This window comes from Phoenix dactylifera, unplaced genomic scaffold (assembly GCF_009389715.1).
Source record: "Phoenix dactylifera cultivar Barhee BC4 unplaced genomic scaffold, palm_55x_up_171113_PBpolish2nd_filt_p 000007F, whole genome shotgun sequence".
Lineage (NCBI taxonomy): Eukaryota > Viridiplantae > Streptophyta > Magnoliopsida > Arecales > Arecaceae > Phoenix > Phoenix dactylifera.
This window is the reverse complement of record NW_024067666.1, coordinates 2,698,145-2,813,024: the sequence shown is the minus strand read 5'-3', so window position 1 is coordinate 2,813,024 and position 114,880 is coordinate 2,698,145. Positions and strand designations below refer to the sequence as shown.

The following is a 114,880-nucleotide window of genomic DNA, read 5'->3' as shown; positions in this document are numbered from 1 at the left end:
ACTGTGCCACATGGTACATTCATCATTATCCTTTCATCATTAGTGACTATAAAACACCATATAAACTTGAAGTATAAATTACAGCATGTTGCAGGTAGAATTTGAGTTGAGGCTGGTTGCCGCTTGGAGTCGGTTGACGTCGGCCGACATCTAGGAGAAAAGTAGGCCAGCCAAGAGCTGAAGAAGAACATCAGACTATTGATGGGTAATCAACACCGCCCTGGAAGGCAAATTCGATCCGAAAAAAGTTCGCTTGTTAGAAAATTTCTGCCAGAGGACCCTCTGATACTTAAATTAGTAAAATTTTAAAGCAGTAGTAGGAGAATGAAAAAGAATGAGAATGGTAGAGTGTTTGAGGGTACTTATCTGAGAGTTCCCCGATCACCCCTATATATAGGATGGGGTGTGAGTTTGTTACCTTAATTATCAGATGGTGTAGTAATTGCGTAGTAACAGCTGACCTCATGTATTAAATGTATGGTAACAGTTTCTTACAATGTGCATGCAGTGATAATTGCACGGAGAGTATATTTATGGTTGAGTTAGCCATAAAGAGATCGGAAAAATTCGAGGTCGTGATGGCCAGTATTCTCCCTGTCACTGCATATAATCTTGATCAGATGCTCTTTCTTGGTGAACCTATATACATCACATATCAAGATATACACTAAAGAATGGTGTAGAAGAGTCTCTCTTTTTTTTTTAAATATGGTATCGTGAAAGGGAAACTTGAGCAGCAACAACTAGGAATAATTGATAGGTGGCTTACAAAGCATTGCATCATAATAGCGGGTATAAAATTGTCAAAATCGTTAAAAGAACACTACAGGAAAAAGTTGATTTTATCGACTTTTAAAAAGCTTAGCGCCCAATTTTACCGATGCTTTTAAAAAGCGCCGTCATACTGAGGGGCTATGACGATGCTTATAAATGTCGTCAAAAGTCAAATTCACAACAAAACCAGCGGCCACCCCTTCCTCCTCATTCTGCATCCCGGTCAAGCCCTAGCTCCTCTCCTCCTCTCTCCTCTCTCCTCTCCGACGGCGAGCGACCCACCCTTGTCCTCTCCGACACCGAACGACGTCCGGTGCCAAGCTCATCTCCTCATCCCTCCTCTCCGGCGCCGAGCGACCGTGCGTCTGCAATCTCCTCTCCTCCTCCCTCTTCTGCAGCGCTGATCGGCCGATCCCATCCCCCTCTACTTAAGAAAGAGGCATCATTTGATAACCCCACCAAATAGAAAATTTCTTGATAATTTATTGGTGGATGTGTGTAATCTGGATACTTTTGTGTTGGATATTAAATAGAAAATTTCTTGCAATCTGGGTTCATATGGTTATGCATTCTTTGTACTTTATATCGTTAAAAAATTATTCTATTGTCCAGTAGAAGCAAGTGTATTAGATTTTTCGGTCGTGGTTGGGAGCATTGAGCAATATTTTGATAATTAAATTACATGCTGGAAGCTGTGACCGTAACATCCTAGTATTCTTCCCAATTTTGTAGTACTTCGACAGGGATAATATGATGACTGTCCGCGTCTCTTCTCAAACAAAATTAGTGTGAGAGAAGAAAAAGTATAACACCCTCTAGAAAAGCATCAGGCACCAAAATTTCTTTCCTTTATTCTCCTATTCTTCGTTCTCTAAGTCCCCTCTTCTTGTCGACAAATCCATTTAGAGTCTAAAAATTTATTAGTAGGTTTACACAAAAGAGATCCTCTCGCTGCAATATACAGAGTTAGAAAAATTCCAAAAACTAGAGTTGTAGTGGTAGCTAAACTGCAAATCCATAATGTAGGTTCAATTCCCTAAGAGTAATTTGCTCTAAAATGATTGAATCTAACGTGACCAAGAATCCAGCAAGCCTGGCATTCTGCAAGTAGCCTCTTGTGTGCTTGCTTAATTAGACTAAGTGAGACTTAAGTGTGTTTGAATTAACATCGACATGCTTCCGTATCAAATACATTCAATTCCTTCCAATCCAATTTCACTCATCAACGCAAGAATTTCAGAGGCATTCTTCTAATCCCTCTCCTAAACCTAGAGTTCATGAGTTGGCAATAGAGACAAGGCCTTGATGCGCGCGGATAGGGGTTCTATTTGCAATACAGAGATCTGAAAGATGTCGGGAAAGTTCATCATTATTAGACGGAAAGTTACACCAAGGATTTCAGAAGCATGGAATGTCTGGAAACACAGATCTTGATTGGACGAAATGGCGAAGATGGATTCATAAAGACATTGGATGGCTTTGATTATTTCTTGGTGACCCATTGTTATAGTTATGGCAAGCATGAATAGTTAATGCTTCTTTTTGTCATTAAAATTTTTGAAATTATGAGTATTCACGACAATGTCACATATCTGTCACATCAGCTATGCACGACAATGAATTTAGTTCCATCAGTATGTATTTAGTCCCACGTTAGCTATGCACCGACTAAATCTTGATTGTTTTTATAAAATTAAAAAATTCAAATAACATCATCCAGCTAGCTTTTTTTGGATAAGATTTTGGGTAGTGATAAATAGTATTAGAGTGGACTTGACTTATAGCCTATGTGGATTAGGGATTACACTGTAGTGTGTGTCTATTGGGAGTAATCATGACCTGATCATCACGTTTGTAATTAAATTTAAATAAATTTGGACTTTTAGCCTAGCGAGGATACTAAGTCGACGAAACAAGAGGAGTATATGAGAATCACGTGAACGTGTGCTTTGCCTTATATTAGCTATGTATTGAAAAAATCTTAAGTACTTTTATAGAAGCAAAGAACCAAATAATAGCTTCCAGCTAGTTTTTGGATGGAATCCTAGATTGTGGCATATTCATAGAACAAGAATAGGGAAAGAACTAGCTTTGAAATAAAGAAGACAAGATTAGTGTCCCTGTTCTCAGGGACGGTCCTGATATAAGTTGAACAAAACATGCATGTAGTCATATAATTTTTCAACACTATTAAAAAATTATATGCACATTCATTAATGCATGAGTTAGCTAATCAATCATGTGGATTTTCATAGCGATGGATTTTACTTTTTTAAGACTTCTATTTTTCTTTTGTAAAAATGATGGGGGTCGCTCATCAATTCATTTTGCGAGATACTGAAATGAATGCATTTAATAAGACAAATATCTTGCCCCATCGTAGAGAGCTAGCCTAGCTTAATCAGAAGCACATAACTTCATTAATTGATAGATAATGTCCGATTAACATATTGGCTTCCACACTGCCGAAGTATTCATTAATTTTTCTGCATCCAAATCCCTTACAATATTATCATTATTAGAAGGTTCCTGCAATCTTTCTAATCATTTTTCTGTTTGCCATGTGAGGAACCGTGCGGATGTGTGTTTAGTCCCACATTGGTTATTTGCTGGATAGATCTTGGGTATTTATACAGGATCAAGGAACCCAAATAGTAACTTCTGGCTAGCCATTTTGAGCGAGGTACTAGGTTGTTACTAATGGTATCAGAGCAGACCTGGCCCATAACCTATGTGGACTAGGGGACACTACAACACGGATCCATTGGGGCTGACCACGGGCCGATCGTGGTGTTTGTGATTAGATTTGAATAGATTTGAACCCTTAGCCTAACGAGGATGTCAGGGCTTGAACGGGGGAGTATGTGAGGACCCGTGCGGGCGTGTGTTTAGTCCCACATTGGTTATTCGCTGGGTAGATCTTGGGTACTTATACAGGATCAAGGAATCCAAATAGTAACTTCTGGCTAGCCATTTTAGGTGAGGTCCTGGGTTGTTACATGCCAACTCTTGAAATGCTCTTGTATACGCCTAGTCCTTCGTCCAATCATGCAAGATCAGGTGAGCAAACAGGATACGTTGAACATCCTAGCAAATATTAGCCTGTCCCTTCTTTTCTCAGAAAAAGAAAGAAAAAAAGTTACCCAGTCCCAGATATGTGAAGTATGGGTAACGGTCCAAGACTATAGTATACATAGATGATTAATGTAAGTCAAGGACTTCCTTGCAAGTGGAAACTTTATCTCAACTTAAAAATGGTTACCAGATAAACGAGTGCGCACAAATTTCTATGCAAACTTCAAGTTAATGCTATTGTTTAGGGTTACATATCCAACACATATCATTTGTCTACTTCAGCATAGGAATCCATATGCACCTATTCATGAGGAAATGAAACTACGTGTTTGAGATTTAATTAAAAAAATATTTTTTTATCCTTTAAACTTTACTTATTTTAAATATTTTAAAATATTTTTTTTGAGACACTTTGTTTTTTTAAGAAAAGCTAAGGATTTTTTTTTCTTTATTTGTACTCTGTTGTATTTGAAAAAGTTACTCGGATCAAGCCTCTGCATCGATTATACTCGTTAGAGAATGTTCGAGCTGGGCCGGATTGGCCGGGTTATACTTTGAGAACGAGATCGCCGCATACCTACATATGGGAGGCGAATCACATATCTCAATTTTGGCAAGTTTTTTTCAACCTTATGATTTAATTCTAATAAATTATTTTTTTATAATATTTTTATAAAATAAAAATTATAGTAGTTTTTAGATGAAATATTTCCATCACTGTATGCAGCTTTTGCATGGGTTTTGGTTAAACAAAACAGATAGAATAATGCTACGTACCCCGCATCCGTCCTGATTGACATGGTGGGAGAATAATGGCAGATGAAACTTTCGGACAGACACCAAGGTGGTAACCTAATGATATTGGGCATAATTTTCATCCTCATGGTCCCAAATTCGAATCGTTACGGCGTTGATTAAAATGTAGCTTCGGCCATTGCTTGGACATGTGACATAGAAATGCTTCTTGGATCTGTAGTAGCCGGGATGGTGGCAGGTGTGACGTACTCACACGTGGGACTCGAGCCAGAGCTCAGAGGAATAGCTGAGCCAGGCCCATGAGTAGAGAGGGTATGAGTAAAACCGGTCGGGATGCTCAATACACGGCCATTTCTACCCGCATCGAACATTCTCCTGATGGGATGGAGGCTCAGTGGGAGTTGCTACGCGGGGATGGGCTTGTCCTGTCCTCCTCCCTTTCCTTTTTTTTTTTAAGCAAAAAAAAAAAAAACTCTTGGACAAGACACCACACGCCCGCAATCCACGGCGAGACACGTGCCAAATCGTCTAGGAATGCTGGCGATCACCATGGGAACTGTGAGAAAATAAAGAGGGCCCAGCTCTCCTCCTTCCCTTTCTTTTCCTCTTTTTCTTCTTTATTTTGAGATAATATGAATGGGGCCCATCTGCCGCTTCCTCCCGTGGCTCCTTTTATATTGCCTCCATTTATACTCTTGCTGAGAGCGAGCAAACCAACTCAAGACTCTTCTCACAACGCACCTATCTCATTTTCGTTTGGCAGAGTCATGCCCCCTTTCTAAATTTGTTTGTAGAAAAAAATATAGTTTATACTCTTTAAAATATACAAAATTATATAAATATTTTCATAAAATTACTATTTATATATATACTATCATAAAATATTTATATATATTGATATTTTTTAAATTTATTACAAATTATAATATTTTTCAACTTTTTTCGGACGCTGTAGAGTGCATGCATGCATTGTAGATGATAGCTACTTCTCAAGAGTGATAATTTTGTGCTCTTATACGCAAAAGCCATGTCTTATATAGAGCATTTGATTTGGAGTCCCTACAACTCATTTATGGTGAATGTGACTCGTGGGGAATATAGTTTTTTTTTTTTTTGGGCACATCGGTGACTCACGGACAACATGTGTAAATATAACCCATAAAGTTAAGAAAGAAACAGAAAATGCAAAAGAGATAGTACAAAGTCGTATCCTTCCTAAATTATATCTCCGGAGTGATTAGCCGTATAAGAAAGCCATCCAATCTATAACACTGTTGGCCTTTCTATACACAGTAAAAGTCCAAAAAGCAGTGCATTCGGCGAATATCGAAGAGCAATTGCATCCCCCGGCAGACTGCCTGGAATATAGCTATTTTTCACCAACATATATTTGTTAACCTAGCACCATTCTCTATTGGGCTCTTAAGAGAGTTGATGGATACCTTATGTTGAGGGCACGTGAAGCACATAATTTGATGTCGCTCTTTAACTTTACCAGGTTTAGCGAATCAATTATAAATGGAGACCCCCACGAACGTCGGTTTCATCACCCTTTGGACGGTTCTGATTGAATTTTGACTTCAAGATTAAGACGGATCACGGCATGCACCCGTTTGCACGAGCGCTGGATTAGGCCACCTTTATACGGTCAGTGGAATTAATACCACCAGCCATTCAATCACGATCGGACCGCCATGATGGAGATGGAAGGGCACGGGACTATCGTTATCACAGGGAGAAGAAATCTTAAACTCCTCGTCCGCGCGATCTCGGTAAAGCGCGAGCCGGAGGGCCCGTATCAGGACCGTCAGATTGGTCCCCGACACAAATGGACGCTAGTCCATTAATTAATTGCAATTAAATTAGTTAATTACAGCTAACTCTCGCCCTGGTCACGCAGCAGCCGAAAACGGAAAGGGCCATCCCTGACGGTGCCGTCAGGGTGGGTACGGTCATCTCCAGTAATTGCACCTCCGAAGTTAATATTTTCCGTTCCCAGACTAGAAAGAACGAAAGATGGCAAAGCTCGCGGGAGGTAAGAATGATGGGAGGTGACGGGACCTCGACCTTGCCTCGCGCCGTTTAACTGAATTTTCTTTAATTTCCCCTCAGTTTGCCTTTTATTCCCATCTCGTCCTCGTTCCGCATCCCAAAACGTTCCTCTTTTTGTTCATCTGGCCCCTATTTTTTTTCATCTTTCTTATCCCTCCAAAAAGAAGTACGTACAGTGCGAGCAGTGGTCAGTCTTTCAGTGCTCCTCCCCTTCCCCTTCTCTCCATCCTGCATTCTCTAACTCTCTATCTAACCCCCTCAACAGAATAACAATCACATTCCAGTCCCTGTCTACCTAACCCGCTTGACGCTTTTCCGGCGCTACAAATTAACGATAGCCCCTCGCGCCATGACGTTCTCTTCTTCTACTTCGCCTTCTTCTCTGTGTTAGTTTTCCTTTTTGTCCTCCTTTTTCCCTGAGGTTTAGGTTTCAATCGGAGGCTAGGGTTTATAGGAGAAAATGGAGAAGAAGCAAGGGTTCTTCTCGGCGCTGCGGGAGGAGCTGGCGAGGGGGCTACCGCCGGGGAGGACGAGGTCGGAGAGCCCAGGGTGGAACGCGTCGGCGGCGGTGGCGGGGCTGCTGCTGCCGCGGAGGTGGAAGGGGCTGCAACGGCAGCAGACAATGGTGGACGTGGCGGTGCCGAGATCGGGGAGCCTGAGGCCCGTCGGGGAGGCGCTGGCGCCGCTCATGGAGGGCCCCGATCCGGGAGCCGGTGACTGCGGGGACCGAAGGAAAGAAGGCGAGGGGTGGGGGCACTGGGTGAAGGTCCAGCTCTCCCGTGCGCCGTCCGTTTCCGCCGCCTCCGCCTCCCGCCGCCGTTCCGACCTCCGCCTCCTCCTCGGCGTCATGGGCGCCCCGCTCGCCCCCATCCACGTCTGCTCCACCGATCCCGTGCCTCATCTCGGCATCAAGGACACCCCCATTGTAAGCGTTCTCTCTCCCTCTCCACCGTACTTGATTCTTGATATTTTCACACCCCCCAGTAGTTTAACCCGCTGAATTTTGGTTGGTTGGCGGAAGTATCGTTGCTTTCGTTTATTTTCGAGAGTATTGAGTTGTTATTACAGTTGCAGTTTCCATGTATGATTAAATGCATGAATGACTTATTAAATGTATGCAATTAATTAGTGATTATATGCAGTTTTGATTGTAATCCATCTCAAACCAGAGGATTTCCTCCATGTTTTCAAGGTTTAATTGGAGGATGGAATGTCTTCCTCCTTTTAATAAATCCATCTTGTGTTCATCCTGTTGCATTAAATTATGATACCATAGTTGTATGAAATCCTCATTTTGGATTTTGGTTCGCTGAAAGATGGGCTTTTAGTGAACTTTTTGGTAATATTTTTGTGATTCCCTGTGGTAGGAAACATCGCCGGCACAGTACATACTACAGCAGTATATAGCGGCGTCAGGAGGGTTGAAGCTGCTAAGCTCCATTAGGAACTCATACGCCATGGGGAAGGTGCGAATGGTGGCGGCGGAGTTTGAGACGGCAAGCCGGATCATCAAGAATCGGAATGCCTCCCATTCCACGGAGGCTGGAGGCTTCGTCCTCTGGCAGATGGCCCCTGGTATGTGGTACGTTGAGCTTGCTGTCGGCGGCAGCAAGGTCCAAGCGGGCTGCAATGGCAAGCTTGTGTGGCACCACAACCCCTGGCTGGGTGCTCATGCTGCCAAAGGCCCTGTTCGCCCCCTCCGCCGGGCTCTCCAGGTCTGTAACCAATAAAAACAACACGAGATGTATTCATTTAGATGCTTGAATTGGCCCTTATTGCTTGACTTGCCTCGCTAGAGAAGTTGGCACTGACTGATTTGGGTTAACTTTCATTAGGGTCTTGATCCATTGACCACCGCTAGTATGTTTGCTGAGGCACGGTGCATTGGAGAGAAGAAGGTCAATGGGGAGGATTGTTTCATACTGAAGCTCTGTGCCGGTCCTGGGACACTGAAAGCTAGGAGTGAAGGCCCTGCTGAGATAACTAGGCATGTGTTATTTGGGTATTTCAGCCAGAAAACTGGTCTTCTTGTCGAAATGGAGGACTCCCACCTAACCCGGATCCAGTCCAATGCTGGTGGAGATGCTGTGTACTGGGAGACAACCATTAATTCCTTCATTGAAGATTACCGCCCAGTTGAAGGTATGATGATCGCCCATTCAGGTCGCTCGGTTGTGACGCTTTTCAGGTTTGGTGAGGTTGCCATGAGCCACACCAAGACTAGGATGGAGGAGGTTTGGACCATTGAGGAGGCGGCCTTCAATGTTCCTGGACTTTCAATGGACTGTTTCATCCCTCCGGCTGATATACAATGCGGGTCAGTCAGTGAAACCTGCGATCTTCCCGAAGGAGAGAGAGGGAAGAACAGCTCAGCAGGGAATTATCGGGCTAAGGTTGCAGCTCTGGAGAGGCCGCATGATAATGATGATAATATTGTGTGGAAGGTGTCTAATGCTAGAACTACTTAGCATCAGAAGTTGATCAAAACTTATAGTTTGTCTTTTAGTTGACTAACAAACCATGAAATGTAGGTAGCAGGCACAAATTCAAGGGGATTGTAGATTTGGTAATTGCAGTGTCCTCTGTAAATAGGAGCATAATCATTCAAATACAGGCCTCACATTTTGCTGGCCTTGTCAGATTCCTATACTCTAATACAGAGTTGCTGGGAGGTAGCGGTTTGGTTAATTTGGTTTAAATCTGTGTGGGATGGAGTTAGGGTTTCTTCTTTTTTCCACAGGGTGCGGCCTTCCATGCCCAAAGAAGAGGATCGAGGTTGTGCTGATGCTTCGATTCTTAGGCTAATTCTCTTGCTGGTGGCAACAGGAACTTCGTCACTGGCATGTGACTGTTCAGATGTGTTTTCAGATTTTCTTTTGTGTTTTGTTTGTTGATTGGTGTCTAAACCATTTGAGATGAAGTGAGAGGTGATAACATTGGATTAATCGTGGGCCTTGGAATCTAATTCTTCCTTGCCTCCTGCAGCCTGGTATTAGTCTTTCTAAGCTAGTTGATGTAAACCAACCAAACTTTTGTTCTATATCAGATGTTGAATGTTTAATGTGTTCTTTTTTATCCTATATGGCATTATATGAATTCATGGATGCTGATATCATCTTTCAGGGTTTCTTCATCATTTTTTTTTTGGTTGCTGCATGACAACTTACAATTTGCCAGTGAAATAGGGTCCGCAGCCCATCAGCAGATGGAGTTATGTTTGAAGATAGCTGTAGTCGCTTGCTGGAACATTTTAATTTGCCTTTACTGATGCTTGATGTATGGGGCCTGGCTGACATTGTCTTCGGTGCAGGATCGGTGATGGTATCATTACAGCAAAGGCATGGGAGGTTGAAGACCCCCATGTGGTTCTCCCATCTCATTCATTGCCTTGTCCCCCCGTTCGATTCAGGTAGTGTGGGTGAACTTGATATTGCTACCTGCTTTCGCAAACAGTGCTCGTTCTTTCACTGTCATGCCGGAAGGCTTACAAGCTTACAGCTCTCAGAACCTTCTGCATCATGATGTTGCTCCAAGGCCATTGCTATTGATGACTCCGCACTCCTTTTCTAGTGTGGGTTATCATGTTAATTTGATGGGGGCTCTGTCCTTGGGGAACCAAGAGGTCCATACATGAGTTTTAAAAGTCCTATGCTTCCCCTCCTCTTGCCAAACAGCTCTTTAATACCCCTCAAGAAAGGAGGGTGTCGCCTTTGAAAGTTGACGCAGTGTTTCTGATACATAAAACTCCAGCAGGATCTTGAGCAGAATGGAGAACACACTCTAACATGGTCATTCTAATGTAGGTTGGCCCGTGTTCACTACCAAGCACTTAAAGGGAAGAAAATAAGGTCTTTTACTATCTCGTAAATGCAAACTGATTTATTCTGAGATATCGGTATTACAATATTGATATATATCTAGATATTTAATCTCTTTACATTCGAATGTCAAGTTCTTAATTACTGAATAATAGAAAAAATATGCAAGACTGTTTTTAATCCTATAATTACGATGTTGGTGGATGTTTTTATATCTTAGTATTTTGTGAGCCAAATATATCTGAATATCTTGGTCCTTCTATTAAACATTCAGCATGTTATGATAAACCAGTATCTTGGTTCATCTCTCTCCCATATTTCGATTCCCCGCATGTCTAGGATGAGCCTCCCCCGGACAGGCAAAGGCTTCAAACTAGCACAAAGATATGAGCGTGGCTTAGTTGTGGCCATGAATACCCTGAAAAAAAATGTCAACTCTTGAGCAACCACACAGTTGGATGAGCAATGTGGTGGATTAGCTCGGTCTCAACCCGAATCCTTTTCATTTTCGAGTCAGCCGAAGCTGAGGACTAGGCATTGGCTGCAACATTTGTGAGGGGCAGTGAGCTAGCTCTACCTCTTGGCTTGAAACAAATTGAACCTAGACTGGTAAAATTTCTTGAACCAGAACCCTTTGTTGGTTGTCCTTCAGTCCTAATAGGTCCCATATAATTTTCTGAATTGCTCAGGATGAAATAAAGATACAAATAAAATCTGATGGAGGATCAGGAGGATGCTCTGAATTAGGCTTATGATTGGTTAAGAACGACTGCACTGCTCCGTCTCCCATGAATGTACCATGAATGACGACAATTGAGCAAACCACATGCTTGGCTACTGTGACATATCACACTCTTTCAATCAATGTCTTGGCCAAAGGATAATGGAGCCAGCTTCCAACTTTATTTATTGAAGGATAACAGTACAAGAAAAAGCTCTTCTAGGCCCCGTACTAATAACAATCAATCATTGCATGCAGCACGCTCTCAATTTTCTCTTACTAAATTCTAAGCATGAGAATAAACTAATGGCACCAACCTTTGGGATCCTAAGAGCTTGCATTTTAGACTAGCTTTTGGCCTTTGTGTGGTTTCTTCAAGTAGGTTGCCTTTTCCAGGTGTGCATGGTTCTGAATTGCAACCTAAGTTGAGACATGTTATTGTCATCTATTGAGAGCATGCTCTTCTCAATTTGATTACAACAAGAAGTTTATTATCCCAAGATGTGAGGATGCCAGCTACAACATTTGAAGTAAATCCATATCTGCATAGGAAAAACAGCTAGAACAGAATGTTAAACCACAATCCATTTAAAAGGAGATTTGTGTTTCACTTAAAAGATCTTCAAATTGCACTATTGATGGTCTCCCTAATCCTTCCTACTCCATTTTCTTAGCCAAATTGAGAGACTTCTCTTTATATTCTCCATTCAGTTAATATCATATGATAACGCAGACAAGACATTGTAAAATCTTAAAAAATCTTCAGATGATAGATATTACTTTTAGAACTTCTTGAGTGTTTTCTAATGATGCCCAGGACATTGTCTGGATGATGAAGACAGATGTTTACAGGTACTAAATCTTGGGCTTGACGATTTGTTCTCCACCCCAGGTTCACCAAGAACCCAAGTAGCTCCATGGCATCCCAAAAAGTTTTTTGCTCTTTTTGTCCCTGAATAAGGGGAAACCAGAGCCACCCCCACTCTATACCCAAAAAAAATATACATAATCTCAATAGACTCGACCTTCTACTTAGGTGCGAACTATTCAATTAATAGGACAATATTTAAAATTGCTTTAAGAAGATTGTTTATTATACTTGTTTAAAGCATATTCGCATCATTAAATAGGGTCATTTAAAGCATGATTGATATGTTATATTTTATTAATCAATTTCTTTCATAAAATCTTTTTCCGTTTATAAAAATGAAATTGAATACACTTCATTTTGTTCTTATGATATTTTTAAATCTTTTTTATTTAAAGTATTTTAAAATATTAATAAAATCTATATATGTGTGCATATATATTACGAGGTCTAAGAACGGATTATTCATGATATTTTTTTTTAATTATGCTGCAGTTAAAGAGTCACAGTTATATTTAGTATAGAAAATTTATTGTTATTTTTAAATTATATTTTAAAAATATTTTAATTTTTAATATTTTTAATACAAGAGTGGTCAGACCAAGGTCATGTCAATATCCATGTGGGACTAACTTTATGCCTTATATTTGTTTTAGTTTTTGTTATCGAAGTCTACTTAAAAACCGATTTATATCCAACAATATTCGGCTTTTATATATATATATAGAGAGAGATAGATAGGTAGATAGATAGAAAAATATAAGTACAACTAATATCTAATTTATATTTATATTTGTTTAGAACACATATTGATATGTTTAATATCTAATTTATATCTATATTCTTTTAGCATAAACATGGATGGCAATCCTGATGTCCATTTAATTTTTGCATCTATACCCGTATCTATTAAAAAAATAAAGATGTAAATATAAATATAGTAGCATTCTATTCATTTTAGTTCTAACCAAAATCCAGCGAGTCCGGACAGACCAAACCTGAAATCCTGAAACCTAAACTTGTAAAGAGGGCTAAAATGAGAGTCGATGCCAACTGGAAGATGTGTTGAAGGTAATTTTCTCTGGAAGCCTGCCTAAATCCATTCTACATGCGGAGGACTAACTGATGCACCCTAGATAGAATTCAAGAGAAAGTATCTGAATATCCCTTTTGCATTGGAGTTTAGCAGTCTATCTTAATCTTAACCAAGATCAAATGCAACTCAATTATATTATCTTGTGAAAGCAAAATTAACCAGAGCTGCTAATTGACTTGCATGACTCAGTTGGCCACCTTATTTTACATCACCATCCAAGATTGCTCTTCTTTTTTTTTTGTGCTACAGTGGATGGCTCATACATATCTAATATGGATATATTTAAAAAAAATCAAAAAATAGCAAATTTCGAAGTGCTATAGGCAACTCTCTTTTTTCAACCCATAGGCTCTTCGAGTGATCGGCTATGTATGAGCCCACCCAATCTGCGGTTCCATTAGCCTCTCTGTAAATATACTTGGCCTGTAAAGCAACGTCGCTACTAATCATGGCCCGAATGTATCGGAGCAGAGGGTGGCACCTACCTACGCCACCGGTGCCCCTAGATCAAGCCGAAAGATTGCTCTTTAGTACTCATTTCCAACTCCTTTCTATTCTTAATATTTGTTTCATAATATGCTCGAGTCACCTTTCTCACCCAGTGACTTTACAAATTCACTTCAAGAAAAGAACTTCTCTTTCCTGCTCCATTTTTTTTCCCCAAATCAAATGGACATAGCATATAGAAGAATAATAACAAAACTTGACCATTCTGTGCGATCAAAATAACGCAACCAAACAAAGGAAGAACTTATTTGGGGAGTACTTGTCCTGACTCTTTTCTTATCAGCTATGCATCCTGTTAAGTGATTCAAGACTAGTCTTTGGAGGAAACCATTAGGCGAAGTAGTCTAATCACTTTCACATTAAGTAGATGTTTCGCTACATGTCTGGCTTGAAAGGGACCTTTGTTTAGTTTCATATTAAGAGAGAGCTAACATTTTCCTTTGCACAATATTAACCGGCCTCCATCCACCATCCTCTACATATACATTACATTCAAGTGATCTCCAATAGCAATGAAATTGTCAAAAATTGAGCACTGCTAGCTCCATTACTACTCCACCTTAGGACTACTTCAACCTTCCAAGTGTTATTTGCAGAGCATCAACAAAGCCTCAATTACTTCTCCAGAAACAGTTAAACCAAACACCTTCCATGTCACTAATGATATTAAAAGAACCCTTACCCAGTTAGACCTTAATCAGCTAAAATACAAAGTCGCGTGATAAGCATTAATGCTCTGAATCACAACCTTCTTTCAAAAGTCCCAGCCCACTTCATTAGTTACACTTCATCAATCACAAAGGATCAAAAGACTCGTTTGGTTCATGAAAATAATTTTTCCTCACTAAAATATTTTTTTCTGAAAAATAGATGCCTGGATATATAATGCATGGAAAAATAGTTCTTGCATTTTTGTTTGACTATGAAAAAGTCGCATATTTTAGAGTGGCTTTTTATTAGTTGAGCATCTACTTTTCTAAGAAAGTTATATAAAATATTTGTTGTGCCCATAGTAAAAGAAAAGAGATTATTCCATTCTATCTAAAAGTTTAAGAATACTTTTTCTTTAAAAAAAATGTTCCAATTCCTAGCCTGTGGAAAAATAACTTTTTTTTATGTTCTATATGGATTTTTCTTTTCTATAAAATGTGAGAATCTTATTCCAATGGAAAATCTACTTTCCATCTCTCTCCTATGAAAACTCTAACTAAATATAGATATTTTTTCTATTTTTTTATTGATCATACTTTGTTTTTCTTTTTCTACGAATCAAATGAGTCCAAAAGATGTGTTCTAGATGCGGACGTTAAAGCACCGATTCCCCGCAAGCAAAAGGCTAGATAGAAATCCATGCAAAAAGTTTTTATTCTTTGCAATTATTGTAACAGATTCTTCAAGCAAATAAAAAGATCGAGAACATAGTACAGATATTTGTTTAGGGTACTCCCTTGCTCTCACGTTTGAGTGTTTGCTCGTCGTTTAGGCCGGTGAGTGATATTTGTTCAGGGTACTGCCAAGTTGTTGAAGTTGTGTAACAAGCCACCAAAATGCAATGTAGATAGATACTTTTGGGGAAACAATAATATTCTGATGAAAATACACATTGCTGACTAATGAAGACAATTGGATGCCAAATTATAGAGTGATAGACACATTCAAAACAAGTATTAAACATGCTACAAGCATTGAAAAGTTGCACTTTGGCTAAAACATGCCTTTTTTTTCAGGCTACTGGCAGACGTGAGGAGGATATGAGAGACTGGTTAATAGCCACCATATACAGAGCAACAAGTCATAATATATGGAGCACTTACTCTATAAAAAAAAGGGCATGGCTATGGATTTAAATAGCAAGCTTGTTACTTCAACCATCTATATTTCTTTCTTGGAGAGTATCTTATCTGAACCAAAGCAATCTTTCAAGCAAAGAGAGGAAAGCACTTGTCACCTGAGAAAGGCTTGAGTGCAGATTAAGGGGTACCAGACCATTAATCTTTCCAAAGCATGATACCAGTCTACCAGACCATTAATGGTACCTCATTATCGTATCTCTCTAGATCTAACAAAATACATTTCTATATTGTAATTAGAGTCGCCAATTCACCTAAGAATTTTCTGCTCAAAGAATCAGCTACAATATTTCCTCTCTCTGGATGATAACTAATAGTCAGATTATAATCTTTTAGAAGCTCTTTGCCTTAAGTTTAGCTCTTTTTGAGTAAACATATGCTTTAAGCTTTTATTGTCCATAAAAACCTCGTAGTACTCACCATACAAATAATGCCTCCATATTTTTAGAGCAAAACTACAACCGCAAACTCCAAGTCATACATAGGATAGTTCAACTTATATGACTTTAAGGGCTCGTTTGGTTCGCAGGAAGCATTTTCTTTCCTAGGAACATGATTCCTGGGAAACAAATTCCTAGGAAGAGAATGCCTAGGAAAGTACTTTTGGCATGTTTGGTTGACCATGGGAAAGTGACAAATTTCCAATGTGCTTATGTTTGGTTGGCCATCCACTTTCCTAGGAAAGTTATATATAATTACTATTATGCCCTTAATAAAAATTAGGTTTTTAATGCCTCTTTAATGCTTCTTTAATGCTGAAGGGACTTTTTGGGAAAAAGTAAAAATGGAGTGATTCCCGCCTCATGGGAAAGTAACTTTCCCATGTTTCTCATGGGAAAGACTTTCCCATGAAATGTGGGAATCACATTCCCATGGGAATACAACTTTCCCTTCTCTCTCCTTTGAAAACTCCAACCAAACAAGAGGCATCTCATTACTTTCCCGTTGACCACACTTTCCCCCCTTCTTTTCCCGCGAACCAAACGAGCCCTAACTACCTAGAGACATAAGCTATTACTTTTTCATTCTATATCAAAACACAACTAAGGCCTTTGTGAGATACATCACTATAGATGGTGAAACCTTCTGTTCCAAATGGAATAGTCAACGTTAAAGTTACCACCAAACGTCTGCTCGAGCGCTCTGTCTGCTATGAGGGCGAGAGCCAAGGGCCTGAGCAAGGAGGTCTACCTTTCTATTTCTCTAAATACAAGACATACCATGTTAGCTAATATACTGAGATATCTATATCCTATCAATAATTCATGAGCCATCCACCCATTAAGCTTGTGAAATACCAGAGCATTTCTTCACACATGCATGCCTAAGCCATGGCCCTTAAGTCACTAGCTTTCTAAGCTAGTTAGGAGTAGACTAGGGTTTAGGATTTTACATATGTTTTTGATATCACCCCATAGAAACTGAAGTTGTTAGTCTATTTGTTTTTTAGGTTAAAACATAGACACGATGCAACACGTTTCCACAATGCAAAACCTTCAAGTACATATGCCTATGACACTCATATCAAACTCATGCTGCATATGGATTAAGTTAACATGAAAATTCAACCAAATTACACGATAAGCAAAGCATCCATTTCAAATCAATCCCGATACAAACAACAAAGAAAAGCGTGATATATTAATCTAATTGTAGGTGAAACTGAAAAACAATATGAACAAGAACCAAGCAAGTTTAAAATACAAAGGTGGGAAACGAGATTTGATCTAGCATCATTTTCACTTTAATCAAGTAGGGGTCGAACTGTTTGGAATCATCTAACAGATATTATGCCTAATTCTCGCTTGACTTTGAGGACAAAACTCCAGCTAGTATCAGGTTGCATCTTTCTCTTGTAAGTATGGCGAACTGTATGAACAATCTTCCATGAATAAGAAACAGATATACAGATTGCCTTTGTATTCTTGCCAATGCATAAGCACAATTGTGGTTAGAAGAGCAAAAAGAAGGCTCGCAAGATCTTTTCTAAAGGCTTCTAGTATAAAGAAAAAACAAGAGGAGAAGCTTATTAGTTTTAGAAGTAATGTGTTGGCAAATCACAAGATCTATATGAGTCCATTCCCAAGATAATTGCTTCCTAATTGCAACAGGAAAGAAAGCATAGGAAAGTTTCTTCTAAAGAATCCAAGTGTACAAGTTATATATTCACCTCAATTAGAAGTTTTCCAATATAACCATAACATTCTTAGAAAAAGAAAAGAAAAAAGAAAAAGAAAACTGCGTTAAAGTATGTGATTTAATTAACAATATACATATAAGCACATAACAAGGGGATAACAAATCCCGTTACATTAACAGAACTACAAGCCATGTTCCAACGATTAGATGCCAATGTCATGAACTCTTCTTGCGTCCATATAAATTTGGTGTCATCTCTGACTTTCTACATTCTTTTTTGGAACATCAGATCATGTTTATCTTGAAACATGCTCTTCTAGAAAGAATGATCGTTCTACTTTCGCGATGTCGACCGTCGGATCATACCCCACACAGATCACAAAGCACTCCGACATCTTTTATTTATCAGCCTGCTGCATAGATCTCGAAGCGGCCATCGTGCGATCCAACGGTGGATTCGCGTGAAGGAGGATGAATCCTTCTTCTGTAAGAAAGGTACAACCCCTGTCCAAACTAGATAGGTCCTATCCTGGACCATACAACTCCTGTCCAAACTAGATGGGTCCTATCCAGGACCATGGACCATCTTTTCATTGAGGAAGGGCTAATGATTGAGTAAAGCCCAATTGGTAAACAACAAGATCCAGTTATTCGTGGGCTATTCTGCGTTTAGCTAGCAGTTTGGAACTAAACCTCTTTGATTCAAACCATAAATAAAGTGGATCCAAACTCGTGGATGATTTATTATCCAAGGATGGTTTGTGGAAAGGCTATTTAGGGATTTAGACTGGTCATTTTCTAATATCTGTGCAGACGTGTGTTTAGTCCGATTTTAGCTAGACACTGGATAGATCTTGAATATTTGTACAGGGCTAAGAAACTCAAATAACACCTTTCAGTTAACATTTTTGAGTGAGGTTATGGATTATGACAAATGGTATTAGAGTGTACCCCGCCTATGGCATATGTTAACTAGGGGACACTGTAGTATAGGTTCATATAGGGTGACCACGGGCTGATCATGGTGCTTATGATTAGATTTGTATAGATTTGGACCCTTAGCCTAGCGAGGATGCTGGGACTTAAATGAGGAGAGTATGTAAGGATATGTGCGGATGTGTGTTTAATTCCATATCGACTATGCGCTGTGTAGATCTTGAGTATTTGTACAGAGTCAAGAAACTCAAATAACATCATCCGACTAACTTTTTTTGGGCGAGATCCTAGGGTATTGCACTATTCTTCTTCAACTAGCCAATATCATCATATAATTTGTGGTGTTTTGCATGGTTACATGGATGTGGCCTCTAGCTTCTATATAGACTAATATAATCACGTTGAAACAATTGATGATGGATGAGCTCTTGGTGCAACAACAAAAGTGGCGAAGGTTGGGATCAAGCCCATGCCCATCCAAAATTTAGTATGTAACTTCTTGACAGCTAACACAATCTAGAGCAAGGGTTCGCATCAATGTGTGCTGCCTTTCATTATCATCTCTTCAAGCTTGCTCTATATTGGCAGGAGGCCAAAAAGTTGAGCAACAATTGGGGCACCCCCTGGTCAGGATCAAGTGAGTCATGAAATTACGATTTTTTTACAATCAATCTTTCTAAATTCCGTTCAAGGTTCAAATATCAGTGCTAAATCTTGTTTGGATTTTCTGAAATGGTATAGTACATTAGTGTTATCTTGTTCTAGCAGTATTTGAAACGTTAGTTTTACTTGTGGTGCAAGTTGTGCTGCCTTTCAGTAAAACAAACTAAAAATTTTAATTGAGAAAAATGGCTAACATGCAACTAAGCCGGAGGTCATTTTGCTATTTGCCATGATGCTTCCATCGCGCAAGGTTCTGTCACAACCCTGACCTCACCCAAACATGTTAGTCATATATTGGCGTTCTCGATAGGCTAAGAATCTAAATCTATTCAAATCTAATTATAAATACCACGATCAGTTTATGGTCAGTCCATATGAACCCGTGCTGTAGTATCTTCTAATCCACATAATTTATAAGCTGGATCCGTTTTAATACCATTTATCACAATCCAAGATCTTATCTAAAAAAATCTAACTGAGAGGTACTATTTGAATTTGTTAGTCTTGTATAAATATTAAATTTTTTTTGGCAAATAGCCAATATGCTAGTAGAAATATACTTACACGGTTTCTCGTAGATTTTACCAAATCTATATTTTAAAAAAAAAACTTGCATGATTGGTTTTTTTTTTTAATAATCAAGATTTAAAATTTATTCGTGCACTGAAAACTGTCCAAACACAATTAAAAATTCTCCGTAAAATGATTTAGAGATATGAGCTGGAATGAGCTGGGAGGACGCGCTTATCATACCATGAACCCAACCGCGTTCCGGAATCTTGACCGGCGGACCAACTTGCCAGCTCAGCAGCTCTCCGGCGCGTGTCACGGACTTCCACATTTGCTCATTGGCTTTCTCGCCCCGTGCGGTACGCTCGACGGCCACTTGCGTGTGAGCTGTCCCAAGCACAACCGGAAGGGCCTTCGCTGCAACCCAAATCGCTTCTAAATAGAGTGTCGATACAGCTGTCCATTGCTGCCTCTATTGTGGAGGGATGCTGTGTAGCATTAATAATTAGACATTCCATTAATATAAATCAAAATCCAAACTCATTGTAGATCAATCAACTAATCAAGCTATACAATACTTCTAAGATGCAAATCAAACTCATGTTCCGACAGTCAAATTTTTTCTATAGCTTTTCCCGCGTAGATTGCTACCACATCATCCATCTTAAATGAAGGGCCTAACAGAAATAACAAGAATTTCCCACCAAATTTTTTTTTTTTCTTTTGGTACATCGGCCGCTGACACTAATCTCACATAAGCATAACCAGCTGAATCATTAAAAAGTACATTGCACAGTGGTAGTTTGTTTTTAATAGTAGCAACCTTTTCCAAATCCAAATAGAGACTTAGAAGCTTTGAAACCATCACAATTCAGTTCCCCACAAGTTTAAAGATATCTAGTAATAGTATGTTGCATATTGAAACTGGCATTAATTTTTTTTAGAGTTGAAGAATATATTTCAAAATCTGTAACTTGCAAGTTATTTGGATCGCACCTGCTCATCCCTATTCATGTAAGGGCATGTAAGGGCCGTATAACTTATGATTGATGAATACTTCCCTTTATGGGCAGTTTTTTTTTTTGTTCCACACAATAAAAACTTGTCTCTCGAGTGTCCGTAAACTTGATTAAGGGTTGCATCTCTTAATGGAGGAAGATTAAGTTTTCACACAATAAAAACTTGTGTCCCCCAACATCTATTAGATTAAGTGTTGGATCCAGATATAAGGATTACCTTGATTTAGTAGATTATGGAGGAAGATTCTGTACGTAGTCTAAATTGTATGAATTACTTTGATTTGTCTGATTATGGAGGACGATTCTATATGTAGTCTAAAATTGTCTAATAGATGTACCAAAATGGACATGGTTCCTTCAGTAATAGAATGCATCACCCACCCCAAAATAGACACCGAATACATCCATTTTATCTGACGTTGGAAGTCTTGTGAATGCATTTATTCTCCACTCTGATCGTTCGCATTTTTGTGGAATCCAGTCCGATCATTTGTAAAAGGCCGTTCCAACGTAATCATATCACCACCAGAACCAAATAATAATAATAATAATAATTTTTAAACCATACGTCGTTCTTTTATAATGCTAATGCGTTGCCATTTCATTTATCTTTCTAGCAGGAGAATCACTGCAAGCTTATATACAAATAGGTCTCCCATAAACCCTGCAAATTGTGTGAAGACATCAGAATACCCAAAGAAATTCGTTTGCAATATCTTACTGGAAAAGTCTTATCAAAGAATAAAGCCAAGCCGAGACGAGGGGAACACTCGTACGCCTCAAAAAAGAAAAAAAAAGAGTTATTCTTTACACGGCACGTGCACCCACGTACCAGACACCCGGCCCAACCCCGACTCACGGGAACCATCTATCTCTGCTCTCCAGCGAGCCTGGCCCCACCCTCACATGCCCTGCGGGCCCCACCGCCAGTCTGTGGTCCGTCGCCTCGGAGCTCGCCCCTATCCCCTCTCTCTCTCTCCCCGCAACCATACCGCCTATTTGTACTCACCTCCACCACCCCACCGCTCGTTGCTCCTCCCTCACTCTCTCTGGGAATCATGGATCGGCGCACCGCCTTTGCCGTCGCGCTGATCGGCCTCTCCCTCGCCTCCGCCACCGCCCAGGCCCCCGTCGGCGCACCTACCACCGCCCCCGCCACGTCCGCCCCCACCACCACCCCCGCCGCCTCCCCTCCCAGCACCACGCCGACCACCCCCTCCCCAACCGCTGCTCCCACCACCCCCGCCCCTGCTGCTGCACCCACTACCCAGCGCACCAGCCCTGTCCCCTCCACGGCGCCCACCTCTGCCCCTCCGGCCACCCCGGTGACCGCCGCTCCAGTTAAGGCCCCGGCCACCGCGCCCCCCACCAAGGCCCCGCCGACTCCGTCCCCGGTATCTCCCCCTCCGGCGCCGGTTCCAGTGAGCTCCCCCCCAACGACGCCTCCACCCACATTGTCTCCTCCAGCGACGGTCCCGGTCGCGGCCACTCCGACGCCGGCTGCTGCCCCGCCGAAGCCCGCCGAGGTGCTGGCGCCAGCTCCGAGCAAGAGCAGGAAGAAGAAGGGCCCCGCCTCCGCCCCCTCTCCGGCCGCTCAGCGCCAGGCAGGGACGCCCGCGGCCGCTCCCGAAGCCGCCACCCCCGGACCTAGCGGCCAAGCCTCCGACGATGCGGTACGCCCTTCTCTTCCCTCCAACGCCCCCCCGTTTTCCAATTTTTCTGGACTCCAACCGTGCGCCAGCTAACATGCGCCGTAGACGATCGGATCCGGGACGTCGGATCCGATCTGAGAACTCACGCCTTACCGGCGCACGATTTCGGGGCAATGCAGGCTGAGCCGGCGCGGGGACGCGCCTTCTAGCGGAAACCTCGCAGACGAAGGCTAACTTACGCTAACGAGTCACGAGGCCGTACGTCATCTCTCCCTCCGTGCCGGAACTCAAAATGCACGCTAGAATGATTTTTGAGTTCCGCTTGTGCTCTCTGATTGTCTCGGGTCGCTTGAGCCTTGACGCGACGAAGCGTTTCTTGGAGCCCTGAGTAACGAAATCGTGACCGTTGGTGCCGCGTGATCCAGCCATAACTTCGAGATCTGAAGTTCTTAGCCGTTGGAGTGGAGACAGAGCGAAGGATCTCGAGATCCAGCGGGATTCCCGGTCCTCGAGAGAGACTCTGACTTGTCCTGTTACTGGACACGTGTCCACGCTGAGTATCTAACGTACCGGATACGTTTTATCCTCGCTGTGACCTCCGTAGTGTGATACCGTAAGCCTGTGACCAAGGTTTCATTAGGAATCAGTATTGCCATTGTAACGGTTATAACGTCTATCGTCTTTGCTCTTTTAACCCAATCAACCGCCGTTAACGGCTGCCATTGTACCGGGTAGTATCTAGAATATAACGGCGTCACTTTAGAAGTACTTTAGTGACGCGGTCATGTCACGGGCTTAGATGGCGTTGTAACGGCAGTTATAACGTCTCTGCCACCGTCCGTCTGTTTGACAAGTGATTTGTACGTCAGCTGAGTAACCCCCCCCCCCCCCCCCCCCCCCCCCACCCCCCCGGGAGATATCTATACTACACAAGCATTAATCTCAAAATATTAATATTAATGAGGTAATCTGTCATCCTGACGGATTAGTATTAATTAATGAAATGGCATATAAAAAATGCCCCATGTATGGCATTTTGCAATGTCCTCTGTGCATTGCACTTATGTTACGTATCTTATAATCACATGATTTGTCACAATTGTTTAAGATAATTGGAGCCTCCGGAATTGCCATGGACCTTCTGAATTATTTTATTTTAATTTATTCTTTGGATTGCACACTGGTCTTGGAATATATTTATTAACTAGCTGCTCACTTATTTTCATGCAGAGTGGGGCAGAGAGAGTGAGGGAGATGATAGGAGGACTGACCTCGGGGCTGCTCCTTGCCACTGCTGTATTGGTGATCTAAACTTCTATATTAATAATGGAATAGAAATTCTCGAGATAGCCGCTCTTCTCATATTTTGTATCTCCTCTTATTTTTGGTCTGGTCCCCCTAGTAGGTATCTATTTGTCTTGTTTCTCTTATTGATGGGCCCTGGTTGTAGGTGCATACACTCACTTGTATTCTTTTTTTGAGATGATTTATTTTTATTTTCATGGTTTGGGTATCTACTTTTCAAACTGCTTCATATGTGATGCGATTAGAAATATTGATAAAGAAAGTTTGGCAGGGAGGTTGTATGACTACTATGTCTGATGCGCTCGCTCTAGGGTTCATGAAACTTACAGATTGTAGGTGACTTTGTTGAAACAGAATACAAAACAATGCAGAGCTCCTGTCAGTAAATTTGTTTATGTGGCACTGAAACAAAGCTAAGCTTGTGCAGTCCTCAAGTTAGTCTAGAACTGGAGGAAAATTGGAAACCCAAAAATCAAACTTCGAGTAACCACCTTCTTCGAGGGTTGGGGGAAGGTTTAGGACACTCGAGAACTCTTGTTTGTAGATTTGTAGTCTGTTTACGACATTTAGCTCTCTTAAATCTGGAAGACAATCAACATTAAAAGTTTACCACCAATTTTCCTCCAGTTCAAGATCTAAATCATTCTTTGTTATTTCTGCTAGCAAATGATTCTTGAGCTCTCCTTGGAAGATACCACACAATGTTGAACTAAAGAGCAACCAATTCGTTTCTTTGCAAAATCTACGAAACTATATATTCTCTCTTCTAAAGCGTACTGCAGAAAAAGTTTATCATTAGCAACTGAGAATAAGAGATATTTGATATTATTGTGCAGATCCATATTTTAAAATTACATTATATAATTTTTTTGTGCATTCTTTCAACATTACCTAATATTTATCTATTTGATGTTGATATTTTTTGATACTCTCCTTGATAGGAGATGTGAACAAACTTTTGTGCAGTAAAATAGTTAAAGAGTGTGACAGAGTCATATGAAAGAATCTAAAATCATACAGCCTAAGGTGGACTATTACATAGTTTACCATAAAGTTTTTTTAAAATTTCAAACAGTAACAAGCTGAAGCATTAAAGGCTCTGACATTTTTAGACGTGTTAAATTTCTAGCTACGGAGGTGAGTATGGGCACATTTTTGTATCTTATTTCCTCCCAGAAGTGCAAAAAGAAAAAGAAAAAAAAAGCTAGCACAAAGCTATGCATATGCAGAGTAAAGGCACAAAATGTAACTCTATATGTGTAAGGATAAGTCATAAATACTGACAAATAACAATTTATAAACCATCCAGCTCAACTCCATTTTAACTTGTTACATGTATGTTATTAGTGGTTCTGGTTGGATGTTGTAAAATATCTAAGATTTGATTGACAGTGGAATGGTTCTATGTAGTGTTAAGCGAGTTGTATAAACCTAATATGATAACGCTCGAGGTTTCAGACTCTCAGGAAGCCCAAAATCCTGTCACGAACCATTGGGACCACTGTAACAGAACTTGACAGCAGTTATTGGCAAAGGCAGCATTAGCTATTTATCAACCATTAGACAAATGATAGTATACGTGGACAGCTACTGTTATAAACTGTAGTGTTGAATTTGGATTAGGACCTCCGTATATTTATTAAGAATGTTCTGAAATGAGTGATGTAAATGTGTATGACTACATCCAACAAAATTAGAAAAAAAAAAAGAAGCTGGTGAAGAGAAGAAAGAATAGATGTTAGGTTTTCTCAAAAAAATCCTTCAGAATGATGAGCTGCAAAAGAGGCGACCTAATCGGCAGCACTGTTCACCTTTTGGTAGACATGAGTGGCCCGAAAGGAGCTATACTTTTTTGCTAGTCTGAATATGTTGTGGAGCAACGACTGCTCGGTAACATCACTATGCCGGCTTTGAACCCACTCGATCACTGTAGCCGAATCTCTTTTAGCGTGAATGCAAACTGCACTTAGAACAAGCCTCGCAGAGGTGATGCCCTCTTACGTAGCTCTAAGCTCTACTCCAATAACAATAGTGTCGAAGATCTGGCAGTATCCGGTCGCCACAAGTTTAGCGTTGTGGTCTCTGATAACAAGTCCTTTCAATAGAAAGTTGTCCCTCCACGACTCAGCCCTTACATCAACCCCATGGATCCACAAACAGAATACTACATGAGAGCTGCTGCTCCTCAAGGCCATGATCTCTCTGGTTCATGTGCACTCGCCATAGGTCTCTCTCAAGCTCTCAATTGCGGGAGTCCATGAATGGTTGTGTATATGAGCTATCAAGTCTACAATGTTTGTGCTGACGGTCAATTATCCTTTTTCCTTACATTAGCAAATTTCTCATATTGGTCTCCATTTTTTTTATAATATGGTTAAGAGATTACATTTTTCTGAGAGAAGGTAAAAATCGATTGCTGTAGAAGCTTAAGAATCCTTCTAATACATTATGTCCTTGATAAATAATCTTGTTTTTGAAAATGTCAGGATCATTTTTTTTTCAATAAAAAAACTTCGTAATTAGTATAAAGTATCTGTGATTAAAATTTTTAGATCAATCTGACTTAAAGGTTAAAACAAAGCTAAATTTACCAGATGTGCTCATTTAATCATGTATCACCTCCTTTAAAATCTGTATCTTTATATATTATACAAGAAAACTTGTAATTAGCTCAATAACTATTGATCAAGGTACTACAATGCCCCCCTAGTTGAAAATCTTGTCTCCATCTCTGATCATTATGTTACGGTAACCAGCCAGAATTTTAATTCATGGCAACAATGGCCAACAAGAGCATCTGAGGTAAGGAACCACCTGCAGAGGCAATAACTCACAGATGGTGAAAACTATGGCTAACAACAAAAGAAATAGTAGATACTGGTTTGGTTCAGCCTCCATTGAACTGCATCAAAAGTCACAGTAAGGGCTCGATGCCAGATGATGACAACTACCAACTTCCAACAAGCAAGTATAAACCATCTGTACAACTTTAACAGAAATTTGATTGCGACAAATAAATAAAAATGTTACAAGCACCAAGAAACTGGACCATGTCAACAAACTCAATTTCATTATGTACACCAATTCCCATATTCTTATTCAAAACTCTTCTGTTCACCACTTTTGGCAGTGTCAGATATAAGGCCAAGTGCCATGGTGCAACAACTCATTTCATGTACCTATGTATGTATGAATCATGTACATCAAACTCCGAACGAACAGGCCGAAGAGGGTCTTCTGATTCATCCGAGTTTAGAGAGTATACATCAATAGGTGCACTAGTGCAGTTGTAAGTGCTCCTATTAAACCTATATTGACCTCCTTGCCGATGCTGATCAAGATAGATCACTATAACAGTGATGTCATCATGAAAATGGCGCCTTACTCCCTTCTCTATCCGTTTTATATCCTCATAACTCATTTCCCTTTTTCTCGCAGCCTCATTGAGGGCAGCTCTCACTAACCTCTTTGCTATTCCCTGCAGAAATTTCAGCATTATGTGGAACGTTTAGACTGCTGTGAGAAGGAATGTTTAAACATGAAAAACTGGTACCTGAAACATGTCATCATAAAGAAAAGGAAGAAGGAGAGCTTACTGCTCTTGGGCTCTTGAAGACTATCTCAACTGCAGCTTCATCGCTTAATTGCTCCCAGAGCCCGTCCGATGCAAATATCAAAAACAAGTCATTTGGTTTAAGCTTATGAGTCTGGATCGACGGCTCTGCGGTGATAACCGGTCGCTTCAATGGAACAGGAAAAACAGACTGCTGAAACACTGGGTCGCAAGCGAACGCAGGCTTCTTCAGGTAGACGTCTCCAATAGACCTTGATACCTGACCAGGGCAAATAGCAGGGTGAGTGACAAATAAATTTGATGGTAAACCTGTCATCTGGATGCCAAGTTTATTTTATTTAGGACCAAAAGTCTACACAAATGCACATGCACATAGGGGCATATTCTCAAACCAAAACAACTTTGCAACTATGCATGCAAAACAGAGAATGCCAACAGTACCAGTTAAAAGATCAACAAAATCATCTTCCACTTTGAGGTATCAGAGTCTTACATGGTGTTACCACTGAAAACAATCTCACCCCCACCCACCAATGAAGCCCATAAATTAGAAAGAGTGAATAACATAAAGTTTGTTTACAAAATGAATGCAATTGAATTCAAAATCTCTATTAACATTTTTTTCTAAGTGGAAAAAGCTCACAACTATATAGTGGGTTATAAATAACAACCCAAGGCACGTAAATATATTTGCCTATGCAATGATGGTGTTGCATGAAGATGCAGATAACAAAGTGGAAGCTTGAAGTTGAAAGAATAATGTCCATAGGATCCAACAAATAAGTCATTCTCTTATCCATGGCACCAAAGGATATCCATGTCAAAGTTTGGATGTTCATACACTGGAGTCTGTTGCAATAATCAGCTTAAGATACATACCACCATAAAATATGCTATGCCTCAACTTGTTCGACCTTTTCACTTTATGAAGAATATAATCTTCGAAGTAAGTTATTCATACCACCATTGCTTTTAAAAAAGAGAACCTCCATTCTGAGTGATGATTACAAAGAACACTGTAGATGCATCCAAGTACAGAAAATAAAATTTGTAAAGGAACAGGAATTTTGTCCTAGAAAAGGTACATTGCTTTATATAATGACCCAAACCAGAGCATCTTGACAAAAAGCACACAGATTTAACAAAATAATAGACACTGTTTGAGAAGATTGTCCTTTTGTCATCATTAGACACTTCAAAAGTTATCACTGCAATAGAAGCTAAGCAGCAAATAAATAACATGCATTGATTGCAGTAGATGATATTTCAAAACAATAGACGGTCTTGAGTGGGGAAAATAGATATTGGATCTCAGAAAGGAGGACAAGGTTACAAGAACCAAAGAGGGGGAAAAGGATTATTTGAAGAGTTACAGGAAAAGCTATGTTATTCGATCATCTCAGATCTATTTGCAATTATGCAATCCACGAGTATCCAAACATAAAGCTTGATCGGCTTTGAGTATCCATCTTATATTTTGCCGTTCGTTGGACGAGAAAGTGTATGCTTCTACAGGATCGATAAAAAGGTGAATCACATGGTTGGAGACTCCAGTCTATTTGACCAAATCTAATAATTACATAACATGATCTAAGCAAAGGAAAACTGATGCTCAACTAGTTTCATGGCAGAATTCTACCAACCGAACTAAATGCTGACTAGAGAAATTATATGAAACACCAACAGGGCTAGGAAACATAATGGTGAAGAATTCTTAAATAACTTCAACTATCCACATTCATTAATTCACCCTTCCTAATTGTCAACTGGCATGCAGGTTAAGAAACACAAAGATGAAAGAAGTTGCCTACACACTGAAATTAAAAGCACCTCCAGAATAATATGCATGATGGAGAGAGTCAAATTCATGCTCTGCAGAGGCCGAAAAGCCATCAAACATGGAAATGGAAAACCTAGGACTCAATAATTCACTGTATCCCAGCATGACATCCTACCAAATCAATGCAAATAGAAATGAGAAACAAATCAGAGAAGCAAGAAAAGATAAACTTCAACTGCTTATACTCTGTGCACTGCAAGGGATGCATAATAACAAACAGCTAAACTAATCAAAATCATTATTTGAATCATGTTATAGTCCAATTCCAGAATCATTCATCCAGTAAACCGTTAGAAGATGATAAATATCTGGTCTGCATTAATTCATAATCCACTAACATGACAGAACATTTGTACACACCAATGCCTATATAAACCGCTTTAAAAAAAAACACACCTTGAAACTTAGCAAATCTGAAAATTGTTCCTTTTTTTCTAGGAAAAAAAAATAGAAGCTGTCAACGAATCTAATTACCACTCATTTGACAGCTTGTGTTGATAAGCTCCAGGGAAAAACAAAACCTAATAATTGAAACGATTCAAGAAATTAAGAGAAAATGATTAGAAAGGGCAGGGAAGAGGGCTAAGGTTTCCTCACCTGAATGATCCCCTTAATCCGCCAGACGCCTCGGTTATGTACCACGATGTGGGAGTCGTCCGGGTGGAGCGCGGCGACCTCCTTCCGGACCTCCTCCACGGCGACGTTGTGATCGGTGGACAGCCGCTCGGCCATCACGGCCCTCCCGTCGGTGCTTCGGCAGCCGAGCACCGCGCGGGAGTCCCCCAGGTTGGCCACGTAGAGCGTGTCGTCCGTGATCGCCCCCAGGAGGCAGCACGACCCCACCGACGCGATCTGGGGCCGCGAAAGCCACGACCGCTTCACCAGATGCAAGAACTCCTCCTCCGTCGCGTCGAACGCCTTCTTTATCACGTCCACCGACAACCCCCCTTGCTCGGTCACGAACTCTGTTTCCAATTCGAAACAACATACGAGATCACATCAGATAAAGAAGCGATTTTGACGATCGAATCGAGAGAGAAAGGGTCGATTAACGCATCAAAAAGGGATTTTGATGATAAGATAGAGAGGAGGAGGGAGGGAGACGGTACTGTGGAGGTAAGGGAAGAGGCGGCTGTTGACGAAACGGGAGGCCTCGGGGCCGCCGTGGCCGTCGTAGACGCCGACATAGGTGGCCGATGGGGAGGTGAACACCTGGCCCTGGTCCTCGAGGGAGTCGTTCGCCTGGACGACGGCGATGGAGAAGTCGCCAGCGGCGTGGGGCTTGAGATCCAGGTGCCACAAGAGCTCGTCTCCACCACCTAGCCTCCCAAAGCACCGTTCCAGTGGCCGGAAGCACGAACGCAGCATTGCCGCCGCCGTCAGACGATCTCGATATCTCAAAGGCCGAAACTTTCCTCGTCTTCTCCACCCCAAGTGCCGGAACTCGGGTTCTTGGAGTCTTCTTCCTTCGCCTCAACCTTGATTTCTTCGAGGGGATGGGTGGGAGAGTGGAAGATAGGGAAAGGTCGGGCAGGGAAGGGAAGAAAGTGGGAGAGGAGAGGGGGGGTGTATACGCGAAGGCGTGGAAAATTAGTGTGGAGAACGCGTCAGGGACGTAGACGAGCCCGGCCTTTTATCTTGCTTTCTTTGTGCGACGCGGGCGGAGTGTGGGGGACGCGTCAAGGACGTAGACGAGCCCTCTTATCTTCTTTTCTTTGTGCGACGCAGGCGGCGACTGGCTACAAGGTTGTTTCGCACAGCGAGGTGCCACATCATTTTACTCTATTAGATGGTAAGTGACGTGTGATCTACGACGCATATTCAGGTCTTTCCATCTCAATTTCTGTACCTATGAAATGAATTAAAAATTAAAAATTTTATTTTTTAAAAAAATTATAAATAATTTTAAAAATAAATTTTAATAAATTATTTTGCTATTTTGTTTAAAATTTTTATCCAGCAGCCACTCTAGTTTTCCAATTCCACCAAATAACCGAAAAATTTCTGTAATCTTCCTAGAGCTTATCCTCATCCATGCTGTTTTCAGTGCCGGCTCGAGCCTTAGGCGACCGAGGCGGTCGCCTAAGGCCCCCGGCCCAGGGAAGGCCCCCACCCAGCCACGGTTTTTTTTTTTTTTTTTTAATTGCTCTATAATGGCGCTATGGCAGACGGGGAGTGGGTTTGGGCAGTACTGCAGTAGTTAGGCGGCGACGGATCACAGATGTGAAGCGTCTGCGGTCTGGCAGACGGACTGGCGACGGGCGACGGCTACCGGGCTCCGCCCGTACGCCGCTACAAGCCTACAGCCTGCAGTGCGTCCCTTCGGCCAACGTCGAGTCGTCGACAAGCAACGGGCGGGCAACCGGCAACGTCGAGGCGTCGAGCGGTCGAGTCGTCGACAAGCAACGGGCAACGCAACGGCCAAGTCCAACGGGCATTTCCTCCCCGGCTCCCCCCTTCTCTCCCCCTTTCTCTGCCCATCTGCCGCCTGCGGCCTGCCTTTTTAATGCCGGAACCTTCTCCGGTTCTCGGCAGAATCGGCTTGCAGAGCGGCGAGGGCAAAACGGCAAAAAACCTTCTGTCCTCTTCAGCTCTCCTCGCCGACGTCGTCGTCCTCGGCTCTGAGCCTCCGAGCTCCGGCCTTCGAGCTCCGAGCTCTGGTCCACCGTGCGTCCGTGCAGCCTCCTCCTCGGCTCCGAGCTTCGGCCTCCTCAGCTTCGAGTCTCCGGCCTCCCGTCCTCTCCTCGTCCACTCCGAGTCGCCGTCCTCGGCTCCTCCGACCTCCGGGCTCCGCGGCGACCGAGGCGGCGAGGCCTCCCGGCTCCCGACCTCCGAGTTCCGACTCCGAGTCTCCGACTTCCACCTCGGCTCTTCCGACTTCCGAGTCTCCGACCTCCTCCCGAGTCTCGACTCCCGAGTCCCGGCCCAGGGAGGGCCCCCACCCACGATCCTCCGCCGCTCCGAGCCTCAGACCTCCTCCCGTGACCCCGTCCTCTCCTCAGCTCCTCCGCCGCTCCGGCTTCCTCGGGGTTCCCGACTTCCCGGTTCCCGACGCCCGAGTCCCGACCTCCTGCCACGGTCGGTCCCACCCCCCGACCTCCTCCCCTGTTCCCACTGATCCCGGTTCCCACTGATCCCGGACCCCCGGTTCGGCGAATCGCGGTTCACTGTGAGTGTGAGCCTGTGAGGCAGGTGAGTTAGTAAGTAACTGTATTACTTAGTTTATTAATTAATTTTTTGTCTAATTAATTTTTATTTAGTCAAGTAATTAATTTAGAATTGGTTATTTTTTGGTCCAATTGTAGATTGGTTGTGACTTCACTACTTCAGCGGTTCGGCACTATTCGGCCTCTTCTCGCCGTCGAGTTCGGAACTATTCCACTTCTTCTCGGCACAATTAAGTTCGGCACTACTTGTCGGAACCCGAGTTTGTTTTTCTTGACACAATTAAGTTTTATCATTTTTAACTTTTTTATATTTTGATTTGTTTGTGGTATTTTTTTAATTGCTTAGTTTGATAATATTATTTATAGATTAAAATGTCTAATAGAAAATATGACTGTGGGTATGAAAAACTCAAAAGAAAAAGAAAAATCGATAAACTCATACAATCTCAAAAAGGAGCTCTAGATAGATTTGTTGTTACAAACAAACATAACACTACATCAAATTCAACTCAAGAATTAGCAATAGAACAGGCACCCGAAATAGAGTTAAAAAATGAGTTTGCTAGTGAAACAATATCTAGTGAAGAACACAATGGAGAATCAGATGGAGATAAGATAAATAAGGAAAAAGATTGTGAAACTAATTCTATTCCTACAAATTTATATGATCCTGGTCAATGGAAAATGATTGATACAAAATTTAGAGATCTAATAGTAGAAAGAGGTCCAATTAGGGATTATGATTTTCATTTTCCTAAGGATGAAAACAATAGACACTTTTCTACGATATATTATATTCGTAAGTTACCTAATGGTGAAAAACATGATAAAAAATGGTTAGTGTATTCGAAAGATTTGGATAGAGTATATTGTTTTTGCTGTAAATTATTTGATTCCAAGCCTAGCACGAGTCAATTAGTCAATGAAGGAAGTAGGGATTGGAAAAATCTAGGTATCAAGCTTAAAAGTCATGAAACAACTAATGAACATATCATTAGCATGAATAGGTGGATTGATTTAGAAGTGAGATTGCTAAAAAATAATACAATTGATAAAAGTCTCCAAGAACAAATAAACCAAGAGAAGGATCATTGGAAAAAAGTTCTATTTAGAATTATTGCTGTCGTAAAAAATCTTGCAAAAAATAATTTAGCATTTCGAGGAAAGAATGAAAAGATCTATCAAAGCAATAACGGAAATTTTCTAAGTTTTATTGAAACGATTGCAGAATTTGATCCAATAATGCAAGAACATATTCGACGCATTCAACATGGTGAAATTCACAATCATTATTTAGGTCATAATATTCAAAATGAATTGATTCAAATGTTAGCATTTGAAATTAAAGCTATAATACTTAAAAAGATTAAAGAAGCAAAATATTTTTCTGTAATACTTGATTGCACTCCTGATGCAAGCCATCAGGAACAAATGACCCTAGTTTTAAGATGTGTAGATACTTCAACAAGTTCAGTAAAAGTAGAAGAATATTTTTTAGAATTTTTAGAAATAGATGATACCTCTGGAAAGGGCATGAACTTATAAATATAATAGAAAAACATAAACTTGAAGTTAATGATATAAGAGGACAAGGGTATGACAATGGATCTAATATGAAAGGAAAACATCAAGGTGTACAAAGAAGATTATTAGATATAAATCCTAGAGCATTTTACACACCATGTGGATGTCATAACTTGAATTTAGTATTATGTGATACTGCTAACTCGTGTCCTAAAGCTATATCTTTTTTTGGAGTGATACAACGAATTTATACCTTATTTTCTTCTTCTACAAAACGATGGAAAATTTTACAAGATAATATATCCACATTAACTCTTAAACCCTTGTCACAAACACGTTGGGAAAGTCGTATTGAAAGTGTCAAAGCAATTAAAAACCAAGCTCCTAAAATAAGAGATGCTTTAGTTCAATTAGCGGAAACTAGTGAAGATCCTAAAATAAAGAGTGAAGCCACATGTTTAGCTACATATGAGATTGAAAATTTTGAATTTTTATTAGGCATGAATATTTGGTACGATATATTGTTTGCTGTTAACTCAGTTAGTAAGATTTTACAATCTGAAGACATGCATATTGATGTTGCTATAGATCAATTAAAAGGTCTTCTTTCTTATTTGAAAAGTTATAGGGAAAATGGATTCATGAATGCTTTGAATTCATCTAAAGAAATTGCAAATGAAATGGAAATAGAACCTATATTTCGTGAAAAACGTGTGATCCGTAGAAAAAAATATTTTGATGAAAATAATGATGATGAGATAACAAGATCAGCTGAAGAATCTTTTAGAATTGATTACTTTTTATATATAGTAGATCAAGCTATTTTTTCAATTCAAAATAGGTTTGAACAATTTACCGTATATGAAAATGTTTTTGGTTTTTTGTTTAATTTTAGAAAGTTAAAATCTTTGAATGAAGATGATTTGAAAAAGTGTTGTCTTAATCTTGAAAACTTTTTAAAGCATGGTGAATATTCTGATATTGATGGTATTGATCTGTTTTCAGAGTTAAAAATTTTAAAAGAATTTTTACAAACAGAAACTAGTACCCCTATTGATATTTTAAGTTTTATAAAAAAAACAGATTCTTTTCCAAATGCATGCATTGCATATAGGATATTATTAACAATACCTGTAACAGTTGCTTCTGCTGGAAGAAGTTTTTCAAAATTAAAGTTGATAAAATCTTATTTGCGATCAACTATGTCACAAGAAAGATTAAATGGATTAGCTATATTATCGATTGAAAATAGTATTTTAATGGATCTTGAGTATAAAAGTTTAATTAGTAATTTTGCTTCTCAAAAAGCTAGGCGAATTATTTTTAAATAAAAATTTTAAAATATTTTTATACTTATTAAAAAAATTATTATTTAAATAATAATAAAAAAGGCCCCTTCTAATGAGTTCGCCTAAGGCCCCCAAATGTATTGGGCCGCCCCTGGCTGTTTTATGCTCCATCTTCGGACCATTTCATGAGGAAGAACCTTGTCATGCTCATGAATTTACTCGTCCACAACCCCTACAAACATGGCCCCTCCATCATCTCCTTCCCCATCCATGCTATCTCCTCTCCTGCCTCCAACAATTCGTCTTTCGCTTCCTAAAGCCGGAACATAAAAGTGGATAGGATAATATCTTTTCAAATCTATTTTTGTATTTGAATTTATTTGAATATGAATAAAATTTTGAATATCCAACTAATATCTGAATATCCAATTCTATTTGTATTACTATTTAATTTTATATAGCATTTATGAATTTTAAAAAAAAATAGATGACCACATTAATATTGTATTTATTTGATTTACCTTTCACTAATTGGTAATGTTTTTGATTCTATAGCCATAATATTTAATTATCTACTTATATCCATATTTATATTCATACTTTTAATATTTGATTTATATCTGTATATATTTAAAATAAGTATGAGTATAAACTTTTGCATCCAACTAACATTCGTATCTGTATCCATATTTTTCAAATAAAATAAATATGATTATAGATATACCGGTATCCGATTTATATCTCATCCGGTTTTAACCCTACTAGAGCCTTATGCTTTTCGGTCTCAAATCCTAGTCCAAATCCGACCCGTAAACCCTAACCGAAACCAAATAGTCATGGTTAATGAAATCGATGGCTGAGAGGCACATGCTTAGATCCGAGTGCAGTAGCCAAGTTGGGCCCCACCATCCAGCATCTAGATCGAACCAACTGGCCCACTCAACTTGCTTCTCTAGCATGTAGACTACTAGTTTGATGCAGCTGCTGATAGATAGCTAAGTAGACACTACTGACCTTTCGAACACCTCCAGCATAGCCTTCTCCATGATGCACCTCATTGGCGCATTGTCGGCCACCACAATGACATAAGTCTCATGGTGGCAACCACCGGTCCTCCTCGGCACACACTTATTTATAATAAAATTTCTATCTTCGGCAAACCAATGTTATGAAACATAGGAGACAAAGAACTGGATAACCATATATATCTACGGTTGTCACGCCTCCACCTCTGCCACGTGAGGGCCATATGAGGGGAGAATACGGGGCTCCCCTGCCAGATATTGTCCGGTTCTGGGGCTTCACGCAAGCGTCCTTCACCCCTTCCTGGTTTTGTTTTCCACCCAAAACACGTCTGCAGGATTACGAGACACCCACCTCATATGCTCAGGCTCTGGAACGAGTCTTTTCCGATGTGGGACTATTGGACCTCATACCCTTCCCACAATCGGACAAGAGTCGTCCTCGACTCTGATACCAAATGTCACGCCCCCGCCTCTGCGAGGCACGTGAGGCACCTAGTGCCCACGTGGGAGACATATGAGGGGAAAACACAGGGCTTCCCTGCCAGATATTGTCCGGTTCTGGGGTTTCACGCAAGCGTCCTTCACCCCTCTCCGGTTTTGTTTTCCACCCAAAACGCGTCTGCAGGATTAGAAGACACCCACCTCATATGCCCAGGCTCTGAAATGAGTCTTTTTCGATGTTGGATTATTGAGCCTCGCAACAGTATTTAAAATTAATGGCCAAAATTTATCCACATGATACAGGAGTACACGGCTGGCGTCAACATTCTTTGATTCAAACGTGTCCCACAACGAAAGCATATATGCGATATATCACGATCAAAAACCGAGAATGGTTCCTTTCGTTACATCAAATTATGGGATCTCTCATGGCTCGAACGAAGGAAGGATGGACCCCAGAGGCACCCGCCGCTGCCGACCGTCCATTCCGTGGCGTCGTCTCTCTCGCGTCTGCGTTCAGATCGTTGCCGGCCAGCCAGGAGAATTTTGGAACCTTTAAACCGTCCAAACTTTGTTCACGGTCTCTAATCTCGATCGCATGGCTGTAATTTTCAGTTGGATATGGGATATATTGGACATTTTTGGACTGGCTCGTGTCCGACTTGGAGAAATATTGAAGTAAAAGACGCGTGTTGTGACGCCGGGTGACGGAGACCGAGATATTTTTGGTTTATTTTGGTCAATGATAGAAAGTTGGAAAAGTTTGTCGTATCAGTAGAAACTTTTGGTCACCGACGAATCCTAAGAGAAACCCAGCAGCGAACTGGAAATTATATCCTACGCTGTGTGCAACATATGGCGCGCACGCTGACACGCATTTCTACAGTGATGCATCCAAATAAATGCTCAATTAATAGGATCCCCTGCTCCACGATCTCCATCGGATGATGGAAGACTGCAGAACTTTATGGTCTGTGCGAAGACAAACAGGACCACCAACTAGATCACCATTTATGCTGTCCAGCATTTAAGAAAGGTCCTTTAGATAGATCAGAAAGTCATTCCTCCAGCATTGAGCCATCATTTTTTTTTTTTTTTTGCTTCTACAGATTGCACCTACATCAGAGTAGCATGAGCAATCATTGTATCAAAAAAAAAATGAATAAAATCTACAGAATACACCGCTGTAAGTATAAAATATAATTTTTTTAGAAAATAAAATTTGATTAGCAGCGCATCCAGACATTTGTTATGTGTTTTATTTGTCTTCCTTTTGAGCCAAAAAAAATTGATTGAAAGACAATATATATAAATATATGAATCTCCTAAATATAATTTAAAAAAAATTGATTGATTCTGATGTTTGTCAATTTATTTATTTATTCATGTTGGTATTTCTTTCACCTGAGATTGATCTCCATACCTCAATTCTTAGGTAAATTACATTAAAAAAAATCCTTGGAAGAATTAACTTTGAATGCTAAATTATTAGTTAGTTGAAGTGATCAAAGGGCATTCTTGCATATTTTTACATCTGACAAGCCCTTGAATCTCCATGATTCAACCTATTCAATCCTCCTCGGCAAGGAGCTATCGGGGTAATACAAGGTAACAAGGTTGTTTATGCATGAGAGTAGCAACTATGCTAATTGGCAGCGCTATTGCTACCGTTGCTCCTATCCCAATTGCACCTAGATCTCAACACAATCAACAAAACAATCAAAACCTCAATCCCGTTGCATGGGATGTTGAATTGGCTATAGAGTTTTAAAAGTTAGTACCATGTTGAACCTCGTGATACAAAGGACTGGCACTTTGTGGTGCAAATATCTTTGGTTGTCAGATCTAGTTGATGAATCTTATAAATCACATATACTTTTCTAAATCTCTCCCTAGATTGTTCGAAACAGAAACAACGGAAGCATGCTTCAAGAGAAGATGCATATACTATTTTGAACAAAAAAAAAGGCGTCTTGTGAAGCCAGGTGACGGACTTCTCTTGAAGCATGCTTCCGTTGCTTCTGTTTTGAAGAATCTAGGGAGAGATTTTGTTAAATCTAATAATAGATTTTGTTATTTTGTTTATTGAACAATTTCAGTATAATACATCAAATGGATGCCTGGTCCAATCTGATGGTGCGTAGAAAGCGGATGATGCCTTGACTTTTGCAAGTTGGGGGGGCAGAGGATGGGGATGACTTCACATGCATTCCTTCAAAAAGCTGGTGGGATAGTAATCAACAACTTGGCCTTCACAAGATATATATGATATCTTCACTGAGCAACTCAAGAGCTAGCAGATTCATGCACTCCATGAGCTCTTGCGAGCGCAATGAATCCACTACTGTGACCGTCATCATGACTACAAAATATTATTACTTAGTAATAATTATGTTGGGCATTATTCTTTTGAAATCAGTGAATTGCCATGTATTATTACTTAGTAGAGAACTTAATTCTTCCAACTTGTTGATTCCTAAGTTTCGAAGGACAATAGTACATTTTTATTTTAATTAGCCAAGTGATTGGATAAGATGGTGACTTATTTTTTCAAAAGAATATTAATTCTAATGTAATGAAGTTCTGCAAAAGTCAATGGTCACAAACCATAAATCAAGTGAAACAAAGCATATACTCCTTCTTTTCCCTTTTGCAAGAAGAAGATGCTGTGCCCATTATCCTGTAGTTTTTTTTTTTTTTTTTGGCAGATATTATCCAATCGCTTATAAAGTTCGGTAGAAGCGTTGTGAAACCTATGTCACTCAATTTATAGCATGATTCTGTCATCATCATCAGAAGAATATGAGTAAATAAAAAAAGAAGAAGAAGAAAAGATAAGCATGGAAGGTGGAGCTTAGAGATCATATTTTTATTTTAATGAGATAAGCATAATTCTGTCATTATCATCACTTAATTTGCTAAAATGGATGATTCATACCGCTCTAATATGGATATCTGCTTCAGCTACTTGGTATTGACGCCACGTAAAGCAAACCATCAAGGCTCTTGATCAAGTGTTCACGGATTTCAGGTATCTGATAAATGTTCAGGAGAATGCAACGGTCAAACATGCGAGATTTCAGATAATCTTTTGAGTCGATTTCTTCTTTTAGATACGCTTGTCATCCAAGTGTCCAATTAGGAGAGGTTTAAGCTTAATGGGACAGGTGGGTAGGCCTACTTTTTTGTTGACTATATTGCACTCAAATGGGGCAAGTGGCAGCCCTTAATTTGTTTTCAAATGAGACAACATAATAGCAGTTCTCGACTCTAAACAATGCACTAACTCCAATTGTCTGTCTAATCTTATTGAACGTTGTCATAATTAAGGGCTCTGAAAGACAAAGGCCGCTGCTGCCACATAACTTTTGAGCTGTAAGAAGAAAACACACCGGATTCATTCTTTAGGTAATGACACTTTTTGACAGATTCGTTTGAGTCGCATCCCCATTCACAACCTTCTTCTGGTTCATTTCCTTCACATAGGTTTGGAATTAGTGGATTGGCTTTAAAATTCTAAGAAATATGATTAGCTAGCTCGTCAATTTCTCGTGGCAACCTGGCACTAGGAGGCATATCAGGATTCGACCACCCCCTTTGTGGTTTTAATGATTTATTATTAAAATTTGTTCATCTAGAAATGCTGAATGCATGCAATACAGAAGTAATAAAACTTTCAAGAGGCAATTGTGAAAGTTGGACTAAATTGAACATTGAGCAGCTAAAAGACCCAAGCTGGGATCCTCTCCAATCCAGGAGCGGACCAGATAGGTCAATCTTTCAATCACAAGCACCCATGGTTGACACAATGATCATTCAATTGGAGAGCAATGCTTCAGTTGGAGAGCAAAAAGTGTTCAAAAAAATCCACAGAAAATGCAATTTGTTGCGGTTTCAGATTATTCAGTTATTATTATGATGTCCAGACGTTAAACATAGTACATGATCTTCTTCTTAAGTGTTTTTTTTTTACACATTAAGAGAGAGAGAGAGAGAGAGAGAACAGAACAGAAGACATCCTCTTAAAACACTGAAATAGCCAGTCCCAGAAGGAGAGGAAGGAGGCTATAAAACAAGATCAGAAATGCCGCTGTACAGGATTGAACCTATTACGAACCAGAATGGTACATACCATGGTATACTTTTGCATCAATTCAGTATAAAATCTCTGTACAGGGGGAATACTACATTATGGTTTGGCCCGGCGCTTCAAACCTTGTGAAAAATATTACTGCTTGACTAATAATAGAAGGAAATCAGAGGAAACATGGAGAACAGATACGTAGATAAACCATAGGAGCCAATACCATAAACATCATCCGAGAACAAGCTACAGAATAAACACAAAGGTTGTATCAGACGTCTTTCTCAGCTTACCACGCAATTCTGATGCTGTTATAGGATCTGTGTAACATATCAGGGCACACAAACACCTTATACATCAACCATATAATTTTTCATTAGTTCTATATTACACATGCCACAGCATTTCGAGTATTGGAAAACCTAGTACAAATTTGCATCTCCTCATCTATGGTTATAAAGACACTAATGTTCCAATATAAAATAACATTTCATTGAAGGTCCATTCCCTCTTGCTCCATAATCAAGAGGTGATGCTTGATCGACAGTAAGGGCAATCATGATGGGTCGGCAGCCATGGCTCTAAACAACTTGGATGGAATCTATGCCCACACTGCAGCCGTATCAGTTCATCCCCCTCCAGAAACCTCTCCAGACATATACAGCACTCAAAGGATGCTTTTGCAACTCCACCTTCTTCTGCACATCTGAAAACTTCTCGTTGTAGCCCAAGTTTGTCGCAGCTAAGTCCAGGGGGCTTCCTGCTCGTATCACAGAAAGAAGGTGCTCGATCTCTTCGAAGTGTAAGCACAGCAAGGGGTATCCCGGATTCAGAGCATTCCCTTTGAATTTTGGCTGCCCAATCCCCAGAGACGATGACGCTCAAGTCATCACTACATGAACGTTCATTCAGGGAGATGCCTGAAGATGAGGTGCTTTGCCTAGGTAGAAACAAAGAAGTGTCAGCAAGGCATTGCAAGAACATTGCCTACATATTCCCATTTAAACATGAGCTGAAGATGCATTTTCTCTAATAGGAAGATAAATGGAGATTGATGACCAACCTGCTTCCTGTAACATCAACACTCCGCAGTTTTTCAAGAAGCCTTGCCCGTGCCTGTACCACAGCACCAGGAAGTCGATCATCTGACTCATCTCTGGTTCGTCTCGGCCCACTGTCTCTGCAACTCTGTATCCCACCACTGCTGCGGTTACCTACCTCAAATTCACTCGTGCCTCTATGGTCCGACCAAATCTGTTCATGTAACTGACCACAGTAGAAACTATTCCTTAGTGATAATGCAAGAGATTCAAATCGAGTTCTTATGTAGCATTTAAAGGAAAATCAACCAGGTTCATGCGGAGGGGTATGCTGTCCATGAGAGAAGGGAAAGAAATTGGAAAATCGGCCGGTGGAACTACAAAATTCAAACCCTCCGCATATGGGAAATTCTATGTAGGAGAATGTCGAGCGAAGATAGCATTTAGTGATTTATCATCAGCTACCATTTGCCCAAAGCTAGGAAAGAAAAGAGGTCACCTTAGTTATTTTTGACTGAAGTTGTGAGCTAGGTTAAACCATCCGGTAACACAAGTAGGTTGCACTTACTAGGAATTAGCAGTGGGTGAGGATTCAAAGGCCAAACACAGAGAGCCAGGACAAGGCTTGAAAGTCATGGTTATAGCGGTCAGCCTCAAGCCAAGAATGTAAAATGCTAGGATTGCTCGTAACCACCTAACACATCACTAAGCACTCTCTCATCCATTAGTTTGCAAGAGTCATTAAGAGAGAATGCACATTGTAGATTCAAACCAGGGTCAAAAGTTGAAAAGTACGGTGTTGTAATGAGTACATTAAGCAAAAATTGCCTCAAATCTTAATTAAAGGCCGAGGTTCTTAATCATTATCGTTGCAGTGCTAGTTTTTCCATGATCACCTCCCTCCAGATCATTCTTTCTTACAGCACTATGACAAAGGCTGATGACATGTCTAAGAGTAGAATGAAGGGCAACAGAAAAATGCAGGCATGAGATGTAGCAGATGTAGAAATTGAGGGAGTACCGTTTTTTAAATGTTGAGGGATATGCGTCATATGATTGTGGAAGGATGAGCTAGAATAGAGCAGGGTGTGATATCTCAAGTATTCAACCAGAACAATGATTATAACCAAAAGGTGTTCCCCTCTTTTGTCAAAGATCAGTAATTAGCGAACAGGATTAATACTATCAGTTGGAACAAGTGCCAGAAAAAATTCAAATTTATCAAGCATGTGGTGTTCTACGACAAAACATAAAACAATATCATCCACAAACAAACAAAATTGAATATTCTTCATTCCAAACCCAACATGAAAATAAGAATAGGCTTGCTTATCGTACCCCTCCGTGACCAAGATAAATAACAGCAGATATAGAATGTCTCCAAGTCTCCACCTCCTAGAACCTCTACAGGAATAATTTGGTCCACCATTAACATAAGATAGAATATAAGTGGTGTAAACAAACATGTGAAACAATCAACACACTTTATCATAAAGCACAAATTCTTCCTGACAACAAGCAAATAAAAGCAATTTACCATGTCATGTGACTTGTCCAAAAAAAATTTCACATCACACCAGCCCTTTTATTAATACACAAAGAATTTATACATTTACAGTATCACAGAAAACAAATAACCATCGCAACAAATGTAAACCTTAAGCGATTCTGCAAAAACAGTGCATCTCCTCTCATCTTCGAGCTCAAAAAGCGAGACTCTAAGCAATATTTCTAGAATTTTTTGAAGTGATATAGGCATAAGATTTACCGATCCTCCTGCAAAGTTTAGGTGACAAACTAGCAATGGTAGCAGTCAACCAAAAGCAAGGACCATTTGTTGTAAGTTGCTCAGGAAGCAGCTCCTGAAACATTTTTAACTGGGTTTTGATATGATAAATGCTCATTAACTTTTATTTGGACTGAGCTTTTCTTCTCGACCATCCGATGTTTCCAACGAATCAGCCATTCATGAAATCTCTTTTCATTTTTACCCCATTAAGCCTGTGCTAAAAACACTACAAAAATTTCCCTTCCAAGTAACAAAATATATTGCAAAAAAACTTTTAGTTGCAAGACTGTCAATTATGTGGAAATAATTTATTAACAAACAACTTTTACCCCAAGTATCTCCAAATCTGATATTAATTCTTATCCAACATAGCACCTAATCCCCATACAAAGTTAGATGTCAATGACATCTTCCTTCTACCTAGGAATTTCACCATCCTATAATCAACATGAACAGTTTGGTCTCATAAATGAGCAAGGGACAACCTTGTTTACCTCAAGATTTTTCTTACCTTTCCTTGTTAAGTACGGTTTCCAGGATCCTCCTATGATAAAGTTCATAGTACATATCTCACAAGTTCTTCTAAGGTGACTGATTTGCCTTTATGAGATAATTAAAATTCTTCCAATTTGGCCAAAAAAGGGTCCTCCCAACTCCCTTAAACTTATACGTGCCATCCACAATGCCCAAGCTAGGAAGGCATATGGAAACCTACATAGGTTAAGAGACAATAAATAAAAATAATTCTTTACTTGCAGCAAAATAATTTTTGAAAGTCTTGGAATAGTAAAATAATGGAGTTGAAAAGAAATGCCAGATGTATAAAGACTTACACAAAAAGTTGGTAACAGCAGAAGGTAACAAGAATATTTTACAATATTGGTATTTTAGCAACGGAGACTATTAACAAGAGGGGGGAAAACGAGGTTATTTTATAGTAGAAGTGCCTAAAAAAGATGATAAATCCGATAAAAACAGAGGAAAATGATTAATTTACATACAAAACTCTTTGCAACATATTACAAGAGAGAATCAAAGGAACATGATATATGACAACGATCGCATGACTCCAACAAGAGCGAAACATTATCAACCATGAAAAAGAGATGTTTAGCATCCAAGGAAGTTGCTGCTCAATATCTATCATGATGTTCCTCTCCCAATTTGAAAGGACTTGCTTCATAGAATGGCTTACTTGCAGAAATTGATGCGTGGCTGCCATAAAACTTAAGAGATAATCCTTGACTGGCTACAAGTCATGGCATACAAAGCAGTCACACAACCATTTAGAAAAGAATCCCAATTTATCCTTACCGCCACGTTAATTCAATCACCGTGAAACCTTACTGTGCCACACTAGTTTGAATGAAAAATATCATCAGTAAATCTTAATTAACTGCCTCATTGATTCTTGGGTGGTTTGGACTAAGGAAGACCCTGTGCGTGCATCTGAAGAATAAGATCTAACAGGAGTTAACATCACTTTCAAAACCTCCAATAAATACATAAAAAAGGTAAAGAAAATTCAAAACTAATTTATAACGCTCAAAACCAATATATACCATGAGCCGCCTAATTTACCTGTATTCAAGCTCTTCGAATGAAAAAAAAAAAAATCGAACTTTGAACAATATTACTATATATTCCTCAAAATCGTGAGATTTTTCCTTAAAAGAACAATTAATTAGACGATTATAATGACAAGTACTAAATGCTAATTGCTATGATTATGAAATATAGAAGATCGTAAATCCCAAAGCCGACTCCGTATGCTAGAAAAGATGATTAAGTGGCAACATAACAACACACACAAAAGAAGAGGAAGAAGGAAGACAAGTACTGTCGGGGAGGCGCGTTGGTGCCTGCCATGGTGAGTCCCCGGGTGGGAACGCCGCGCACCATCCTCACGGGGTTGATGGCCGCCGTTGCTGCGACGACCACGAGGAAGGCGGAGAGTCGCGTCCAGCCCTGGCTCCGGCTCCGAGGTACGGCCCGTCCGAGACCTCCAGTGGTAGAACAGCTTCGTAGCAATCGTCATGCAACCAAACCCCTCTATCTCTCTCTCTTGTCTCCAGCTAAAACTATCTATGAGGGATAGGGTGAAGGGAGAAGGGACTCAGAGAAAGAAACAAGGGATATGAGGAAAAAATAAAGGGGATAACGGCTCAAAAGGGGAGGAAAAGGAAACGGGAGCGGAGGTGGGCGAGAGGGAGCGACACGGAAGAGGGAGCAGTGGTTTCATGGCGGTCTGGGATACGTCACCCGGGAAAAAATCCATGGCGCCGCGCCGTCTTGGTGGAGGCGTTGGGCGGCGCTGTCGTCGGCTGGGCTCGGGAACTAAGGTGGAGGTGGGCACTCCACTGCGTGACACGTACAGCCCGACAGACCCTTCCAATGGAGTCAACCTTATCTTATGGTCGGTTTGCAAAAATAAATCTTACAATAGATTATCATATTTAATATAAAATTAAATAAAATGGTAATAATATAAATAGTAGATTCTATATCTATTTATTTTATAAAAAATAAAAATAAATACTACCATTGAAATAATATTTATTTTCTTATGCTGAATTAACACAAATGCCTTCACTTATATTATATTAATTTTTACATAAGACTTATTGATAATTAATATATATTTTTATAGCAAAATTTATTTATATTATAAAATATATTTTATATTATATGTATATAATTAATTTAAAAATATTTAAATTGAACAATGTTCGTGTAACTATATGTATAACTCATGTAAATATATTTCAATATTTGAAATGGCTAATACTAATGGTGTTTATCTAAGTAGGCCATAAATGGCTAATAAATGGGCTGAGAAAAAAATAATATTTCTTGAATTGTTTATTCAAGAGCATTTTTGAGAATTTGGCAATATTTTTATATAAGATTACCTTCAATTGAATATAGTAATTTTTTTCAATGCCATTTTTCAGAATATTTTTTTTTCACTAGCCAAGTATAATAAAATTTATTTTTCTCAACAAATTTTTAGATAAATGATTCTCACAAATCATTAGATTATTATAACATACCACAACCAAACAGTATTTATTTCTCACCCATGTTCTTCTTAAATGGTGATGTAGGGAGATGGGTCGAGGTTGATGGGGAACCAAAAAAAAAAAAGAATTGATATGTTTAATACATATAAATAAAACTAAAATTATTTAACCTTTATGTTAAATATTTAATAAATTTAAAAATAACAAAATTTGAGATTATATTATATAATAAGGGTTTTTTATAATTGCACAGAATTAGCTTAAAAAGTTTGCAAGAATCGGGATTGTCCGTGCATTTAGGTTACATTTTCTAAAGGCTTGTCCAAATTGAGTGCAAATCTCAACCTTCGGGCAGCAAGAAGAAAAAAGACCTACCAAATTTGGGTTGAGTGATGTTTTATTGATACAAAATGATGTTTAAATGGATGGTCTATTGTATTTTCAGGTTATCCTATAAAAATATCCAAACTGACTCTAAGTGGATAAAAAAATCTAAAATAATATATATATATATATATATATATATATATATAAAATATATCTTGCACTAACTAAAAGAAGATTAGTGTTAAAATAGGGGGTGTTGGCAATCATTTTTCTTTTTCAACTAAGTAGCTTTCATATTTCTACTCCATCAACTGGCAATAAGATAGCTCCCAAATGACTCTGATGTTTACAAATGAGATCACTAGGTCAAAAAACATCTCTCTCTCGAGAACATAAAAGTCCGAAGACTTGCATTTTTGGACTCTGACGCTCTTTGTTTCATCGGCATATACAAGTGTCGAGAGTTGGCGGTGGATTTGGACTGCACTCGGTTTTCATAGCATCCTTCATTCCTTCGTCGCTAAGGTAGGAGATGTAACGGTTGGGACGTATACGTCATGGAATACGATAGCATGGTACACTAAATATGCGCCCTGTGAAACCGCCAGGTGCCGCCATGTGAGTGCATAGTTGCACCCTGTACATTACTGTAGCTTGAGGAGCTTGCATAATAAAAAAAATAGAGTTTTTTTTTTACATAAATATCCTTCTCAAAATTAAATTTATATTTATTTTTTATCCTCATAAAACACTATCTTTGTGCCCTCATAAAACCATTTTTTAATTAAAAATAAAATAAAATTTTGAAATTACTTTTTTTTGTCCCCCATCGTGATCGCCTTATAAATATTTCTTTTTGCATACCTACCCATTAAAAATATTTTAGTCATTTTAATTTGAAACCGTTAATTTTTTAATGCGTTAGATGGCGTGAATACATATGCAAAATTAAAGATTAAAAAAAAGACAAAATAACCAAACAAGGATTATACGAGGGTATAAAAAATATCACTTTTGAAAAGGTATTTATGCTAAATTCAATATTTAGGATGATATTCATGCAAAAAAACGGTATATGTGACATGAGAAAGTATCCTCAATCAATCTAATCTACGAGGTAATGTGTTACGGTGTCACTACTTCTAGAATCTAGAGGTAATTTAGAAAATAATAACCTATCCTCCACTTCAAAAATATTACTTTAAATATATTTATTATCTATTATATAATATATATATATATATATATATCAAAATATATTTAGCTATTATTAAATTTATCGTTTAATGTACAACAAATATTAATAACATCTTGCTCGACCATCATTAAAATTTATTATTTATTAAAATTATCTATAAAAAAAAACGCCCAGGAGTTCATAATACAAGGCACGTTTAACAACATAATCCACTTAACCTAACATGATAAACCTGTGCCATCACTAGTGGATTCTATCATGAGCATTTTCCTGTATCTCAGGCATGCGAAAACCCAAAGGAGTAGCATGCGAAGGCCAAGCCAACTCCATGGGACGGTAATGAAGACACTTAAGTCCTGCAATAGATATGGGTCGAATAACTTTCTATAATCACAAAAAAATGCAGTTTATTTTGTAGCGTCTGCAGACTCTGCAACCTCTAACAACATATACAGCACAAACACAGGATGAATGACCGAGTGCCGGAATGTCAATCGATGCACTGTGAACCATCCTGCATGAAATGCAACACCTGAGGTTCGCAAGATCAAGTGCATCAACAGCTGGGATGATTCCATTCTACGCCCCTGCCATGTGTCGGCATGGGATATTCTGTGATGCATTTCTAAACTGTCATTTGATGGGAGAAGAAGATTATTGGCACTTCTCTTTTGGCATCAGAAGTTGGAAGCAAAAAATGATCTTATGGAAACAAACGACCAACATTTCACATTGATACAACTTTCACAACAGAATACAAACGATGCCTCTCCAGATAAGGCTTTCCAGATACATCTTTTACTAATAAGAAACCGTACAAAGAGTCGAGGCTCCGATGCATGCATTTGGCATAAGCCCTAAAAGTTATCGACAACCTGCACGGAACGAAAATTTGAAAGGAAAAGTCAGGCCAAAAGAAATCGCATAAACAACATCAAGAAACTTTATGCTGCATGCAATGCATGCTATGATAGCTACAGGGTATCCTAGAAGATGTCCTCTTTAGCCCAAAGACTTCCAAATTACTCTTTGGTTGCATGTGTTCGATACATTATTTCTACCAATTGGATTGTTCCTCCATGAGTCTTTTGCCCTCCGAGGTACTTGCTACAGATCTGGAAATCAACAGCGGCAGGACAACTATTTGCCCAGACACACAGCTTATGTTTGGCATGAAAAATATCCCTCAGCTCGGCAAATATATCATGCAAACTCTTATTGAAGAAAAATTTTCCTTCCATATCAAGACCACAAACATGCTTCAATGGAACCAAGAGATCATGGAAGTGCATCACTCCAAAAGATGAACTCATGCAAACTCTTGATGAACTTGCTCTTAGAAACAAAGTCTGCATACACATCCACTAATGAGGTGCATTTCATCCAAGCTCACCGTCCTTCCACATGTTTATCATTTCTCATGAAGCCAAAGCTTTTGGAAATGAAAAAAATGAAAAAACGCCTATCTGTAACGGCTTATTGAAAATTAAAAGGTCATGAAATTCGATACCGAAAATGAATCATATATAACCTCCAGATATAGAAATTTGGCCTGCACAGTATAACATGTATACAGATACAAACGCAGAACCCCAGATGCTGCACCAGGGCCCTCATGCAAACTCTAGCATGAAAATAATTACCTCCGATGTATGTAAATACTTCTCAACCACAAAACAACTTCCATTTCGCATGACACACTGCCAGTTCACATGAGTAAATTTTCAAGAAATCGAAGTTTCATAGGCTTACTACCACTCATGGCATAGTGGTTTGCACAGTAAGCAAAACATGACATCAAGTATGGATTACAAAATCAAGCATGTATTCATCAAACTTCCTGTCAGCCCTATCAGTAGTTTTCTACCAATTACATGAGTACAAATTTGTTCTTACAAGGTTGCTTATGCTTTTATATATGAGTGGATGATGATATACTTCGAAGAGAGAAAAAAATTACCTTACTGTTGTGAAAGTACCAAAGCTTGAACTACCACCCATGGATTTTCCAACTGCCAAATGATGTGTCAATATGTCTATCACCGCTATATTGCACTCAGCGTCAATAAGACTGCCAAAAACGAGTATGACGGTTATAGTTTGAAGAGAAAGACTAAGCTTTAAAGTAGAGGGCTAGCAATTAAGTAGGGTCAAGCTTGCACCCATGTTAACCATAGATATTAAATCATAATCCAACAGACAACTATGCAATCCTAATTTGAAATGGAAAGGAAAAAAAGGGGGCCCTCTGGAAGCTTAATGAAGGTACTTTCCTCCCCATCCAAGCAAAGAAATGAAGTTAAAAAAGAACTACGAAAAACTTCTTAATTTAAGAAACCAATCAGTAACCGAGCATGCAAATGTACAATTATTATGCTCAGCAAGTAGATAATTAATGTTCAATAACTGCAATTTGTTGCATGTTTGCTAACTTTGTTATCCAAACAAAAGTGGGAAGTTGCAAAGGTCATGGGAGATATTGTACTGGAAACAAGATTTGAAAATGGCCAATACTTTCTTTATTTGATGGAAGCAGTCAAAATGCAAAGTTCATTATATGCTAAATGTAAATGGAGCAGACAGCCGAAGATAAAAGAATACATATAACAAAAGATCACATATTATTGCAGAAAAAGGTAATTATTTCTAAAAGCTAAAATGACGATCAGCTCATGTTACACCATTAGGTGTAGCTCCACAAAGGAGCCTTCAGGCCCTCCGCCCTTGGGTGATGCTTTGTGAGACATCATCCAGAATCTTCAGGGATGGGGCACAATTGTTCCATAGTTTACATCATGTACGATAGATATACATATTAGGCATTGATTATTTTCAAAATCAGTGAAAAAAATAGATCCTCTTCATATATTTACAGATGGCATAATTTCAATTTTGGAATTAGATTACTACTTTTTGAATGTTAACCTTCACCTTTGAATGAGAACAACAGTACCATAATCTCTCTCTCTCTCTCTCTATGTGTGGCGCCTCATATTTCAATTAGATATCCATATAAAACCGATCTATGTAAATTTCCCTTGCCAAAAAGGAATTTATAAATGGGATTCATTCTGATAGACAAAGACTGATAATAAGCCAAGATGCACTAATCACTAACCAACTCTATGCTGGCTCTAGACACTACAAGGTGGGCTCTTCTTGAGTTCAGTTCTTCTAAATTTTCTAAGCTCAAGCTTGTCAAAACTTTTTCAGTTTTGTGCAACCTGACTTGTTCCTTGTGACATTGGGCCTGCTGACACATGAAGTGTTATACCTAATAGCTAGAACATTCTACCTAGGGCAATGCACCCACTTTGGAATCTTCCCAGAATCTTGAATCCAGGCCTGCTTCCTAAGCGCTTTCCTACTAAAAGTGTTTAGAAGAGTATTGGCTTCCCCATACCCACACTCGCACTTGCTCATGCACCTCCTCCTGATTCTGGCAAATAAGGTCTTATAACCAACACTTTTTGAAAGCCTGTGTGTCTCTATCTTTAAAAATTTCAAAACATTCATAGTAGGCAAACAATTTATTTTAATTTGCATAGAAAGCCACAGATGTGGGTCCACTATAATATTCAGTTCCATAGGTAAGCATGTGTGCTTAATAGTATGGATTTCCCAAAATTGCCACACCTTAGTTTGAGCTCACCTTAATCCTGACCCTAATTTAAGGCTCAGATTGGATTGTAAGCAGAATGTCTGATTCTTAGAGCCTCAACCTAGGAACCTAGATCACAAGCAAGCAGCGATGACTCTATCTCATTAATACACCTTCCAAGAAACCTTTTTAATGACTCAAAAGTCAAAACTGAAACCTAGAATCATAATACAACTTCCCAACTACCCAATCCATTTCTCCAAAATCTTTATTATCCAAAACTGACTATTGGAACTTCCAATTATGAAGGTCAATAATCCTGAGAACTAGCCTTCCAATTTCCATGTTGCGCACTCATTCATTCAAAGCAATGAGTAATGATAACAGAGTTGCCTTTAAGGAAAGAACTTCAATCTTTGAAAAGAAGCAGCAGGAGAAAAGGAATGGAAAACTCACCAAGTAATACAAGTACGAGAGTGGCCCAGAGGATAGTTTGAATAGGACGGCCATACTGGATTTGATACTGAGACCTTTGAAACTGTCTTTGAAGAGCTCCAAACCACCCATAGAGCTGTTTATCATAAGATTCATCACCATAACTACTAAGGCAGCTCTTACTTTTCTCATAGCATGCATCATTTCCCTATATGATGAACCAGAAAAACAGCAACATTGAATAAAGCCGCCACAATCACAAAAGCAATTATAAATTTTAAATAAATGATTTTTTGAGGAAACGATAATTAATGGGAAACTCCTCACCCGACTCAATTGATTGTTTCGTAATGGGATCAATTCTTCCTCTTGATGTTGAGCCCCACCTTTCCATTTCCTATAGCCATTTTTAGACAAGTTCATCCTAGATGTTGATTCTAAAGCCTTTGTTAAGCAAGATAAGCTGGGTATCTTTGGAGGGGGTAAATTGGGCCGCTTGTCAAATGATCTCCTTGGAGCTTCTTCGTCAGAAACCGAAATCTTCCATACCCCAATATCAGCATTAGCACTTGCTGTCCTCCGGTGCTGTTGCACATTCTCCTCCTCTCTTTCCCTCCTATCCAACTCATATGATTGGGAAATATTCTTCGGGCATTCAGCCTCTCCATTCATCTTCAGATGATTGCCCTCTATCTTCACCTCACCAACAGAAGGAACAGTCACCAATTTCTCTAGTTCTGGCAAGGGACAGGACAAGAAAAGAGCGAGCTCATCCCGCTCTCCTTCATCCAATTGAACCCAGGCCATAGCTTTCCCCTCCTCATGTGTCAATTCCCTCAAAGAATTCTCCACCAGCAATATCTGATTCCCAATCGCCGCAACAAATTGGCTGTGCCGGGTCCTTGCGTCCTGCCCGGCCGAGCAAGCCTCATCGCACGACCTAACCGCCCGATCCAACTCCTCAAGCTGCAAATAGTACCCAACAACGATCAAAATCTCTCCTTGATCGATGACCATTACAAAAAACCCCTAGAATAAATCTAATCCTGGTTTCAAAATTTCTACTTTCTAAGTCACCTGCCATTTTGCCGTGCCGAGTGCCGTGTGAAGCTCCCCGAGGAGTTCCCCGGAGACGTCTTCACCATTTCCAGCGCCGCTAGAAGCCGCTTTCCTCTCATAAATCCATCTTCTGTAAACGGATTCCATCCTAGAAGCAGGAAATCGAGAGGGGGGGTAAGATCCATCGACACCTAGATTAGAGTAGCAGAAGGTGGAAAATGACACAAAAAATGGTACCTGTCAGCGGATTCCTGGACCTCCTCCGCGGCTGCGAAGAACGGATCCTTCTCCCACCGATCGAAGCACGTAGCCATCCGGAAATCTCTCCCAAACCAAAAGAATAGAGCACTGGCTTTAGATCTCAGAAGAAATTTACAACCGTGACCCTCACCCTGGAGCTTGGTTTCTATGCTTTTATGATGGAAGAGGAAAGGAGGCGATCGGTTTCAGCTGCCCGTGGCGTTATCGGGTTTGGCCATTGTCTCAATTGAGAGAGAGAGAGAGAGAGAGAGAGAGAGAGGAAGAGGAGGAGAGAGGTGACGAAAAGCTGGGTTGGTAGGCCGACGAGGGGCCGACCGAAATGTGAGGCTTCTCGCGGCATTCGCAAGGTAGATGGCCGTGCTATTTTTACCTGAATCTGACCGGGAGATAGTTGATTGATTTATTATAAAAATAAATAGGAGGTGCATCTCCTACACGTTAAGCCATTAGATTGCAAATTTATAATAGTGGTTTCTGAAAGCAAATAAGTTATCTTGTAGTGAAATCAACTTGCTTGCATGCTTCATATGACGATTAAGATAATGCGTGTTAAATTTTCATGTTGTTGAGCAACTTGGGTTGAAGTTTTTACCCAAAAAAAAAAAAAATTGGAGCATACGTTGACCTTAAATCAAGTCCATATCTCTGCCAGTGTCACCTTCTTGGGCTAAAGGTTGACGATCCCTGCAATAGTAATGGTAAAATGGTTGCTTCTTCCAAGTTCATAGGTTGATGAGAAACATCTACAAATGCAAGAAAAAATTCCAACAGAGATTAACGTTCATTTCCAAGATAGTTTGTTTTATTTACCTCATAATATCCTTTTGATCTCATTTTAGTATATTTGCTTTGGTGGGCTAAGAAAGAAAAAGGACATGGCCACACTTTGTACTAGGATACAGCCCTGTCGTGGCAACAAAATCTTCTATAGATAATAGAAGGATCCACCTTCATAATTTCATGCCTCCCCACCCCCCCCAACCCAAGTCGGGGCCGTATCTTTCACACAAATCCACCATTGTAGTAGGATTCATCTTCCAGTTATGGGCTGTGGGGAACGTCCCAATGGACTCGATAGGAGGCAGCCTGGAAATCCCACTTGAAGTAGCCCAATGTAATTGGCTATGGAGAACCATTAGCCATTAGCCATTCAGTAATTGTTCAGCAGTCTCCCACCAAGAGCACCTTTTTAATCTTTAGAACGTCTGTCTCATTATCACCTTCAGATCTAATTCACCACACTTCTGTATATTTTACCTCTCTTCCAACATTACAAGTAATGGAGTAGATTACTCCACCCATAATCTTTTGCTACCAATTCTAATGATATGGATTCTGGGTTAATTACATTTGCTTTGTTCTTTTACTGTTCCCTTCCGAGTTCCGACCCCCTTCATTCTCTCCTTTGCTCTCCAATGACTAACCAAGCCCCAAAATACATATTGCACTATCACCACGCCAACCTAACTCTGTGATTCCTCGCCCCTCCCCTTCCCCAACTCCTCGTATACCATCTCTTGCGAATTAACTCTTATATACAGCTCCAAGACATAAAGGTCTAATTAGCATTGGCAATATAGGCTTAGAATCATGAACAATACCTATACTGTAACAATCTAGAATCTCATCTAAAATTGCTAGCTGAAAAGTATTATTCGGTTTCCTTAATCCTGTAGGACTAAACATACGCTCATACGAATTATGACATATTCTTTCCGTTCAAGCCCTGAGGAGGAGGGTTCAAATCCATTTAAATCTAATCATGAATATCATGATTGGCCCGTGGTCAATCCCAATAGATCTGTGCTGCAGTGTTCCCTAGTCCACCTAAGTTATAGGTCGGATCTGCTTTAATAATATTTGTAATAAATAGGAACTCGTCCAAATTGGCTAGCCGAAGATATTATTTGGGTTCCTTAATCCTGTATAAGTATCCAAAATTTATCCAACAAATAACAGATATGGAACTAAACATACGCCCGCATGGGTCGTGCTATATGCCTCATTTGATATTAAAAAGGTACTTCGTTTTAGATTTAAAAACTAGATCCTCATTGTTCATTTTATTTGGAGTTATTTGTTATGGCTTTGAATGTCGTCGGTATATTTGTAAATTCAGGTATGTGTTCTAGAAGCATGGGATCCTTCAGATGCTACGCGCTTCAATATATTCTTGTCAGCATCATTATTTTGACTCAGAAATACAGTTGGTACCCCAAATCACAGACATCTTTCATCACGACCTAACCCTTTCATATGCATGCCTGCTGTGAGGAGAGTTGCCACTTGCCAATTGCCATGCATGACCATTGTAAAAAGTTTTTTTTTTTTTTTTGTCTAAGACGGATATATCATACATTATGAATATGGACCCAGCTAAAAAAGTCAAAAAAATAATAAGTTTCTAAATGCACAAGGTAACCCACTCTTCTTTGTCCAAAACGTATCTTCGGAATGATTGGCCACCTAATCCGCTGCCCTGTTGGCCTCTCATACATATGTTTCGCCTGCAGGCCATCCCACCACAGATCATAGAATGAATGTCCCTAAACAGCAAGTAGTAGTCGTCCACTCCATCCATGTTTTGCAACATCCAGCTAATGACCGTCACCGAATTACTTTCGAGCAATATAACCCTAGCCTGAAGCATCCGTCAAGCATAACTTAAGTCAATGCAAGCCGCTCTCAACTTAGCCCGGGGCTGAGGTGCAGCGCTCCTTCTCTTTAGGTGTGTTGCTCGCGTTGTATTAAAAAAAAAAAAGTTTTTTTTTTACATGAATATCCTTCTAAATATCGAATTTTGCATGAATACCCTTCCAAAATTGATATTTGCATATATACCCTCATAAAACACTTGTTTTACCATTTTATCCTTTTTTTATTTTTGTTTTTGCATATGTACCCATGATATTTAACGACGTTAAAAAATTAACGATTTCAAATTAAAATGAAATACCCTTAATGGGTAGATATGCAAATAGATCGCGATTCCGATAGTAGAGAAAGTAGACAGAAACAATAACATAATTTTAAAATTTTATTTTATTTTTAATTAATATAAATATGATTTTTTAAACACCGTTAGAACAACCGTTATATTACGGATATTTGTACAATAACAGAGTTTTACGAGGGTATATATGTAAATATTAATTTTGGAAGAATATCCATATAAAATCTGATATTTAGGAGGGTATTCACGTAAAAAAAATTAAAAAAAATTATATTACTCCTAACGATAACTCGTAGGTCAGCAATGTGCTAAAAAGTCACCACTCCGTTTCTTAGGGACGCGTGCACAGCCTTCTACGGCATTCGCCACAAAGTAACGGCTAGTCTCTGGATTCAATTTAAAAATATTTAACAGGTACCATTTTTTGAGCGAGAATGGGACCCTGCAGCACCGTACATGAACAAGTATATAAATCCTTATATTATCAGCATGAAAGAACTCACCTTGCCGTAAAATACTAGGCCGAGTCACCTGAGAACTCTGGTCTCTAATGTAAACGCCGAAGATTGTAATCAAAACTAGATTACATAAGCAGAAATTAATTCCCATCCTTCCAAAGACTCGTAAAAGTTCCTGTTGACCATAACTGTAATCTCCGGTCCAACAACTCCATTAATTTTAATTTCCGGTCTCTAAAAATATTTTTGTTAAAAAAATACCGAATATGCTCCTGACTCTACAGTGAGATTCCTAAGAGCGTTTTTCTTAAAAATAAAAATCAGACCTTTGAATTATTTAGCAAAAATTAATTTTCCTCCCTTCCAAGAACTCTAGTATAATAGAAAGTTTCTGTTGACCATAACTGAAATCTCCCATAATCATGTATTACGACTGGACTTGCATCAATGTTAGTTTTTTTTTTAAAAAAAAAAAAGAAAATCCTAATTAGTACTCAATTTCCAACCACCCATTTTCCAAAATCAATGCAACCAACCATTTTCCAAATCAACAGCTTCATTTTTAACCACATCACCCAACATTTCATTGTCGCTTTAGTTGAAGTAAAGCGATACATGTTCCTGTGGTTCTTTGGGTTAAGACATAAACATCATTAACCAAAGAGAAAGCCACGTACCAACTAAGCTCCTTTCACTCCAAATCCAAATTCCAGCAATCCAAGCCACCCGAGCACCTTGCATCTATTTTCTCGTATTTTCCTTTTCTTGTCCATCCGCCCAACTTAAATAGCAGAAAGCAACAGGAAGCCAATAATGGCCGCGTTTCGTTGTCACGTCCCAAACTTCAGACAGCAACGGCGAGGACGCTGGTGGTCCACCGGCTTTGTGGTGTACTTCAGCAACTATCGACCCTCATCAATTACCGTCTATTATTTTCTTTTCTCTATGGATTATATGATGTCACGTCCAGGTGAACGCCATGGGGCTGGCCACGACGTGCTTCCCGTCGGACCACTCAAGCCGGCCGAACCCAGACCACCTCGACGGCAGCGACGGCGACGAAAAGCTCACTGTGAAGCTCCGCTTCTCCCCCTTATCCGCGAAACTCAGCTCCACCGGCTCCACCACCACCTTCACCGCACCACCGGCCACCGCCGTCGACTTGTACGTCCCCGGGCCCCCCACGTTGGTGACCGTCCTCGTGTGCTTCACTGTCGCCACGCTGCCGCCGGTCCCGCTCGCCGTCTCAAACACCACCGCGAAGGACGGGTAGTTGAGTTCCGACACGGCGTAGGTCCTCGTGCTGTCGCAGGTATAGTTGGTTCTTTTGGCCACAGCGGCGATCTGGAGGGAGGTGTAGTTAAGCGCGCAGAGGAAGTCGATGTAGTCCTCGGCGGTGAGGTCGTAGACGAGGCCCGGGTCCGCGGCGCGCAGGGGGTCCACGTGGCCGGCGCCGTAGTCGAACGGGTTGGCGGCCTTGCCGGTGGCGACATCGAGGAGGCCGCCATCGCCACCGGGGTAGGCGGAGTAGGCGGTGGTCATGAGGGCGGAGCGGACGGCGGCAGGGCTCCAGTCCGGGTGGGCCCCCTTGAGGAGGGCGGCGAGGCCGCTGACGTGGGGGCACGACATGGAGGTCCCGGAGATGATGTTGAACTCCACCCGACGCGAGTCCACAGACAGCCCCGTGGGACCCGCCACCCCAGTCCACCCGGCCAGGATATTGACCCCGGGGGCGATCAGGTCCGGCTTCAGGATCTCCGGCGTCACCGCGTTTGGCCCCCGCGACGAGAACGCCGCCACCACCGGCGACGGCCGCACCCCGATCTTCGTTCCCCCGAATACGATCGTCGCCGTCGGACTTTTATCCGATCGTAGATACGCTCTGACGGCATCGCCGACCTTCTGGCCGACGCCAGCGGCGGGGAGGAGATGGGCGTCGGCGACGAGCTCCTCGCCGTTGGCGTCGGTGTTGGCGAGGACCATCCCAGCGCCGCCGGCTTCGCGCACCACGTACCCCTTCTGGACCCGGGCGATGATCCCACGGTCGCAGAGAATGATCTTCCCGGCCACCTTCTTCGGCATAAGGGTCCCCGGCATGCAAAGATTCCCGTTGCTGGCGTTGCTGGCGTTTCCGGCGTACACGAAGGGGAGCGGCGAGCTCGGAAGCGGCTTCCCACTATAAAGCGATACCCCGGAATAGTTCTTGCCGTTGCCGAGCACGACGTAGGCGGGGAAGTCCCGGTCGATAGTTCCGGCGCCCACAGTGGTCATCCAGGGGGCGACGTTGCTGAGGCTGGAAGCGAAGGGACCGGCGTTACCGGCGGAGAACGAGGTCAGGACCCCCTTCTCCATCGCGTTGAACGCTCCGATCGCGACGATATCCTTATAATAGTCCACCATCCCGCCGCCCAGGGACAGAGACAGGACCTGGCACCCGTCTTCCACTGCCCTGTCCATGGCGGCGAGGATGTCGGAGCTGAAGCACCCGCCGGCCCAGCACACCTTGTACGCCGCGACGCGCGCCCGCGTCGCCATCCCGCGAGCGGTGCCAGCGGCGAAGCCGTTGAGGCTGACGTCCGTCACAGCGGAGCCGGCAGCGGTGGTGGCGGTGTGGGTACCGTGACCTTCGTTGTCCCGCGGAGACCTGGACTCCCTGGTGTCGTTGATGGGGCCCGCGCTGGCCTCGTACCCTTTGGAGAAGAACCGCGCCCCGATCAATTTCCGGTTGCAAGCCGTCCCCTTGAAGTCCTTCCCCTCCTCGCACGCCCCCTTCCACCAGGACGGCACCGCCCCGAAGCCCGTGTCGTCGAAGCTCTTCCTCTCCGGCCATACCCCGGTGTCGAGAACTCCCACCACGACGTCGCTGGCCGTGTTGCCCTGCGGGAAGATGTCGTCGCTCTTGTCCAGGCCTAGAAACTCGGGGGTCCGGGTTGTGTGGAGCTTGTAGCGGACCTCCTGGAGAACGGAGAGGACGCCGTCACGGGATTCCAAGGCGGCGGCCTCGGCGGGGGTGAGATGGGCAGAGAAGCCGTGGGCGACGGTGTTGTAGGAGTACAGGATCTCGACCGAGTCGGAGACGGAGCGGACGGAGGCGTCGTACCAGTGGCCGTGCTCGGCGAAGGTGGCCGGCATCCGGGACTTGGCCATGTGGACGATGTACGTCCGCCGCTTATCCTCTGCTGCTGCCATGTGGCAGGAGGAGGAGGAGGAGTAGAGGAGGAGGAGGAGAAGCGCCGCCGGCCCCGTTATCGGTCTCCCCATCGCGGTGGCGTCGGCGAGCTTTGTTATTTAAACGAGAGGAGAAAGTGAGAGGGGGTGGATGGAGAAGGCTGGGAAAGGGGTTTTCGTTTCGTCCGGAGGAATGATTGCTTGTTGAGAATGAGAACAAAGGTAGCAGGCAAGAAACGAGATAGGTGGTTAAGGAAGAGGCCACGAGCCCACGAGAGAGAGATGGACAGGGTTTCGTGTTTAAAGGTTTTGATCTTTCTAGCCAAAAAAAAAAAAAAAAAAATTATTTTTTTGGGTCAAAACTTTTCATTAAATCAAATTTGAGTACATCCTGCCAAATCAAAAAAAAGTAAACAATGCAACAGGTGAGGAACACCCGCTAAACTCATCTAGATGACATCCCCAGAGTGACGTGCCACGTATGACGCTACCCAGTCCGCAGCTCTGTGCACCTCACGAAACACATGACCAATCTGGATAGCAAACATCTCCTGAACCAATCTGCAAATCTCCCGAATCAACGGGTGACCGTCACCATATCTATCCACTCCCCGTATCCAGCCAATCACCGTGGCAAAGTCTTACTTAATGCACAATCTGTCGACAGCCATCATAAATCTTGCTTATCGGATGCCCTCCCAAGCAGCCCGTAGCTCCACCCCAACAACAATCAAACCAGGTGTGCTCCAACCACTAGCTGTAATCAGTCTACTATAATGGTCTCTAGCAACAAAGCCTACTCCACCAAAAGCTCTATCCGTTACTATATCGCCATCAAAATTTACCTTAAGATGACCAGAAGGTGGCGATACCTAGAAAAGAGAAGCATACCTAGGCACTACAACAGCAGAAAAAGGTACTCCAGATATTCCTGACCAACTCAGATAAAGTCGATGGAGTCAAAAAAAAAGGACCTCCACAACCTGGGTCACAGCTCTTTCCACCACAATCCTCGGTAGCGACCCTCTTCCCTCAAACAAGCGTCCATTCCTATCCAGCCATATATGATAAGCTAGATAGGCAACCACTACCTCAGCTCAGCTGTGCTAGGCCTTCTGGAAGAGTCCCTCAAAAACTGTAACAAATCCTCTACTGACTTCCATCTCAAGGGTAAAGGCATAGACAGACAGCTCCAAATCTATACCGCCCTCGGACAAAGGAGTAAGATATGATATATGGACTCCCCTAGATTCGGGCATACTTGCAAAACTGGGTCATCCTCGATGTCTCCTGTTTGTTATTCTATTTTCAATATACGTATTTTTGATTAGGATGGAGAATTTCTGAAAGCGTTTAACCCATGCTCTCTCTCTCTCTCTCTCTCTCTCTCTGACAGACTAGCACTCTCTCTTTCCACTCTGCTTGCTGTTAAAATTAAAAAAAAAAAAACTGAGACACTGGGGAAAGAGTTTTTTTACTAAAATATTTTTTTAGAAATTGTTGTCTAAATATATAATATCTGAAAAAAATAATTTTTTTCATATTTGATGGATAATAAAAAAGTAAAATATTTCATAGACCAAATACCAAACAAAAAAAAATAGAAAAGTGATGCTCGAAAAAAAAAAAGCTACACAAAAAATGCGCTTTCTCTCGTGCCTCACCAAGAAGAACAATTCTCAATTTCTTTCTCTTTTCTCACATCACGCAAAAAATACATCAAATATTTTTTAAATAGAGTATCCTATGGATGGTATGTTTGGTTTTTATTTAAATTCAAAAACTAACATTCAGGTGAGGCTGGATAACTATTCTCAAAAAATGACTAAATAGAATAAAATTAAGAATAAAATTTTAAAATTATTAAAATAGAATTCTAATGAGAATTTGGTAACGAATCTCCCCATCCTCGTCTTTATTGTTATCGTAATTGCTGCACGGATAGGATCTTCGCCTATTTTAATCTGCGTCTGCGATCCCAGGGAATGCAGCAGTAAAAGAACGGCTGCACGTGAGAAGTTTCTCTTTAATTTATACCCTTTATTTTTTTATTTTTTTGCCAAAAGTCTCTCCGTATGCGTGGCCTCGTGGAATTAGCATTTCCGTTGTAAGAAGTTAAACGTATGACGAGAAATGCGAATATTTGTGAGCTGCGCGACGAGACGAGAAGGTTATCAATCAAGTCTAATGTGCTCTTCGCTGCCTGCTGGTAGGGATGGCAACCGGCATCAATTTGCTGAAGGCTGCTTTCTTTTGGATGATATTGGGTCCTTTTCATACTCTAATATTCTATAGGGGCTTGTTTGGTTTGCGGAAAAAAAAGAGGAAAAATATGGTCAACGGGAAAGTAATGAGATGCCTCTTGTTTGGTTGAAGTTTTCAAATAAGAGAGACGAGAAAGTTGTATTCCCATGAGAATATGATTCCCACATTTCATGGAAAAATTTTTTCCATGAGAAACATCGGAAGAAGTATTAAAGAGGCATTAAAGACCTAATTTTTATTAAGGGCATAATAGAAATTATACATAACTATCCTAGGAAAGTGGATGGCCAACCAAACATAAGTACTTTATAAATTTGTCACTTTCCCATGATTAATCAAACATTCCAAAAGTACTTTTCTAGGCATCCTCTTCCTATAAATTTGTTTTTCAGGAATCATATTTCTAGGAGGGAAAATGCTTTCCGCGAACCAAACGAGCCCTAGATGTCTTGAATCATTTTCCTTTTAATTTTCTGAAGCAAGTTATGTGTGCTAATTTGTAGAACGGGTGGTTCCTGCTTTTGGATGATACATGATCGACTAAAAGAGGTTATGGAATATGGATGTTAGGTATAGCACGAGAGATGCTCAAGATGGTTTCCACTCTTCCTTGCTATATAATATGTCTCCTTGATCCCTGAGGTTATTTCACGTGACTATGTATTTTCATGGCCACACAAAGATTTATACACACACACATGTATATGTGTACGCGCGCGCGTATGTATCACCATATTTAGTTCTAGGCACAATGGTTGTTGTTAACTTAATTTTATTATGTAATGAATCAATAAGAGACATCAGAAAAATTAGTGGTTGTGCCATCATCAACAATGATTATATTTTTGTATATTTCAAAATATTTTAAGAGGATACCCAATGTAGAGTACTTCGGCTATTTTGGAAAGAATTGGATAAGATTTAAGAGCGAGATCCAACGTATCAAGAAGCTAAATCATACACCAAATATGAAATACTTATGTAGCATACTAAGTGATCAAGACCAAATTTCATCATTTACATCTTGATATAAGTAGGTCAAAGCAAAACATTTTTTTGGAGAAAGACTTCGATGGTGCATATCTTCTTATCTAAAAAGAATCAAATAAAGTAGGCAAGTAGCTAGAAACAAAACTAATGTAAACAATCAAGATCTATCCTATATAAAAATTTTGTTCTTTTGTGATTATTTTCACTAGCCATGTCTATTCCAAAGAAAAAAAAAGGCAAATTAAGGTAGGGACGACCACCAATTATTGGAGGAAGCTGTCTCCAGAGAGATACCTTCTGGGTGGGTCTTGTAGGAATATGCGATCCATTTAGATACTTGATACTAGTTTATCATATTTGACATATAATGATTGTTCTAATAGTATAATTGTTATAATAAAAGCAAATTATGTATATAAACAATGTTAAATAAGACCTCTAAAAAAACCATTATAACAATTGCTTTTTTGAACTTTTTTTTTGGAAATCAAGAGGAGACACCATATAGTTAAGCTAGAAGATTGATTTAGATTTTTCTTTCAATTCTCAAAAAAAAAAAAAAAATATTTAGAACTTTTTCATATCTTTACATATACAAGACATCAGGTTAATTTTTTCAGCGTAATATGGTGATAAGCAGTATCTTACACATCTTGGCATTGTGAGATCTGCTTGCCTGCCGCATTCCCATTGACATCCATTTTTTTTCTCTTTTTGGGCATTCTCTATTTGTCTAAATTGCTGGTTCCATTTTTTAGATTGAAGACGTGTACGAAAAATTATAGGAATGTGATATCTCTAGGCATCATAACAGTGCTTAGATTGTTTCATTAGTGAGATCAGATTACTAGAGTTAGCCATGGCTATGGATTATTGTCTAGGTCATAATGGTGTCGAGTACACACAAAGAGCCTGTTTGGATAGTTAGGCTGAAAATTTTATACAATTCATGGATCAAGCTAGTACAATCGATAAGAACATAAGATTATAGTCTGGGTTAAACCTATATTTATAAATACCCAGGAATAACTTTGGAGTGCTTCGGCCTGAATTTTATAGGAAAAAAGAGATTCGTAGAGGTTCATTCTAAAGCTATTCTAAATATAAGCTTAGCTCAGCCTGTAATTGTATGATCTTATTGATTCTACGAGCTTAATCGAAAAATTTTACAGAATTTTCAGCCTAATCATCCAAACAGTTTGAAAGGAGATTTCTTTTCTATTAAAATATGAGCAGCAGACTATGGGCATCAAGGTGAGAACTGTAGTTGGAACTTGGCTAGCAAATTGTTAACAAGATGTAAGAACTAAATGGATATCTAACCTTGATTTGTGGAAAAGATTACCAGCCTTTCGCTGGTCCATATGCTAGATCTTTTCCATAATAGTATTTCCCAGCCGTATCCTCCAATAATTGGAGGGTGGCCAGCTTTGAATCATCGTTGTCTCCTGCCATGCAGGGGGCCAAGAAAGAGAATTTGTACGTAAGAATGGACAATGAGGGTGGTATATATTTATTATTCCAAAATATGCACCGCAACCAATGCCGACGTAATTATATCATTCACTGTTAGGACAAAATTTCCTTCTGTTTCTCTGGGACTAAAAAAAAATATCAAGAAGAGAAAATCAAAGAGAAAATATAGAATCAATTTTTTTTTTCAAATCTTTTTATCTACGAGAAGTAGTAATCATGAGAGAAAATAACAAGTTGTCAAAATGGTTTAAAATAACTTGATCATTCTTTGTCACTTTTTCAACAGTTTACTCTCGTATTTTCTTGTTTCAGCAAGAATACGAGAAAGATGTTTGATTTTTTTTTTTCTTTCTTCTTTTCTTTGTTGATTTTTCTTTTTTTTTATTATTATTTTCTCCTCAATCAAACTGAGTCTAGGGAAGTAAACGTTAAAAGGATATCAATTATGGATGGACCTGAAATGGTTGGACAAAGCCCAACCTAAACTCGAGTCTTTGCTTAGCCACCGGCCCTAAAACCCTGGAACCGAACACGTGGATGATAATGAGGAAGCCACGTAGCAACTCTCTTCAGTCTAATCCCAGTTCCGCCGCGCTCGGTCGCCATGGCGCTTTCTCTCTCCTCCTTTCTCTCCCCCACCGGGGCCTACTTCTGAGTTCTGGCCTTGATGGCGCTCCGAGCGACAGAACTCCGCCGCTTCCAATTCCTCCTCCCCGAGGCCTTTGGATCTCTCTCCAGAGGCTGCAGCCACACGAAGGCCGGCGGCGGGAGGAGACTGCCGAGATCCGGGAACACTGCCGGCGAGGAGTTCTCGAAACGAAGCGATCGAGTGGAGTGGAGCACGAGCGGATGCTAGATCCAGGCTAGTTTTGAGTTCAGTTGGATCCAGTGCATATCTACCGTCCCAGGCACTGCCACGCGTGGCTTGGCTGTCTCATGTTGGATGCCTGTGCCCAGGGAGGGAGGCGATGAATCTTTCTTATTTACCTCTTATACTTCTACCGTTTGAGAGAAGTCCATGATTTTTTTTTTGTTTTTCTTTTTAGGTTTATGACATAGTATCCTTTTATATATATAGTGCGAGTGATCCCCTACTTCATGACGTCCGGCACATGCTGGAAAGATGCAGCACATTTTAGGTTGTGCATGTCTACCAGGAGGCAAATCGAGCCGCCGATTGGATGGCTACCTATGCAGCTCAGCATTCCGAAAAGATCCTCTGGACTCATCAGGGAGTCCCTCCTGCACCGCTGTGCCATGTCTTTGCTGTTGATTTGGTTGGCTGCACCTACACTAAAGTAGGATGAGCAGCCGTTGTACCAAATAAAAAATAATCACCTTCTATAGATAATTTTTTAGAGTAAATGACAGATGGCTGGTTCTAGCCCTGACAAAAAGATTTGGAATGAAGATGGATGTAACAGCTGAAGAGCATTCCAGGAAAGGTGTTCCTAAATAGGTTAGAGAGTGATAGTGTTGCCACTAGCTGGTTGATATGGCTAATATTTAAGTTATAAAAAATATTTGTATGGGAACGAAAAAGAAATTGGAAAGATAAAATTTTATTTAATTAAAATTTAGCAGTTACTTTTTATGAAGGATTTTTGGATTTATTCATAGATGAGGGATATAGAATCTATAGAGATTATATTCTAACGACCTGGAACTCTGGTATACTTATTGGAGGCTCCACCGTAACTGCATGAGATCCGGCTGCAATCGCCTCAAATCACAATTTTGACGGCCAAGCATCATACCATATATAGCTATGGCAACACGTGCCGTAATTGTCTGAATGAGTGGGTGCAAATTTTAATTCCAGAAGTAGTGAAGGAAGTATGTTTCTATCTATTGTCTAAGGTGAGAGAGCTCTGGTTGGTTTGGTGTTGAGTTGAGTGGTTGTTTAGTTGTGTTGGGGAACTCGATATTAAAGGTTTGTTGCTTCTGGTCTATTTAGCTTAACTGTCTGGCCGGTGAGAGTTGACTCGATATAATCATGTCGACGCGGTATTGAGGCTGTTATGTCAGCTGTGAGTTAGTCAAATCTGGTTGCGCCATCTTTAATGCCACATCAATTAGAATTTTAGTTTCTAAATTTATATTAAAATAAGTAGATCGACTATGTCGTATAGAAATTGATGGTCAAACAGAAAGGTAGAGGAAAGGTGATGCGGAATCAACAAAAGACTTAAGAATTGTCTTCTCTTTTGTATCAGGCAAATTAGCAAAGTGGAGCTCATTGCATTTTTGTATCCTATTTTTTTTATCCCTGCTTTGATCTTTTAATTTTATGAAGAGACTTAAATCATATTTATCAAATGTGTCAAACATAAAATACCAACTTATAAGCTAGTAAAGTTTTTGTCAACGGTAAATAGATAAAACTAGCCCCTCGCAATCTTAAAAAAAAAAGATAATGGTAACTTCATCAGTAATCATTTGTAGTAACACTGACTTGGATCAGATGGAGAAGAATAGTAAGAGAGAGAGATAAGACTAACAATCACATCCATTGTTAGAGATGGGGGCATGGAATAAAGATGGATAGAAATGGTATATAATTCATGTGATGCATCAAGTACAATTTTTTGTTCTAATTATTTTTGAAATACATAATAACAATATAATAAATTATTATAAATAGAAAGCTTTAGTAGCTAAATTTTTGTTGCGTTGAATTTTAATAATTATCGCATCAAAACTTCTACATTAATATCGATATTAATAATACCAGCATCGTATGCCAAATAAAAAGCTTGCACAAGTTGAGCTGTGCATAAGCTCCTATCATTAATACCGATATTATTAATATTAGTCCAACACAATATGCAGGTAACGATTTTTTTAAATTATTTTCTAAAATATAATATAATAATATAATAAACTATAATAAATAGAAAAATTTTAATAGTAAAGGCTTCTATGCTGGGATTATTAATAATTATTATATATTAAGTAATAAATTTTAATGATATTTGAGTATAATAAATTATATTTTAAATATTTTATTATATATATATATCAAATATTAATAATATAATATTTTTTTAATTATCAAAGAGGGTTATAAGAAGGGTAGGTATTTATTAAGTACTAACCAAATCTAGAGCTATACCGTTTTGCTCATCTAATTAATTAAAAAGTTCTCAGCAAGGGAGGTGGGAGGTTTAAAACGGAAGAGGGCGGTGACTCGATTCTCCTCGGACGCCCCGGAGATCCCGGTTCAGTGTCCTCCAAATCTCTCGTCTCTTTTCTTTCATCTCTTCATCTCTTCTCTCTTCCAAGCGAGTCATACATCCGCTTCCATGAAAGGAAACAAAGGGAGATCGACCCTCGTGGTCCTGGGGAGGACCAAGCTTGGCCTCCCCGCCGTGCTCCTCTTCTGCTCCCTCTTTTGCCTCGCCGGCTTCTTCGGATCCATTCTCCTTTCCCAGGTGAGCCCTAGCCCTAGAATCCTATCTCTCCCTCTCCGTCCGTGGTGCTTGTTTCGATCGTTGTATCTTTCCCTTCTTGTAGAATATTCCGGTTGGTGGAGTGCCGCGGGTGAGGGTGCTGGAGGAGCTCGAGGAAGAGGGGGAATGGCGGGCCATGGCCCACGGGGAGACTGGTGAATCTATGATCTCATCGATCCCGTTTCAGGTTCTCCGCTTCTGCTTTATCTTCCCAGTTTTAGCCCTAGTTTGGTTTGTTTTATATCTGGTTGGGTTTTGTTCCGATAAAATTTGGTAAAGAGTATCTTACAGTTATTGCAAGGACGAGTTGATTTGATACATATATTGTGCCGATGCCTCGATACCTGCCTGTTAGGAATTGGATCGTTATGTGAAATTGTTACAATTATCATTGAAAAAGAATGAATTTATGTCCATTCGTGCGAAGCACACAAAGAAAATTGTTCTTTGAATTAGAATAAAATTTGGTTGTCTTTATCTATAAGAACTCATTGAACTTACATTGAGCTGACGCACAATTATCAATGCTGAAGGATAATAGATATGTTTCTTTTAATATTAGCAGAAAAAAAAAATGTAATTTTGAGTATTGAATGACTTGTCTGAACTAAGTTTGATTTGTAAAGGTTTGGTTATCTAAAATCCTAACATATGGCTAAATAAGGCAGTTATATCTGTCATTGGCTGCAGTAATAACAGGATCACAAATTATCCATGCACAGTCTCTACTAGAACTGCTTCAAGTGAGTAAAAACCATGAGAAATCTTGGTTCACTGAGAGTTGCAGAGGGATTTGCATGACTGACCTAATTGTAGTTTATTTCTTACTTGTGATCGGCCAAAACTCGCAACAATGAAATGTAACACCACCTGCCATGAAGCAACCTTTTTCTTATTGTGTTATGTAGTTAATCCTCAGATGATATTTAAGATTTCCAACTTACTGTGGACAAATATTTATTTACATGACATCATGCAATTGTTGTGTTGGTTCTCCAAAATTCTCCCAGTCATGTGAACTCTATTACTTTCAGATTTTGAATAACTAGTTATGTAAAAACGTTGGTGCTTGAGAGCAGGTTTTGAGCTGGAAACCTCGTGCATTATATTTTCCAGAATTTGCAACAGCAGAACAGTGTCAGGCTGTAATGCGAATCACAAAGTCAAAGCTTAGGCCATCAACATTGGCGCTACGGAAAGGAGAAACTGAAGAGAACACTAAAGGAATAAGAACAAGGTAACTATTTTCGCTATATATAACTGCAGAGAAAAATTAACAAAATATATTTCACGATGAGGGATGGTGCTAAGGCTGCATCTTTGCCGGCAATCTTTTGCACCGAAAATTTGTTGTAGTTGTGTTATGTACACTTTTCATAAATGACCCAAGCTTCTCCTTGTGTTCATGTATCGGTTAAGTTGACAGTGATTTTAATATAGTAGAGAAATGATGAGTTGTTGGCTTTTAGCTTCTTAACAGTTAAAAGCGCTACTTTGTGATATTGATTTCAATATAATAAATTTCTTGGTGATGGTTTGGTAAAATCATCTTTTCTTTCTTTGGTTTAGTTTTAGATAGTATGTTATTTGACAATAGATGCATTAACATGCAAAACAAATAAGTAGATTATGATCAAAATTGTTTGTCTTTTTTTTTATACTTGCACCTTCTCAGTAATCTGAATTTATTCAGCTAAATTGTGGGAGCTTTATGTCTGTGTTAGTGATTTAGCATCTAACCAACAGTAATGCATTTCTCTCTTCGACATATGCCTGGTCTCTGTAGTTCTTTAATTCCTTTTGGTGAACAACAACATACATTCTTGCTTTTCCTGCCATGCAGACAGAATGCCATATATCTTGAAATTCTATTATGATTTGCCATGTCCTGTGGTAAATTGATTACTCTTAGCAATTGGCAACAGTTCTGGCACTTTCATCAGTGCATCGGAAGATCCAACTAGAGTCTTGGACTATATTGAACGAAAAATTGCTAGGGCTACAATGATCCCAAGAGACCACGGGGAGGTATTGCTCTGCACATTTTCATGAATAAGATACTCTATGGTACCGAACTGCCCTATATTGTTTTACACAATTGCCCTTTATTCATGGATTGACGTTTTCTTTTAAGTGCTTTGTTTTGGACAAACATCTCTAGGAAATTGCCCTATGTTTCCATATGTGGGCATCTGACCATGTGATTTTAAATGAAATTCTTTTTTGTGTCGACCAATATTACTCCCTTTTGGTATGATGTCTAACTGGGTACCTATGTTTCGAGTCCAGTTGATATCAACTGTTTTGACCAATTTCAGCTCATGGGTTCAATTCACTTTTAATGAATTCCTAACAAGAATCAGCCTGAAAGCCTGTAGCAACTTGCTTTCATGTATAATGTATTCCATGATTGAGATTCGGGATTGTTTCCAAGCAACTTGAAATTTCTAAAGCGAGAAGAGGAGAATATTGTTCTTCCAAATGAGTATAGAAAAAACTTGTCAATCTTGATCAATTAAAGGAAGACATTGAAGTGGAGGTGGTCTAAGAATATTGTGATGAAGAAGACATCATGTGCTATCAAAGCTTCAAGGGAAAAACGACTGACATTATTTCTTCCTGAGGAGCAGCCTGAGATCAGCAATTATTGCTTATCTTTGAAGACAACTTTCTTATTCCAAGATTTCAAAGTTCCTTGCTATATAAAAATTCCAACATAGTTATTGGAATGAATAATAAGCTTGAGACAGCATATGTTGTCTATGCCAAAGGCCCAAAGTTGAAAGATACCTAATATTGCACACAAAGCCTACATTCAATATATGAAATTCTAGAGACAGAGAAGTGCGGTAAGAATTGCTTCTGTGTCTTCACCATGAAGTCCTAGATCTTCTGAAAGGGAATTTACTGATCTGGTAAAATTGAAGTAGTAACATCCAATTTAAAATATATGCAGTTAAATGTCAAAGAAGATCTAATTAGGGTAGAAGCTTGAGCATTTCATGTTCTGGATGCAATTCAAAAATTACAGGACATGGTGTTAGGATGTTTGAAGTTTTCTGACTCGTATAAAATATCCTGTAAATGAGAACCCATAAATTAAAATAATCTCTGTGCATCTTGGTACTCTGATATTCATATGGCATCCAAAGTTATACTCTTTCTCTATCTTTTCCTTTGTTAAGTTAGTTGCTTCTCAATTTTGGATAACTATGAAATACTTTATAAGTAACATGAGGGGTTATCACCATGTTGCAGTCATTCAATGTCTTGCGCTATGAGATTGGGCAGAGGTATGCTGCACATTATGATGCATTCAACCCATCTGAATATGGTCCGCAGAAGAGCCAGAGGGTACACATTTAGAGGCCTAAAATTTTGTGTGATTAATGCTTAATATTCTTTTACTTTCCATAGGTATTTGATTTCTGACGTAGCACGTTTTCCATTACTTGCATTGGAACTTTCAATATGTTATCGTGCACATGTGCATACTGAGGCATTTTTAGCTTGTTTGATGGATTAGTTCCATGGCAAGTCACATTTTCTATTGAGTATGCTTGTACATGTGTCTTACATATGAATAGCTTGGTATCAACAGTGGTAGGTCATATTACCCATGGGCAGGAACTATAAATTAGTCCAAGAAAACAACTCCACTTTTAATTTAAACTTAGGTTCATTAATGTCCATGTCCATTCCCTTTAGTGGAAATTCGTAATTATTATAATGAAACTTACTTTTGCCTTAAAAATGTTCTGTTAACTGTTCACCACTAAGTGATGTATACTTGTGCGTGTCAAAAAAATCTCAGGTAAGTAAAATGACATGGTAGCCGAGATTCTGATTTGAAACATTTTGTCAACATATCTGATATACTGATTTATCAACTCAGAAAATCCCAAGATATGGTTGCTGGGTTAAATTATGAAAATAATTGCAACAGTTTGATATTTTGGTCTGATCTGTTATAGTTGATTTACAAATTGCCCTGGATATTAAGGATCAGCAAGATAAGACTATATTCTTCAACGTTATTTCTATGATTTAGTGCATGACTTTGTGGTCTTCCAGATTATATTTGTGCTCAATATCGCTGAATTTTTAAAGTTATATGACTGTGTATGCAAACATAAGTACTTTTTATGAGAGTTTAAGTTTTTAAAATTTTGACCTGCCCTCTGGTAGGCAACATTTATTATGTGAGGTAGAAAATACTTTGTATTAGAGGACACTCACTTACTTTGATGCTGCCATGTCAGCATGTAAATGAGCATACACAAAATCTGTGCTTGTTTAGCATATTTTATTTATTCTTTTCACCTTACGTTTGTTGCCATAGGCGTCTCTTGCAATAACATTATTTTTGTTTCAGCTTTTGCTTCTCAGTGGAAAACATGAAGCCTACATATTTATTTAGTTATTTGGTATTATCATTTTTTTTTGGGCTTCTTAGATGGGTTATGTCAATTGGCACCTTCCAAATGATTAGTAACATTCTTTCTTTCTTATTATCTGAATCTATATAGCTCAATTACATATATTGGCAACCTAGAAATCTTACCCTGAGATGACTTGCTTTACATTTTACTTTTGTCCAGTACTTCGGTTAATGGCCTCATATTTTCCTTTCTTGCTATGGGCGAACTTCCTTTTCGGTTTTTTGCACCTAATCTTGTAATTGCTTGATTTCAATTTGGTGCTTATAACTTGAAGAAACAAGTTTTTTTTTTTTTTTTACATGTTTATATAATCTCTCAGGTAGCTTCTTTCTTACTGTACTTATCGGATGTTGAAGAAGGGGGAGAAACTATGTTTCCTTTTGAGGTAAAAAGGTTTGATTGCTGCTCTTTCTGAAATTAAAAATTACTGCAGTTGTAATATAAGGTTCCATTTTGTTTTGCAGAATGGATTAAATATGGACATTGGTTATGATTATGAGAAGTGCATTGGTTTGAAGGTGAAACCACGCCAAGGGGATGGTCTTTTATTTTATTCGCTGTTTACAAATGGCACAATTGACCCAGTAAGTTCTCTATCTTTAGCTCTTTCACAATAATACCTGATTCCTTTGTAGAAGTTTGTAGAAGTTTGTGCGCTTGCATAATTCTCTGCTGACAGATGATGCAAGATAACAAAATTGATAGCCTTTCAATCTGATTAGTAAGTCAGATTACAAGTGCTGATCTATATCAAGATCACTTTGCTACGGTAAATACAAGCTATTTGATCACTATTGATGGTCTTTAAATTTATAGGGAACTAGAGAATGTGCTTACTAGTGTGACAGGTTCCCAGTTTGCATTATTTAGTTTGATATTTACGTAGTTATATGCGATATATCTTTGCATGGATAACTATACTGGCTAAAAACCTGGCACGATTTTGCCAGAGGAGCAATTGAGATTTATAAGGTTAGTAGCAATAAGCAAATAATAAGGTTACATGTTGCAGGGGAATGAAAAGTTTAGAAGATGGACTAGGAAATTAAAAGTAATAAACTGAAGGTTCTTTGGAAATTAATGAAATGAACCAGACAAGAAACTTTTATGTTGGGTTTCCTACTTTTCCACTGTTACTGTATTTCCCCGTATTTCATCCCTCCAAGCAGCTAGTGTAGCAATGACCATTCAGCTTTCTGAAGGAAGCGCTTTGTCATAGTTGGGTTATCATGAAGTGCTATCTTCTTTTCTATAAAGCAGGATGAGGAACATGGTGTCTCCTGAAATTTTAGTCATGTAGTATTTCCTGGGAAGCTGTATGAAATTGAACAAAGAAAGAAAATATGTGATATGGATGACTCAATATTAAAGAATTGTCTTTTTAACCATGAATGAAAGAAAATAGAACTGCATATAGCATGATATGCACCAAAACCTGTATTGAATATATGAATTATGTTCATCATTTTTTAAAGCTTTCAACTTTTAAGGGCTCGTGAAGGATAGAAAAGAGCTACATAGTTAGAGTGTCATTATTATGAACAATGTATACTTGATTGAGGATTATTATGACATTAGGGATAACAATGATTATGCATCGAAGCATGTGCTCAATGTATGACATTCTTTTTCTTCGGTACAACGACATTTTTTTAAGGGTCAGGGCCTGGAGCCTGTATCGGTCGGCCGGTAGCACAGTTCGGCTTGCCCCCGTGTTGTTCCATGCCAGGTTCGTACCGACACAATAGAGAGGGCGAGGGAGAGAGAGTACGGGAGAGAGGAAGAGAGAGAGAAAGAGGAGGGGAGGGCCGCCGGAGGGTCGGAGCCCTTGCTCCGGCCGTCCGCACCTCTCTGAAACAGGGGTCCATCGAGATCTTTTTTTATTTTGAAAATTTTAAGTGAAGTTTGCAAGGGGTTTGCCAACTTTACTTGAAAATTTTAAGTGAAGTCGGCAAACCCCTTGCTGACTTCACTTAAAATTTTCAAAATAAAAAAAGGCCCCGACGGATCCCTCCTTGCTCCGGCCCTCCGGCGGTCCTTCCTCTCTCTCTCCCTTCCCCCCTCTCTCTCTTTTCTTCTCTTTCCTTCTCCCTTTGTGCCTCCCGCCGGTTAACCATTTTGAATCCGGAACCATCCCGGTCTGCCGCCGGTACGGCTCAGTACGCTCCGAACCAGATGGACCTTGGGTTAAATCTAACTTTTTATGCACTCGTTTTTTTCAAAGACATAAAGACATATTTTAAGATATGAATATGAAATTTTCTTGAAATAGTATCGATTGAGAAAGAACTTGGAAATTCTGATAGATTACAGAGCTCGACAACCAACATCTCATGTTCTGAGATCAACTTGATGGTGGTGTGCTAGTTCCTATAATTTTCAACGCACAAAGTTCACATGTAGACACTGGAATTGGATTCTTAAATTATGTCTATAAATGCTCCCATTCGCACCTCTTGTTAGGGTGTGAGCTTGAAATATAGGGTGAAGAATAAAGGCAGGTTTCAGAGTTATTTTGATTGATTGGAATTTGTTGTATATGCAGACATCACTTCACGGTAGCTGTCCGGTGATTAAAGGTGAGAAATGGGTGGCGACAAAGTGGATCAGAGATCGCACTAAAGAGCTAATGTAATTTTTACCATATGCTTCAATTTTAGAGAATCTCTCCCCCTTTTTTTCCGCAGTCATGTGTTTAAATTTATATGTTCACAATGTATGGGCATCTTGGCGTATTAAATGTAACTTATAGAAAAGCCACTGATTTGGAAGAGTAAAATCCTGTCAATATCCAATTTAAATATGAAATCTCCCCATCTGAATCAAATACCTTTGTTTTCCAACTGGATTAAAAAAACTTCTTTTGGGGGAGCAAAAAGCTTTTTATTTTGTTATGTAAAGTGAGCTGCTACTTACGAGTCACATGCTCGTTATTCAGTGACTACTATGGTACTACTGCTGGCATGGTCTTATCATATACTTGATACAGAAAATTCAAACAAGTAATTTTTATGTAGATTTAAATACGAAATGCTCTATGTAAATTATGGGATGCTTTACTGATCTTAGCAAGAAAGCACTTCCATATTTTGCTGAAAGTCTAATAGATAAGATGGCCAGGAGGGCTGTCTGTTGACCTTGAGCCACACAATATAAATTATGTGCTTAGCGTGCATAATCTGATGAAAAATTTTATGTAGCTGTAGTATTGAACTCATCAATAAATCGCCTTTGTTTGCACTATGATCTTTAACAGGGAAAGCAACCTGATTTGGTATTTGTCCATGTTATATTTTCACCATAAATCAGATCTATTTTAGTATTTCCTTTTTTTTTTGAGAAAATAAAATTTCCTCTTCCAACTGCTGGTACAGCAATCCTGGATGCCTGTAATTAGTCTTACGATATCTGGATGAGACATTAATATATCTGAGAGAGGTTCCTAAAGGTTTAGCTCAGGTTTCTTAATCAAGGTGGCTGGGAATTGTAGTACTCTCTTTCTTGTTCTCTGTCTATGGAGCAGGTGGTGATGAACATCAGGATTCAAGGAGAGTTAGCCAGGGGGCATGGCTGCTACGTATACAGATGGATTGAGTTGGTTTCACCTCTGGGTCCATCATGTGTTGGGTTGGCTCCCGGTACCAGCCAGCCAGATCTTTTGGGTGCAACACACAAGTTGCCAATTGACAGATTCTAGTTATTTAAATCAATCAGAATGTTAAGTGATTTTTTTTACCTATTTTGTTCTAATACCTAAAAGGACTTAGTCAGGGCACAGTGTCTCATTAGTTGAAGACACGGTTATAGTATTCTTGTCATCAGGTTTTAACAATTGTGGCCTCAAAGGTTGAAACAATTATAGGTCCACGTAGTGTTACTTGGCCGTGAAGGGGGAAAAAAGGTTGACATATATTTTGGATATTACAATGGTATATATAACAACGAAACAATGTGAAGGAATCTATTTGAACCACTTGATTTTTGAATTAAAATAGTAGCATATTGTAGATATCCAAGAATTATTGTATTTGCTGAATTTGGCAAACAAAATATCCAATAATGCTCATATTGCGACTCTTACATATCAGCAGTATAACATTATAATGCATATCAGTTATTCACTGGATAGATCTTTGGTACTTATACAAGATAAAAAAACTTAGAGATTATCTTTCAGATAGTATTTTTTGAGTGAGGCGTTGACTTGTGACAATATATTTTGCATCCTTCATAGATAGGGGACACATTTAAATGGTCCAATTCGGATCTTGCTTACGTTATCAGCTTGATCATCTATCGATAACAGAACCAGTTAGCACCCATCTACAAGTAATATTTGGGGAGCTTTTGATGACAGAAACTAAAAAGAATCCTGGATTCTGCAATCATCTACGTCTGATTAAAAAAACAGAATCATATAGATGTCAGTGATGCAGTTACACCGAGCTGGAAAAAATTATCCAAAATAGAGGATCTACACTTGGTTTTCCTTACAAGCAAATACAAACTCGCATTCTTTCGCCTACATGAGACTTGGAACCAAGAATGATTTGGCTGGCGAGACAACTAAAGCTTATTATTACATTATCTTGAAAATCGCGTAATCTTGGCATCTAATTACTACATTTTGTAAAATTATTTTGAATTTTCGGATAATCTCCTATGCTTCATTAGACGAGTCCAATAGAACCGTGAACATTCCGGTTCCGGACATCCACCGGCGCTGCTGTTACCATTTATGGGCGTTACATGGTAGGAAAAGAGACGCCCGTGCTCGACACCTTTTACGAACGGATGGAATTGTTCTCACCATACAACGTGGACGGTAGACTGTCTTCCCGCATATAAAATCCTGTGCGCGAGTCAGTAAAACGTCATTTTCCTTGTCCGACGCACCCGTCCATCGAATCCGGTCGTGGAAAATAAGAAAAAAGGAAAATCTTTAATTGGGGAACGTGACCGTAACGGCTAGTTTTCTCTTTGAAATTTTTGCCATCCACCCCCCCCCCCCCCCCCAATCCATATCCTTCTTCTCTCAAGAACTGCGACTCCCCAACCTCCCCTGATCAGATCTTGAAACCCTTCTTCTTCTAGGGTTTTATAGTTCCTTTCTCAAAAGACCTTTTCTTTCTGGAAAACCATCCATCGCTCTCTGGTTTCTTGGTTTCGGCGAGCATTTCTTCTGTTCTGCCCAGGAACTCTGGCGTTTCTTGAGCTCTCTCAACGCCATGGAGTCGAGCTGTGTCACCGCATCAAATGGAGCGAGCAACGAGGCCGTTGACGTTTTGGAGAAGAAGGAACCGCATCGTGAAGCATCGACGACACCCACAACCGGAAGTGGCAGAAAGGTACTCTCGAAGGAAATCTAACTCCACTTTAGGGTTTATTTTTCCATACCTTTTCTCTCAAGATTTGAGGTTTAGTCTGTTCTTCGGAGCGAGAGTGAGACATCTATCTTGTTCAAATCCGCTATGGTGTTTCTGAGATGATGTTACCGGATCCTTTGAATTATATTGCTGGATTGTGTCAATTTTCTTGGTTTTCTTGATGTTCTACAACTTCTGATCTTATTTCAGTCCCTTGATAATGGATCGGTGTCCCATGGAATTCTAGATTGAAATTTAACCACGATCTTGGCATACCATGTGACACTGGAATTTTCTTTTTCTTTTTTCTTTCTCTTAATTTTGTGGGTCTCATTATGTCGGTCACTACGATCAATTGAACACAGATTTGTATGATGAGAGGAGTTAATTCTATTTCTAGCCCTAGTCTAAGTATGTCATTTTGGTCTTAGTTGACAGGTTCTAGGATAGGAATGTGCATATTCATGAAAGAGAGATGGGATATATTTTTTTTTGGACAGAAAAGAACTGAGTGATGATTTCTACGCTGTATCATGCTGTTTTTGTATGAATAAAAAATGGCTTACTTAAAAAATTTTGGCTTTAAACTTTGTGTTGAATCATGCTGTGTATATAGTTTGGTTCCCGACTTGGATTCCTTGTTTGTAATAGAAATATTGGTGACTCTGTTTTTGGATATGGTAACAACCGAGAAGTTGGTGACAAGCCAGCTGAAGAAAAGGAAAATGGGAAATTTTAGTTTAGCCAAAGCATGAAAAATGATAAATGATCGCATGTATTTGGTCACAGAATTAAGTAATTCTTTTAAGTGGAAACAAATATTGTGATAGCTAAGAAAAGAATATCATGGTAATTATTTTCATTGGGTATGGTTTAGAAGACATTAGCAATTCTATACATGTAGGGGTTTGATACAAGCAGAGAGAGTGCATAACCAGTGTGTACGACATGCTGTCTACTCCATGTCTTAGATTGGGTTCACATGGTTCAGTGGTGCAGATTATGTTTGAATATCTGCTTTCAATGTATGTAGGCATCAGAAAGAAGATTTTTGATTGTTGAACAGTGAAACTGTTGGTTCACTTACAGTTTTGTATTGTGTATTTGATTTTTAATTTGTTAATCACAAATGTGCGTCCTTATTAAGGCAAGGCATAGTCTTTTCTTGTATGTGCATAAGTTAAAAACAAAATCTTTTTCAGATTCGACAATATAAGCTATGGTTTATTTAAGGAACAATATAAGCTATGGTGCAGATTATGTTTGAATATCTGCTTTCAATGTATGTAGGCATCAGAAAGAAGATTTTTGATTGTTGAACAGTGAAACTGTTGGTTCACTTACAGTTTTGTATTGTGTATTTGATTTTTAATTTGTTAATCACAAATGTGCGTCCTTATTAAGGCAAGGCATAGTCTTTTCTTGTATGTGCATAAGTTAAAAACAAAATCTTTTTCAGATTCGACAATATAAGCTATGGTTTATTTAAGGAACAATGCTTTGAAACCCACCAAGAGCTGCACAAGAGACACCCACTCACCTGAAAATGGAGAAATCCGGCTGAGGATTAAGTTTGTTCACGTAGGTTCTGGTTAGGGTATCTATTTTGGGATCCATTTTGGGGTCCAAGATATTTCTGATTTCTATTTACCTCAAGCATCTAGATGTATTATATATTAATAAAATATAGAAACATGGCTGAAAAGCTGGTATCTAACTCAAAAATTTTCTTTATGTTGTTTATAATCGTAGACTGGTTTGCTTTTCAGTGTGTAATGAATTCAGTGGTTATCTTTTTGATTTGGATGCTTAGCATGCCAAAGGAAAAGGAGAATAATTTTCAAACCAAGATCTATGTGATGGATCGGTGAGCTTAGCAATAAAATTCTTCCTCTCTTGATATTAGTAAGAAATTCCACATATTCAATTTTGTCCACTTGTTGAGAACATGCCATTACTGTATCTATAGTTTAGATATGTCGATGCCAAAACAGTTACCACTATATTGACTCACAGCAGTGTGTTTTACAATGCCATTTCTTATCTACTCTTTGTCTTTCAAATATTAATAATTTGTGTTTTTCTTTGCTTTTTAAAAGCTCTGCCCTTGAAAAGTTTCTGAATTTAATGTGACGTTGCCCTATGAGGTCGGCCTGAAAACAGCTGCCTTCACTTTTGCCTTTAGGTTTCAGGAAACAGTTGACGGGCAATGTTTGAATATCTCATGTTATGCACACTCATATTTGTACTGAGAAAGCAAGCATTTTTGTTTAAAAAAAATTACATAGCCACAACCATCACTCCCATGCCTTATTTGGAATATTTGGATGAAGCTTTTTAAGTAGGAATTTGAACTAACATTGTATATTTTTTCAGGTAGTCATAGTCATCAAGTTGGTCTTGCAGCTAAGCTGGGGTTGGCAGATTGCCAGTTTCTTATCTTATCTGGATGAAAATAGAATATGTTGTTATTTTTTCACTAAAGAAAGTACCAAAAATTTCACATTTTATGTCAGATAAAAAGAATAATTCATATTAAATTGATTTTTCTGATGTTATGTCCAAGTTGAAAACTGTTTAACTTAAATCGACAATTCTAAGCACATTTATTTTCAGTTTATGCTAAGTGGATACGTGTGTAAAAAGGAAAATTGAATGCACGGTGAGAAAATCTGGCTACGTTTGCACACAGCTATAGTTGAAAGAGTTATGAGCCAGAGATATCTGGAAAACAATAATATATTTAGACCTACTGGCTTAACCTGCACCTAATTCAAGAGGACTATAAGTTACGCTAATATTGCAAGGGAGAGTTCTACACTTTAAGGGATTCACCTTGGAAGAAGAGTTTACTGCTATCTTGACTTATGGAGAAGTTTTATCGGAAGAATGATCACATGGATACCCTGTGCTCTTGGTTTACAGACTTGACTGTGGAAGGTGGTCTAATGCAAGCTGTGGTGTTTGCTATTTGAACTTTGAAAAGACTATAGCTGATTTCAGATTAATTTCTTTAATACGCAAAGATTTCTTACCAATTTCAATCTCTACTTGATTTTTACTGGAACTCCTTAGTCTAATGCAAGCTGTGGTGTTTGCTATTTGAACTTTGAAAAGACTATAGCTGATTTCAGATTAATTTCTTTAATACGCAAAGATTTCTTACCAATTTCAATCTCTACTTGATTTTTACTGGAACTCCTTAGTAAAACAGCACTTCAATGGACTGTATAACATGACAAGTTTGTCTCTCCTGGTCAATGTTACTATTGAAGGGCCTAAAAGGTCAAAATTTTCTAGGTATGGAAACAGAAGATTTAAATCTCATGATGTCATTGCTTATTTAAGCAAAGCATATTAAAATGCATCATTGTTTGAGCGACTTTGTAACACATTTTCCCATTTTACTTTGTCTAATACTCATTCTTGACTCTGACGATACATTTTTCCAAATGTGCAAGTGGTTATAATGTAGATTAGTCATCAAGAAGTGCCGAAGAGGGGAGGGGGGAATCCAACAATAAGTATACAAGTGTTGCAACATGGTGGTTTATTAGGCATATATGCAATAATTTATGGAACTATGTCATTCCCACTAATTAATGTACAGAAAATTCCTGGATGATGTTGCTCGATATAATGAATATGAATTTGTTTTTATCATTACTTTTATCTGATCATCACAGGTGTATGGGATTTTATGAAGCTGTGTCAATATTGTTCTCTTGCATGTTTATATGCATACACATATATTGAATGTTTTTATTTGTTTCTTGTATTTATAAATATATGGGAGTTGGTTTAATTATAGAGCACTGGCATATTAGGAAATTAAATGTAGAAGTGAGATTTCCACACTGAGACTTCCAAGTGAAGCCATAGCATAACCGACAATGTCTTTTCATTTGATCAATCTTGTTATACTTTGTCAGTTTTTTGGTTCAAAACAATGTCCAAGACAAGCTTGATTCAACCTTGCCTCTGTTTACATCAGGCACTGTTAAAAACCTACTAATTAACGTATCTGCTGAAATCATCTCCAAACAAAGAGGACTAGAAGAATATATGTTGAAACATGTGTTGAATTTTCAGCCAGACCAGATTAATAAGATAATGCCTATTGGCATGTCGTCATTGTGTTCTTGTTGAAACTGTTACCAGTGGCTTCTGGTTTTTATTGTTGTCATTTCTGCTCGCCATACATATTATCTAATTTGTAAATTCTTAATTGAAATCTATATTTAGATGACCTTAGCTGCATGCTGATAATATAAAGATGAAGTTATTTTAGATGGAAGCATTTTCTTATATTGCTCCTAAAAGATTATATGCAAACTTACAGATCATAGAATTAGGCTATTAATGGTATCTGCTTCTGATTGCTTATATACAGAGTGGTGGATCGAAGGATATTGGAAATTCAATTCTAAAATCTATCAACAAATCCACACTACAAATTAAGAAGCCTCCCTATCGAAGAAGTGCTTCTCCAGTGAATTGGTTTCCACGGAAAAAGACAGACTCTTACTTAAAGAGAAAAATAAGGCGCCTGCAGGTAATACTGTCACCATCAATTTATATGTGTGCTCTACAGATCATTTTGCATTTCATACTAATATCTGTTACTTCTTGTAGGAGGTTGGAGGGATGAATCTCTCTCTTGATGAAACTCTGGGAAATGCCAACCCTCACTACACTAGGATGGCAAGGGAAAAGATTGCAGCTAGAGAGGCAGCAAGCAAAGCTATGGAGGCTCGTAAAGCTGCAATGGTTGAAGCCTCTTGGTGCCGAATACTTCGAGCATCAAGGTGACATTCTACTAGAATATCACATTCATCATTATACAAAGGCTTGTTTGGTTGCCCATAATTGGGCATTGGAACTTGGTTCAGCCCGTGGGAGACCATTTCAGGCATTTGGCTGGCCTGATATGGAGCTAAAGTGAATTCCTATACTGGCCCAATTGAGAGAGAAATGCCCTGAAGTAGCTTCAGACCACTTCAGCGAAGTGGACTCCTTGCAGTAACTCAGTGTATTGACAATCTTTTTTTGTTTCATTATGTAGGATCCAAAGCAAAGATGCAGTGGCTGAGTTGGAGAAGGCAGAGAAGTCTGCAGCAGAGGCTTTTGAAGCAGCAAGAGCTATGGGAGTCATGATGTATGATAGACCTGATTGTCCAAGGCAACCATGTGAAATAGAAATATCTGCTTCCATTGGAGGAAGATCCACTCACACAGTCACTGCTTCTTTTGAAACTGCTTTCGAGGTAGATAAAGAAGTCGCTGCAGCAGTTAAGAAAGCATTTATACGACTTGCAAATTGTCCCTCTTCCTCAAATAAAGAAGAATTTAGAGATTTTCTGCGTAAAATCAGTCAGAATCCCGACACTGATGATACCGTGGTGGAATTATCAGAGACAACTTCAGAATGCGAACCTGATCCTGGAGGCAATACAGTCAGGAAACAGGAGAGAGAAACAAAAGAAAGAAAGCAGAAAAGCGGTCTATTTTCAGCTGATTGGAATGGTAGCTCTAAATCAAACATGGAGCTTGTTGACATGATGCTCGACAGGCTTAAAGGTTTGCAAGAAGATGAGCTTTCTTCTCTTGCTGTTATTGTTGCCACCTGTGGTCTGAATGCTGCTCTTCTTGAAGTGGAAACTGGCAAAGAACATGATCTTGAGCCTGTTAGCAACTGCACAATGGGATCGCTAGGAACAGGGGCAAGAAGATACTCTGGCATTGCATGTTCTATGGATGACCGTTTGAAAAAGAAAGAAACTGTGACAGAAGTACCCAGTCTCGACAAGTTTTTAGTGAAGCATGTCTCTCGGCTTGAAAGAGAAGTTCAAGAAGCACGAAATTTAAAGAAGAGCAATTTGGCATCAGAAAATCTGAAAGCTTCAGGAAAACCTGACACACCAGTTGCTGATGGTATTGCAGCATCCTCAGAGTCCACCTTGGACCTTGGAAGCATACTTGTAAAGCATGTCTCAAGACTAGAAAGGGAGATCCAGGAAGCCAAGAGGAACTCTCACAAGAACAGTCCATCAGAAGATGGGAAGACTATGGAACTCCATGTCGAAAAGGAAATCAACACTGAAAATGGGACATCTGAATCTAATGATATTGTCGCACCGTTATCGGAGTCCACCCCTGATTTGGGAGGAAGCCATTCTTCAGACCATGAACAGGAGATCATGTCACATGAGAAGGAATGCAAACAGTCGAAAACTTCTCAAGGTCTGAATGAGGAGAAAGAAAATATAGACTATGGCATGCTTATGCCATCTTCCTGCACTGCAAGTGAGATGCATCATGCTACTAAGCACATGTCTCGTATTGAAAGAGCTAAACTGGAGGTATTGAAAGAAACAAATGAACACATGGGTCTTGATAAAGTATTGGTCAAGCCAGAGAAAATGCAGGCCTTGCAACATGGAAGTGACAATGTGATGCCGAGAGGCCAGAGGAAGCAAGGAGCCGATATGACAGCTTTAGAGAGTTTAGATAAGGTCTTGGTAAAGCATGTTTCAAGACTTGAGAAGGAAAAGTTGGCCGTTGGAACAAAGGAAGATATGATGCCAGCGAGAAAAAGTGATCCGCGACCCAAAAAATGTGCAGGGAGTTTAGATGGAATTCTGGTCAAGCATCAATCGAAACTTGAGAAGGACAAGTTGGCTGCCTCTCAACAATCAGCAGATTATATCAGGCATGTGGATTCTCGTCGAGAAGCGAGGGAAAGGGAGCTGCAAGAAGCATGGGGAGGCTTGAGCTTGGGAAATTCTATACGACCACACCTCTCGAGGCTTGAGCGAGAGAAGGTAGGCATTGATGTGTTGTTACTCTTTCTTGTTTCTCCGAGTTTAAAAGTTTTGAAAAATTCTAACCGTTATGTTACAGGCTGCTTGGAGGAAAGCTGAGGAGGAAGAGCGAAGGAGAGAAATGCAGCTATGAAGTAAATCTGAGGTTCTTTTCCTTGCTGATGTTTTTCTGAATTTCCTTAAAGATATGTTCATTTTCCTACCTGATGTACTATGCTTGATGGGCCTATAATGTTGAGTAGGCCCTAGAAATATTGGAATAGGTCGGTTTGATAGACCAGGTACAAATAAAAATTTTATATTTTAATCCAATAAGATAAATTTGAGATGACAAAAAGATAAAAACAATAAAGTCAAGCCAGGGTTGAATTGAAGGTGTAGTTTTTAATATAGAATCATGTATGGTATATATGATGAAGTAGCATCTAGAGAAAGTTACAAAGAAAAACACTTTGAAATGAGTGTTTCAAAAGTGAGAGAGAGGGAAAAGAAAAAAATTTACCAAAGCTTACTGTTAGGATTCTTCTTTTAATTTGCGATTAAAGCGTATAGTGTAGGTGTGCTTTTGCATAAGCTTGCTTTTCATATGCAAATAAAATGGTAATCTAAGCCAAGTTTCTAAAAATATAGCTGGGTCTAGTTAGGCTTTAAACTGCTCGTCTAAGAACCTATATTAGTTGGATTTAATTTAAAATTTGGGACTCGACTTTAACCCGTTCGGTATTTTAGTTGGGCTGGATCTGAATGGATGAACAATGTTGGAGCAATCGTTAATTGGTTCCATCAGGTCTCGCTGGAATTCAAATTTTAACTTTTATTAATATTTTGCCCAAGAGTCAAGACTTCCGCCCAAGCCTTAGGTCGCTTGGCTGGGGCTGAGTTAAATATAGGGAATTTATGCTGAAGTAGGTCTTCTCGGGTGACTAAGTTGCTCCCTTCCATTTAACCAAGAATAGCTGCTTCACATAAGTGGAAACTAAGGTGCCATTTAGCATTACTTTTATTTTTTTTTTTTAATTTTCAAATAAAATAAAATATATTTTTTAATTCTTCTAAAAAGTAAAATTTATTTGGTATAGTTAATAAAAAATATATAACGTGAATAGTAGGGATGTTGGTAGTTGCAATGGAGGTAGTAAAGGTGATGATAGTATTGTTGGTTGGTCTAGGGATGCAGAGAAGAGGCAAAATAAAATATATTTTTTAATTCTTCTAAAAAGTAAAATATATTTGGTATAGTTAATTAAAAATATATAATGATAGGAGTAGGGATGCTGACAGTTGCAATAAAGGTAGTAAAGATGATGATAGCATTGTTGGTTGGTCTAGCAGTGATATATAGGAGAGGCAATAATAGAGATGGTGGTGTGGTGGAGGTGATAACAGTGGAGGTAGTGTTGGCGGCAATGATGGTGATAGAGAGGACACAACGATATAGTGAAGATAATGACGATGGTGATAGTGGTATAGTAGAGGCAGTAAAGATAATGATAGTGACGGTGATGATGATAGGGATGGCAGAAGTGCCAAAATGTAGTAGAGGTTGCGATGATAAGAGTGGTGGTGTGGCAATGGTGACAATGGAGGCAATAATAATGGTGGCTTTAGTGGTGATGGCAGAGGCAATGATGATGGTGACGAGTCAATGCTAGATGTGATGGTGTTGGTGGTTAAAAATATAGGTTTTTTATTTTTTAAAATATTAAAAATAAGAATTTCTTACTTTTAGGTTTTAAAAATTTTAAAAAATAATTTTTAAGATGGAAAATAAAAGCAATAGTACCAATTTCTAAAATTTTATTTTTAACAATAAAAAATAGGAAACAAAAATGGTGCTAAATAGCTTTAGTATCTAAGTTTTTTTCCTTTTTTTTTTCCATGAACTAATAGCAAGTGTTGTGTTGGTGATATTTTTTTTATTGTCTTTGAAAGAGGTAAGAACTTAAGTACCAAAAAGAAAACCAGCTCTTGCTACCATTTCTTAGGTCACAGGCCCCTACAACTGTTTAAATCCATCATTTTAAATGACTATAACTCATCATTTTAGTTGAATAATTGCATCCCATGCACTCCAGCCATGTATATCCCTGTTAGAAGCATAGGAGATCAATGAATATCTACTCAACCTAGGAGTTTGCTTTATAATATGGTAGAGATAGAAGAGATGTTCCAATATCTACCATCTATGACCAAGCACACAAGCAGTCTTTGTTTTTTTTTTTAAATAATGCAAACAATTCTCCTTGTAGACAGCAATGGGGCAATCTTTCACTCTCTCCCTAGACCTTCTAGCAATCTTAGACTACAAAACTAGCTTGCTCCAATATGCCAACGGATTTGTACCCTCCTTTATGGTCTTAAGTTGGAAAGCTGCTTGGAATTTGCTGCCATTTGACTTGCCAGCAACTTGCAGCCTCCATTCAATTGGCTGCTTCCAGAGTCTTTTGACTCCAAACCGGTGATCACCTAATCCATCGAAGTGGAGGACAGCCGAGGAGGCACCAATGGATTGGGTTGGAGGCCCCTGCCGACACCTAATCAATTGAGCTTTTTCTTGAGGCCATCAGCTTTTTCCCAAAAACAGGATGCCATCCCTCTCTCTCTCTCTCTCTCTCTCTCTCTGGATTGGTTTCTCCATCGTTACTGGTGGAGAAGAAGACACGGAACGACATAAATGGTCTACGTCTTCATTGATCTCAAGTCAATATTAGACGGCTAAAGGCATTGAGTTATTCTATTTTATAATATGACCTCTACAAAGTATGTATTTTTTTTCCTCACCTGTCTTCTCATTGGCCATACTAATAGAGTGAAAAATAACAGAAAACTCTCGCACGTTTTTGACTTCGGATTAGTGTTTCACCTACCAGCATCCAGTTTGTGTTCTCCCGGCCACGATTCTTCAAAGATAAACCCTTTGATTTAGGAACGATTATGGATTACTAAGATTTTGCCTGAGCCAAACCTTTATTTTGAGGAGAATCGAGTCTATTCAAGAAGAATTACAGCAATTCTTCAATCCCAACGAAGTCATGTTCGAAACTTGAAATTTTTAGAGGCCGGCTTAAGAAAGTGTTCATTTTTGTTGCACTCTGTCTTTCTTTTAATGTTTTTGTGGGGTCAACTCGTGTAGTTGCTTGGGTCGACTCATAATCTACTAGAGTCGACTCAAAAAAGCTTGATTTATTGCTATCTGTATTCTGTTTGCAGCCATTCTAAGATTAGCTCGACTTCTTCAGAATTGGCTCGTGATCTTTAAGTCGACTCCCCTTGTAATAGATGATATTTAACCAAAAAAAAAAAAGTCTAATAGATAGTCAAAGAAAAGAGCACATTGTTGTTAAGTAATTAAAAAACATTGATAAGAAAAATGATAGGACTGAGGACTGGATTAGAATGACTTTTTAAATAAGAAAAAGAGGTGCCAAACGAAAACGCAAAATATTACGAAGATCAAGTAGTGCATGATTCTAGGTTGGTTCCGTACAGTTTGAATTGTTATTAACCTCTCTAAACATGCTCAATCTCCATGGAAGGATGGAGGGACTAAATATCCTCGAACATGAAGCATTCAAGGAATTTGCTTGTCGTAATTGATAAAGTAGAGTGGGGGCATCATTCCTCTCCAGACCACAGAAGTGATTGGTAGAGGCAGAAGGCATGGGAGACTGGTTTTCATTTCGTATTTAAGGTGTTATCGGAATTGCCACGGCCTCTGAACGTCTTTGATGATATCCTTAGCTTTTTCATTTTGAGAATTTCCACTTTTAAGGCACCACATCACAAAACCTTGGGTATCAAACAGGAAAGAATAAGAGAAAAGTGGAGAAGAGGAGAGGAGGCTCTTAGCGACTCACTATTTGCATATTTAGAGCAGTTCCTAGAGTACCTATTTATAAGGTGTATTACTGCTAGAACCAGCCCGATCCAAGCATTGAGTTAGTGGAGGTCACCGGAGATCTTGGCTCGTTTACCATTTGGATCAGAAAGATTGGATGGGATTGTTGTACGCTTTCATAGCGGTATTTCGGTGGCCACTATGCTCGATCGGTAGCGATCCTGATGTCGAGCACCCACAAGTCGGTATTGGACGTAGAGGAACGACTTCGGTTAGTGCTCTGACATTGGCTTTGATCTGAAGTATGAAAAATAAAGAAGTCCATCTATCGGAGTGTGTTCGATGAGGGATCCTTCGATGCTTAAGTCAGATGCAATTCTCAGTGAATAGAAGGAGGCCTAAGAGGGACAGAGTGGTAGCGCACGAGAGTTGAAAGAGAAGGTTCTCGGGAACGCAATGTATAGACGAGGACCGAAGCCTATCGTGGACTAGTTTGGAGCTATACACCGATTGATAAGGCAACAAACCATGTATCTTGTTCGCGAATTTCACCTATATTTCTCAGTCGTGGGATCTGCATGGATATCGCATTTTAGGAAACGACTAGTGATCATGACTGTGTTGTTGACAGTATGAGAAAAATTTAAAATACAGATGATTCTCCACGCATCTTTTGGGTCGGCTATATAACAAGCTTTGAGTGGTTAGCCTATGACTAGGTGGTGAGCTTTCATTGGTCAGTTCACCCTGTCAACAAAAGTCGGTTTCCATATGCACCAAGGTGGATTCCTATCCTATTATGGAATTTGAACACATCTCAAAACTCCTCTTCAATTTAGGGGTTTATATAGATGCTAATCCAACTTTGATTCAAGTTTACCATTGACAATAGTAACATATGAGGAGATTCCCTCTTCAAAAGGTGCAAGAAAAATACAATAATACATAGACTCGAAAGACTAAAATAATCATTAAGTAAGATTAAGGACTCACTTATCATAAGTCATCTAAAACAAGGGGGAAACTAATCTGTTGTTTTGGGTATTTGGAACCAAGGATTGAGACCGTAGCCAGCAGGAAATAATAAAAGTTTATACCACTTCAATAATAATAGTATACGGCAATCCAGGTTCAAACTACTCGCATTTTATTAGCCCTTGGTTCGCGGCCGTCTCGTCCCACCCCTCTCCCTCTCGCCCGCCGCCGCCGACTGCCTCCTCGTCTTTTTATCCCTTTCCCCCTCCTCGTTTTTTTATCCCTCTCGCTCCCCATCTGTCTCCCCTTGCGAGAGAGAGAGAGAGAGAGAGAGAGAGAGAGAGAGAGAGGCAGCGAACGAAGGAAGAGGCTTTGAAGAGAGCAAGAGAAGAGGCAGAGGGAGCGGAGATGGGAGGAGGCAACGGGCAGAAATCGAAGATGGCGCGCGATAAGCACTTGGAGAAGAACAAGCTCCCCAAGGGTTTTGATCTCATTTCCCCCTCTCTAGATCTTTAGATCTGTTGGAATTCTCTAGATTTCCACTATTTTCTCAACGATAGATCGATGGTTTGACGTTTTCGGTGCAGGGAGCCAGTTGGAATCCAACAAGAAGGCCATGTCAATCCAGGTTCTTCTCGTTTACCTTCTCAATTGGAATGAGGTTGTAATTTGAAAGACGTTTTAGGGTTTAGATCTCTTCATTGTCTCTTTCGAGATCGTATGTAATTGGTCAGATCTTGGCGGATCCGTTCTTATTTAGTGGAAATCTTCATGGTTAAGGTGAGTACTGGTAATAATGGAAGGATGACAACGTTCTATCTCGAGGCCTTCGGACCATCCATTGAAATTGATATTTTTAATGGTTGGTTGTTTGTTGGCATGGTTATTTTGCGTTACTGGGGGATTTGTTTGTGTGCATAGTGGTTCTTGGAAGGATCCGTAGAGATGAAAATAAATGTCAAAAGATCAGAGCTTTTTATAGTGAGAATAATATGCTGAAAGAAAGGATGGATTTTGAGACTTTACTTTCAAGAGAATTTTGTGTTTCTTTAGAAAACAATAGATTCGAGTATCCATCAGAGGGTTTTCACTGGACATACTGAGTATTGATGACCTTATGAATTTGGTGGATTCCTTTCCGTTACCAAATATGGGGAATGACACTTGGTCAGTACTTACAAACAATAAAATATTTTTGTTATTTGTGAGTTGCTTTATAAGCATAAATCTTTAAGTAATTTGGAGCAAACCAAATTCTTATTTATTCTGAACCTGAAGCCACCAACCTTCTGAACAACTGTGTGCATTATATGCAAAATAAATTATTCTACATTAGGTAGTATAACATGCATGCCAGTAGAGCTGCATTCACATTCACACTTGCACATATGTTGTGTCATTGGACATGCTTTAATTAGTGAAAACCCCAAGAAATTAAGATATCTCCCAGTTTTGTTTGGTTTTCCTGATCAGCTTGCCCCATCAAAATTAACGTTTTATTGCATGTAATATTAGTCATACTAACTTTTTTGTAGGCCATGATGAAGAAGTTCTATAAGAGGTTAATTGTACCTTTACATAGTTTATTATAGCATTGTAGGCCTCATGTAGGGCTTTTGACAAACACTGGTGGGAGTTGTGTAACTGATCCTTTTGCTATCATTGTGTCTATACACAACACATTTATGTGTTCTATGTCAAAAATTTTAGGAACAATATGTGGGTTCATTTGGATGTGAATTAGTTGGTCTTGGTTGGCATGATGATGCTTTACATCATGTTTGTATTACTTGTACATACAACCACTTTAAAGAAATAAAAAAAATCACCTTTTACAAGCTTGCTGCTATTCTTTCTTTTTGTTGTGGCCCATCCACCTAATGTGGACGGTCGTTGGGCTAGACTAGCCTTTTTGATCCATTAGTTGTGATTGCTTTCTTTATAATTTCATTGATTGGCAAGCTTCTTCCGTACTTATCTCTAGATAACCTTTTGATGGATGGTGCATCATTGATTAAAAGCTGCAGGTTACTGATTATAGGCTCATTTAGTTCAGATCTGGGACTGATGTAATTAGCAGAAATTACTTTTTCAATTTGATGTGCCTAATTACAATTTAGAAGAGAAAAACAAATAGAATAGAGGATTGAGTAAAAGTGGGGTTAGGAGAACTATAATATGAGGAGAGGAAGAAGGTAGATGGGAAAAATAAAACAAGAGAAATTTATTTTTTTAACGGGCATCAAACCAATTACACCTCCTCCTTTTGTACTAAAAGCCATAGCAAGATTTACCAAATAGCCTCCTTATATAGCTAGGACATCTCCAGGCATTTTCGCATGCCCAAGAAAGAAAAAAGGAAAAAATTAACATATATAATTCTTTTAAATTTCTTGAATTAACAAGATAGTTTTTCTCCATAGATCCATCAGAAAAAGAAATCAAAATCGAACAAAGACAATTCTAATGACTTGAAATGGGTCCTAATGCAGCTAGACCTAATGTAAGACTTTTTGGCACTAAACGTTACAGCTGCATTTAGTTGGGAAATAGAGGTAACCTTGTTTTATGTAACTAGAGTAATTATCAAAGGAATAGGATGAAAAATGTAATGAAAAAATGGGAAAGAGAAAGTGAAAAGAGGGTAAAGAGAGAAATAGCTCATCAGACAAATCACTAGATACGTCAGTTCTGGGTGGCGGATCTAGTTGGCTTATTTTGTGAAAAGTGGGGTATCCTGTGTTGACAGGAATAATCCTATCTCATGAAAAGGTGCAGAGTTTGGCAGGATAACCTGTTATCCCCTCTTTTATTTAGGTTAATCTCACAACCAAATGCTGCCTGCTGAAACAAGAGTTCAAGATCCACCAGAAAAATAGCCCAAAATTGAGCACCAAAATTGCAAGAACATATAAAATATCTATATTTCTAATAGTTAAAGAATACATATCTATATTTCTATGTATTGAAAATAAATACATTAACTAATTCTAAATCTATTGTAAATTGAAGCTTCATTTATATTAAAAACAGCAAGGCCCGTAAGATCGCTATCATAAACCATACCGGTATGTTACCAATTCAGTATGGTAATAACCGTATCAAGCTAGAGTCCCAGCACTCTTTTCTCGTCCTAGTTATGGTACTGCTCGAAACTGGGTAATGAGTGGAATCAGTCAGTTCTGCTTGAGTTTGACTGCTTCGACCCAAGTCCCAAACCGAACCAACAAATTGACCTAGTTCCGCATCAATTCGGTTCGGTATACCTTGAACCAGATGGCTTGGGTTGGTTTTGCAAACTTTGCAAAAAAAGCATCCAGCCATAGTTGTCCAAATACTTTTTCAATTATGAAGTAGATGACTTTATACTAAATTATACTAATTATGAAGTAGAAGAATGTTTTTCAAAACACCTGCTACTGGGCAATAAAAGGAACAAGTTAATTTTATAACTTCAAAGTCAGTGAAAGGAGTTAAGCTATAGGCAATAGGAGTGATGAAAATTAAAAGAAAAAAATAGAAGAAAAAGTGAATATGCTTGAATCAGTTGGTCAAGGCTAGAATCTGGCCCCTTTAAGTTACTGTCTTAATTAACGCGTAGTAACCTTCTTTATCCCTGGAATTCTAGATCTCAAACTCTGAGAAAAAGAGCTGTTTATCTATGGGATGTTTGGTGCAGGGAAGTGGATGCTAAGTTTTAATAAGTGATGCATTTGCTTATCTTAGAGTTGTCATCTATGTCAGTCAGGGTCAAATTACTCACATAGTTAAATACTTGCATTAGCTTTGGCTGCAAGCATCATCAGAATCTTCGGAGCCAAAAAGTGAGTTATGTGCAAGAGGGTTTCCAAAATGTGATTCTAATTCTAGATATTTGGCATGATAAACTTGACGCTCTGAAAATGTTAGAAAAACATAATTAGACAACGGCAGATCATCATGCATGGCCAACTTTGGTCAAGCATTTATGTTGGTGGTTGACCATCGTTGACCTTTGCTAACAAGTAAATAAATTAAAACTGTGACTTGCAATTTTTGTGAAGTGACTTTAAGCATAGATTTGCTGGACTAAATTGTAACACTAGCAACAAAACCAAGAAAGATCTTTCCAGGTCAAGAAGTTTTTAAACTTTGCATTTGTGGGATATGTATCAAGTTCATGGAATGGAACCAGGGTTGATTCAAATCCAGCGAGGTAGAATTTTACCTTGTTCTTTTCAGTAATTTTGCTTTGGCTAAAATAAATTTATGGAAACAAGATTTCAGAATATGATCACTGATTCTCAAGGTTGCCCTTATTATGGGTCCATGCAAAGTTTATTCCTTGCTAGCTGATGATGAACATACATTGTATCTTGTTGATGGAAATGCAAAGTTTTACTGAACTATTAGTTTTTTCTTTTTGCATCTCCCTTGTGGAGTTATTTTATGGTTTATTTAGAAAAATTGGAAAATGTGTATTAACTGTAATATTGATTACAATTCTAAGTCTGTTGTTAATATATTAGATTCTGAAAGCTTAGGTATCGGGATTGTATGCATGATGGATGCAACTTAGCAATACCTTGCTATATTGTTTCACTTCCCTAATGAGATCTTTTAGTGTTTACATGGAGAAGTTTTTGTATATCCACATTGAGTGGAAACGTTGCCTTCAGACTGTGCAATGCTGTCCTTAGGGACACATAGGGAGATAAATTGGCCGCGGGGAATTTTTGTTATGAAACCGTTGAATACTTGGAGGGAAGAATAAGTTTCTCTCTTTTGGTTGAAGGATTATCCCTGCTGTTTTTGCTTTCTAACATTGAACATGTTGGTTGAGACTTCATAAATGCCACTAATCTCAGCATTCATTTTTGCACTGAGCACTTCATGCACGGATTGCACGTTTGAGTGCAGTGCTAAGATTACTTGAATTTTCAGGCTAATTGTTATTATTCGTTTTGAATAATGTTGGTATTACTAAGCCATGATTTCATCATTATTATTTAGGTCTCCTATGTGATAGCCTTTTTTAATTATTCACGTTTGCTCTTTTTGTCCTGAATGCAGTGCAAGGTATGCATGCAGACATTCATTTGTACCACATCGGAAGTGAAATGCAGAGAACATGCTGAAGCAAAGCATCCAAAATCCGATCTCTATCAGTGTTTTCCCCACCTTAAGAAGTAGAGAGCTATTAGGAAGAAGCATCATCTCCAGTCAAATTACATTAGATATGGATATGTTCTATAACTTAGAGGACGCAAACTTTATCGCCCTTGCAGTATTCATGTGTATTGCATCTTTACGTTTGTAATCCAGTCTGTTGTGCTTCGAACTATGAGAAAGTTGGTATGCTTCCTGTCTAGCCCATTGCTTGTTTTCTGGTTGCCTTTCATGATGGTCTAAATTTTTTTGTGGATGCGGTTCCTGGCAAGTTCCATAAAACGTGAAAAGGATGACAGTAACAAGGGTTTGTGAGGTAATGCTGCCGTGAGATGACAGCTTGGCCTATGCTTCCATGTGTCATGCTGCACTAACTAAATATTGGTTGAAATATCAGTAATCTTATATGTTCAGCAGAAAGAAATCTTGCCTGTGATTAACTGAAAATGATGGTAGTTAAACTTGCAAGTAGTTTTTTTTGGGTAAAAACTTGCAAGTAGTTTCAGCGTTGCCGATGTAGCATTGGGAAAACTATTACGTTGCATAGACATTTTCGAGGTCTAGAATAATATGTTTTAGCTGGAAGGGTCTACATCTGTTTGCTCGCTGCTTATATGTCGATGTAGATGGATAGCAGGATATTGGATTTATGCAGCTGCTCAGGGTATCTTCTTAAGCAGCATCATAAAGCCGCCAGCCATGCTTTTTACTGTTATGTGCTCAGCCAAGCCAAACCAAAAGCAGTGAAAGCTGATAGCTGAACTACAATTCCCTCTCATCGCCGAACCACATTGAAGTAGATAATATCAAAGTCAACTATTGTGGTTAGTTTTTGCTATTCAAGAATTAGTGGGTCGCTTTGCTATCCAAATTGAGCATAACTTCATATTTCGTGTCAATAGTGCAGCTGGTTGGATAGCTTTTTATGTTTTGAGGTTTTTTTTTGTTTATTGAAATATCTTTGGAACATTCTGGTAATTGATGCGACTACATTTATTTTTTTTTTTAAAAAAAATTAGAGGGTGTTATAGTGCAGTTGCTAGATAGTCTCCCAGGTTAATTGTTCTGGTAAATTGTACTCACTCTATTTGACCAAAAATAAAAAAAAAAAGAAAAAAAAAAAAAAAGAAGAAAGAAAGAAGAAAAGAAAGGAGGAAGGCTAATTGGCAGACCGGTCCCATCAAAATTCTGCACTTAAGTATGCTTGGACGGTAGCGGTAAAGAGGAAGTCCTCATGTTGCAAAACTGGTCAACCTGTTTCTCATACGTTACAAAAAAAAAAAAAAAGGAATTTAAGACCACTTTGTTTCAGCACAAGCCAGATGGTCAACTCAAGCATCACCCATGGTTTGGTCAGCAGATGTGCATAAAAGACTGAAGGCTTTAATCTAAGAAGCTACCAAATGCCATCGACTGCCAAACTATAACAAACATTTGCAATCCACGAAGGTCACGCCATCTTGAGGCTCAGACATTGGAAGAGCCAAGGTGACGGCTTTACTCTATCCTGTCTCATTCCTTCTCCAACATTAAAGGGACTGTTCCTCTCGTTTGCAACGCTGACGTTTATATCTGGCGCCTGGCTCACTCCCCCTTCATGGCCTCTCGATTTCACCCCACTTGACCCAGTGGAAGATGAGGAAAAGCTCGTTCCTGGAGTTCCGTGTCTCTCACTCCGGCTGCCTCCTATGGCCAGCGTTAGCTCTACGTCACTTTCTTGTTCGATCTCTAACATCACATCTTCTTCAGCATTTTCTATGTACTCTTCTGCTGGGAGTTCCAGATTTAGCGGCCGACGAGGCCTTCTCTGATGGTGGTTGTTATAACTTGGGTGACATGAACCTGTCTCATTCTCCCCATTCCACGTATTGAGATTAACTTTGGAACATGCAAGATCTTTTTGTTTCTTCAGTTTTGTGCTCTTCATATCACTCATTAGTAGCTTCTGAACTCTATACAAGCGATGGAGTTCATGGACCTTATCGATGCATGAGGACATATTTAAGCTCTCAGACTAGGACGTAAAATGGAAACAGGTGTAGGAAAGAGGGAATCTAAGATCCAGAGAGCCTACCTGCTGTCTGAAGGTTTCTTCATGCTTCAGGATGGCCATTTTTACTCGTTCTTTATCGTAGTGCTTCAGGAACTTCATCCGTCTTCTATGGATTGTCTATTGGCGATTTGGTTTGGGGTTTGTCTGATCGGCTACTCTGTCGAATATGGATGTTGATTAGATCTCCATACGTTCCAGTTATTCCTGGGAGCTATCGATTTCAAATGCTGAATGAACCCTGCATATATTCAGATTCTAAGTCATGGACCATGATTGATTGGTTTTAGCACTTGAAACAGATGCTTCATGATGGTTGACAATATTGTAACTGATGGCCAAGATAACAACATAAAGAAAATGTCAGATTCTATCTGAAATTTGAGAAGATGATGATTGTAAGTTATGCTGATACTTGGTACTCCACTTTCAGTAATGGTGCTTTTCCTTTTTGGTTATACTTCAAGAATTCTTTGCAACAACTTCCAACTTCATAGCAGACGAACTATATTCTATTCGATTGCTTGCTGGATGTCATTTGTTTGGGAGGAATAAATTTGAAGTTATACGGTGTCTTTTTCTGGACTGTCCTTATAAATAGAGGACATGATAAAATAAGTATGGCATGGAGAAAATTCAAATGTCTATTAGTATCAAACTAAGCAGAATGCAGTAACATCTTCCAAAGAAACCAACGCCAATTTAATTGTAAGCAATCATAAAAGGGCAGTCAAGCCTGGAGTTAGTGACATGCAACCTATCAAAATGCTTCCACCCAAATTTAGTGTTTTTGGTGAAGGCAATTTGATCTAATGAAAGATTCGACGCCACAGTAAGATTCTGGTGATTTCCATGTTTACTTAACATATATCAGCTACTTCTCAAGGTCCCAAGGAACACACTTCCATTAAATTAAATAGCAAAACAGATCTATGAACATATTTCTGCATGCAAGTACCAAGGCCATTTGCCCAAGTTATGGGCTTAGCAAAATTGGCTGTTTCAAGTAATTGGTCAGATAGTTTTAACTTTGCTATCTGTCAGCTAGGATATGGTTATATTTGACGGGAAAGTGGCATGCTTGCATTAATTTCTTTAACAGAAGTCAGGTGAAAAATCCACCATCTTGCTAGTAGAGAAAACACTTGCAAGGATTCCATCAATAGCTCGCAAAACAGAGACTGATAACAGATGGTGGAGTGTGTACATTGAGAACATATATTTACAAAACATCACAGGAACTATTTTTTCTACCTCAATAATAATGATAGTGGTGGTGGTGGTGGTGATAGGAAATTAAAAGAATCAAATAGGTTGCAAATATAGAAGACACAATAGGCAATCTTCTGCTCTCTGACAGAAGCTTAAAACTATCCAACAAGCAAGCACTGTCCTAGGAAAAGAGCCTTGAACAAAACAGATTCATGTACATGATCAAAGCATCTAAAAATAAAAGAGACGTTTTGTAATCACTTCCTATATGATTAGCATTCTCTGCAAGTAAGAGAGGAGTTGAATGAGCTTACAAGTGGTGAAAAGAGGAGGAAGATGTAAAGTAGGCATCCTCACCTGTAAGTATCTGTCAGAAGATGTTATTAGCTATGAGGAGGGAGGAGAAAATATAGCTGCATCCATGGAGAGCTCAAATCTTCCTCTTCTCATATCCTCCCATAGGCCACAGTTTCCCGTTGGATAAAAACAACAATCTTCTCATTCCCACTCTGGTGGGGCAGGAAGGATATAAGATTCCTCTTAGAGGCTCTCACCAGAATATTTTAGTGGGTTATGTAGGCACTCCAAACAAATCCTAGTCCCTTAAGCCAAGGCAGCTCAAGTGCATCAGGGAAAAGATGCCCCAGAAAGTGCCAAGAAGTACAAGACTAAAATAAGTAGACCTAGCTATTATATGTGGTATTGGAATATTATGGAGCACTGTTTCAGATAATCATCAAACAGGACAGCTAAACCTGCCATGGTAACTCACATGGCCCTGGAACTCTTATCATCATTACCTGTTCTCTCAGCATATATATAATTGTCAGAGTGTCTCATATGGATTAAGATTTTGTTCTTGTATATATTATTAATGACTTGCAATAGACTTAAAGGGTAGTAGAATGTGGCAAGAGTATAACACTTCCACATGAGAATATTTTTGTTTATTTACAATTTTAACTGTAGCAAGAAGGCAGCTTTCTCATTGTCATCAGCCTGAGAAGGGCCTATTGGCAGCCAATGAGTAAAGCTATTATGTTTGTACAAGAATTTGAAAGTTTAATTTAGCAGTTCATAATGTTGCATTTAAATCTAGTCTCAGAATCATACATGGGTTTTTAACAACTATTGAATTTTTCTTGCTGGTCAACTCCACCATTCATTACCTGGGTTTTATTCTCCCATGATTTGTGGGTCTGAGAACTAGGAACAAGATACGGAGAGTTCTCTCTGTAGAGAAGTTGGTTGATGTTTTTCTAATTATAATACTTAATTGTAATACTTGCAATTGTACATGTTAGATTCCATACAAGAAGATGGGTGTTGGTGTCTCTACATGTTTTGAAGTTTGGCTCATTTTATAATCGCAGCAAGGTAGTCTACGAACACATAATCGAATCGAGAGTGCTGTCCATATTGTTTTTCTGTTCTATGATAGCTGGTTAGAGTTGTAAGAGTATATGGATGAAAACAGGAGAATTAAAGAAAAAAAATTGATATTTTATTTCACAATCCTTGCACAAAAATAAAATCATTCACAATCCTTCTCTTACTTATTTTACCTTTTTGTTTTTAAAGAAAAATCCCAGATCCCATTCTCAATCATCAAAAGCCCCCTAGAATCCTTGCCCATTGGCCAAATAGCTAGTCTGCCATGCCAGTCTTAACTCTTCGACTTTAGTTCTCTTTGATTATTTTCTTTTGTTTTTCCCCTCTCTCACACTGTCTCCAGCAAAAGAGATTCAAATTCACCTTGCTTCATTTCCCTCTCATGTCAAATAAAATCAAAAAATCACAGTTCTACTTGATGGTAGCAACTTCTATCCATCATCCATGATTGGATCACATATGCTACGGTCTAAATGGGTCCATCCAACCAGTGCATCAAGACCATAAAGGCATATCTGCAATCACTAAAGTATCACTTCTGATCATCATCCATCAGCAGCGAAATCTATATGGGTCCGCCAAAAAACGTCATTTCCTCAGCAGAGGTACATTGTCACAGGCAGTTAACAACCCAGTAAGCATCACTCAAAACATGCAACGACACCATAGATATGCGTCATAATTGCCACAAGGATACAAATCTATCCGTTTCTTTGGGAGGAAGAAAGGCTTAACCTTGTCCTTGCCTCCTTGGTGTGTGCTGACAAAAGTCTCTTTAAGCAAGGCAAAGTTCAGCAGATCCACTTCCTATGAAAGCAGTGGATGAATACGAAGTATATGCCCACAAAGAGCCAGAGAAAGAGAGAGAGAGAGAGAGAGAGAGAGAGAGAGAGAGAGGTTGGTGGCGGGCATGAGTAGTGTTTCACATCATCACATGTTTACAGGTCCTGCGGATAAACCCCCCGAACTCAAAGGGCAGAGGAAGGCCCGACATCGGTGCACGCGTTGCCGGCGAGAGAAGGCGCAGAGGTACGGGGTGACGGGTCCCATGCATGGGGCTTCCCAAAAGCACGAGCCATGAGCCCACCAATATATATTATAAGGATCATAATAACTAATAAGTGATCAAATTATGCAAGGAGCAATATGTTTAAAAGCTCAGAGCAAGGCAAGTTGGCAATATTGGAGAAAAGCAAGCTTCCTCTCCCACACTGCTTTTCTCCTAACTACTTTTGCTAAAAATAAAGAGAATAAAGCTACTTTTGTTTTGATGCTTATGTTTTAGAAAAAAGTTACTGATAATTAAAAAAAAATTTAGATAACTTAATGGTTTGAAGTAGTCTTGGCTCAATTAGTTGGCATCCCTCTTTGCTCCTTTGAGATGTCGACGGTCAAAACTCTAACCATCGCATCCCCCTAATATCAACCCTCTCTTTTTGTGATAGTCAAGTCATTATAGCTTATAGCAAATATGTTTCGAAAAGAGTCCGAACATGTTTGTCAGTATCGTTGATAAATAAAGTGTTCTTCATCTTTACTCCAACCACAAATAAAGAAGACCAAATTATGAAGTATTCATTTCTTTTTCAATGGTTTAGGTGCACATAGAGTTTTGGTGGTGGGATCCAATTATTCAGATTGGAAGGTGTTATTTTTAGTTATGCCAGATCATGAATTGATAAGCTTGAACAATGACTAATTTATATAGTTTATTAAAACATTAAGCATTATTATTCGAACAACTTTATAAAGCATAACCATCATTATCCAACAAAATGCCTATCATTAAATCCATATGCTAAACCTCATTACATTCAGTGCCAAGCTTCATGGGTAATTATATCTTTAAAATCAGTAGGATATCACATACCCCTTCTTTGTCTCCTGCATTCGTATTATTGTAATTTGCCAGTTGTCTTACTAAGAACCTTAAATGACATGATGTGCAAAAGATAGCAATAGCGTACAAAAATCCTCTGGTATGTGCACCAGAAAAAATTATATGAAACAAGCTTTCTTTTTTGCTTTGTCTCCTGTAGTGTGCATCTTAATGTGGAAACCTAAGAGCCATATTGAGACTGAACTCCTTTACTAATGGAGTCCATCCACCTCGTAACTTTTTTAAAAATATAGAAAATAAAAGATAAAATTATGTTACACGCATGAGGAGTTGAGGCCAGCCGCCCATTGCCCGCATCATCTCTTCTTCCCCGTCAAGTCTCTCTCTGTATATCCGTGAAGCTTTCCTCCTTCGTGAGGTGTATATTGGTTTGTCAGATAACTAAATTGTTAAGTATATATCATCTGACCATATACTATATACTCGCAAACACTATATTCTAAAAAATGCATATTGATTTGTCTGAAAATGTGTATTGAACCATTGTCGTGGATGTATCCAAAAAAACTTATAGTATGTATCAGAAAGTTGATGAATATATATCACATGGCCATATACTATGTATTAGTAAACACGATGTTTGAAAACTATGGATTAATTTACCTAGATGTGTATATTAGGTTGTTGGATGATAATATTTGAGGTGTGCATCATTTGGCCATATACATACTAGAGAATATCATATTCTAGAAACTGTAGATCGATTTACTTAGAGGTATATATTGGATCGCTGCTAGGTATGTGTGAAAGAAACTTAAAGTATGTATCAGCAAACCGTCAAGTGTGTATTAACCTCCAACTTGATATCACATAATTTCAAATTTTGTATTTGAAAAAGGAATGCAAAACTTTTGTAATCCTTGAAATAACCCTACTATTTCCATTTCAATCAAAAACCCCATGAACAGATGAAGGAAAGTCCTACATATGGATGAAAAGAGGCTTGACAAAGAAGAAGAGAGAATGAGGATAGGAGGATGGCCTTAACTCATAATATGCATACCGTGATTTTTTATTTTTTTTAAAAAAGAAAGTAACGAGGCGAAAGGAGTTCTATCCTAATAGGGCTTTTGGGTTTTCCCATTAAGAATCACACTACAGGAGATGTAGCGAAAAAAAGGAAATATGTTCGGCATTAAGAGGCTTTGGTATAAAAAATCTATTAGGATTAATTGCTCAACATTGTATAAGTGAAGCAAGAACAAAACAACTCTAGCACCTCATCACTTTTGAGGATGGAGCACAATGCCTAAGGCCCTGTTTGGAAAAGCTTTTGGAGGGCCAAAAAGCACTTTCTGGCCCTCTAAAAGTACTTTTAGATAAAAAATGGTGTTTGGTAAAATTTTTGGAAAGCTGTTTCAGCTTTTGCGGGAAGCTGAAAACAGCTTTTGGGGAGAAGCTCCAATTTGGAGCTTTTCGAAAATGCTGTTTTCAGCTTTGTCGGGAAGCTATTTTTTGGACCAAAATATTCCTATTTAAATCACACTTTTTCCCTCCAAAATCCTTATTCCGCCTCTTCATTTCTCCCTTTTCCTCTCAATCTTCTTCTTCCTTTCTCTCTATTTGTTAGAGAGATAAATGGTCATTAGAATGATAAAAAATTAATTTACACTAATAATTATAATATTTATATATTTATTATTGTATTATACTATAAATATAATATAATATAATATTATATCATAATATATTGATATGTTATGTTAAATAATTTAATATTATATTAAATTATTATTCTACAATACATAATGTTATAGTACTATATTATAATAATATTATATTACATTACGTTAATATTATACTATATCATATATTTATGTAATGTCCTTTATGGTCATTTTGTCACACAAAAATACTTTCTCAGTTTGTTTACCAAACACATGTTAAAGTGCCACAGCACTTTAAAAATTTAGTTACCAAACAGCAAACAGCTTTTTATAAATGCTCTGCTTCAAACAACTCTACTTCCAATAGCTCTACTTCCAATAGCTCTACTTCCAAAAGCTCTACTACTAACAGTTCTCCAAACAGGGCCTAAATCATCATAAATTAGATTATGCTAGGAAGTACATACATACTCTCATCCTATCAATCACTTCCAATCTATGAGTCCTGATCTTTAACCATCAGATTCATGTCTATTGATACATGACAACCATCCCAAGGAGCATTAAAAAAAAAACAATTCAAATAGAAGAGATTATTAAAAGTTATTTTATCATGCAGTTCATAATATAGCCTATGACTACTCCAGCAAATTAGCCCATTTGAATCCACCCAATTGTGGCCACCACCTGGCAACCAAAACAATTGAAAAGACCCATGAGTGGCCGGCCAGTATCGGATCCAACGTCAAGACATTCCCCAGCCTGTCTCTGGGCTCGAATGCGGCCGACACGGACCCATCACGCCACCATTTTCCCCACTCATGGGTTCTCAAAAGAATCAAACTCACGGGGAATGACCTCACAATGGAGTCTCAAAGAAGGCACGTTCTTTCCTTCCTCTCCTTCCATTCTTTAATCCTCTTGAAACTTTAGGGTTTGAATCGTGTAGAGATTAAAAGACTAATAACAAAAAGCCATGGCATCTTCTCCAAAAACTTACATTTTATATTGCGCGTGTGACATTCATGCCGCCAATCACAACTGCTTGTTTCTGTAGCGGTGCATGCTTAATAAATAAGATCTACATAAAAAAAGCAGCTGTGATTGATAGCATGAACGGCCACATGATGCATGCAGTGTATTTTGTCTGGAAGTCAAGTAAGCCGCACTTATTATTTATCGATTGGTCCCGGGCAATGGAATCATTTTGGATAAGAACGCTTTGGGGTTACTCTTTCTTGGGTGGGACATGGCTAGGGTGGCCTTGGCCCTCCTCGTTCCTTTCTCCGGATTTAAGGAATAAAAATGTAGGAGATGCAATGAACCCGGAGAGAAGATAAGATCCTTGGAAAGATCATGTGGTCTTGACGTCACTCTGGCTGGCATAGTTACTTTTGGTTCCTGCAAGAAAATCTCTTTGGACGCTAGCTCTTTTGGGCCTTGGCTATTGCCATGGAAGAAGTCTCCGCAAAAAGAAAATCATTGTGATGTTAATTAAAATTTTGGGATTATGTTTATAATTATGGTTTTTATTGTGACTTCCTTAATCTCTCTTTCTCTCTCTTGTCATATAATTAGGATTAGGATTTTGATTAGCAAAATGTTGAAAGTCGTTTATATGGCATAGTTAGGCATCCCCTACTATTTGTAATTTTATATGCGAATCCTCATAATGCGGCTTAAATTCAGCTTTTTTTTAATCATATGGAGTTCAGCTTGTTTTCCAAGTAGCAAACATGAACAAGCTTTCTGTAAAAAAGATCAAAAGAGAGAGAGAGAGACAGAGAGAACAAGCTGGTCATTTGGCCATATTTCAAGATATTTGCAGGCAGCTTCATTCATTTGCAATTCTAACCTTGTTGGCAACTATGACCACTTGAACATGTAGCCTTCAGCATTTCTTGTGGACATATTCTTGTTTCTTCTAAAGAGTGCCATCAATTACTTTGTCACCTGCTTCCATTTTCTGAAGCCTTTCTGGCTTTATTTTTGCATGCATATGTTACAGCCACCAAAAATGGATTTCCAAGGGCTGAAGCCTCTGACAATCCGACGATCAAATTTCATTAATAGCGATCGCAAACTAGTTCTAGGATTACCATATGCAAACACAAAATTTGGACTTTGCTACAATTTTTTCCATGTTTCATATAGCAATCCTGAATGGTTCATTATATGGAAGATGAAAATTATTATAAGCACCCGGCTATGGAGGTTCCGGCGATCAAATTCCATTAGCTATGCAAATATGAAATTTGTGCTTTCTCGGAAATTGTTTGCCAATGTTTCATGTAGTGACCCTTGAATGATTCCATCATCATTATATGGAAGCTAAAAGTTATTATAAGGAACAAACTACATAGAGTCCTCTGATCAAATTTTTTAGCTGTACTTCATATGGTGACCCCATAATGGTTCAGAGATTTCAATATAAAAACATGGAATTTGATCTTTGCTATAAATTGTTTTGCATGTTTCGTATTGTGACCCTTGAATGGTTCCATGATCACATATGAAAACTTAAAAATATTATGAAAAACAAACTGCAGAAGGTTTGAATCTAGGCCTTGCTATAATTTTTTGTTCCATATTTCATATAGGGATACTTGAATTGTTGGTTCCATCATTACTATATGGAAACAGATAGCTAGTTATTAGAAGCAACAAAGTATGGGGAGTCTGGTGCTAAAATTCCATTTGCCATGCTTAATATAGCAATCCCAGATTGGTCTTTGAGTCATGTTAATGAAACATGAAGTTAGGGCCATGTTATAAATTTACGATTCATATCGTAATCCTTGCATGGTTATGATATGAAAACTGAAAATGATTATAAGCAACAAAGTTTGGTGATCAAATTCCATTACTATGTTTGGTATACAGACATAGAATTTGGGCATTGCATAAATTGATTTCGATTATTTCGTAACAGAGACCTCTGAATCGTTTCGTGGTCATTATAATAAAACCAAAAATTACTATAAGCAACAAATTACAGAAGGTCTGGTGATTGAATTCTGTTATGTGTTCTTCGTACAGTGACCTCATAATGGTTCTGGGTCACAGCATGAATTGATGGAATTTGGGCATGGCTATAATTTTTTCCAAGTTTCTTTTAGTGACCCCTGAATAGTTCCATAGTTGTTATATGAAGACTGAATATTATTAATTGAAACAAACTATGAAGGGTCTAGTGATCAAGTTTCATTTACTATGCTCGATATATATAGTTGCCCTAGACAGGTTTCAAGATCACAATATGCGAAAATAGAATGCGGACCATGCCATAATTTTTTCCCCATCTTTCATATACCAATCTCTGAATGACTCAACGGTCACCATATGGAACTCAAAATTGTCATAAGCAACAAGCTACAGAGCCACAAAGCTTATGACCCCGGAATAGTTCGAAGTCCACAACATGAGATATGGAATTTTGGCTTGAGGAGTATAAAATTATATGCATATACAAGATCCATGAACTCATACCTCAATCTTGGGTAGCACTGAGGGTTCTCTTCTTCCGTGTTTTTTTATAATTTGGTTTGTGATTTTTTTTTACTAAAATATTTTTTTTGAAAAATTGATGTATAGATATATGATGCTTGTAAAAGTAGTTTTTATGTTTGGTTGGCGATAAAAAAAGGTAGATTATATTTAGTTGGACATCTATTTTTTAGAAAAAAGTTGTGTAAAATATATGTTATGCTCTATCTTAATAAAAAAAAAAAATCTTATGCAATTCTAAAAATCTAAATGCATGCTTGAAAAAAATCCCAATTATCTGACGGTGAAAAATAGATTTTTTTATATCTTATATATTTTTGTTTCCTATTAAATTTATGAATTTTATTTTTATGAAAAAACTAATTTTTTTGTCATTCTCCTGATGAAAACTTACAACTAAACGTGAGGTCTTCTTCATTGTTTCGTTAACCATACTTTCCTCCTCCTCTACCCGCAAACCAAACGAGTCCTGGATATGGCTCAGCCATCCAAAGAGAGATCAACGTATGAAGCACACCCATGAGCTCAGTTGCAGGACTCTCCTTCCGAATGGAAATTAGAGAATTCCTCTCTCGCCACGCTGCGCACCGGAGCAGCAATTGCCGTATCCCAGGTCTCTCTTTTTTCGGAAGGAACACCCAAGGCTGCGGCCAAAACAGTTCGTAAAATGCGTACCTTGAGAGGAGCCCCAACATTCCGAAGGTGTCTCGCCACTGGGAACGACCACCCAAAGGTGTCTTGATCTCTGCTCTTGCACGCTTGTATCCCAGGAAGCCGGCCATGGAGGACATGGAGACCTCACCATCTCACGCAAGAAAAAAATCCCTTCGAATTGCTTCTATTCTCTGTATAACCCATTTCCGTAGACTAAAAAGATACATGATGCAAGGGGTAAGCGCTGTAAGCACAGATTGGATGAGCACTAAACAACAACCCCCATAGGATAAAATTATCCCCCCTTACAACCATTTAGCGACGCCTTTCCACCTTCTCAAGAGAAGGCTTCCAATTAGTCTTCCCGAGCTTGGTATTGTAAAGTGCCTTACCAAGGTACTTGGTAGGGAGGTTCTACAGTCCATAATCCATAGTACTTGGCCAATTGCTGTCCTCGTCGTCTATCATGTCCAATATGCACTAAGGTGCTATTGATGTAATTGACTCTCAATCCTGAGAGCCCTTCAAAACAATAGAGAACTAGTTTCAAGCTGCCAATATATCTATCTTTCGCCTTGCTGAACGGCAAAGTGTCTTCTGCATGCTATAAATTAATGGTACCCCCTGCCTCAAGCTTGTCATCCAGACCTTTGAGCTTGCAAGTTCTGGTGAGCTCTAGCTAGCTAGCTAATATCATCAGATGGTTCCAGTCAACCGCCTGTTCGCTAGGATTGATGCTTTTGTCGAGTAAACAATCCCTTCAATCTAGGCTATCCATCCATCTCCAAAGTCTTGGGCCCGCAGTATACCAAGAAAAATTTCAATCAAGAAGATCATAAACCTTCTCAATTCAAGCTTTGGAAGAAATCCTTTGCCTTTCAACATTTGCAATCAAACAAAACTTCATCAGCAGAGGAAAAGGAGTCAAGGATAAATCTATCAGGGCATGAAAGCACTTTGGATATTTCTCACTAAACAGTCGAGCACAGGTTCAAATTGAATGACTTCTGAATAAAGTGCAGAGCCATGGGAGATCTCAAATACTTTTGTGTTCAACATACAGATACATGCGCATAAGATCGATATCGTCTTTTGTTTACAACTGTTAAAAGGAAACAATTACATCAATTTGGCTCTACTTGTTTCTTTCCCTTTCCGTTCAAAAGTATTCATGGCAACATACTATTCTATGTCACCAAGAACATTCTAATAAATTGTCTAATCAGATTACCTTCGCTCAATGTCATAAGCTTTTTCTAAATAGAGAATTTTATAGAACTGCATGCCCTCTCTTGTTTAAAGTTTCCTACTGAAAGTTTGAACTTGTATATAAAGAATTCGAAAATAGGATAAATAAAACTTGCAGCTTTGATATAAAAATGTTGACCAAATAGGTAGGAGGTGATTTGGTTAAAACTAGTCATGATCAGATATATCTATTTATATGGCAAGTTCATGGATTTCAGAATAATAAAATTAAGAGAACCTTTATTTTATGTCACTACGCCATGTATAGTCTGATATCATATTTAACCATGTTATTATGATTATTAATTTTAACCATATCCTATATGTTTTGGTGATGTGCGAATGTATGTATGTATGTATGCATGTAAGCATGGGTGGTTGGATGGACGGACGGATGGATACATGGATCGATGGATATGGTCATTGAGTATAATTCATAAGATAGCTTATTGACCTAATGTCATGATTTTTTATATTGAGGAAAAAAACTTGAGAAAATGAAAATATAAATGAAATGAGCTATATCACTCAGTAAGTAAACCTTACACTATCTTATCTGATCAACAATAAGTTTTTACATGAATCAGTGCATCATTTAGAGAAAATAACTATCATTTCAAATAGAACATTTCATAGTACAATATTATAAAACAAGTTATAAAGCTAATCATGATGCCACTTATTCATAGTTCATAAATATGGTTCTAAGTGTATAGCATAAATAAAGTTATAAATCATTTGTTACTTATTCATTTCATAGCTCAAATTATTTCTCTTAGACTAAATGCTAAGATTACTATTATACCTATGACAGAGTTGCAGGCAACTACTATTATCCATTGATGGAGTCGTATGCTAACTACTATTACCCGTTAGGCCATTAGCCGGATCGTATACCAACTACTATTATCTACTGGCAGGGTCATATGTCAATTACTATTATCTGCCGATAGGATCGTATGGAACTAGCTCCAAATATCGATCTACTCTACTTTTAGAGGCCATATATAGCTATCTGAGAGTCTTTATCTATATTTCTTAAACAAATGTTCTTAGACCATATTTTATTAAAATATATTTTCATAAATTATTATTATAGAGTTCATAGCTTATAAATAAGTCAATAACGGCAAAACAATCATGAAACCACTCTTTTTACAATAAAATGCAAAGTTTCATAATTTAGAGTCCATAATTCATGAAGAAGTAATTAGCATTAGAATATTTATGGAACCAATTTTTCATAAAAAATTATAATTTCCATAGTGACAATGCTTTATCCTTAATTTAAGAAAAACATAGAAGCCTTATTTTCTTGATATAATAAACGGTAATTTAAAAACTAGTAAGGAGTGCCCAGATTACTTACCTCCTTTTGCTTTGACATTCAAAATTCAACTAAGCAAATTACTCGAAGCTATTCAAAGACATGCAAAGCTCAATTAATTTCTATTCAATAACTTTGATAATATTAAATTTCAAGAAATAGCAAAAATGGATCGTTGGCCAGATGATGGCGCCTGATGGCTCCGGACAGGTCAGATCTAAATAATTCGATCAATGAATTATAAAGTAGGGACTTGATTAAAGTAAAGCTTGTTAAATAGAGATCATCAATAGTGAGTTTATGGATACTCAACAAGAGTTGAGGTGATCGATTTGACATGCCACCAAGGCCCCTTTATTGAGAACAACTTGGGTCCATAGGAAAGAGGGACATGACTCTATAATGGGATTCATGGATCTACTTAGAGAGAGTAAGAGGGAGAAGAGAGAGACATAAGAGAGAGAAAGAGGAAGGCTTTGCCTCTCCTAGAAGAGGAAGGGGAGGATGGGATCACTAGAGATAGTGCTAGGGGGCATGGTTAGTGCCGAAGGTGATGGACAACTGGCGGTGGTGATTGGCCAGTAAGAAATCAAAGAAAAAAGGGCCGAAAAATAGGGGATAGGGAGACTTTCTTCATTTTTGGCCATTGGCCATGGTTTTGCTGTGGAAGCTTGTAAGGAGGCCAAAGAACTCAACCAAGGCTCTGGTGTCTAAGAGGCGGCAATATTGGGGGCCTGAAAAAAAAGAAGATAGAAGCATAATAGGGTTTTTTTTTTTGTTTTTCTCTGGTGATTTTTGATGAAGTTGGGGCCGATGAGGGGTCCTATCATAGGGGGAAAGGAAGAGAAAGGAGAACCGAGGCTTACCTTGGGCTCTAGTGGTGATGCAGCCCCAATTTTCAGCAGGCATAGTGTCGGGATGTTGCGAACTCAGAGGGAGAATAGAGGAAGAAAGAGAGAATGAGAAGAGTTGCTCAGTGGTGAATATTTATAGAGGGAAGGGGATGTTTATTTATAGAGGACCTAAGGTTCCGACAAGCCTAGGTCTCTAACTGCTAGTTAGAGTCTTGGATGAAGATGGAAAGAAGACTCTAATAGAAGTCTTCTGCCCATGTCATGCAAAGCATGCCTAGGCTAGCTTGGTTGGTCCAAGCCAAACCTTAGTTGGGCCAGTCAAGTAGACTTGGCATGCACTAACTGGGTCATCTTATTCTCTCCTTAAAAGAGTTTCATCCTTGAATCTTAATATGCTTTTATTCTCAAACAAATAAAGATATTTAGCTTTCGTCTAATACTCCAAACTTTTACTATACAACTTCGATCTAAACCTACTCTTCTATACGCATCTGTGAGCTTAATTTTCTACTCATGATCAAACCTATGCTCTGATACGGATATCAGAGCAGATCCGGCTCATGACTTATGTAGACTAGGGGATATTGTAGCATAGGTCCATTTTGGTTGACTACAAGCTAATCATGGTGTTTGTGATTGGATTTAAAGGAATTTAGATCCTTAGTTTGTCGAGAATGTCGGGGTTTAAATTGGGGAAGTATGTAAGACTTCGTACGTGCATGTATGTAGTCCCACATCGGCTATGTATTGAGTAGATTTTGGCTACTTATATAGGACTAAGGAACCTAAATAATACTCTCCGACTTATTTTTTTGGGTGAGGTCCTGGGTTGTTATAGTTTATATAGTAATAGGAGTTTCCAAGGTGCCAAGCTTGTATATAACAATTCCTAAACAAAAAATAATTTAGTCTCAGTGGCAAAACCCTACGCATATAAGAGCCACGTAGAGTACCAAGAACAACTGCTCTCTATTGTGATGAGCCAAGACACAAGCATCCAAAAGGGTGCAAGCCCACAGGAAACCTCCCGGCCCCCAGATATCCCTGTTGCTCCTAGACCGACTTCTCTAGATAGCCGCCTAGCGTGGAACATCGCCCCCTCCCTATCCCCATACTAGCTCTATCATTGTCGCCATGATATTCTTCTTGTAGCAACGTTCTTTGGGCTTCTTGGATAGGCTTGTCACGTCAGTCTACACCGGTCGTGATGAAAGAAAGCTAAGGCGGCCGTAGACAAAGGGAACCTATCCACGCTCCCCCTCCACCCCTCCTTTTGTCCCTTTAATTCGTTAGCTGTAAAAGGTTCCAAAGGCTAACTGGCTCGGCCAACCTTTTATATATTCCCCGTCCTCCATGCTTCACATCCCAACGCTTCCTCTATTCCCCTCTCCATCTCTTTCCTTCATACCAGTAGATGGGAAACATCAGGGTGGCCTTGTTCCTGCTGACCTTAAGCATATGCCTATTCCCTCAGTTGAGCTCAGCCCAACTCCGGCGGAATTACTACGCCAACATCTGCCCCAATGTCGAGAGCATTGTGAGGAATGCTGTGACCAAGAAATTCCAACAGACTTTCGTCACCGTGCCCGCCACCCTTCGCCTCTTCTTCCATGACTGCTTCGTTCAGGTACAACAGAAACCCAAGATGGATCTACTCTGTGCAAGGGATTCCTTCTCTAAGCTATTGGTGTTATTATAGGGCTGTGATGCTTCAGTGATAATTGCATCCACCGCGAACAACACAGCCGAGAAGGACCACCCGGATAACCTATCCCTGGCTGGAGATGGATTCGATACTGTTATCAAGGCTAAGGAAGCCGTGGACGCCGTTCCCCAGTGCAGGAATAAGGTGTCCTGTGCCGATATCCTTGCAATGGCCACCCGGGATGTCGTAGCACTGGTTGGTCACTTTATCCTAGCCATGGATTTCTCTGTATACGGTAGCATTATGAGTTGACGGAAGTGTTCGGTTGGATGTTGTTTGAACAGGCCGGCGGGCCATCGTATGCAGTTGAATTGGGGAGACTGGATGGGCTGAGCTCCACGGCGAAGAGCGTAAACGGGAAGCTGCCACAACCGACCTTTGATTTAAACCAGCTCAGTGCCATTTTTGCAGCGAATGGGCTCTCTCAGGCCGATATGATAGCTCTCTCAGGTAATTCTAGATTGATAGTTATCCTCTACATATGTTTGCTTGCTAGGAATTGCATGAAGTCTAATTTGGATACCTAAATTAAGGCCAGTAGATCAATTAGCATGCGGAGAACATATAAGACAGCTTAAAACTAGTGCTGAAGAAACAGAATAGTATGTTCAATTCTGCTTCATTGGATCATGTGCTTCAGCGATGAGGACTATATATACCTCTCGTCCTCCTCCTAACAGTTTAAGCTTCGGACTGTGGGTTTGTAACAAATGATATTAGAGTTGGATTCATTATGCATTACAATTTTTATTAGTCTTATTGCTAAGAGAAGCCAAAATGGGCAAGGACCCAGTCAGGATCGAGTATGACTCAAGCTATGAGGCATGGGCCCTTCCATTCTCTTTCTTCTCTCGATTAGGAGCATCTCGTCATGAGATTGAATGGAGAAGATTATCATAGTTCCATAATGCCTATAGAAATTATGTATTTATTGGATGATTGTTTGTGTTCAAGTGATTTCACATACTGTGAGGACAATGCTATGCTAGAGAACGCAAAGGCACATACAAATTTTCTTTGGAGATCTTTTTTAATAGTAGGCTACAATAACAGCACGAGGAAAAGCAAACAAAAGGAGAAGAGGGACCACGGTGAGTCGGTGGAGGAGCTCATTCACCCTTTCAAAGCAAAGAAAAGAATCACGTCTGCCAGCTTGCACACATCCATAAAAATAAGATCTTTCATATAATTTGTTGTTCTTTTTTTTTTTTTTTTGATGTTTCCACCTTCTTCTCGAGTGAGTGCGTTCGTGCATGGATGGATTGCTCTTGCCCATAATTCCTGCCATGTAGGCCAACATTACACACAAGTTAGGCCTACTACTGTGCCTTATTAGCCATGCGGTGGGACCAGGGCCTACAATGCGAGATATTATATCCTGCACAGCATGCACCATATGATTGTATACTATGCCAGCCACATCATCTCATTTTTATAGGCTTTATTCATCATACTGATTGGCATGATGCACGACCATATTGGTACGCACAGTGCATGATATAATTTCTCCTAGCATGTTGGAGATCTTTGAATTTTGACCGGTCCTGGACCCAGCTCAAACTGCCATGTTACAAACGGAATTGAGACAATATGATTGGCATATTGCACGGCCATATTGGTGCGTACAGTATAGGATATAATTTCTCCTAGCATGCTGGACATCTTTGAATTTTGACCTGTCCTGGATCCAGCTCAAACTAGCGTGTTACAAAGGGAAATGAAGGAACTAACTTCTGTGACCTAACGGGCACAATGCTAGCCTGTCTCCAACTCGACTTTTTTTTTAAATTGTGGCATTCAACTACTTTGATTGGATGTAGTTACATCAAAATAAGGATATTGATGTAACACACAAGCGACCTACAAATCCCTTTAGAAATCACATAATCTTTGAGCAATTCACCTGGATAGATATTGACGTTAGTGAATGGGATTTGCCAAGTTGAGCGATGCCGTAGAAGTGTTCTCAAAGTGATGTTGTTTGAAGTTTGGAGGATAAGAACAAAAGTGCCACGTTGGATTGTACTCACACTTCAGTCTGCTGTAGAGTTTGTAAATCATATAGATCCATATTGGAAGATATCTTATCCAATGTCTGACAGAACCACTCCTTAGGTCATTGTCTCAATTATATGGTTTCTTTTAAAACTACTAGTCAATTTAAATGAGGCACGACATATTTGACTAATAAACAGATATCATTTTGTTCATAATTTTTGTTTGAGGGAATTATATTGTTCATACTTTAAAGTCATAAAAGAATTTCTTTTGAGAAAAATTCCTCAATAAAAGAAAATTAAATTTGAAGAAAAAACCTATAGAGGATGTCATAGTAAACAACATAGAGAGATGCATGGTTAATTTGTTCAGTTATTTGTGGATGAAAATGGCGTTCTAATGTAGTTATTGTTGATCAACTCTGTGATTAGTAGACATAGACTTCTTTGATGCTTGAGAAATGATATGCTAGAAAGTGAAGACTAAGAAAAAGAAAAGCTGGTATTGGTATTTAAATGTCATGACAACATAGTTATGCGAAGAATTATCTTTTCATTTGAGAATTCTTGTCCTCATCACTGGAAAATGCCATGCAAACAGTTGCATTAGAAATTTTGAGCAAAAATTTCTGTGCTTTGTATTATCAAGCCTGT

The 114,880-nt window shown here is 39.1% G+C and overlaps 11 protein-coding genes across 12 annotated transcripts in view; 6 read left to right on the top strand and 5 right to left on the bottom strand.

Annotated features, from left to right (window-relative positions):
- The first annotated feature begins 6,728 nt into the window (after positions 1 to 6,728).
- LOC103709204 lies at positions 6,729 to 9,784 on the top strand. The gene is made up of 3 exons (XM_008794431.4): positions 6,729 to 7,582; positions 8,025 to 8,372; positions 8,493 to 9,784. The coding sequence occupies exons 1-3, from the start codon at positions 7,118 to 7,120 to the stop codon at positions 9,123 to 9,125; spliced, it is 1,446 nt and encodes a 481-aa protein (XP_008792653.2). The 5' UTR covers positions 6,729 to 7,117; the 3' UTR covers positions 9,126 to 9,784.
- Positions 9,785 to 21,842: 12,058 nt separating this feature from the next.
- On the top strand, positions 21,843 to 24,025 carry LOC103709205 (arabinogalactan protein 1-like). Its single transcript, XM_008794432.3, has 2 exons — positions 21,843 to 22,457; positions 23,667 to 24,025. Exons 1-2 carry the CDS (start codon positions 21,843 to 21,845, stop codon positions 23,745 to 23,747), a joined length of 696 nt encoding a protein of 231 aa, XP_008792654.3. The 3' UTR covers positions 23,748 to 24,025.
- A 2,654-nt stretch (positions 24,026 to 26,679) lies between these two features.
- LOC103709206 (probable protein phosphatase 2C 78) lies at positions 26,680 to 30,811 on the bottom strand. The gene is made up of 4 exons (XM_008794434.4): positions 30,265 to 30,811; positions 29,753 to 30,120; positions 27,338 to 27,574; positions 26,680 to 27,219 (listed from the first exon to the last, which is right to left on the bottom strand). Exons 1-4 carry the CDS (start codon positions 30,521 to 30,523, stop codon positions 26,908 to 26,910), a joined length of 1,176 nt encoding a protein of 391 aa, XP_008792656.1. The 5' UTR covers positions 30,524 to 30,811; the 3' UTR covers positions 26,680 to 26,907.
- Positions 30,812 to 40,939: 10,128 nt separating this feature from the next.
- Positions 40,940 to 45,905, bottom strand: LOC103709207 (probable E3 ubiquitin-protein ligase RHY1A). The gene is made up of 3 exons (XM_008794435.3): positions 45,355 to 45,905; positions 41,749 to 41,951; positions 40,940 to 41,625 (listed from the first exon to the last, which is right to left on the bottom strand). Exons 1-3 carry the CDS (start codon positions 45,550 to 45,552, stop codon positions 41,208 to 41,210), a joined length of 819 nt encoding a protein of 272 aa, XP_008792657.2. The 5' UTR covers positions 45,553 to 45,905; the 3' UTR covers positions 40,940 to 41,207.
- Positions 45,906 to 48,449: 2,544 nt separating this feature from the next.
- On the bottom strand, positions 48,450 to 53,761 carry LOC103709208. Of its 2 annotated transcripts, none has more exons than XM_039115750.1 (6): positions 53,395 to 53,761; positions 53,176 to 53,305; positions 52,426 to 53,064; positions 52,120 to 52,306; positions 50,023 to 50,133; positions 48,450 to 48,942 (listed from the first exon to the last, which is right to left on the bottom strand). In XM_039115750.1, exons 1-5 carry the CDS (start codon positions 53,469 to 53,471, stop codon positions 50,108 to 50,110), a joined length of 1,059 nt encoding a protein of 352 aa, XP_038971678.1. In that variant the 5' UTR covers positions 53,472 to 53,761; the 3' UTR covers positions 48,450 to 48,942; positions 50,023 to 50,107. The 2 variants fall into 2 exon arrangements, with proteins under 2 accessions (XP_038971678.1, XP_008792658.2); XM_008794436.4 differs by having other exon boundaries at positions 48,450 to 48,937.
- Positions 53,762 to 57,367: 3,606 nt separating this feature from the next.
- Positions 57,368 to 60,276, bottom strand: LOC103709209 (subtilisin-like protease SBT1.7). The gene has a single exon (XM_008794437.4). It carries the CDS (start codon positions 60,088 to 60,090, stop codon positions 57,790 to 57,792), a length of 2,301 nt encoding a protein of 766 aa, XP_008792659.2. The 5' UTR covers positions 60,091 to 60,276; the 3' UTR covers positions 57,368 to 57,789.
- A 7,566-nt stretch (positions 60,277 to 67,842) lies between these two features.
- On the top strand, positions 67,843 to 75,449 carry LOC103709210 (probable prolyl 4-hydroxylase 9). The gene is made up of 8 exons (XM_008794439.3): positions 67,843 to 68,162; positions 68,245 to 68,367; positions 69,260 to 69,417; positions 70,106 to 70,208; positions 71,439 to 71,534; positions 72,942 to 73,007; positions 73,087 to 73,206; positions 75,168 to 75,449. The coding sequence occupies exons 1-8, from the start codon at positions 68,034 to 68,036 to the stop codon at positions 75,255 to 75,257; spliced, it is 885 nt and encodes a 294-aa protein (XP_008792661.2). The 5' UTR covers positions 67,843 to 68,033; the 3' UTR covers positions 75,258 to 75,449.
- A 2,195-nt stretch (positions 75,450 to 77,644) lies between these two features.
- LOC103709275 lies at positions 77,645 to 85,087 on the top strand. The gene is made up of 5 exons (XM_008794545.4): positions 77,645 to 77,970; positions 82,382 to 82,543; positions 82,624 to 82,796; positions 83,054 to 84,812; positions 84,892 to 85,087. The coding sequence occupies exons 1-5, from the start codon at positions 77,851 to 77,853 to the stop codon at positions 84,943 to 84,945; spliced, it is 2,268 nt and encodes a 755-aa protein (XP_008792767.2). The 5' UTR covers positions 77,645 to 77,850; the 3' UTR covers positions 84,946 to 85,087.
- Positions 85,088 to 89,787: 4,700 nt separating this feature from the next.
- On the top strand, positions 89,788 to 94,978 carry LOC103709211 (uncharacterized protein At2g23090-like). The gene is made up of 3 exons (XM_039115748.1): positions 89,788 to 90,106; positions 90,213 to 90,253; positions 94,678 to 94,978. Exons 1-3 carry the CDS (start codon positions 90,034 to 90,036, stop codon positions 94,795 to 94,797), a joined length of 234 nt encoding a protein of 77 aa, XP_038971676.1. The 5' UTR covers positions 89,788 to 90,033; the 3' UTR covers positions 94,798 to 94,978.
- A 1,007-nt stretch (positions 94,979 to 95,985) lies between these two features.
- On the bottom strand, positions 95,986 to 98,608 carry LOC103709213. The gene is made up of 3 exons (XM_026805449.2): positions 98,393 to 98,608; positions 96,848 to 97,064; positions 95,986 to 96,751 (listed from the first exon to the last, which is right to left on the bottom strand). Exons 2-3 carry the CDS (start codon positions 96,923 to 96,925, stop codon positions 96,224 to 96,226), a joined length of 606 nt encoding a protein of 201 aa, XP_026661250.1. The 5' UTR covers positions 96,926 to 97,064; positions 98,393 to 98,608; the 3' UTR covers positions 95,986 to 96,223.
- A 13,203-nt stretch (positions 98,609 to 111,811) lies between these two features.
- The window catches only part of LOC103709214 (peroxidase 51-like), a 5,425-nt gene continuing 2,356 nt past the window's right edge, over positions 111,812 to 114,880 (top strand). Inside the window, exons 1-3 of the mRNA XM_008794444.4 lie at positions 111,812 to 112,151; positions 112,224 to 112,424; positions 112,514 to 112,679. Coding sequence (XP_008792666.1) covers positions 111,939 to 112,151; positions 112,224 to 112,424; positions 112,514 to 112,679 — 580 coding nt within the window. The 5' untranslated portion in view covers positions 111,812 to 111,938. The remainder of the gene's footprint in view (positions 112,152 to 112,223; positions 112,425 to 112,513; positions 112,680 to 114,880) is intronic.

Excerpts from the sequence above, each read along its gene's own strand:
- LOC103709207 (XM_008794435.3), bottom strand. The coding sequence starts at position 45,552 with ATGACGATTGCTACGAAGCTGTTCTACCACTGGAGGTCTCGGACGGGC. Across the intron at positions 41,952-45,354 it reads ACCAACGCGCCTCCCCGACA|TTACATGAACAGATTTGGTC; the intron begins GTACTTGTCTTC and ends TACTGTGGTCAG. Across the intron at positions 41,626-41,748 it reads GTTGATGTTACAGGAAGCAG|GCAAAGCACCTCATCTTCAG; the intron begins GTTGGTCATCAA and ends GTTTCTACCTAG.
- LOC103709211 (XM_039115748.1), top strand. The coding sequence starts at position 90,034 with ATGGGAGGAGGCAACGGGCAGAAATCGAAGATGGCGCGCGATAAGCAC. Across the intron at positions 90,107-90,212 it reads GAAGAACAAGCTCCCCAAGG|GGAGCCAGTTGGAATCCAAC; the intron begins GTTTTGATCTCA and ends TTTTCGGTGCAG. Across the intron at positions 90,254-94,677 it reads AGAAGGCCATGTCAATCCAG|TGCAAGGTATGCATGCAGAC; the intron begins GTTCTTCTCGTT and ends TCCTGAATGCAG.
- LOC103709209 (XM_008794437.4), bottom strand. The coding sequence starts at position 60,090 with ATGGGGAGACCGATAACGGGGCCGGCGGCGCTTCTCCTCCTCCTCCTC.
- LOC103709206 (XM_008794434.4), bottom strand. The coding sequence starts at position 30,523 with ATGCTGCGTTCGTGCTTCCGGCCACTGGAACGGTGCTTTGGGAGGCTA. Across the intron at positions 30,121-30,264 it reads CCTCTTCCCTTACCTCCACA|AGTTCGTGACCGAGCAAGGG; the intron begins GTACCGTCTCCC and ends AATTGGAAACAG. Across the intron at positions 27,220-27,337 it reads TCTTCAAGAGCCCAAGAGCA|GGAATAGCAAAGAGGTTAGT; the intron begins GTAAGCTCTCCT and ends AAATTTCTGCAG.
- LOC103709208 (XM_039115750.1), bottom strand. The coding sequence starts at position 53,471 with ATGGCTACGTGCTTCGATCGGTGGGAGAAGGATCCGTTCTTCGCAGCC. Across the intron at positions 53,065-53,175 it reads TCGGCACGGCAAAATGGCAG|CTTGAGGAGTTGGATCGGGC; the intron begins GTGACTTAGAAA and ends TACTATTTGCAG. Across the intron at positions 52,307-52,425 it reads GAAACAATCAATTGAGTCGG|GGAAATGATGCATGCTATGA; the intron begins GTGAGGAGTTTC and ends TTCATCATATAG.
- LOC103709275 (XM_008794545.4), top strand. The coding sequence starts at position 77,851 with ATGGAGTCGAGCTGTGTCACCGCATCAAATGGAGCGAGCAACGAGGCC. Across the intron at positions 77,971-82,381 it reads CAACCGGAAGTGGCAGAAAG|AGTGGTGGATCGAAGGATAT; the intron begins GTACTCTCGAAG and ends GCTTATATACAG. Across the intron at positions 82,797-83,053 it reads CGAATACTTCGAGCATCAAG|GATCCAAAGCAAAGATGCAG; the intron begins GTGACATTCTAC and ends TTCATTATGTAG.
- LOC103709210 (XM_008794439.3), top strand. The coding sequence starts at position 68,034 with ATGAAAGGAAACAAAGGGAGATCGACCCTCGTGGTCCTGGGGAGGACC. Across the intron at positions 68,163-68,244 it reads GATCCATTCTCCTTTCCCAG|AATATTCCGGTTGGTGGAGT; the intron begins GTGAGCCCTAGC and ends CCCTTCTTGTAG. Across the intron at positions 73,008-73,086 it reads AAACTATGTTTCCTTTTGAG|AATGGATTAAATATGGACAT; the intron begins GTAAAAAGGTTT and ends TTTGTTTTGCAG.
- LOC103709213 (XM_026805449.2), bottom strand. The coding sequence starts at position 96,925 with ATGAAGTTCCTGAAGCACTACGATAAAGAACGAGTAAAAATGGCCATC. Across the intron at positions 96,752-96,847 it reads AAGAAACCTTCAGACAGCAG|GTCCATGAACTCCATCGCTT; the intron begins GTAGGCTCTCTG and ends TGCATCGATAAG.
- LOC103709204 (XM_008794431.4), top strand. The coding sequence starts at position 7,118 with ATGGAGAAGAAGCAAGGGTTCTTCTCGGCGCTGCGGGAGGAGCTGGCG. Across the intron at positions 7,583-8,024 it reads GCATCAAGGACACCCCCATT|GAAACATCGCCGGCACAGTA; the intron begins GTAAGCGTTCTC and ends TCCCTGTGGTAG. Across the intron at positions 8,373-8,492 it reads CCCTCCGCCGGGCTCTCCAG|GGTCTTGATCCATTGACCAC; the intron begins GTCTGTAACCAA and ends AACTTTCATTAG.
- LOC103709205 (XM_008794432.3), top strand. The coding sequence starts at position 21,843 with ATGGATCGGCGCACCGCCTTTGCCGTCGCGCTGATCGGCCTCTCCCTC. Across the intron at positions 22,458-23,666 it reads GCCAAGCCTCCGACGATGCG|AGTGGGGCAGAGAGAGTGAG; the intron begins GTACGCCCTTCT and ends ATTTTCATGCAG.